Source organism: Acipenser ruthenus, chromosome 8, assembly GCF_902713425.1.
Source record: "Acipenser ruthenus chromosome 8, fAciRut3.2 maternal haplotype, whole genome shotgun sequence".
In the NCBI taxonomy this organism is placed as follows: Eukaryota; Metazoa; Chordata; class Actinopteri; order Acipenseriformes; family Acipenseridae; genus Acipenser; species Acipenser ruthenus.
This window is the reverse complement of record NC_081196.1, coordinates 8,489,371-8,605,491: the sequence shown is the minus strand read 5'-3', so window position 1 is coordinate 8,605,491 and position 116,121 is coordinate 8,489,371. Positions and strand designations below refer to the sequence as shown.

The following is a 116,121-nucleotide window of genomic DNA, read 5'->3' as shown; positions in this document are numbered from 1 at the left end:
TACTCCCTTAACGACGTTGCAAAATAAAGATACTAATATATATTTACACATTGTTTAAGTGCTCTTTGTTAGACCCTATTTATCATGAACACATGGGCATTCTAAAGGGACATGAAAAAAGCGATTCTAGAACTAAACTGGACACTGAGACACAAAATAACAGGTAGTGTACCATGCATATTGCAGTACTAATGTATTTAAACACTGAAGTATGGTTCAACACTTTATGTTCTCATCTTTCATTTATTGTTATTATTAATAGTAGTAGTAGTATTACACATTACACACAATAAAATGAGTTGCAATGCCATTTTTTATTGATAGTTCGTTGTTAAGGCATCTTTATTGAGTAGGTATGTCTGCTTTAAATGTGATAATCACATAGTCAGGTGTCTATGTATGCAATATGTATTGAAATGCAATGGGATTTTGTAAACGTGCCATCCATGAGTCAAGTTCCAGTTCCATTGTGAATGCAAACTATCCAATTGACTTTACACAATCCCCTTCCTGTAAAAGTGACTCTCATGTGTATAAAAAAAAGTTAACCGATCTATGCACTAATTTCATCCAATGCATATCATTTTAAGTATACAAGTATAACAGAAACAAGGTATGTAAACAATACGTCAGTGTAAACAGCTAAACTGCATTTCCTAAGCCAAAATAAGACCACACCAAAAAAACGCATTATTTTATGACATGCTAAAATGCTGAATTTCTTTCACCACCACACATCAGTTATTCAGAGCTTATTACCTGAATGGGATTTTAGCACATTGGGATTTTAAGTGCTGTCTCATTGGTTTCTGGTCTTACTTGTCTTAATTGCGCTGTAAGATATTTGTAAATTTATGACGTTAAAAAAACAAGGGCATTTATTATACCGTATGTTAATAGTTTTAACAAGGGCCTCCGCATTGGGGAATTTGCCATGACCATCATTTTATGCATCTGTTTCTATGTGTTCTTGGTTTGCTATGCAACAACGCATGATTCTAAAGGCATGGTTTTAGGCAGAGGCACCATGCAGAAACAAATATATCTGTTTCCATGGATACAACTTTTGCAAGCGACTCGTGACAGCATGTTGCCGAGGAACGCTGTAAAAAATCTTTCCCTTAGAACCGTATTATTCTTAATCAATTAATTAGTCGTAGCTGACTCTGACAGTATCGTAGTTTCATCTTAAGCCATCTGTTAAAGTGCTTTCATTGTTTTGCTTAAAAAGCCTACATGTTTGAGGTTTTTAAGTTAACCAATGTAGACAACGGTTCAATATGTTCAGTTATTATTAAATAAGAGGGCTATTGTATTTTCAACATTATTATTTGTTTATTTAGCAGACGCCTTTATCCAAGGCAACTTACAGAGACTAGGGTGTGTGAACTATGCGTCAGCTACAGAGTCACTTACAATTACGTCTCACCCGAAAGACGGAGCACAAGGAGGGTAAGTGACTTGCTCAGGGTCACACAATGAGTCAGTGGCTGAGGTGGGATTTGAACCAGAGACCACCTGGTTACAAGCCCGACTACACAGCCTCCTGTGGTCCAGTGTCCAGTCTTTGTCATGACTGCATTGTAGCCATCCAAGATAAATAAATACTACTAAGAATAGCCCTCTGTCGTAGGAAAATGATCATACTGTACAAAAAGATTGAATCTAGCTGCAATAAGAGTAAAGCCCTTTCTGTCGTGTGATTTATTTTTTTATTTTTTTAAATATATCTCAAGGGAGTTTTTAGCCGTTTGCACTGACAGGACACATCCATATATCCCGGATTGTAATATTCTCAATAAACTGTGCTACCAAGTTTCATCACAACTGGATAATCAGTTCACTAGGTTTGTGTGTGTGCGTGCGTGCGCACAGACACACAGGTGTCTCCACTTTATCCCCGTCACAATTTACAAGTACATTCATTTAGTTATATTCCTATAGAGGTGGATAGCATAACCTTTTAACAGAAGTGCATGCAGGCTGACTTTCTGTTCCTGGGGGTTATGTGAATGAATACAGCAGTTGCTTCTACATTTAATGGATGGATCTGTTACATCGGCATTTTTTTTCTGCAAGTACAACAAAATAATAATAATAATAATAATAATAATAATAATAATAATAATAATAATAATAATAATAATAATAAAACACCACATTTTATCAAACAGATTTCACAACACAATCAATGCAGAGCATAGCAAACAACAGCTGCCCCAAAAAAATAGCATTTTGATAAGGTACTAGCCCAGTGGATTTAAACCCTGGTTTACCTGTGGTTTTTCATTTTTTCTTTTTCAATTTTGTATTGCAGTTTGATGATGCAGATATACACTATTTAAAGTGTCAGAGGCTGTCTGTTATTGCTGTTCAACGTTCACTGGAAAACCATGTGTATTTAAAACAAATATTTAGTTCCTGGTTGAAACAAAAGCTTGGTCCACTGGGGTACTTGTGGACAGCCATGTGTAAAGCCATTGCTACATATTATTGGGGGTCTTACCACATCACAAAAACAAAACACCACACAATGCTTTCAATGTGTGATTTGAAAATAATGACAATAAAGTAGAGTTTGGGAGAAGTATAACTCATTCAGGGTACATAGTCCAGCCTTTCACATTACAAGCACATCTACTGAGTCACGGAATAGGCATGGGTGTGTAGAGAAAAGTAGGTAGGTGTGACGGACAAATGACAATCTGGATACAAATCTGTTTTCTCTGTCATTCACTTTCATTGGGATTCCAAATCCTGTTTGAATAAACAAACATCACAGAGGGTCCCATTCACAGCACAGCATCACCAGCCTGATTCGGAATTCATAAAACAAATCTCGAACTAGAGGATGCATCAGATTTACTTGGAGACCGTTTCCCTCGCTGGTATTTAAACCTTGACTTATCCACTTGTAAGCCTGTTATCTTCTTCCACACTGGATGCCTCCTAACTCTACAGACCAGTTGTAGCAAGCGGAGTGTTTTATATAATGTTGCAGAATCCCTAGAATAATGAAGTTCTTATAATGCTGTAGTCTCTTTCTTACTGAAAATCTTCCACAATATAAAAATCATAAGTGCTGCACTGTAAAGAGTAACTGTTTAAATTTAGACTGAACTAGGAAAGGGAAGTAGGAAACATGTGAAGCTGGTAATAATAATAATAATAATAATAATAATAATAATAATAATAATAATAATAATAATAATAATAATAATAAATACCCTCAGTATTCTGGGTCAAAACATGTTACTGGCTACAAAGCATGTCAGGTAATGGGTAACAGCTGGTTGGTTAATGACAGAGTTATCATATATTTTGTTATTTAGTACTTTTAAAAAGCTGCTATAAAGCTAATGAACCCATCATTAAAATGCAATCATAGTGTTAGATATATATGTTGTATTCTGCCAAATTGGTAATCGTTCTTCTTTTATTAATACAAACGACACAAGAGTCTACTCCAGAAGCTAGCTTTTACTTGCAGGCAAACAGGTAGATGAATGAATTTTCAGATGAAGTCAGATGGAACATTGGCTTATCGAACGCCTGTTTTCCATTTTGTGATTCCCTCCTCATTTAAACTATCCATCCGAAACGGGATGGACTGTTTTCTTCCTTTTCTTTTATGAGTGTTGATTCTGTCATCAGAATCTCTTCCGATGTGATGGAGGATACAGGTATAATGAGCTCAGAGTAATCTCCTGTGGGCTGCAGCACATGAATGTTATTGGCAGACCCAGGTTTAGCAGCTCCTCTCCTGTGAGTTTTAAATGGAACAGCCACAATCTAGAAACGGATCCGTACACAGATTTGTATCTTATAATTGCATCCTTTTCTCTGGAACAGCGAGAAATCCACCTCTCTTTAGATTGGTTATTTCATACAGTAGCTGTGGTCCATTTTCAATTCATCTGATCATGTTGGATTTCTTTCTAAGCATACCCTGATCGCTATTTATATACTTTTACATGTAACTAAGAGGACGTTTGTTTCAATAAATTGAATTTGTTTACTTATCACTGAATACATTTTCACCTACAAGTTTTCCAGAATGGTCGTTTAGTTTGAATAATGAGTTAAAAAATAAGTTAACCTGTTTAAAAACGAATAAACTATTTATAAAACTTTAAAAGTGCCTTTAACCCCATTTCAATGATATGATGGATCTGGCGCTGATAATCCCAAAGCAGTTATTAGTTTATAAATAGCGTGCTACTGTATCTATTAGATAACCAACAACAGAGAATGAACAACATTTGTTAACATGTTGGTAAGCTAGTTGTTATTAGTTAATAAGTAAATAAAAAGTGCCGGTTAACAATTCATTTTGATTTTGTACACATCATATGTTTTGGAAGACAAACATACCAAGAAGAAGCCTGCAAATGACAAATAGATCATTTAAAGAACGGTCTTATAGAACCATTTAAAAATTGGTCGCATTCTCAAAATTGACAAACGAGAATTCATATTCTGTAAAGTCTTCAGTTCATCTGGAATGGGTTTACTGTTCCTGAACTATATGTGACTGGATCAGTGTCATTCTAGAACGTGCTGGATTCACCATATCAGATTCTCCATCAGGTTTTGGAAACAGATGCACATTACAGGCTCTAAAAGCTACTGTAAAACCTTTACACAGCTGGATGAGCAATTCTGATACTGAAGGCATTCTGTGTTGTGTCTACACCATTCCACAGCTGAGGTGTGGAGGAAACTACTAATATGCCAAATGGCTGCAGTTTAATGAAATTGTGAAAGATTAGGAAGACAAAATACCATTTGCTTACTTGACTTTCTAGCATTAATTTTCGCTGTTTCAGCATTTTCTGCTCCATTTGTATTGAGCTTTTGAAAATTCACACTTTCTACAGTATATTAGAAAGGTGTTTTTTTTTTACTGTGTATGTGCTTATTCTAAGAAACGTAACAAAATAAACTGCTATGCGTTGCCTTTATGGAAGTAGTGTCCATAACTTATGCAGCTGACCCAGAACTGCATATTTTGATACTATGTAGTTGTTAGAAAATAATAAATAATGCATCTAGTGACTCAGTCAACGGCACACAAGAGCTTTTAATAAACTCAGCTGCTGTATGAGAAAACACTCACTCACACAGTGGACAAAGAACATCGTTTCATTCAGGATACAAATACTGTAGTGGGTGAAATGAAAATATAACAAACCATCGGGCCTAATCAATTGATCTAAACAGTGGAGGATCTTATTACCACCCCATTCAAATGAATACAAAAACAAATCACTGAAGCTTTACATTATGTCATGTTGTAACAGAATGAAATCCACTATATGACCTCACTTGCACTGTTAGAGTCATTGTTGTCATTGAAGACTCACGTCATTCGATGGTCCCAGTGGTGACAGTATTTAGAACCAACACTTTTTAGATTGATTCGATATGCCCCTATATGTCTTTTATTAGTGGCTCTTCAGAAATCATGTCATGTCTTGATTATAGTACAACATGGTCTTTATAAACATCATTGAAGAAAATGTATTGGTATATGTCCATTAAATCATACTGAGTGCGTTCAAAAGAAGCCACTCCTAACTTACTGTACAGAACTTGTTTTCAGTGATCCTTTACAGTATGTCTTATCGTTACAGTCTTTATGGATACATGACAGTCCTGCCAGATGCTTCTGTCAAATTAAGGAACCAAGCAGATTAAATATGCAGCTGCCAGAAAATAATATGAAAAAAAAAAGTGAACAGCTTGGCAGCATTCCACATAACCACTGGCAATACTGTATTATACTCCACCGGCTCCCTAATACCATGCTGACAATAGAAGGCTTTTTTATTTACTGTCCCAGTCTGATTATCTGAAGTTAGAAGCACAAGTTGAACCAAAGAGCTTCAGTTTCGAGCCATCAAATACACAGGCCAAACCTTTCATAGCTTATTTTTTCCACTGTATGATATTGTAATAACTGGACCACACAAGTTTACTAGAATTACATTTCCTCCCCGAGAACAGGATACTACGTTACTGATGGGATTGTGGGTGACAGTATTGTACTGGGCTATCAAAATACTGCCAAAATAATTAGTGCCTCGTGACATCTCAAATGAATAGTTCCTGTTGGATATAATATATTTTTAAATTATGTGTCAATCCTAAAATTCTAGGTGTATATATATACTGTATATATATATATATATATACACACACAAGTATTGGGGCAGTTAATACTCATTGAAGGACCCATATACATATACAAAAGTATTATTTTCAGAAACAAAGAGTACAGGAAAGATCATCATCATAATAATATGATATATGGTTTTTAGTGAAGATTGCATTAAAAAACATATTTTTCAGATCAGAAAAGTAATTTACAAATTCAATAAGTCATGTCAGTGTCTTTCACCTAAAGAGCTTAAACCGGGTGTGTAAGCTCAGCTTTTAAAAGAATTTTCATCCATGAATGCCTCTGAGCTCTAAATCATTCTCAACATATTTCTGATGAGCTGCAGCTTTATATGCCTTTAGGATAGACGCTGACTTTCCTTACAGTTTTGACACTGACACTTCATCAGCAAATAGGAGGCCTGGCTTTGGCGTCCCCTAGCCCTAGCAGCTGTATAAATTGAGCTTGACGAGCTGTGGTTCCTTGCCTACCTGGATGACACAAGTCATAGATCTAACCCGTACTTAGCCAAGATGACAGAGATAAGCACTAAGATTAGTGGGTCAGCAGTGAGGTATGGTGCCTCGTATGGAGGGAACAAGGTGTTTGGAAGCAGGAGTGGTGGAGCGTTTGGGGTCTCAAGAGCACTCGGGGCTGGAGTGGGTTCAGGGTCTGGATTTGGTGTCAGAGTGGGTCTTGGAGGTGGTTATGGAGGTGGTTCAGGTGTAGGGCTTGGAGGTGGTTATGGAGGAGGTTCAGGTGTAGGGCTTGGAGGTGGTTATGGAGGTGGACTAGAGAGTGGTCTCGGCCTAGGTTTGGGCGGTGCAGGTTATGGGCTGGGTATAGGTTTGGGGGCAGGAGGGTTAGGTTTGGGAGCTGCAGGGGGAGTGAGTGGTAGAATAGCAAGCTTGAGGGCTGCAGCTGCCCCACTGAGGGCTCGATTCGGGGGGCGTAGTTTTAAGATCGGAGGTTATGGCTTCAGCCCTTCCTTCTTTGGTACCACAAGAACGGTAGAGGCAGGAATTTTGGAAATGCCTTCTATTGATCCCTCTTTGCCCTCTGTGGATGCTGTCCAAGTTACCCGCCTGAAGGAGAAAGAAGAACTGCAGTCCTTGAACAATAAATTTGCATCCTTCATAGATAAGGTATGTACAAAAGAATGTAACAAAAAATAAAAATCTTGTTTGATGCAAACTTTGTTGTTCTAGCTATTTAATGATTGAAATTCAATAAAACACAGTTTTAAATTTGTAATACAAATAAATAGGACTGAATTATATTATTCATTTCTTAGCAGACACCCTTATCCAGGCCGACTTACAATTGTTACAAGATATCACATTATTTTTACATACAATTACCCATTTATACAATTGGGTTTTTACTGGAGCAATCTAGGTAAAGTACCTTACTCAAGAGTACAGCAATGGTGTCCCCCACCTGGGATTGAACCCATGACTCTCCGGTCAAGAGTCCAGAGCCCTAACAACTACTCCACACTGCTGCCCTATTAGGGAACTTCTCTTTGGTGGGTGTAAAGAAGTACCAAATAAAAAGACAAGCAACATATTTACAGTATGGTCCAGAAGTTTCATTTCTACAGCCTTATGATCTTGTGATTCAGGTTATACTGTAGTTCAGTGCACACTGCCAGGATTCTGATTATCCATACTAACAATTAGCAGGTAATTAAATAACAGAAGAAATTATTTTTACAAACACTCCAGATTGTAATTAATTTGTATATATATCTTCTTTTTTTTAATTGCGGGGTGTGGCATGCTTACCCCAAATACACCTTTCTTTGATCCTCGCTGATACAAGCTCGCCTATTACAGGTCCGAAACCTGGAACAACAGAACGCTATCCTGAGGGCTCAGATCTCCATGTTCACAAACCCAGACCAGGCTGGACCAGGCAACACCACAGTGATCATGACCTCAGCAATCGGTGCCTACAAAGCACAGGTCGATAGCTTGACTGCCACCAAAGAGGCAATGATTGCAGAAATTACCCATTTTAATGGAGTTATTGAGGAGATCCAGACTAAGTAAGATACTACCTTTTTAAAACATATGTTCCATATATATATATATATATATATATATATATATATATATATATATATATATATATATATATATATATATATATATATATATATATATATATAGTGCTCTCTAAACATGTTGCACACATCATCAACCCCCTGTTACTTTGATCACTGTTGCAAATTGGACTGCCATCTGCAGCTAGAAATGCTTGGAACCATCTGTAGAGTTTTTAATATTCTGCAAAGATCCCATATTGGGACCATTCATGCTCCATAGAATGCCAGTAACCTTTATGAGTGGCGTTGCCATGAGATGCCAGACAGTCTTATAGTACATTAGTATAGACCTTCATGTATTGTGGATGTCTGTTTAAGAATGCAGTGCACCGTCTTGTAGAGGGTGACTGTGTGCTTGATGCCCTACTATCTTGTAGAGTGATTTTGACTGCAACATACAATGATCAGGAAATTGCCAATACCAGCTGTCTATCGATTCATGGGGCTTAAGAACTGAAGACTAGCAGGATCTGTATGTGCCTCTTTTGGCTTGCTCACTCACTGGATCTGAATCCTAATAGGGCTCTACTTGATTGCTGTTTCCAGGACAATCCATGAAACTGTCCAGCTATGATATATGATTTGTATCTCAGGGGTGGATGTCAGAGGGATGTCAGAAAATAATAATTTAGCATTTAATCAATAGGGGTTGCTTCTAATAGATCCAAACTGAACATGCCTACAATTATTTTCAGATATCAAGTGCAGGAAAGATTTAGTAAAATTGTCAATTATAAAATGAATAATATGATGATATGGTTTTGTTGGTTGAGAGCACTGTGTTCAAAAAACACATGCATTCATATCCCTTCACTCTTCAGTTACTCTCATGAGGGGTTGTGACAAAATAAAATGAATGGAGCACACAATGATTAAATGCAAATCTAAACCACAGAGGACCAGGTTAATCATGGTAAAGAACAGTGGCTGTAATGACAGAAATATTACTAAGCATTACCAAATAAGACATATTTAACTGGGAATTTTAAAGCATGCATCCAAAACTGAAATAAAATGATGAACGAAAGAAGCTGTGATACTAATGTAACACTCATTTATGTAGTGCACTAATTGATTGGAACAGTTTTAAGACTCCCATTGCTTATGTCTTTTGTAATAGATGCTTTATGTGTTATTCCTAAAGGTATGAAGCAGAGACAGCAAGCACAAAGACACTGGAGCTGGAATGGACCACACTGAAAGAGGTGAAGTGGATTATTTTTATAATACACTTTTGTTCATTTAATTCTTCAGAACACTGGAAAATGTGTTTGTTAATTTTTTATGTAAATGTATCTAATTACTGTGCATTTACATAATAGTTACATAGTAAATACATGTGCACTTGTATCTGTTAGGTTTAGAGTTAGGGTTAGGATTAGGGTCAGGGTTATATCATGCAAAACATTTTTACGTAAAATAAGTACATTGTAACTATGGATAATAACATTGTAATTATGTGTAAGTACATATGTAAGTAATGACTATGCAATTACACAGTCATTAGAGACACTTAATGTAAAGTGTTACCAAACATTTAGAATTGCTTTAGAGCACTGACAATGTGACAGCATCAAACGCTAGAGAGTTTAACACTAAACTGAGTTCAACAGCTGCAAAGTTTTGAATATTTCAATATTTTCTTGCAGGAAGTGGACAACTTATACTTGACCATTTTTGAATTGCAAACCAGCATAACTAGTATTGAAGATCAGATCATCTTTTCCAAGCAGATTTATGAAGCTGTAAGTATAAATGTTACGGCCAAAGTATTCTTTAGTGCTTTATTATGTTAGAAGAAAGGACTGTCAAGAGTTTGCCAGAATACTCTAAATATAGCCTGCAGTCTCTTGTTCCTTTATAGGATTCCTGTATGTTTTGCTCCTGAGGGCTTTCTTGTACAGTCTTATTCTGTTTAGGTTCTATAAAGAATTATTCTTATACATGATTAAATTGGTTTTACTCCTGTCTGAAATGTTGCCTTTACTCTTCCATTCATTTCTAGACAAGCCCCTTTTGTTCGTATAACATTAAGTAATATTGTATTTTTTTGTTGTTGTTGTGAATTCCCAAATGGAGAAAAATGAATGCACCAGTAATTAATTAAAAGTCCATGTAAAAATAGAAGAAATGTCCTTGCTGTTTGAGCTGAATACAATATGCCCTTTTGAGATTTGCAGAATTGATGCAGTACGTATATACTATTAGACTATTAGTCATTTCATCAGTCATGGAAATTCAAATGATCTGAAAGTCTTTCAGCACTATCTTAAGCCTTGCTAAGCTAAAATCAATCCGATTCCCACAGCGAATGCTAATGAGGGTATCGGCTGTGCATGTTAAGGACTGTTTAAGTGGTGGTGTTATGAATTCCAGTGAATGTGTCCTAAAACCTAAAGTGTACTGATCCCCAGCCTAGACTTCACAATGAATGTTCTATTTGTGGAACCCATTCTACCCTCCAGTAAGTTTTGGGACAGGTGCAGAAGTGCATTCCTGCAACTTCTACTAAGTTATTTGGTTTGTGAACTGTTAAAAATGTGCTTCTATATTATCTGTATCTTAGAAAGTAAAGGAGGTGAGGAGCATCGTAAGCGGTGGGGTGAAAGCAGCTTTCTCCATTTCGGTTGACAACGCGGCCCAGGCTTTGGACCTGACCGCAGCATTGGGTGATGTGAAGTCCCACTACGAGGCCCTGGCCATGAGAAGCAAGCATGAGTCCTTATCCGCGGTCCAGACCAAGGTAAACTAAACTGGTTAGACTTGGTCTCCCCCCCCCCCCATTAAGTGCTGGAATGGAGTTATATCAGAAAATACCAGCAATTAAGCTCTTCTGGCAAATTCCCTGATGAGACCCCAGCTCATTAAATGCTTGCCTATGAGTGCTGATTTGTTCCACAGCTGTAAAAATAGTCTTAGCCATCGTTATTATGAAAAAGGACAACACTATGACCTACATCGACAGTACATACACCTTTATATATACAAATGTAAGTATGACATGTATGTACAGGCGCCTCCACTATGTATTCCCAGGGTTTATTACATACAGTTTGTAGAGGACAGAAAAATATCAGGAACCTTACAAATTTCTATTTCTGTTTATCTAAACACACTTCATGACTAAATGTCATAGACTGTCTGTCTGGACATTGTTAATGCTAGCTCTGAATAACTCCTTGTTTTTGTTTTTTGTACTGGTTCAAGATCTCCATGGTGTCAGGTGCTTCACAGCCCAATATCCAGGCCCTGACCTCAACAAAAGAGGAACTCAGACTTTATAAACTCCAGATTGATTCTGTCATCAGAGAGGTTGATCGACTAAAAGCACTGGTATGTATTTAAGAATAACACTTTAAAATGTGCTGCATCAAAGGATGTAGAACCCATTCCTGCCGAATGATCTGTTATTGAAGCCTTGTGTGGAAGAAGTAAAAATTGTATTTTGTCTTGGCAGTTACTGCCTTATAGAACTGAAGTAAAACTTCACTCTTAGGTATATGTATCTTTTTAGTGGCTATTACTGCTGCTATCATTAAAACCAGGGTGCATCCTCCTCGTAGCATTTTAAAATATGTTCCAGTTCGCATAAATAAAGGTTGTAATAATGATTTTACTATAAATGTATGAAAGTGTGGAATTCCCCATAAACGGATGATTACTCCATAGTATCCACTAGCAAATGGATAATATTGTGATACACTAATGGTATATTGTGATTTGCCTTCCAGAACATGCAGCTGGAATCCCAAGTAACAGAGTCTGAATCCAGTTCAAGCAACAATACAGAACAGTACCAGGAACAGGTTGTCACACTCAAATCTCAGCTGGACGACCTCAGAAAGGTACTGACTGCCTTCTCCAATTTTCTGAGCAGCTTGAGTCCTGCTTGTCTAATCATTCCTACCTGAAGAAGTGTTGTTTTAAGCTTCAGTATGAGGAGAGGTTAAAATAATGAAATCTTCTAGTAAAAGCACTGCCGCGTGGTGTGCAGGGTGAGTTACCGAAGGGAGAGTCGCATTAGCTCTGGTGCTCCTGTGGGTTACGGAGGCAAAACCTTAGGGACTGTTTCTCCTCATTGCACTACAATGAACCCTGCTGGCGAGGCGGACACCTGCAGGACTGGCATTTGTCTTCCAGAGGTCGGTAGCTCGCTGACATCCGCTCTTCAGTTCCTAGGTGTAAAAGAGGAAGCTGGCTCAGTCGTGGGATCGGAGGACACCCACTTCAGTTCTCCTGAGCTGTGTGGGGAATTTCTGCGGTGAGGGGGAAAATGATTAGACGCTTCAAATAGTGTAAAAATCAGGGGTAAAATAATTGGGCACCTAGAAAAAAGGGGGTTCAATTGCTTTTACAAAATCCGAAATTGTGTCGTCGTTACTTCACACTTAGCACGTAGAGTAGGATGAGAGGGCACAAATGACATCTGAGAAAACCAGTTATGATTGCAGTAGTAGTAACTAGAACTATTCAATTTGATCCCTTAACTGGTGCAAATGCTGCCTAATGGACAAGCCTGCATGGCTTGAACAGCCTCTTCTCGTGTCACAGCGTTCCTTGTGTTCATACGTATGCTCCTATGTCGGCACATTTGTAAATAATTTATTAACTTTTATCTTGTAGCAAATTGCCCATTATGGCCAAGAATACCAAGAACTGTTGGCAAGCAAGATGGCGTTGGACGTGGAGATCACTGCATACAGGAAGCTTTTGGACAGTGAGGAGACTAGGTACGCTTTATCAAACAAAATTCCTCCTTTTCAATAATGTTCTACCTTCACCACCACACCACATACAGTACATACAACACAACTCAGTTACAATGCCAAACTGCAAATTGCCAATAACACCAAAGAAAATAGAGCTCTTGTGTGCAGACATACTTGTTTTCCTTAAAATGACCCATTTGCTTTCTATAAGAATTCTGTTGTGCTCAGTCAAGTTTCTTCTTGTCTCTCATATTCCTTTCACAAATTGTCATTAAGTTTGGTCACTCAGTACTACGCTACAGTCTCTGTGCAGTGCAGGTAATGCTGCTCACTAGTAAGAATGGAGATTTTTTTTGATAAACTGGGCAGGGTGGTTATAAGATTTCCAAAGCTGTACGGTATTTGCTACCAGTTTTAGGACTTTACAAGATGGACATGAGTTGTGGATGCTGTATAAAGTTGTAACCCGGATACCTCTGTTTGTCATTGCAGGCTGAGCTCAGGAGGTGGGATCACCGTTCACATGTCCAAGAGTGTGGTAGGAGGAGGAGGAGGAGGAGGAGGAGGAGCTGGAGCTGGAGCTGGCCTTGCTCTGGGAGGTGGTGGAGGAGGCTATGGCTTTGGCGGAGGCTATGGTTTTGGAGGAGGCCTGGGTCTTGGAGGAGGCTTTGGCCTTGGAGGAGGTGGAGGTCTGGCCATTGGAGGGGGTTTGGGATCTGGGCTTGGCCTCAGCCTTGGTGGTGCTTCTCTTGGAATCAGCGGCGGTGGTGGTGGCGGCAGCAGCAGCAGCTACATGTATTCAGACCGTTTGTCATCCAGTCTTAATTCCAGTTCAGGTAAATACGAGCACTCTTAGCTGAAGGTAGTTGTTTTTTTCCCCAAATGCATATAGGTCATTCATCTTGCGTCAATATATCTGTATCAGTTCATCAGTTTAGAGCATATTTGTAAAGGGGCTGTTGTCTAGAATCATATTTCAATAAGATCCTTCTTTTTTATATTACAAACACAAAAAGAAAAAAACTTTGGCAGCAGTGCAATTACAAAAACTATTTGTAACACATTTGTGAGATTTATATTACAGTAAACTAACTTTTCTGACGTGCTCCATCTAACAACCAGTCACCTTTTTGACAGTCTGGGTGAATTTGAGAAAATGTGTCATGACCAAGTCTGTAGTGGTGGTTGTAATACTTTAAAAGAGTTCCACTGTGCTTTCTAGCAGTTACAGTAAGCTAAGATACCCACTTGTAGAGTAAAATCAAGGGCACACATAAACCATAACTGATGGAGTCAATGGTACTTAGCTGTTAATTTGATCAACCTGCATGTATACCCTGCTGGGATAATCCACAGCTGAATGTTATTGAACCAGACTATAGCACTGGGAAATCTCTTTAGTTTACATCAGGTACATGTATCCCAGGATCACACCAACAAATAGGCGGTTGATGAAATGCACTAATCAAATCCATAGGTGACTTATACAAACACAGTGCACGCTGATACAATCACTCCACAGCCCTCTGTAAAGACAGTAATGATCAGCACCCAAGCAAAAAGTTTCTTGCCGAAAGAGCGTTTACTGAAAAATTGAAAATAGTCGATTAAAAATGCAACAGCAGCTGTGCACCAACCATGAACTGTATCTTAAAGCAGGTTTTAAAAGCACTGCAGTCATTAAATGAATTTGTTTTTGCCTGCATTTGACATATTTTGGGCTTGAATTTTTGTGGTTTTATTTTGTGTTCATTTTGGGGGGGGGGGGGGGGGATTATCATTTTTTTATTATTAATTGGCAAAATTTTCGGTTATTAAAAATAAATACCACTCAATCACATACATTTTCAGTTTCTATAACACATTGAAGGTGCGTTTCACTAACACACATACAAGCAATAATTTACTGTGTTGCAGTGAGGATGTCCACAGGATTCCAGCAATGTAGAGCTGTGCATGCATTTTGAATCCGAGAATTGTGTGAAGTAACAGATTTCATTTTGCTCCCCTTTACCTCCCACAGTTCATGTTTTTTTTTCTGACCATCCCATCGTATGACTATAGCATACTGTAGTCATTAATCTCATCATACAATAAGTTATTTAATTTTTTTCCTAAGATTAAACATTCATCATGGTACTCTGATTAACGTTTGATATTTATGAATTAGTTGAAACATAACTGTACAGCAGTTTTATATTTACAATAACCTTTTCGGTTCATCGCTGAATAAAACCGTAATGCCATGTTGCTGCTTTGTTTGGGTTCGTGGTCGTTAAGCCCGTTCCTAAGCAAATTATGCATTGACACAAGTGACGTGTATTACGTAGTGCACAAAATGAATGATTGGTCCGTTGCAATGTCTTTGCACACTGGCCGCCTTCAGAAAGACGTTTTCTTTATGCAGAAGGAGAGAAGTGCATGACTGACAATATTTTAAATATGTTGCCAAAACCCATGTTTATCAGTTTAAAAAAAATAAAACCAAATCTTCTAAATAGGTCTTCGGGGGTGTTTTTTTTTTCGGTTATTATACACTAAAACCAAAAGCCCTATACATATTCAAATGTATTTGGCTTTAATAACCTCATTGATTTTTTTTTTCTGTTTCAGTTTCCTCCTACTAAAAAATGCCAGAGGAAAACATATTACAGACACCGACAACTTCAGGGATCTTCTGAGGCATCTTTCTTTACTTGCGACAATACCGATCCTCTGCATGAATGTCAAACAGGATAATGGATTCAATGGAAAAGGATCTTCCTTGGGGGCTTTCAGCCGCACAAGGTTGTTCATTGTGTGCCTGGTAACCTGTAGCCATTCCTCTTAATAATGGCAAGCTACTTTGATGCTGAATTCTCATACATTTTATGCATTTCAAGTAAAGTGGTTGTTCTACCTGCACTTGCTCCCCAAATAAAAAGCTAATCCATCAGTTGGTTTCAAGAATAACAGCTCATTAATGATAACGGATAGTGGCTGAACTCAGTGGATAAATCATCTTGCCTTAAAAATAGTCATCCTGTATTTTAAAGATCCGCATCACAATATTTAAGTTCAGTCTAGTGCATGAAGCAGAACAATGTGGAATTGGATTCTGATGTAAATCCACACAGTATGTTGGCCCTTACATGTGCAATGTACAATGGCTGCAGCCTTTGAGCTCTTTTTTCAAAATCTATCCCAGCAGGGGAAATTGGTGTTATGACTTATTTTGTTAATGGTCATCAGGATTTCTTTTTTCTAGTGAGAGGTATCCTGGATATTCCACTCCCTGAGACCACTGTGTGAACACAAACAATAAGAAAAGGTTACAGAGGACCACACTAAGACTTTTCACACTGCACATTGTAACACAAAATAAAACCAGAGCATTACAAACCAGATTATATAAAATAACCATTATTTGCATGCGTTATAAGCACACTAACATTAAAATTTTGTTTAAAAAAATAATATAAAACAAAATAAAATTGTGTATTAGTCATTATTACCACGATCTTATTTATTTTGTTAAATTAGGTTATATCATAAATAAGGCCTCTTAAAAAAATTTTAAAAAATAGCCTATTCAAAAAATGGATTTCGTAATTATGATTATTTGTAATCTGGATAAATGTAATCCTGCAGTGACATTTTTTGAAAAACCGGATCAAAATGATCCAGATAAAAGTAATCTTGATCACAAAACATAGGATTACAAAATCCGAATCACTTTGATCCAGATTAAAAGTTTTGAAAAACCGGCCCCAGGTGATGCTGCTGTAAAATGTTATAAAAGGAATCATCAGTGGCTTATCTCAGTGGGTGTAGGTTTATCAAATCAAGCACTTTGATTCTGATAGTTTTTAGTGGTCTCAAGCGAACCTGGAGGCAGCCAAACTAATTTAAATTAACATAGAATCAAGTAAAGCAGTGTGCAGTATTTGCTTGTTGTATGTTGTTGTTACTTTATTAACATATAAATATTTGTCTTCCAGTTTCCCATTTTAGATGCCCCTCAAGTTTCAATATACACTGCATACACAGTGCAGCTGCTTTTAAATCTATATACAGTGTATTATATTTAAATGAACACATAACAGCAAATTAATAAAAAAAAAAATACATTTACCCAGGAATAAATGAAAATGTCTCCTAATGTATGTACAATAAACATATTAACTAAAGTCAAATACAATTCTAGATAGTTTGCCTTCTCTGCAGATGTACAGGCTAATGGAATATTGTAAGAATCTCCTGTTTCTAAAAATGACTGGAGTTTACACGTCATTTTTATAATTGTTCAAAATTAAGAAATAAACAGCTTGCTTAAGAGTCCTCAAATACAATTAATAGTTGTTTGATCCTTATAGTCTGGAGTAAACTGTGATCCAGGCTATAAGGAAGCTTCAGTTACATGAAAAGATAATTGGGAGTCTGTGCAACATACTGCCCCCTAATTTCCGAAATAGCAGCGAACACCAAAAGCTTTTTCAGCTTGTCCAATTTGGATCTCATGCCACTCCCTTTAACGATGGAATTAAATATTATAAAGATCCCCCCCTACCCACACACATGCATAAACACTCAAAAGCACTATTGCTAGTGCCCAGAAGGTTGAAAATATTGCAATTTTATTTACTTTGATATATTTCTCTAGTGTACAGAAAACATTGCCTAGAAACTGAAAAAGTAGCACATTTTACCTTGCTCTACAAAATACTTAAGTCAACTATAAAGTACAAAGCAAGAACGTGTGTTTATTTTATAATCTAATAAATAAGGAATTGCAATTATAGTGCCCCACATCCTAGTGAAACAGGTATGCTCCATCACTGGGTTCACAATGGCTCTTAATATCAAATAAGAGACCAACAGCAACCATAAACACAACATTTACAAGGGTGCAAGTCAAGGAGCAACAAGTTACATTTTCTAGAAATGAAACAGCGCATTCTTTAGCAATTCGAATCCATAACAAATAATGACACAAAAGGAACAATATGTTCATTCACAATAAGCACACAATTGAATCTCGTCTAGAAAGAAATAAGAAGTTTGCATTGACTTTTGCTTTATTTATTGGTGTAAACTTTTTTTTCCAGTAACTAACACAAACTGCCGGTTAGCATTTCGAATGCCTGCTTGTGGCTCTTTCATCCACTAAGCTATTTAAATGTGATTTTTTTGCTGGTCTTTTCCCCATGATGCGTGGCTAAATGGGAGAACAGAATAATTTGACATGCTGGTACTAAATGCAAACTCTGGTCCACATTTTGCAATTAACTGAGCAGTTTAAGCTCCTGAGTAGACAAGCTGAGATCTTTCTATAATATATATATATATATATATATAGCACCACCTGGCTCATGGTTCAAGCAAGATAATACAATAAATTGAATTCACAAGGTAGAAAGGGGCGTGCAACACACACGACAGCTGTGAGGTGCGTTTAAAATCCAGACACAGCTTCCATTGACGACAGCCTGAGTCTCTTTTGTCTGTGCATCATGCAAAGTAGCAGGAGGGACTCCTCCATGTAAAAAGTCCCGACGCATGGCACAGCAAACCATCATGCCAGTCATCAGACCATCACGCAAAAGAAAACGTGCAGCAGAACCAACCAAGAAACGAAGGGTTCCTACAAAAATCTTCACTGTATTTCTTGAAACCCGTCTTATTGTAAGTAAAAATAAAGGAAATGAATATTATACTCTTGTCTTTATGAAGTATTAAAAAGAGATCTGAACAATACTGATCAAAAGCAAAGAGACCAGCTCTTGCTCATGTTCACCCTGCTGGTGCTTATTTGTAAATCTGGCCGCTCTTCTTTTTAGCATTCAAATGTTTTTAGCAAAGTGACAATAAAGAGTAGAGAAAGAGAAATACTGTCTACAAAAGGACTGTTTCAAACATTTAAAGGGTTAATCAAGGACTTATAACAACTTTCTAGCGAATCCCTCATCCTTGATTGTGTAGAAATGATTTTCAGGGATCCTGCCATGACAGCACACATGCACTCCCTGTGCAGCAGGTACAGGATCCCACCTGCCAGCAAGCACTACCTTCAGCAAAGGAAGCTTAAAGCTCAGGCTGGGGTTGCAATACCCACTGCACAGGGATTCAACCTTCAATCTGACGGCAAGTTAAATGGACTTGACCGGAGCCCAACTGAAAAGAAAGTTGCCTTCATGAGGGGAGAGAGTATGTATTTTTTTGTACTTATTTAACTCTTAGCATGCCATACATATTTGTGCACAATTTATAAACCAAATATCACATGAATCAGTGTTGCAGGCTGCTTATGACACAGCGGTGGCAGCACTGTCCTGAAGCTCACTGACAGCAGGATGAAGAAACATCCTCGATACCAGTCAGGGATGCCACTCGCAGTTTGGTGATATGTCAGGTTTAGAATATCCCCAGGAAATATTAAGCAGCTTTGAAGCTCCATTTAGAATGTTTAATATTAAGCAGAATTTTTTTTTTAAATGTGTTTCTTCCAAGGAAAAGTTGACTGTGAAAATCTAAAGGTTTCCCTTCAATCAATATACACTCAGAGAGCTGGATATAGCACGTAAGAGTTGAAGAAGCTCATTCAATAGTTACTCTCTTCTCTCTTCTTATTCACTGTACGGCGTGTGACGCATCATCATCTCTATCTATATTTATTGATAGAAAATGATGTTTCTGACACTCTTTACAAATACATAAGTTCAGTGCATTTTTGTCTGGCTTTGTGTCTCTATTAAATCACGGGATTTCTTCCCTTTGCTGCAGTGAGACAACAAGCGAGTAATCTCTTTCTTCTTCCTCCTCTTCCAGCCCCTTGCTTTATCGCTCAGCCTTGATTTTATACCTCAGGACAAAATAAGCAACGAGACGAAGGCTGACAAAGAAGATCCCTAGCACAATGAAGTCCAGGTATAGTTTGGCGTTTTCCACATCAAGTTCTTTCAAAATAGCTTTTGACTTCTGAAAGTGGCACGTGTCGTCTTCGTCGCAGTGCAGATCCTCACGGTCCAGCCCATAGATGGACAAGATCATGCCCTCAAACCCGTACCTACAGGAATAAACAGAGAAAAATAAATTAGTTTGCAATGCAGTTTTCCCTTTATAATACACATTTGCCACAGAGACAGTGGTATGAAAAAGACATTCTTCATGCCAGATGATTTTTGACAGTGGTTGTCAGGCTTATAGATGAAAATGGGGCAACAGTGAAATGGAGATAAGCACTCAAGTTCATCACAACTCCACTGTCTCTCTTTAGAAAATAAGCTCTGGAGGGCTCTTAATATCCCAGAACACCATGTGACTGAAGCCCGAACACATACAGATACCTTGCAGCCTTGTATATTGTTATAGAGAATATTTTCTAATTCTAACCTCCTAAATTCTATAGCACCATGTTATTTGTAGGTGTTAAATTTGATGCCTAGATGTAAAACTGCCATCTAGTGGTCACATAACTAAGAAGCAGGAAGGCATGTGAATACTAGCCTCCGTATGGCTGATAAAATCAAATAAAGTGAATTGATAAAATTCAAAAGCAAGGTTTTAATACGGTGGAACGGTTACGTGAACCAAGCGAGTCCGCTTACCTGACATATGAAATATAAGACATCCACTGGAGGTATTTGGGGATGGTATCAAAACTGACAAAGAATCCGGAGAACAGCAGCACTGGGATGGCTGTCACTGGACCAACAAATGTCGCTACCTCGGGATATAAATCAACACAACATAACTTTATATGAAGGAGTAGCACTGTCTGAATGACCCTGATTAACAGCAACCTGTGTAAATATCACAAGAGCTCTGTGGCACATGCACAAGTACCCTGATGTTTTACGTTTTCAAGGTGCTGAACTGACAGCAGTGGAAACTGAACCCATCTTTATTGATGAGGTAGCACAACCAGTATTGGTGTGATCGTCCCCACAAACAAGTCCGGGTGATGGAGCTGCTCAGTCTCCAATCCTAAGAAAAGATGCACAGCACCAACTGTGCCAAATTGTTCAGAGAGTTTTGGACAACTGCCCACCAAAGACAAAATTTAACCCACCAAACTCACTTAATGTGTGACTTGCAGTAAGACTTCAAATATCTGAAGAAACTGAAAACCGTATAATGGAATAACCTTTAACCCCTCCACCTGAAACTCAAATCCAAAGCAATGGACAGGGGTATTTGTTCACACACGAAAAGGGGTTCAAACATAGATAAGGTAGTCGCCATTATTAAAAAAGTCAAGGTGCATACAAGATAGCAAGTCACCACATTTAATCACCCAGGTCATGTCTGCTCAGCTTCTTCAACCCAGTTACCTGCAGAGAGGTGGATGCAGCCCCGATCAGGAGACCAAGTGACTGCGCTACCAGTGAGGTCATCGTCCCCAGTGCTGAGAAGAGCAGGAAGCGCAGGGCGTCTGCAGGCTGGGAGGTCATCCAGTACACTATACTGCAGTATGACACTGGGAAGATTATCTAGGGGAAGCACAACATAGATTGACTGGTTCATTAACAATCTTCTACCAGGTCCAAGGTTGGCATGCAGTCAGAATGCATCTACATACAATGAATACTCTGTAAGAAAGCTGTAAAACACTGGAACTTAATTGCAATTTGATTGGCTGACACTTCACCGACAAGATAGATGGTTACAGTATATTTCAGGAACACGACTTATTGAAATGGCTGCTGCTGTTTATTTCTGCAGTAAAATGATACCAGCTATACATTTCAGATAAAGATACAAATGCAAAGCCCATGCAGAGAAAGCCTGGTCATCTATATATCATTATTTGTTTCCTGTTTTTTTTTTTTAAGGAAAAGGGTTGTACCTGGAAGGGTACGTCAGCCATGGTTTTAGCCAAGTAGTAAGCCTTCAGACTGTACCAGTAGTTCAAATGTTCTCTAAGAAAGACACCCATCTCCAAAGGGACTGCAGGATATAAAAAAATAAGTTATAACGCTGCACTACTTATCGCCACATTTTTAGCGCTCCAAGATTATTGTGTTGTATTTCTATATCATTCATCTTAGATGCAAGATCCCATCAAGAGTGGAGTTCAGCTTCTAATCAATGTAACTGTCAGGCTGCACTGAGTAGGTCAAGTAACTCCCACAGGGGCACACAGTTAGTCAGTGCCTTTGCTAGGATCTGCAGCATGTAATCTCCGGGCTTGAACCAGGCAGTAGATCAAAATAGGTCTGTAAATAAAACAGTGACGTATATACTTAACTACAGCTAACTGTGCAGCTGCTCAATTTTCCAGTGGAGTAAGAACAGATTATTCTTCAGACATTTCCCTTCTTCCCTTTTTTCAGTTTAAAGTTTAACTCACTGTGGAAAACTGCTATATAATACATATCTGTGTGTACACATATATATACTCATTGATATTAGTCCCCTAAGTTATACTGCCCTCTGGTGGCAGTTTGTTTAAACTGTTTTCAGGCAGTTGGAAAGCTCATGGTGAGGTGGAACAGGTGCAGTTTATACAGCACAACGAAGTGGAGGTATGTGTTGGTTTATGATAGATACAGTGTGGCATTTAAGCGTTTCCTCCTTTAGAAAAGTTGTTTATTTCTTTTTTTTCATTAAGACATCTGTGGAAAACATACAAATACATACAGATGTAAGAGAGAATTCCCCATGTTACTGGTGGCCAGGTCTACCTGACATTCAGGTAAAAAAAAAAAAAAAAAAAACACTCCAATCTTGCTTTGTGTCTCGATTTGCACTCTTTATAACTGAGCATTTTTAAAACTGAGACACTGCCCACATTGTGTAGCTAGATCAGAGTGTAGCACAAAAGGACCCCAACAGGGGTAATAATTAAAAAGGTCCCCAGAAGGGAACGGGGTGCCCCAAGTTTGACTGAAATAATTTGTAACTGATTTGTAACTAATTTGTAACTAATTTGCACTTAAATAGAGTTTAAAATAAAGAAAAATTAAAGGGCTACACTGAACTCCTTATAAATACAGTATATACATATATACATGCATGCATACAAACACACATACATGTCCACACATTTTCGGCGTTGAGGCATACTCACATGTCAGGACTGTGGGCATGAGAGCAGCAAACATGAGGAACAGCATGGAGAAGAAGAGGAAGCCCGAGTTACTCAGCACCTTCTTAGCCTCATTGCCGATGCCCAGATAGAGCAGACCAATCAGGATGCCGATCCCAATGTGAGAGGCGATGCGCAGGTGTGTCAGGACCTGATGGAGAACAGGCAACACGACACAACCAGGAATCACTGTGTGCAAAAAACATCACTTTCCTTGGAAACTAAACATGTTTGTCTGAATGGAACATCCCATCACCGGCCAGGAGGCTAATCCAGGCGGAAGGTAGTCACTTGTCCTGGATCACTGTTTTTATACTTCATTTTAATTTATCGTATTATCTGAATTGAATTCTGTTCAAGTTCTGTTTTTGATGTTGTACCGGCGGAGAGGAGGCACTGCGTTCTGGTTATTCAATACATCTGTTTTTGTTTGTGGGTGTTTTCACTTCATATCTTTAATATACACGCCTCAATTACAACACTGTTTGCCTTACAAGGCAAATAATATTTGAAAGTTGTGAATATTCCTATCGTTTGGATTTGAAGTTTCCTTGTATCTCAAGGGTGTTTTGAGCATGGAGCTTGTTGATTGGGGCTTGGTCTCAGCTTGTTTTGTGGAGTAAGACAACCTTATCTCCCCACTCTCTCCCCCTCTTATCTATAACCCTGTCTCACACTGACAGTCCCAGCACAGACATTTCAATGATCAGCTGTTCTTACCGAGTCCCTTAAGATGCTGAGGAAGGTCCTCTTGAACAGGATACAGAACTGAGTCAGGCAACTGGCAGAGAAGCTGTGGCATCCTTCCACAGAGGACGAGTCCTGAGAAAAGGATTTCAACTGGTTAGCCATATACCTGGACATAAACCCCCTTGTCATCCAAATTAGTAGAGCTATTTGCAGCTCAGTGGCGGGTTTCTTGTTTTGGGAAGCCTGAGACCCAACTTCAACTCATGGGTTCCAATGTGAATTACCATTTAAAACCTTGTTAAGATTCCTGGCCTTTTTTTGTGACTGATCGCAATAGAGGGTGAAGTGTTAGTTGTCTATGTGATGGCTTCACCTCATGCTTTGCCCTTAGCTCCCAGACTAAGGGCAGCTGTTGCATGAACAGAATGTGATGGAGAGATCTAATACAAAATGTGTATGTATACAAAGACCCTTAGAACAGCAATACAGCAAGTTTTATGGCTTAAAACGGTATTGTTTAGCACTGTGTCCCCGTTTTAAGCCAAATATCAGCACTGCCCATTTTACTTAGAAAATAAAGCCAAAATTCATTAAACTCAATCTCATCTTCCAATATTGTCACCAATTCCATCTGCAGTCAACCATCCGGAAATGGACCTAACACAAAGGTCAAAAATTGCCTACATGTATCATGCTTTAGTACATTGCTTCTTCCTCTGAGGGTCTGTGCCAGAGGAAGGGGTTCAGGGCCCCATCTCCATTCATTATGCGTACTCCCCACTCACCTCCTCTGATGGTCTGTGCCACAGGAAGGGGTTCAGGGCCCCATCTCTGTTCACCTCGGTCTTGAAGTCCTCCTCACACCTCCTCTCCTGCATGGCCTTCACCAGCCGAGAGGTCTGATCTCCGTACTCTCCAGAGGCAACCTCCATCACTGAGACATGGGAACACAGAGAGAGTTAACGAGTGTGACTGGCAGCATTAATCCAACATGTCTACATAACCTAGCTTGTTATATTACACGAATGAATTACTACACACGTTAACAAACCACTATGTCAATGACATGCATTCCAATAGCAATGAACTGTGGTTTCTTACCAAAGTCAGCAGGGTTGTGATATGTTGGGCAGTTCAGGCCGAGCTCCCGGAGATAAGGGACTAGATTGAAAACCTCCCCCCGGTAGATGCACTGGCCCTGGCTCAGGACATAGAGCTGCAAGGAAAATAGATTTTTTATTTAGCACAGAAAACGCTGTTGCTTCTAAGTAGCATAAAATCAGGTCATCAGTGGTTGTCCGGGGCACGATCAGAGATAGAAACAGTATTTTATTATACAATTGTTGTGGAAAAACTATAGATTTACTACAGTATCAATGATGTAAAAAGCATCATAATTAAGGCTGTATTTTTTTTCACGGTTCACAGATTTCACAATTTAAATATCTGTTGTATAATAACTAGAGAAAATGATACATTTTGAATGTGACAACACTACTTTTTAATGCTTTAATAAATATTATGTTTAATCGTGAAATATCTTAAAATACCTATTTTAGACCGAGAAATGCAGTGAAATAAGCCATTTCTTTTCCATGAAACAAATACAGATTCCTAAGCATAACAGTTGTCGTATAGGATGTGATTCTCTATATAGGAGGAAAAAGCAAAACAAATTATAATATGTGTATTTATAAAACCAGCTGCTGCTCTCAAAGTTATAGCTTACAAATGTGGTCTACAAACAAGTGGCCTGTACTACATACACACTATTTTAAACAGTGGTTGTATATAAATTAGGCAATCGTTTACATTATCAAGCCTTCTCTAGGTCTTTACATTCTCTGCAATTCCCTAAAGAGGCTGGCATGTTAGAGATGTCCATTAAGTTGATGTGAAGGGAACCTCGTTGTTTCAGGGTATAGATACCTTGTCAAACAGCTCAAAGAGTTTGGCGCTAGGCTGGTGTATAGTACAGATGATGGTGCGGCCTCCCTGAGCCAACGCCTTCAGGAGAGAGAGAACCTGGAAACACGAAGAGCTGTCCAGACCACTGTAATTTCAAACAGGAGAGAGGAAAAAAATATTTCTACATCTTCACATCGTACTGGAAGAATAATTCAAATGGATAATTTTACAGATGTGTTGTTATTCTCACAAGTTTCCACTAGGTGGTGCTATATGCTTTCTTTCTATAAACCAAAGGATTTTTCCAAGCGAAATCTTTCAGTGGGCCTATTAGTGCCCTTTTCTCCAGTTGACTGACAAGTAATACACCTATCCCCCACCATGTGAATCAATAACAAAATATAAGAAAAATGTTCGTGTGATGCCCCACTGGGATTGTACTGCTGCGGCGCTAGTTTATCAAATCTACTTTCTTAAAATAAATGGTCCATCTGGGGTAGGAATCAGGTTGACCAAACACTAAGTTTAATAGAAGCCTGTATCACAAACTGACCTGGTCGGCTCATCAAAAAACATGACGGGCGGGTTGTTGACCAGCTCAAGAGCGATGGCGAGGCGTTTCCTCTGCCCCCCCGAGAGGTTGGCAGTGCGTGTTTTGGCGCATTCAAGCAGACCCAAAGCTGTTAAGATCTCCTTTACCTAACAGGAAAGTTACAGTGTTAAAATAAAACATTCACCTAAAAGACATTGGGGGGTTGGAATTCACAAAGCCTTTTTACTGAAACGTTTCATTAACACCACAGTTCTTAAGAGAAAAGCCCCCATTTACCAATTTTAGAATACTGAAGAGTCGTTTCATTTAATTGAATTCCTCAGTTTTTTTTATACCTTTTAACACCTGTTTAAATACTTCCAAACTGAGGAAACATTAGATATACATAATTAAGCAGCAAGATTAAAACTATCAACTCTTTCCAACATTTCAGTAAACTGAAAAAAGTACAGTAAAGGGACTACTTACCATCTCTCTGCGGCCTTCATCCTTTTCTTGGAGTTTCAAGTTAGCGGAGACCTGGATAAATGGTAAAAGACCATTTTTACATGAAAGAAATAGAGGTTATAACAGTGGCATTATGAAACAGTATTCTGGTCACCTTGTTACAAAAAGGATATTGCTGCCCTAATAAGAGTGCAAAGAAGAGCAACCAGAATTATCCCGGGTTTAAAAGGCATGTCATATGCAGACAGGCTAAAATAATTGAATCTATTCAGTTTCGAACAAAGAAGACTACGCGGTGATCTGATTCAAGCATTCAAAATCCTAAAAGTATATGACAATGTCGACCCAGGGGACTTTTTCGACCTGAAAAAAAAACAAGGACCAGGGGTCACAAATGGAGATTAGATAAAGGGGCATTCAGAACAGAAAATAGGAGGCACTTTTTTACACAGAGACTTGTGAGGGTCTGGAACCAACTCCCCAGTAATGTTGTTGAAGCTGACACCCTGGGATCCTTCAAGAAGCTGCTTGATGAGATTCTGGGATCAATAAGCTACTAACAACCAAACGAGCAAGATGGGCTGAATGGCCTCCTCTTGTTTGTAAACTTTCTTATGTTCTTATGTATGTTAGTGATGATAATGAAAAACCTACTGCTACAGTGTCCTTACTATAAGATGTGTTTTTATGTTGCAGTGTATTAAAGATGGTTTTGCACGAATGTTCATAAATTCACATTAAATAATACAAATATATATCTATATTATGAGTCATGCAGAACATCACTATTATAATGACTCCATCAGAGGTTCATTGTGGTAACAGTAAACACTGCATTGTGTCCTGTATCTCCCACCAGGATGTGAGTCTATTGATACACCCCTTTCCTGTTAACTCTTTCCATGCTGCACTCACCATCATGGCCTCCTGGACGGAGATGTGGGGGAGGAGCATGTCGTCTTGCATGATGTAACATGACACCTTGCGGAAAGAGCGCAGGCCGCGTGGCTGTCCGTTAATCAGGATTGTTCCTTTCATCCCAGTCTCTCTGCAGGGCGGGACATTACAGGTTACAGCCTCAGGGAGAAACGTCACTAATATTGTAATTATGCAGGACTCACAATGAGCTTAAAGTTTGTTCATTTATTTTGTCGGAAATGTATTTGAGATTTCATGCTTCTGTTAAGTTTCCCAAAGTAAAAGCATAGCAAGGTGTAATACAGAAGAGTGAAAGCATGGTGATGCTTAAGTCCAGAGCGGGATGGTAAAGAATATTAAAAAATATGGCAAACCATGGTAAACCCTGGTATAACCAAGGGCAAATCATGAGAAAACACAAAAATTGCCATGCAAGTTTACTTTGGTGGATGTTTATAAGGGTCATATTTTAGTTTAAACAGTAATTCAGTATATCAGCTGAATTAGATAAGGTTGAAACTGTGTAATTAAATATGAAAAATATCCAGCAGTAAGAATAAGTGTGGAGTTATTCTTATTGATGGGTATTTTTGAGTAATTCACAAGGTAATGGCAGCAGTGTGGAGTAGTGGTTAGGGCTCTGGACTCTTGACCAGAGGGTTGTGGGTTCAATCCCAGGTGGGGGACACTGCTGCTGTACCCTTGAGCAAGGTACTTTACCTAGATTGCTCCAGTAAAAACCCAGCTGTATAAATGGTAATTGTATGTAAAAAAAAAAAAAAATGTAATTGGATAAGGGCGTCTGCTAAGAAATAAATAACAATAATAATAATAATGAGCCTAATCAAAACATTTTGACAAAACACTTTTAAAATGTTGTAAAATAAAATGCTAGTGAATTGGGACCTGCTTTTTAACAGATCACTAAGTGTAAGTTCAACAATCAGATAAACTGCGTGTGCCGCACTGACCTGTACCCAGCAAGAATATTCATGAGAGTAGACTTCCCAGCTCCTGATGGACCCATAATAGCCACTAGCTGTCCACTGCTGAAGTTCCCCGAGATTCCTTTCAACAAAGTTTTGTAACCTGAAAAAAATGAAATGAAAAGGGTAAAATCCTAATCTTGTATTAGGTTAGTAGAAGAACACCTGTTGCTTTTTATACTTTTTCCGTGAAACAGCTGACCCAATGCTTGCTTGTAAAGCATGCTACACTTCCAATGCTACTGTGTTACACAGACCCAAAGAAAGAAAATTAGATCTAACCACTAGGTGTCACTGGTTAGCTTTATTAATGCAAAACTAAACACACTGCATACACGATATGATTCGGAGCTGAATTCAGAATCATTAAAGGACAGCATTCACAGATTGACATCTAATGGATCAGGTGCCCCAGGCACATGTTTTTTTTGATGAGCCTACCTGGTGCGTTCTGTTATAAAATAACAGGACAATGTGGCCCAGACAGTTAATTCTCTTGCCTTTCGCCTCTGTAGGTCTAGGTTCAAATCTGGCCTCTGATGTGAGTTTGGTGACCCCAGTGGACATTAGATAACATCACATAAACCAGCACAGAATGAGTTACAATCAGTCAATCAATTGCTTGACTCTGCTTGAGAGGGCCCCTGAATGAACTGCAGTGGGTGATCCCGGCAGACTGAGGTGTTCTCGTGAGGGGAATCATCTACAGTAAGTGGGAGAATGAACCAGTGCCATGACCCTCACCTTTTACCAGCACTAAAGAGTACTGTATTGTGACTTCAGTGCACTGTTAAACCCCTATGTGCTTACTCTTCCTTGTAACTGGAATCCTTCTATTATAATATATTATACCTCTCCCATTAAGGCAGATTGCTCCTCTGTACAATGCGTTCCCTTGAAAGACTGATGATGATTCCTGAGTTTGCAGCACTGCCAGACGGATGACCGAAGGTAACCTGTTTTTACAGATCCTGTGGATGCAGCACTATGCTAATGCTGTTGATTGCAGATCCCCTGCCTAATTGGATTTTCACTATAATCTCTCAGAGGGATTCACAAATGTGTGCATTCCACTGTTCCCTTAAAAGCACAGTCTCTCGCGTTTCAGATAGCAGGTGCCAGGTAAGCTGCAAAGCACCTGGGTTAGTACAGGCAAGTTAATAAGGGAGGTGGTATAAGCCTTTTAAGCAGCATCCATTTAAACACTGATGTTGCCATCCATTTAAACACGTGGCATAGACTATATAAGCACCGTAAATGTTGGGACAACTTTTCTGTAATTTGCATTCAAAAGTACCTAAGTGCATACGGCTGTTTGGGAAGAGTTTGTTTGTTTGTTTGTTTGTTTGTTTGTTTGTTTGCATCACTTGAGGGGATTTAATCTGCAAATGTCTGTGTTTTATACAGTGCAAGCTTCACCCCTCAGGTTGTTCTACTTTGTCAAAATATAGCAATTGCATTATTTGGCAATGTTTTAATTGCTGACAGCTTTCTGCAGCACAAGGATAACTTTAGCAGTATGTTAAGGTCTTTAAAATGCTGTGGTTTGTGGTTTAAAAGCTTCACTCTTCATGGTGGAAAGCTGTGAAAAAAAGCATTAACTTGGGTAAAAACTAGCATTTTTTATATTACTTAAAGAGTTTAGCAATAGAAAAAAGGGCCACAGTAGACAGAATGTCCCTAATATGTTCAGTGCAGTGTATTCAGGTTTTAACTAAATGGGAAACAGTGGGTTTCATTGTTTTAAAAGCCACAGATTTTATTGTAGTGTGGAGCAGCTCAAATGACTGGATTATGTTAATATTGCTGAAACTATGTAGAATAAACAATATACAAGGAACACTATTCTGCTTTGCATAATACATGTCATGTTTTGAAAGCTTTCCTTAAAAGAGTAATTGTTTGCTCAGAATGTAGAGCATTGCTCTAAAGCTAGTTTGATAAACAGAAAGGCTATCTGACGGTTTCACAGGGGCTGTGCTTTGTCAAGCCTCATTGGCAATGAATGATGCTACATTACATAATGTTTCTTTTTTTTAATTTAAAATGGAATACAATTTCAGAAACTCAAAATGCACCACTATTAGAGGACTTTTCATTAACAAGAATTTATCAAGTGGAAAAAAATGGATTGTTTTATTTTTAAATCGATAATTACTGCAGAAATGGCTTTATGTGAATTAATAACTGTGCAGTTACATCCATGAGGTAGCAGCACAGTCGGAATCTCCAGCTATAATCTTTATTTATAAAACAGAATTTTTGAATGCTGCACGCTGATTGGCTGTTGAGATTTTTTACTGTGCTGTTAAATAGTACAATGCACAGAGGAACCTATTAGTTTAAAAGTTTTTTTTAAAAAGAGTGACATTCCTTTCGTCAGTGCTGACATAAACCACAATAATAGCCTGTTAGTGACTAAGCATTTAAAAAGGCCACAAATGTATTTTTGTATTAGTTTCTCCGGGTCAGGTGGATAGTCAACTTTGTCTTTGCCTCCTTTTCTGTATCTCTTCATTATCAACAAAAATACATGATTGGCATTTTTAAATGCTTGGTCACTAACAAGGCTAACATTGCGGGTTATATCACAGAAGCGATTGAGACCAGCATGGAGCGATTGAGACCAGCACGGAGCGATTGAGACCAGCACGGAGCGACTGAGACCAGCACGGAGCGACTGAGACCAGCACGGAGCGATTGAGACCAGCACGGAGCGATTGAGACCAGCACGGAGCGACTGAGACCAGCACGGAGCGACTGAGACCAGCACGGAGCGATTGAGACCAGCACGGAGCGATTGAGACCAGCACGGAGCGACTGAGACCAGCACGGAGCGACTGAGACCAGCACGGAGCGACTGAGACCAGCACGGAGCGATTGAGACCAGCACAGAGTGATTGAGACCAGCACGGAGCGACTGAGACCAGCACGGAGCGACTGAGACCAGCACGGAGCGACTGAGACCAGCACGGAGCGATTGAGACCAGCATGGAGCGACTGAGACCAGAACGGAGCGTCTGAGACCAGCACGGAGCGACTGAGACCAGCACAGAGCGACTGAGACCAGCACAGAGTGATTGAGACCAGCACGGAGCGACTGAGACCAGCACGGAGCGACTAAGACCAGCACAGAGGCTTCATTCATTATAATTCTACAATAAATCGAAACATTCAAAACCTCCAGTTGAATGTTTACAACAAATATACTGCTTCACTTCGTGCCTCCAACCCAGCTACAGCTGTATGTTAATGCAACACAACACACACCCTGTGGTGTGTGTCCCTTACTTTATAGACTGCTGTGTTGAGTGTACTTGAGCGCAATACACGAAAACTCCCTATTAAAGAATACATTTTAGACACTCCAAAACTATATGGAGATATTCTTGATGTATGCATTTTCTTCCTGCTTCTGTAGCTGAGTTTTTAAGGTCTCAAATTTTGGGTTTGCAATGGGATCTATAAACTATGCTGCCGCTTCCTTTCCATAATTATGTAACCTTTCACAGCTCAGTTTCATAGTTTTTATTATACTTATTATTATATTTGTATCTGACTTATAATTAAATTAATATACAGTATAAACCGTTTATATGGGTCAGGGACAGTTCCAGAAAAGATTTCATAAACAAAAGACCAAATGAACCAGCAAGTGTAAGTACATCAGTGAGCAGTGCACCCCCACTGCCCAGGATTCTCTTACCCCCCACAATACGGGCACACAATCGGAGCATCTGTCCTTCCTTTTGTGCCACTCAGCTGCCCATTATAGATTCTGGGGCAAAGTCTGGCTTCCTTTCAACCCCTCTTTATTCTACAGCTGCCCAGTCTACAGATCCTGCCGTCACCTCCTTCTCCAGAGTTCTATTCTTCTATTGTTCACCAGGAGCTGCTGCTCTTCTTCTGAATACAGTGTTTCCCGAATCACTAATGAGACCTGACAACCTGGCCCTGCAACACTCCAAGTTAGGCAGATGGTAGCCTTTCCCCTACATATTTTTTCTTCTTTTAGGGCTGTTTTTGCTGGCCACAAAGCATCTGATTTCTATGCTTAGTTAAGGAAAGTTTTCTGCTTAGCGACTGATGACAACACGGCCCCAACCAATCAGAAACATTACAGTCAATTGTAACGGCTGCAATAGTAAACTCCACAGTGGTTTGCTTACTGGGCTTGGTTTATGACTGTCACTTTAACTGTGCATCAGTTGCCTCAATTTGTTCAGCTTCTTCATTACATGTTCAATACATTCCAGCTTCAGGATATGCTATTTTTAAAGGATACAACAAACAAGCAATCCCTAATTGATTCTCAGAGTAACCGATTAGGAGGAGTGAAATATACATTTGCACAGTTGAGGTCACTTTTGTAATCAGGAGCTAATTGATGAGTGCTACAGTATAGACTAACCAGTCCCTTAATTAGTAAATGATTTAAGTGAAGAAGGTAAGATAGAACCCTCTGTACTTCAGTTCTGTCACTGCTGAACCCGCCTTGAGCTACACGTTACAAAGAAGTCAGATAATCAGGATTATGTCTGACAGACCCTAAAACATCCAGTCTCTCTGCCAAATCCATAATTGGCTAGGGGGTACAAACAGGGTCGGTAACTCCTTGAAAACATTTTTGTTTTAAAAATCTAATATATATCTTGCTATAATTGTGTTGGTCTGAGATTTCTCTATATGAAAAATGCACACATTACGGTAAAGGTGAATTTTTTACTGGAGTTAGAGAAGAATATTTATCAACTGCTCAGTGCAGACACGTCAATGCAGTTCATCCGGTCAACTTCCTAAAGTCCCATGAGTCAATGCATCAAGCTTCTGGGAGTTTGAGTTATTTAAAGAAAATACAAAACCAGAGCTATCAGCACCATGCAAAAGAGCACCATCAGAGCCACAGCCCCCGTATGTACTGTACATGTAACAGAGTCAGCGTGACACACATCTGTAAGGACAGACGGACAGGCTCTTCTCAACTGGATAAGCAGTTCTGTAGCGATAGATACCAGATACTGTACCATGCAATACGTACACACATACAGGTGGGACCCTCCACTGCTCCTGCTGTTTTATAATACAGTCTTGTATTCCTTTATGCATACTTTGCAGGTTTCTTAATAGTGTGCTGTTTTGGCACAAAACTTCAAAAATGAAAATGCAGCACGTCATCACTTTTTATACAGTCGTGTCTTTCATGCTCCAAGGTTTTTTTTTTTATTATTATTATCAGCACGTACACTTAGTTTCAAATCTTCTGATACAATGCAAACTCAATGTCACCACCAGGACTTGAGTTCAGTGCCAAAAATAACACGTTCCATAGGATGGCAGAATCGCTGATACATTTATTCATGCTCCAGCTGGTGAGTTTTCAGGGCAATATATTTTTTTTGTTGTTGTTTTTACACAGGAAAATAAAAGTCTGCCACATTAAAGCCTTATTTTACATGTAGGGCCAGATTCTCAAGCTATAGTATTTACTTCATTGTCCTTAGCACAATTATTTTCTCAGCATATATATATATATATATATATATATATATATATATATATATATATATATATATATATTTATGGTTTGATAAATTTATTGTATTTTCATTTTTTTTTTAATATTCTAAATGTATCCTTTTTCCTTAAACTAAGCAAGTATATCAGAGACATTAATGCAAGGAATTATTTTCTCAATTTAGCAAATTCCGTTTTTACAGATTTTTTTAAACCAATTGATAAAACAAAAACTGTGACCTAAAATAAGCTAATGTCCAATTTTTCAGTCCAAAGAAAAAAAAATTCAGTCATTAGTACTGCAGATCATTGGTCTCGATGGCCATTTATTACACTGGAAGTGTCTTTCCTGCTCCAGCTCAAGGCAGGTTCCATATCCTCTGAACAATCAGACAGAATCCACTTGAGATCTCAGTCTAAACACCATAGCATCATATTACCATGCTCTTCCAAATCATCGATGTCAACCAGAACACTTGGAATTACGCTAAAGGAACCAGGCAAACAGAGTGTACAGAGAGATCCCAATAGGGAGGGTAGAAAGCCTCCAAACTGTAAGGCACTGCCTGAGAGCGGTCTTAAGGGTGAACTGGACTTTAATGTGGAACTTGTCACAAGTTTTTTGTATAGTATTTAGAAAATGTGTCACACACATTAAAATGTACATTATCCATTTGGCATGAAAAATCACATGCCCGGAATCAGTATTACACAATGTAAAATAATCAGCTTTAGGAAAGAAAGATCATTCTGCTTGATTTGCAGGTTTGCTCACACCATGGAAGCTGGCAGTGTAACAAAGGAATCAGAACCAATGAGTCCATGGAGCCTATCCAGTCACTACTTTGAGCCTAAATCTGAGAAGTACTAAGCTACTGTGATTGACATAACTCTTCACTCCAAGGATTTGTTTCTTGAAAGTATTTAATAGTTTGTGGTTTTTAAAAAGTGGTGAATTCACAGAGCAGGAGATTATCCTTTATGTATCCTCTGTAACAGATGCATTGGCTGCGTCCCCACATTACAATTTCAATGAGTCAATACTTTGGATAAGTTTACAGCTACTAATCGTTCTGCCAGTCCATTAATGTTTAATCTAAACTTAAGAAATGTGTCTCTGTATGTTTGTTCCTGTATAACACCTGCATGTCATAGTGCAATGCATATACAGTACAGTACGGCAATAGGACCCTTAGATTAAATCTGTTTTCAGGCTTACATCTATTGATTAATTATATATATATATATATATATATATATATATATATATATATATATATATAAATTTAGTAATCACCAATTATTTTCTCCCAGTTTGGCATATACAATTATTTTTAGGCTCAGCTCAGCACTACCAACCCCTGCGCTGACTCGGTAGCGGTGAAGATGAACACACGCTGTCCTCCGAAGCATGTGCCATCAGCCGACCGCTTTTTTTCACACTGCAGACTCACCGCGCAGCCACCTCAGCGCTACAGCGTCGGAGGACAATGCAGCTCTGGGCAGCTTACAGGCAAGCCTACAGGGGTCGCTAGTGCGTGGTTAGTCTAGGACATCCTGGCTGACCAAAGCCCCCCCCGGGCAGCGTTCGGACAATTGTGCGCCGCCCCCTGGGAGCTCCCGTCTACGATCAGCAATAGAATAGCCTGGACTCGAACTGGCGACCTCCAGGCCATAGGGCACATCCTGCACTCCACTCGGCGTGCCTTTGCCAGATGCGCCACTCGGGAGCCCCCTACTGATTAATTCTTGATGTGTATTAAACACACAACATGATAATAAAGAGCCCCCTATATACTCTCTAGGCAACTTCACAGCAACTACTGGTAGTTGTGTGCATTAGGATATTTTTATCTCAAATCAACAAACAACTTTTTACAATACATTTTGACTGCCTTTTCAGCTCTACCAATCACATTACTTCATTAAAGTAACTGGTCAATCGATGCATACATGCCATCAAAACACAACCAAAGACACCACCGATGTACACTTTGTCAAGGCAGTGTCTAGGAACAGAACTGAACAGCAGCTTACAGTTCCCTAAGTCCCAAACGCATTAGGCTTCCGCATCAACAGCAATGCTCTGGAGAATTATTCAGCACTATATTAATCTCCCAGTTTACACAAGGTGACAAGCCAGTGTCCCACATCTAACTTTGGAATGTGAACTCATGTACCCTGAATGCTTTCTGCTGGGTGATAAGGAGGCCCCTGGTAAGCTAGTAAAAACCTAAGGTAGGTATTCCATTAGGCCAATTTACCTCAAATATTGTTTAAAAGTATAAAAGCATCAGGGGGGTCATTCAAATGCACAGGTGGAAGAGAACGAGAAGTAAAATTGTATTTTTTATGTTAAATATGAATGTTAATCAAAAGATGCCCTTTGTTCTGGAGACACCCTTGTGAATGACATATAGTAAGGTTTGCATGTCTGCAGAGGAGGACAGGAGACCTGGCTACCAGTACAATATTATAGCAAATTAAACTGGTATAGTGGCTAGAAGCTAGTGCATGTAACAAACAGTCTTACATACTTTCATAACATCATCCTGGTACAACCCAGTAAAGACACTGAACTACTAAACCTTTTTCTCATGCAAGTAATATAGTGTTGAAACGTTGTATACAAGCAGACACATATCATGTACTGTCTAATGTGCATTATGTATCCTTTTGCATTTTGTATCCTCATTTTCTTTCAGTAATTTCTGGTTCTGGTCAGCAATCTTCCAGACTTTTTTTCTCTGTGTAACCTTGGCTAACAGAAACAGCTGTGAAAAATGATGAGCCGCCGGAAAGTCTGTAAATGTAATGAACGTGAGATCGATTCCCATACCCAATCTGCAGCTGATAACCATAAGACAGTGGCATGACCCAGTGTGCCACATGGATACTTGTAACCTACAGTGGCCATGTGTACTGGCGTCGTCAGTGTTCTGAACGCAGACGTGAGAATCAACTGAGTGCGGTAATGCATAGGCATAGACAGGGTGCACACTCTGGATCTTACACATGCCAGCCCAACACTTGACAAAGGAGCCAGACTCGCTTGTGGGGGCCGATATAGAGCCAATGTATTGTCTTCACCAGTTCTAAAAGCTGAATTTCAGAAATTTTTACAAATTACCACAAGGGGTGTGTAAGTATAATAGGGTAAGCTATTAAACCAAAAAGAAAATATGCCAAAAATGTTTTCTACAAAACATTATCTTGCAATATCAGCTTAATTTCACTCCCGACAATTCATCTGAAGCCAATATCTTCAGTAAATGTGGAACTTCCAAAATATATGTCTTATTCCTCTGTCGGTATATTTATTACCAATATCTATTTATCTTGATCTCTTTAGATTAAATTTATGTTCCTTTGGAATGTTGTTGTTAATGCCCTTTGTGAGCAAGAATGACGATAACTCTTTGAGACCTCAATCCTCACTTCTCATTTTTGGACTTCCCACTCCTAACAATCTCGTTTTGATCTACTGTGGTTTTTGTAAATGATCTCAATATCATGTGACAAAGCACATTGTGTTTATCCTTATTCTGATAGCACAGATGCTTTATACAACATGATTCTTGTGAACCAGCAACTGGACCTCCATGTACTACAGCAGCTTCAAAATGAATCTCTGCCCTACCTCGGTTATACAAAAAGGGCAACTCTATTCATACATTTCTAAATAATTATTGTTTTATATAACAAACCAGGTTAAGGCGCAAGAACACTTCACTGGTAAAAGAACCCATTATGTTGCATTAGGTTTATAATGCTGTTTGCTTTCTGCATTCCAAGAATGTGTGCAGAATAGCAACCTCTTTGCTACAGCGAGATCTATATCTCATCTGCTGCTGCTGGTCCTTCCTTTTTCCTCTGAGCATCCTTTTTCTAAACGAATCAGAAGCTGCAGCTTCCCTGGCTCCGCCCCCCTACCGAGGCTATCACAGTTTGATGACCGCTAGTAACCGGCTGAGGCTCGTAATGCGGTACTTTACTGCAGTGCACCTGCTCTGGCAAGGAAAAGGCTTCTTCCCTTGAGGATTATAAGATATTTTGGGACAGGATTTTTTTTTTTTTTTATCCCAGTGTCAATGGCCAAGGAGATATCTGATCTCAAAACAAAACAGTCTTGTCATCACAATCACCTTGGTCTTTTTTCTTTTTTTTTTTTTTTTTTTAACTTTGGTGTTTTAAATAGCGAATACATTTTCAAACACCGGTTTGGTTTTTGTAAACAATAATGTGCTTGTAGATGCTTTGTTCTGGAAACATTGACTTGAGATGCTAAAACACAAAAGTGACTTCATATTTTCTCTAAACCATTTGGGGGAACTTTCCTTTTCCTTTTCCATAAAAAAACAAATTTAAAACAAATACCACAGTACATGCAGTGGATACATCCAAAGCAGCTCCAATTTGAACCGGGTAAAGTTGTTACTCTGAAAAACTAATTACAAAGCACTATCGCGCATCCCTATTAAATGACAAGGAGTGGAACCATTCACACTGACATGTCAGAAACAGAAAAGTTTTCTGCATCCCCAGTGCCACACTGCCACTCAGCACGTAAATTCTAGGGGGAGACCTCCCAGGCTTAGGCCCTTGTCTCCAGGGTTCAGTAGCTTTGTAACAGCTATTGCTTAGGTTTGGCGGGTGAAGAGGCAATAGACTTGACAGCAGGAACGGAGGGTGCCCCTTTTGCCTCATTAAAAAATCTATTGTGGAGTGGCTGATACGAGCAAGGAGCCACATAACTGTCTGTTTTAACAACCATGCATATCTTTAAAGAAACCATTCGTTATCTCTATTAACAGAACAGAAGTTCCTTTTCTCAAAAGTGTGTAATCGTGTGTTTGTGACCTTATAAAAAATAACTATATATAGCTTGTTGATGCTTTTCTGCACTTGCACTAGCGTTCATCAACATGTAAAACAAAAGGTCTGTCAGTGCTCATCAATATCAAGTAACACCGATTAGTAAGAAGAAATTGTGTTACACAACTCCGAGTCCAAAGAAAAGTCAGGACACAGTTTAAAGGAAATGAATTAAACAGGGTTAACTGTGTTACACGTCGGCTGCCACTTCATTTACACATTGTGATAAACCAATGGGGTCGACTTTCTAGGAATAAACCTACAACAGAGAGCACCGAACTGCGTTTCAGCAAGGATTATGAGCATTCTAATGTTAGAGTCAAAGGCTATCGAGAAAATCCATCTTCAGTGATGACTGATTGATTAACCTGCACCACAAGAAAAATGGGTGTGCAGTCTGCACTGTACGTATTGTTGCATATAGGGACCTATAATGAGCAATGAATCATTTCGTGAACAAAAAGTAATTTGGTAGGACTCAATAATTGTGTTTCACAGAAAAAAAAAAAAAAAGTTTTGGTATTCACTGAGCCAACCACATGTCACTTAGGGCTGTGCTCATTTCTATGGTCTCATTCAGGTCTCCACAAGTCAAAGGCTAAAGCTCTTCTAGGAGTAGGGCTCACAGAGATATTTCAGTCAGAGGACCACTAAGAGACAAAGGGCTTTCTGTTATCTGCAGCCAGGCTCTGTCTGGTTAACCTAATTCCACTGCAGGGCCAAGGCTAAGGAGAATTAGCACTAGTATCCAAGGGAAAGATGAAGGTGCTCGTTCTGGTTTACACTGGGCGCTGTGCTGACAGGGTCACTGTGGTGCCCTGTGAGTAAATGAGTGAAGAGCTGACAAAGAGTTCAAAGAGAGGACCCTCTTCAAACAGAGGCTAACACTGCAGCTCCTGAATGTCGGAACAATTGTCAAAACCTTGCAAGTCCCATACGATAATATCTGTATTCTACAACTTCAGTTAAGTACATTGGTGACTGACAGTTAGATGACCAGGTTCCTGTATATTCATGTGGTTAAAGCTATCATTATAGCCAGGCTTGATAGTCACATTTACACTTTGAGCCACCATAATAACTGTATTCTAATAAACAGGAAGGTATTCATTAAGTATTCATTAACCATCATTTTTGTCCATGCCATTTTCATTTGTTTTCTTATTTACAATATTATGTTGAATAAAAAATCAAAAGCAAAGTCTGATTTCTATTAAATATGGAATAAACAATGGTGGATGCCAATTACTTTTGTCAGTTTCAAGTTATTTCAGAGAAAATTGTGCATTCTTCGTTTTTTGTGGAGGGGTACCAACAAATTTGAGCACGTCTGTATTTGTTAAATGAACCATTGAATACTAAAACGTGTTTTTTTTTCACGGTGAATTGTCACAAGGGAGGTCATGGATATGTTGCTGTTCCACATTTCAATGACTGTCCAAGTGGACAGCTGTCAAGTTCCCATTCATAGTCAAGCTGTTCTACCAGCTTTCCTAGAAGGCTCTGATCCCCATGCTTTGTGGCCACAAGCCCTTACTGCTATATTAAACTTTATGTCATTATATCTTTAGATTAAACATGCTACATGGCAAACTATATACCCTTAGGCATCTGCTGGACAATAAACACAACTACACTGAGTAAAAGAAGACACAACATTTACCTTTCTTCCTCCACCACGGTCCCTCAGGAACGGAGTAGGAGAGGTCCTTAAACTCAATATTGACAGCCGGCCGCCTGGGCAGGTAAAAGAAGCGCTGGGCCTCTGTCAGGTTGTTGTCTATCTTTTTCAGGTGTGCATGAAGCAAAGGGGTCTGGTGGCTTCCAGCGCCATTCGATACCACCTCATCAACAGACACGCACACAGATTTCGAGTCCGCCATTAGTTCAGATTTACCGTTGGCATTCTGATGAAGAATAATGTAATGTTAAGGTTAGACCAAATGTATTATTCCTTCTAATAATATACAGTATAGACAAATTAGTAATATAATAAACTCCTGCTCATTGGAGATGTTTTTATATTTTAATCTGCAGATGTATTGTTCCCATGTTTCCAGGTTTAAATGAAATTGCATTATGTAAATGGTTTCAGTAGTTTTATGTTTCCTCTGAAATCTTGTTTATATGTGATTTGATGCAGGATTGATTTGAGCATGCCCAGAAATAAAGATACTCCTTATGTAGCAGCGGCACTAGAAGAGGTTACTGTCGGTCAAACTACAGTCTACCATGAAAAAGAGAATCCTTGCGATGAAACTCGTTTGATGTGGAAAAAAATTCGTTCTGAAGCACATCACTTATTTATGAATTGCAAGTGTATGGACATTTTTTTTTTAAATTATTTTATATTTAAACATTTTTAACATATTTTAAATAATCGTTATAATCTACTTTTTTCCTCTTACTGTCTACAGTACTATTATAGACAGTTAGATGACCACACAAGTCGAAGCCATCAGTAAAAGCTCATATTGCATAAATTAAATAAAAAATAAATACAAAAAGAATAATTTAATGCACAATTTTTAAACAGCATCACACGAAACTCAGTATTATACAGTTGTATGCTTTTCAAAACAAATCAGATTTTTAAATAATTTAAGTACAATGCAAAGGCGTTTTATCTTTACAATGAGATTATTTTAGATCCGTACCATTCGTATACATTCTCTTGGACTATTTTTAAGCATCAAGTTACATCAGTAAGTGCAGCTGCCTTCAACTTCTTTAACACTGATGTACGGTTCTTTTGTAAGCTAAGCTGCATAATCATACATGCAAACTATTTATTTTCTTGCTACGCACTTTTGTTTTCATGTGAAATTAATATCGTGACATATTTATTATTATTCGTTTTTGTTTTTTTGTTTTTTTGTATGAACGACAGTTGCTACTTGCACTGTTTCTTTCTGGTATTAGTTAAATTAACCTAGATTGACGTTGCCATATTCTGATTTTTATCAACAGAGCATGCATGCATAACTATACCATTATTACCATTAACAATGCATACTTACCATGTTTATGCTCGGGTTTGTGGTTGCAGTATTGTTGACTGAAAAGGTTGTCATTATACATGCCATTCTTTAAATATTTATTCATCCAGTTATCTGTCTTTATTCCCTTCCGGCTACTGTGTTTGAATGAAACAACTCTCGGATTGGTTATTTTGTCCCCGGCCGTGTCGGTTCTGTTAACAGTGGTATTTGGTCTCGGTTCTCTCGATCAGCTGTCGATAGCTGTCCTCCAGCCAACATGAGGTCAATCTGTTATTGTTTACAACCAGACAACCTGCTCTCGGTGTTTATACCGTGACGTCACACCGATCTATACTGTAATTGGAGCAGATAGAAGTAAAAGGAGGAGCTAAATGGGAAAGTGAAGAGCTCTGCTCGCGCAAGTAAAAAGTACAAAGCCCTGAGGTCTGTAAAACAGCTGTTTGCTGCTTCCGCTTTTGACCTCACCACAGGTAAAAAGTAAAAGGGGGCATTTTCAGAAAATGCATTCAAATCCTGTTTTAACAATAGGTCTATTCACACTTTATTTTAACACATGAATGTTCGACCAAAAAACAACAAATAAATAAATGAAAATAAAGATGTTTGGTACTTCTTGAGTAAGAAAAATTGAAAGCAAAATAATGTTTACACACTCATAGTTTGAACCAGGTACGTTTTCACTTGCAGAAACACACAATCTGCCCTATTACATTACAACATACTGGTAAGAAAAAAAAGTGCAAAAAGGAACGAGAGTCATACAAAGAATACTTCAAAATTAATATTACATGAAGACGTCGAGGAAGACGTTATTTCTAAAATTGAATATTACATGAAAACGTTGAGGAAGACGTTAGTATTTCTAAAATTACATGTCATAATAAATTAAAAGTGCCTAGTACCTAAAAACAAACATAGACGTCTGGTCGACAATTCGTGTTTTGTATTGAAATGTATAGAAAAAGGTGAGCTCATTGAAGCTACAGTAATGCAGAACCTCACTTAACTAGCAGCTGCATTTTGTATCAGTTGTGTATAAGTTAATTAGACATGCAGAGAGGCCAGCAATAATGACTTTTCTGAAAACTAAACCTGAAGTCAGAGTTCTTAACGGATTGGCATGCATGTTACCTAAAGCTTGGGGTCATCCCACACCAACAGCAAGCACACACACTGCACAGTATTATCACTGGTTGCTTGAATACAGTATGTGGTACATATCTTACAAACTGGCAGGGTAATTTCTTGTAGAATAAACAACAGCATGCATTCATAACTGCTAGCGGATCAGCTCGCATTTACAATGTGCAAAGCTGAGTTCTTATAGAGAATTCAACCTGACTAAGAGTTTCATAGGTTAAGGTTTGGATTTAGCACAAAGCACAAAACACACTCCACCAATTAATCAGGCATCTACATAGCCAGAAAGGAGACTGAGCCCTGGCAGGAATTGACTCTTGTTTACCTACAGACTCTCATTGATTCTATCCCCACTATACTGTGCCAGAAGGTCAGCCCACTATTCAGTGGTGCATAACTATATTGCCCATTTCTCTTTCAGCTACCTTAGCCATAAAAAAAAACCCTGCATGCCTTAAAACTGTGGAGTTATGATTACTGGCAGACTTCTGTGAAATCAGTGCTTGTACAACCAAATAGATTCCAGTCAGTACAATCTTGGAGTACTCAAGGCCAGTCCTGGAGTTTGGCTCAAGGACATTCTCTCTTGGTCTCCGACTTCTGGTCTAGGATAACTTAGTGTATACAAAGGATGGGACATTTTAATCTTGAGTAATTGAAACAGTATGTAGCGATTTGTTAATCTGTTTTAAAGGCGTAGTGTTCTGGAATTAAGCTTTTTGTCTGGTAGTACTTCACACTCTGAATCACACAAGCTAAGTAAGTCTTAGAGGTCTTTGTAACATTTTCCAGCGTATTATTCTTTAAATATATATTTTTATAATTCCTCTGTGATGATCATTTTAAAAACATTTAGTTCACCAATGCAGTATTGGGGAATCTTTCCTCTTCAAAATAACATTTATAGATAACACAGAAACTGCTGAGGTTATTTGTAGTCTTGTGAGGTCCAGTGCCCTGCCCTGCATCAAAACCATGTTGAGAACTTTCTGAATGTCAGGTAAGGACCACCTGCTTAGCAGTCCAACTGTTTTAAAAGACCAGTTGCCTTTAGAACAGATTCAGACAATTGCAGTCATTTAAACTGGTTGTAGAAGACCACCTGTTGCATAGGACACCAGCTTCAAGATTTTTTTTTAAATCAAGAAACAGAAACCAAATGTTATTAGCATTGCACAAAATTAAGGGTGGCAATATATATATATATATATATATATATATATATATATATATATATATATATATATATATATATATATATATAACACTTCCATACACAATCATGCAGACAATATTCTTGTTTGTGTATAAGGTCTGTTCAATCGATCTCTCTAGAGAGGCAGATTTAAACACCAGCATTGTGTAAAAAGGGCCCTTTGTGAAAACCAACAGCACCTCTATCACTTCTCACTGAGCTCCACAATATGGATCTCCACAAAGTGAAGGCTGGACAACCACTAGTTTTTGGTAGAAGCAAGACAAAAGGCTAACATGGTGTTGTGTAAACATATATAGTGAGCACAAAAACAGTGGTTAAAGACTTTTTTTGGTTCTTTAAGTACTCCCTGGTCATTGGTATGGCCCTTTTCTGCCAAAATAGTTGGACAGACATAGTGTTTTTCAGACTATACTCCTGTGTCCAAATGCTGCCATTGTTATCAAAAGCAGCATCAGACATTTTTTAATAATTTTTTTTATTTTAATAAAATGAAATACAAATAATCTTCATTGGCAAACACAATGGAACTGTGTCAAAGTTCTACTAAGGGGCAGTTACTCACTGGTAGTTTATTACAGTGCCATGGTCCCATTTCAGTATCAGGTCCAATGTGCAATATTTATTCCAAACCCATTGTGTATCATTGCTGGTAATTCTGTTTGTTTGCCAATGGTTCTGTTTCCTCAGCTAACGTCTTTCTTAATGCTTGTCAGTGGCTAGGACCAGAAAGTTTGCTGTATTCCTATGAAGATTAGCAGGAGACGACTGCTCCCAGCAGTGAGAGGCAGCTGCAGTCCAGTATGCAGGCAAGGCTCAAACAGTGAGAGAAGAAACACATCTCAGTTTAACATTTGCGAAAGAAGGTCAACCAGGTTAGACAGCTATAAGGCATCTCCTTTCATTGTGATTCACATAGCAGTGTGACAATCTCACACACTGGTGCGCTGTTTCATCAAGAACAGGGACCCCTTTTCTGGATAATGGAATCTCTTGTTTGAAGTTAAACTATATATCTTATTATATATACAGTGCTTTCTCTCTCTCTCTCTCTCTCTCTCTCTCTCTCTCTCTATATATATATATATATATATATATAAACCACTGTCGTGTTCTAAGCTGCATGTTTTAGTGCATCAAATTCCCCAAGAGGGGTCTTTGCACAGTATAATGTGAAGTTCCCTGGAGTCAAGGTCATTTTTCTAATAACCAGCCGAGCATATCACTAAGAAAAGGAGAAATGAAGTACTATAGCCATTAATTAGTGTGTTCAGAGTTCAGTCTGAGTGTGTGTGTGGGCATATGTGTTGGTATATTCATTTCCCAGGACGGAAAGTTGAAATTCACTCCAAAATAAAACCCACGTCAACACGGATCACTTTTTAAATGTATTAGTAATAAGATAGTTTTTATGTGACCTCTGCAGAAGTTAGAATGAGGTGATCTTTTGCCAACGTGTGTAACATGTTATAGATAGATAGATAGATAGATAGATAGATAGATAGATAGATAGATAGATAGATTGGCAGTTCTATTGACTGTACTACTGCAGGAGTGCTTACACTCCTACTCCATGGAGTGTATATGTACTCTTAATTTCAGTTTACATGTTTAATTTGGAAGAAGTCATCAATATCTACCTAACAAATCTGTTCACTTTATACATTATTATTTGTTTATTTAGCAGACATCATTTAGGAGAAGCAGTTTTACAGTTAATCTGAACGTGTGCATATGCATATACACCAGATGACCACAAGGTGGTGTATAAGCCTAAACTGTAGATGGAAACCTGTCTGTTGTCACTGTTTATTCACAAAGCAACAGATGAACAGTCACTGCCCATCTGTGCCTAAAGCCTGTCTATATCTATCTAGCAGGGGTCGGATTCCTTGGAAGGATAATCTATGAGCTGAGAGCACAGTAGCAACACCATAGATATTTGAAACAAATTAGAGTGTCAAGTGTTTGTTTTGTGAACAGGAAGGATAGGTCGAAAACATTTACCGAAAGGGGACACAAAATGGAGATAAGCTTCATATATGAAACTGATCAGTGAAAGTTAGCGTTGTACCTGGCTGCTACTTGCTTTGTACCTCAATGCAAATTTGTAACATACTCAGGGTTAGAAACAACATTGGTCCTACACACCGTCCTGGGTTTCAGAACTACCCTCAATGAAGTAGTGTTGAAATGATAAATGATGATCATTCAGGCTGCATGAACAACTCTTAATAGTAAACTTTTAGATGCTCGGGAGACGTACAGCTATAAAATGAAACAAAACCTGTGTATTAGTGCTCATTCGAGTGTGCCAAGTTAATGATTTAGCTTTTATTAATGCTGTGATCAGTGTGATCAGTTCAGAGGAGATTTAACAAGGGTCTGATTCCTTAAACTCCTGGCTCCTGGTTATTTGAATAGCATAAGTAAACAAAGGAGGTTCTGAAACCCAGGGCTGGATGCAGGGCTAGTGTGAGTTTCACAGCCGTACAAGCGTACCAGTACAAGCTGTTGAAATGCATTCATGAATTAACAAACAAAAACCATTAGTCTTTTTTTTTCAGTTATGAAACGGCTCTTTCACTGAATTACATATTATCTGCAGGAAGCACTAGTCACAGGGCCCTCCATGTGCTGCTGCTGGTGAATACCAGCTGTGCTGATGCTGCCTTATTTCTGCACAGCACCAATACATCATTATGAAAATATGCTTTGAATAAACGAAAAAAAAAGAAGAAATACAAGCATAAAAAGTTGCAGCAAAGAACAGGACACATACAGGTAGTAACTTGACTACACATAATATTTTAAATCAAATTCTACGCAAAGAGTGTGTCTGTGATTTGTAGCACACACTTTTGATAATAGGATCTGACAGACTGATAGACGTCTCAAAGTAGCAGCTCGACTGACAGGTGCTTCTTTATCCAAGACTGCATTTCCAAGTTCCTGACATTTCACAAACAACAGCCTCAAAAAGCACCTTTCCCTGAGGTGGTAATGATTGAAGAATGGGCCTGCATACCTCCAGAACACAACCTGCAGACTGATGAAGGAGGAAAGAATGGAAGAAAGAAAGAAAGGTAGCACTCAAATGAGCAAACCAAATAGAGGTAGCTAGGAGACAAGAGGCCAATAATCAACCACTGATAATAATCACATCCACCTTCACTGCAGGTGTATTTTTGCTGTTGCTGTTCCTAACAGTTGTTGTGGCTGCAGTGAATTATTCTGAAGCAAAAAGAATGAGTCAAAAATCCTAAAAAAAAAACCCCTCTCAGACAGTGAGGAATAACATTGGTAAAAAGCCATTACAGCTGTGCAAAAATGACAAGGCCAGTTTTCTTGTTTTCTTGCACCCTTTCCCAGCTGAGTTCATTCTAGTTGATTTGTTTTATCATTTTATTCTTCTAATTTATTTTCTTTATCTTTCTATCTATCCCCTTCAAATCCCTTAAAAAAACATAGAAAAGTGTACCAAAGCATACTAAAGGCCTACGAACTAGAAGCATCATATAAGCACAGGAAACACATGGCAGAAATCCAGTGGCTATATACTACGATAAACTTTTAAAAGATGATTCTTAGACCCATCCACGATAGATATGCTTTTTAATAGAAGCTGCTGCAGGCGTTACAAAATTAAGCCCAGGTCTGCAATTCATGTGACAGGCATTGTGGGACTCAAAACAATAGCTGTTTGGCTGCAATTTGCCCACCTCAGCAACATCCAATACAAAACCACCCATTTTACCCGAGGAGTTTTAAACTGGAGCCATGGAGCAGGATTCAGATAAGGAAATACAGGGTCTCCGGAAGTCAGAGCCATGGACGGCATGGTTAGTTTTCAATAGAATAGGAATGCTTCAAGTAAACGGTACAGTAGCTGGGGACATGACAAAACATTTTTGAGTGACTCGACCACATTTGTGCCCCTCAATGCCTCAAACATATACGTCCATACATTGTGTTTAGGGTATCTTTGATTGTATTATTGTCATTTCGTGCTGTTTGAGGCGAGAGGACTGCAAAACGGATATTACACTCAGGAACTATCTCTGAACTGACCTTTTGAAACTGAATTTACACTGCTGTGACCTGATACCATTCAGATAACATAATACCATAACTCTAGTACAACCATGGAGGCACGAGGGCAGCTACAATGGTATGAGTTATGGACAGAATGGTACCACAGTGGCAATATTTTCATATTTCTACATACCAATAACACAATGGTACTGTATAAATCGATTCCATTAACGTACCATAGTACCATATTATTACCAGTCTGCTACCATATCAGGACAATTGTGCAATAATTGTTCAAAATGTGTTGCCATGGCTGTGCTAATAGTAATGCTGAGGTAATGGTGTGGTATTTTTCAAACCTAATTATGATTTTTTTTTTTTTGCAATAGTGGACTCTATACAGGTGCCCTTTACAAGAGATGTGAAAAGATGGAATATTGTGTCCCCCCTTGTAATAGTTCCCCCTTAACACAATATTTCAAGGCTGAATATTCTAATTATTTGATTAGGCACTATTGACAAAGCTTTAGTTTGTGAATGATTTAAAAAAAATGTTGTTATGAATAAATTACATTTTGATAGTAAAGAAGCAAAACATTTTTCATGAATATCAAATAATAATAAAAAAACATGCTTTAACCTATGAGTTAAAGCTTTGTGACTAGAGCTCAATATTTAGATACAGCTTATTCTTTTCTTCAAGAGAAAGTCAATTCGGAGTTGTTTGCACGTCTTCCCTGAGGAGCGTCCCATGTGTAACCCTCATTATTGTTCTGCACCAGCCAATTGTTGTGAACTCCTCCCACAGGGATTGGAATACATGTTGTATAAATGCAGCACCCCTCAACTAGCTTTGCTAACTGAAATCTTGGGTGTCAAAAAAGCATCATGAAGACATTGGTCCTTGCTCTCCTTGTGCTGTTGTTACTGTCAGCTGTAGACAGTAAGTACACAGTTGACCTGCAGTCTTTTTTTTTACTGTATTTGATAGGTGGTAAGCTAGGTAGTATATCATTGAATAAGCATAGCAATGTGTAGTAAAGCCTAGTGAAGCACAGGCATGGTAAGGAATGAAGAAAGACATATGGTGTAAACTATGATAAATGCCTGGTATATAAGACTAGGAGACTTCACACGGTACAACTTTAAACAGATAGTAAGCATTACTTGCACAAAGCTATGCATTTGCTCCTGCTTGTCTTTATGGCACAACCCCCTTACCACAATTAACAGCCTCTGCTCTTCTTTAACCAATGGCAGAAGAATGTCTGTTTCAATTACCTTTATCAACATTTCCTGACGTACTCACTTCTTTGTTTCTCCTGACTAGGTCAGGAAGCTGACGTGACATTTTGGACCTGTGGTCAGAGAGGACACTGCCGCAGATTCTGCTACGCACACGAGTACGTTGTGGGTTACCATGGCTGTCCTCGGAGATTCAGGTACCACAGATTCTGGCCAACAGAAAATGAAGCAGAAATGTTACGTCAAGTGATCCAATGTGTGGTATGCAAAGCCTACAGCAGTTAGTTGTCAGTTAGCCAACTTTAAAATGGCTTGTTGGAGCATTTATATCCCTGGCTGCAACGACAATGCATTCTTTAGGATGTAACAGAACCATACATTGTGTGATATCATATAAAGAAATCAAGGTATATATAACTGTGTGTATGGGTGGAGAAGGAATATGAGGTAAGTACTTTAAATATAAAAAAGTTTGTATCATTTGAGGTTTAAGGCTAATAATGTACAGAGCAATGCTAATTCTTGTTGTTGTTGTTTGTTTTAATATTTTCAGATGCTGTGTATTGCGGTATTAGCACCCACAACCTAAAGAGCTGGTACCTGCAAGACAACACACCATATGGAGATGGGCTTTTCTTCACAGAAGCTCTGTAGTAACTAGAACATTAGCCGTGGCTGCGTGATATCTGCCTTATAATGGGAATATACTGCATATACACAGTGAGTGTCAAGTGGTCACACTCATGGTATTTAATACAGGTTTGGCTGAATATAAATGAAGAGGTGCTAGGAAGAATTCAGAATGATAGGCTTGACAAGAAATCATAGCTTGGCTGGGTTAACTTGTTGCTGTGCGTTTCTACAGAGCCTTCCTTGCCATTACAAGCAGTGGTTACTAAACTGTGAATGGTTTCATAGACACACAGACCCTAATCAAGGTTATACAATTCCACTAAATATCATTTATGATAAGCAATATTATTTGGGGAACTGTGTTTTTTTAACAGGAGGGCTCCAGTGTAATGATTTGGGAGTCTAACCATTGGTGCACCATAAAAAGTTTTTTTTTTTTTACTGAATGAATTTGCAATCTTTTCAATGGATTGATGTTTACTCTGAATCAATTAAACTGTGCCCAGTGTTTAGCAGCGACTGAGTGCAGTACACTCAATAACCTTAACAGAATGGTTGTGTTATAATATGGCAATGATGCTATGCTTTGTCACATAAAATCTCATGTTCTTTGTCCAGCAAACTGTTAATGTATATACTGTAGCATACAGTAATGTCGTTTTCAAATGACAATAAAGTTTAAACTTTGTAAATGCCTTTTTCAAATAAAGCTACTCCACCGTGGAAAAAAAAAATCTTGTTGGAAATTGAAAAATTCATAACATTTCATTACATACAGCAGAACATTAAATAATACATATACTGTTGACCGCATCCATAGTGTTTCATTGATGTGGTTGTTGCATAACTAAAAAATAAATAAAAAAAAAAAAAAAAAACATTCCATATGTTTCAAAAGACTACAATACTTCCATCCTGAACTCCCATTCCTTCAACTTCTATCTAAACAGTACCTAACTTTCAAGACTGAAGAGACTTTTTTTGCCATGAGATCAGAATGTTATTTTTGGTTGTCATGGTAAAACTGACAGCCAAGTTGTTAATTTACTGATCTCTGTCCACCCATGACTCATATAAGCACCCTTCTAAAAACTCTTCAATGGAAATGCAATGCTTCTCTACTAAGAGGCATTTGTAGCATTAGGGCAACTAGAATGATCCATTGGTATAGTAGCATTTCCATATGTTTACATCCTAATGGGATCGCAATGGTATAAACCAATACTCACAGATAATCCACTGCAGTACATAGTACAGGTAGTGGACAAAAAAAGGAAGCACCTGGGTAAATGAGGGACACCAAGTATATTGAAAGCAATGGCTTCCACACAGGTGTGGCTCATGCGTTAATTAAGCAAATAACATCCCAGCATGTTTAGGGTCATGTATAAAAATGTTGGACAGGCCTGGTTGCCTATAATTATGGCTAGCATGGCTGCAAGAGGAGACCTCAGTGACTTTGAAAGATGGGTGATTGTTGGGGCGCGTTTGGCAGGAGCTTCAGTGACCAAGACAGCTCAACTTGCTGATGTTTCACAAGCAAAGGTGTCTAAGGTGATGTCGGCATGGAACCCTGAGGGAAAGACATCATCAGCAAAGGGCAACAGTGGGCGGAAGCGCATACTCCAGGATCGTGATATCTGTGCATTAATTTGAAGTGCAAGGCAAAACGCAAGCAACTGCAGCTCAATTGACTGCAAATTTCAACCTGGAGCGTGAGCCCTATTAAGTGAGCCCTATTAAGTGACTTTACATTGGTGTTTTTTGTCCACTACCTGTATCTTATTGTCAGTTTTCATAGCCTTTTGAACTTAACAGGTGTTTGTAGTAACTTGAAAAAGTAGCTTATCATGATCTGTCAAGGTGGGTCCGATGCAAAGTTACATAAACATGCCTAAGAACACAAATAATATACAAAACAATGTAATTGTTGAAAGAATTCTGCATACAGTTGCCCTCTAGTTTTCACATTTAAAATGTATTTGAACTAGATTCCATTTGAGAACTTTTAAAGGCCAATTTGAAGAAAGAACACTTAAGCTAGCTTTGTAAAGGTTAATGGCCTGAGGTCATGTTTAAACATGTGCTACATTGTGCTGGGCATTGTGCGTAGTTTTATCATTCAATCTTTGTACTTCTGTAATTCAACCAGCACAGCGTGAAATTACTACAATGGAGTAAACCCCCTACAAATCTGTTTACATGACGTTTTCTATGTACACAATAAGTATAAAGAAGGAGAAACAAATCAAAGTGATGGCATAGCCAACTGTGCAAATATTTTTGCATGGTCTAGACTAGGATGAATAGATGATACTACACCATGTCAAAACATAGTACTGTACATTTAAAACAAGGGCAAAGAAACGTTATTTAAAAAAAAAAAGTTGAAGAAATGTATACATCTCTTTCCTTGAAATTTCCACTGTCATCTAATTTTTGTTTCCTGTGTTTTACTATTGTATAACTAGATTGTATTATTATTATTATTATTATTATTATTATTATTATTATTATTATTATCATTATCATTATTATTATTATTATTATCATTATCATTATTATTATTATTATTGTTGTTGTTGTTGTTGTTGTTGTTGATAATAATAATAATAATAATAATAATAAAGTATAGTGTACATTTAGGACTACATTTTCCATCACACCACCAGCTTCTCAGTGTTCATTGCTTAGCAACATCGACACATTTTCTTAAACACGCCCTCTGAGCCGGAAGAAGTTAAATATGGTTAACATCCTGAAATGCCAAGATGGAGCAGGACGCCATGAAAGAAGACGAGTTGGACGATTGGCTCATTGAGTTGATTAAACTGTGAGCTAAATAGTTACATAATAATATTAATAGTAATAGAAAACATATTTTAAATCTGTGAATCATTAGAAACCACGAAATAAAACACATCTGTAAAATAATATCGACAGTACAAGAAGAGATCAAAACGGATTTTGTTGTTGTAAATTCCTAAACAGCAATTGTGTCAGTCACAGTATTACAGGACAGTGCTGAGTTGGAATTGGTTTCGGGGTTGTATAATTACAGAGCGCCAATATTATTGTCGACCACGTGTGAAAGAAAAAGTTTTTATTACAATGGTGAACACTACCACCTGGTGGTGATGGCTATTAATACACCACTACTGATCCGGAGAGCCATCCCATATAAATCGCCAAAGCTATTGTCACAGATGCCTCTGTTTCACGAACGATTTTGTATATAAAGCTATTACTTGGTTAAGTTCTCTTAGCCAGGACTAGATTGCTTCAATGTGACAACTCTGCGTGTAGTATATACTCACTTCTGAAACAGCTCTTAGTTAGCATGTTATTCTTTTCTCTCAGGTACAGTGATCTGCACGTGTTTGAGCTCCAGGAAACCACACAAGTCATTGAATGGACTGGGGAGAAAAGTATGTTGTCGTCTTTTTTTCCTTAGATTTTTTTTTTTCTGTTGCATATACAGTGATATTATACAACAATGAATAATACATTAAAACTGTGTTTTATTTGTTATGCATTGTTGTATGACTGTGTGTTTGTAAATGTTTCTACCGTTCATGACTAGACCCCTTGAAAATCAGAGCTATCTCAAAGGACTCTTATCCTGCTTAAATAAATACATTGCATTGAGCAGAGCCACAAGACTGGGAAAAAAATCTATTTGTGATTCCTTCACTGAGATAATGTAATAGACTCAGAAGAAACTAATGTGTATATCACAGTATATATACATAACTAATCATTAAGTTTTGCAGTAGATTTGTGTTATCAGTAATACTAATGCTAAGGGTTTGTTCTGTCTTTCTTAGGTATTTGTGTGGCTGGTTCTAAGAGTGGAGGTAGAAATGAAATTCTAGAGCTGGCCTTGCCTCAGAGGCTGTATTCAAAGCAAAATCAGGTAGGTACATTAAGCAGCCTGGTTTGTACTCCTTGGTTCAGACTGGCCACATCTTCTTGTAAGTGCTGACACAATGTAAGATAGCTCATTTTTATATCGACACAGTTCTACCCTTTTAATGCCCCTGGAGGTTTGTTTGGCATTATATCAGTAAAACACATCATTGGTATGCAGGTTCTGGTGACATTATTAACCTCTTCATGATTAACCCTTCGATTCAAATTCAATTATGGTAACAGCACCATCATTAAAATGTAAGTCACCAGAACCATGCAAATTACACCCTAAATAAGTGCTATTAAAATTAATATGCTTTCTTATTTTAAAAACACAGTAAAACATCAAATAATAATCGCCAGCCTTCTCTACATGTTTTGGGTTAGGGTATATCTTCAGAAGCTTTCTAGCAAAGGCAGTTCATTTGTTGTGTTTTTGTTTTCTTTCTCAATACAGCATTTTTTCAGTTAAAGATGTCAGAGCTAATATACAATTCGCTGTTGAATCATTTATTTTAGGGGCTGTGTCCTGAACGTGATTTTAAAGTGGTACACGGTGGTTTCTCAGACCGACCCATTAGCTGTTTGAAGCACATCCGAGGGACCAGGTAATTCAAATATTCCTCATTTTCACTTGGTTATGTTTATCAGAGTCTAGCCCATTATTCGTGAAGAGATTGTAATGTGATGTATGACTAGTAGAAACAGAAATACCAACATTCAGCCTCTATAAAGTAATATTAAATCTCTGAGTTCAAAGACACTAAAATGTTACTGCTTTTTCAATATTTTATGTTTTCCACCCATTGTAAGAATTCTGGTGTCCAGTGGTCCCCCGGACAGTTCTCTACAGCTCTGGCAAATTGGAGCAGATGACAGTGGTGAGTGCAGATCCCCTTCAAAGATTCACTAACAAGGGAGCAAACTTTTCTTAATTTGTTTGAATTGCAATCTTAATTTCAAAACCTGCTCGGTATCTTTACTTTTATAAATTATTTGTTGACCAGATCATGTCAAGTTAAAGGATTGCATTTCTTCTTCATTTGGTATTGGAAGCACCCTCTTAGTTTCTCCCCAGTAACATTTGATTTACCTTTTCTATCTGAACTGTAGATGTCATCAAACCATTGCACTGTATTCACAATAAAGAGCACACAAAGAAGTGGAGCAGGATTGCGACCAGTGCCTCAGGATCACCTTGTGTCCTTCACGGGTCAGAGGTGAAAGACATACAGGTCACAGATTTGGAGTCCAAGAAAGCTATCTACTCGCTGGGTAATTTAAAGATATATGTATAAAAATAAAAAATAAACATTAATAAACAATGGTTTTACAGACCTAGAAGGAGGTACCTGTCTGTCTGTCTTGATGCATTTTTTGTCACACCTGCATTTTTACTTGTATCTGTTTTTCATGTTCTGATTTCCTGTACAGATACAGATAATGCAGATTCTGTAAGCAGTCTTGAGCTTCTGAGTAAAGATGAATTTCTCCTCTGCTCGGGCAGAGGGCACCTGTGGTTGGTAGATATGCGACAGCCTGGGAGCTTGGCTACACCCTGTACGGTCCTCCCACAGGGAGAAGGGCTCCACTGGTGTATGGGAATCAGGAACCGCCTGTCTGAGTCGGATGCAGCCTCCAGCAGAGTGGCAAGGCTTTCCTCGTCTGGCCATGTCCTTGTTACTGACATGCGGGATGCAAGGAGCCCTTTGTGTCAAGCCAAACTGAACCTTTCTTGTGAATCTTCAGACTACAATATAATGACTGTGACTTGGGCTCCTGCTTTCGATGACTGTCTTGCTGTTTCAGGTAAATAATGCATACCGTAGGTTTACCCCATGAATATATGCATACAGCCAAAAATCTCAATGTTGTATCTTTCATGAGATAATTTGTCAGTGTTATGAGCTCATGTGATTTATGCACCCTTTATTTGTCAAGCATTTGCTGTAAAGTTTGGTGAATTGCAGATTGCATTTGACATATTTTGTCTGTGTTCATCAGGTTTCAATGGGAAGGTACACATTTATAACACAAAGTCCTGGATCCCAGCATTCACTGAAGAAGAGCCGCTGTTTATTCATAAAGGACATGCCATCGCTGAAGGCCCTGATGACTGGAGATCAGCAGTAGTTACAACACATGTATGGCATCCATGGAAACCAAGGACTTTATTATCTGCTGCAACAAATGGGTCATTGCATGTCTGGGATTGGATAGACCAGAAAATGGAAAGCTAATGTTATGTTGTTACTGTGTATAAATGTAATATTGGATAGACAGTGTGGATTTAAGTCATTTTATAAACAAATAAGAGCAGCTTTCTAATTGTTTTTGTATGTATGTATGTATGTATGTAAGAACGTATAACTGGGCTACTAGTTTTGCCTTTTTTCCAGTTTGCATGCTGAAAATAAAGGATTTGGATTTTTTTTTAAATGGTACTGACATGACCAATTCTTAAAAGCCATGCCTGTATCCATGGACCAAGTGTCCCTTAGGATATGATGGTTTAAAATGAGCTAACTTACCTGGGTTAGATGCTCACAGGAGAATAAGTGGGTGCTGTGCTGATGACATAAAACTGGGATTAAGGATCCCATGTAACATAACAGTAAATGTGCTTTGCTTGGTTTCCTGGACTAATCAGCGGTAAGACAATGTATATCAAGCCTTGGCTGATACTCCTTTAATGCTTTCTATAATAACCAATGAAAAATGATGTTGCAGTGGAAGAGCCTCCCTCTGCTCTGTCATCCATGTTCATTAAATCATCTGCCTTCATCACAGAGGGAGGTTCTTGCACTTGGTGCTCTGTTTCAGCAACAGCAAACACGAAAGGATGACAAGAGTTCAAAACAGAAAAAAAAACAGTACAAAGAATATATGGAATGTAAAATGTATTTTAACTAAAACTGCTACTATACATAATAAATACTTATTGCAACAAAAACTTATAAAAAAAAAAAAAATAACAGAACAGCATCTCCTTCACAAGAACGTCCCACTGACAGACACAACATGCTCTTCATAAATAAATATTTATTAATGTCCACGAATCAAATAATCAAAGCAATATGTCGTTCAATTAAATATGTTACAGTAAATAATTGTATTAAATATCAAAATATATATGCAGTGGAGGATGCAGATTTTTAGTGAGTACAGTTGCTTATTCCAGCCTTTCAGTGTAATGTATTACCCACAGTCCAACAGAGGTAGCACAGCGCCTGGGGAAAAAACTTTAATTTCTGAAAATGTTGCCATTTTTGTATATGTTAACCAGACAAATGAACTTTATAAATTATAAACACACTATACAGTATATGCCACAATTATTTAATCAGTAGTCTGGATGTGCAGTCTTATGGCAGAATCTAAAGTAAAATATGAATGTGTAATATTGCAACACCTTATGCGGTGATGATGCAGCGACCAACTAAAGGCACTAAAAAAACAGGAACCCTCTATTGGTCTACATGAGGAAAGAATTCCGTGACAGTCTAAAAAAAAAAAAGTTCCTGCACTTAAACAAAAAAAACGGGATTCTAAACTGTTCTGACAAAGATTGGATCCCACACCCAGAATGAATCATAATTCCAAATGCCAGCTAAGGCATTATTTCCCTGTGCCTTTTTCCATCACTTCTTCAAGAGTGAAACGCACAAATGCAATCTCTTCCAGCTCGCTCTTGGCGCCACACTCCAGCAGGCAGGCAAACCACTTTGTTCCTTCGCAGTGAGCCAGATCAGAGTAACCGCTTGGTCCACGACTGACAACCCAAGGACTCTCCCAGCAGGAGGTGTCCAAGGGGGATCGGTTCAGGTAGATCCCCAAGTCTGCCCTTTTCCTCCTGTTGGTTGGGTGAGAATACAGGAGCCAAGTGTTGCTGGCTGTATTGGCCTGTGAACGGGTATTCTCACTGCTTTCATCTGTTTCATTCTCTGTGTACTCTACTGGCTTGGGGAAGCTGACAACACTTCCTTGGCAACCATTGTGCGGTTCCACTAGCTTTGGAGCCAGATGAGGCTTGCTGAATTCTGCACCTTTTTTCTCGCTCAAGACTTCTACCCTGTGCCTGGACGATGAGCGGGCATTGCAGTACAGGTGGCTCCTGCCATTTTGGTCCACAAGTTCTGCCATTTCGCACTCTCCTGTTTTTAACCCTTGAATGACTTTGCCCACGTGCCATGTTTGACCGCAGTCGTCACTGTAGAACGAGAAAGCATGAGGCTTGACGCAGCAGGGGAAATGCAGACACCAGCACCTGCACGTGATATAATAGACATATGCTGGTATAATCAACCTCCCACATTGTAACTGAACCCCATGGCCTGGTCCCACTGCAAAGGTCGCCCAATTTTCCACCTCGGCGCCAATCACATCTCTTGTTAAATCCTTGATGTCACCCCAACTCTCTCCAAAGTCTGTGCTGCGGATGTAACAAAGCCTGGCTTCATTTCTTCCTGTTCTTATCTGGCGCTGCTCTGATATTTTTCCCCGTACGCAGATAAAGAAAAGGAATAGGACTCTGGATTTCTTCTCGTAGACTGGGCAGGGGTTCATAGTGCGAAATCCACATAGACGTGCTGTTAGCAGCTCCTGCTTGGATTCCCACTGGAAACAAAAAGGACAGTTACTCCCAGCTTCAATGCAATATCACTGGAATGGAAACATCAGATATGTTGTCCACAGCCCTGAATAGGTTATGGAAAAGAAGACTGTCTTCACTTATGAGCAGCTGGAAATTGTGCTGAAAGAAGTTGTGCAAAATACTTGTACATGCTGTAGAAAGATGTGATAAATCTAAAGGAGGTCACATCAAATATTATGTCACTGACAATGAATTAAGAATGTAACTTGTAACAGTACAAAAAGGCAGCTAGCTTATTTGAGCATCTGAAGCCACACGGTCTCATTACTTATGCTGTATAACAGTTTAGATAAATCAGCCTTTTTCAAATTTTTGCCAGATCTGCTGATTTGCCCAATGAAACTGACTTTTAACAGGGAGATGCACATTTTATATGCACTGTATTACTCTGAATAAATAAATCAATAAAAAAAAATAAACTTACTTGAACAGACCCATCTTGGAAAGTGCCTCTCCTCATCACCAGGCATTCAGCATCACTGTCTGCAGGAGTGGAGCGCTTCTCAGAGAAAGCAAGGAAGGTTTTTGAGGTGCTGAGGTAGAGGAGGGACGGAATTCTGTATGTGACCCCTCCCTTCTTCTCCTGCCTGAACAATGGGCTCTTTTCTGGCTCTGAAATACTGGCCATTGCTTAAAAGAAATTATACTGGAAGACAAAAAAAAAGACATAAAGTGTGATGGCTACAGGGAAAGCGCAGCTGAACACTTCTGTCTTGTGTTCCACAGGGATTACAGTCATGGCTGTAACTAGCTATGAGGACATGAGGTAATTGGTTGCTGATGCTCATGTAAAAATTCTGGTAAAGTAATTTTCTCTGCTGGTTTGCCGTGTAACATAGATTTGGAGGTCGAATAGTAAATACCAAGCAGTCATCTAAATACTGCCAGCTACAGCTTGAAACCTAACTTTGATCTCGGTATAATGTCAACATGGTTACGACGCTGGTTACAGACTATGCCTCATTAAAGCTATTGGAAGCTTTTATGAAGCTTGTTCATATCAGTACATGACCACATCACTCTGAAGGTTTGCTTACTTCATCAGCATCACACACAACTAGAAGCAAGTTCACAAAACTAAAGCGTTACTTTTACTTGCTGTTTCATTGTTGACCCACGCCGTTTTTCCCCTTGCCTAGTTTTTCTCATATTTCAGTCAACTAAACTATAACCTGGACCTTCGTTTCAGATATTGATTGGTTTTACGGAAAGGTCATAACAGGAAAACCAGTTTACCCTGGTCTTAACACAATGCTAAAATGTTACATAACTCAGTCAGAAAGGCGAAGTCTAAAAAGCAGTACACACAACTGGTGTCAAACTTACATAATAGTCATGTGAACTTGATTACAGGGACTGAACACGTCTGTTTTAATAAAAAATATTCTCTGTAAATGTACACTGCTGCCAGTGTATGACAAAAACAAGTGCAAAATATCACAGAAATACAGAGAAATTCATATAAAATGGTGTATTTATTTTAGAATACACGTAATTGTTCATTTAAAAATATCAGTCAACAGCGTCAAATCAGTCCCTCATAATGTTATTTCCGTGCAATACAGTACAGTATTGCACAGAATGCATGTATTTATTTATTTCAATATTTATGTATTTATTCATTAATTTACTTATTTTTAATTCTGGCATGCACACCGTAGTACGTTATATGTATCACAAGTAAACTAGCATTAATAACAACATTTTTCCAAGCGGGCATGATAGCAACGGATCCTATACACATCTGCCATTACACAACAATCGTATATTAATAATTCCAATCAATACCATTTAATTGCATAATTCCCCTCCCCCCGTGGTTTACCATGCAGACTGCAGTACTACTAGTATACCTATTTTACACGGATGAATAACTTACCATGTAGCTGCAAATTTCAGTATATGACACCTCCAGGCTACCGAGACGAGCGTAGCTAACATGGATCTGCTAAAAGAATACTGACCGTTTACTGTTTGTTTACAAAACTAAACTAAATAAATAAATAAATAAATAAATAAATAAAACAAACATATTCATCTATGTAGTTTCCTCTGGCCGTTAATTTTGAGCTTTTCTTTTTTTTTTTTTTTTGCAGTCCGACTGCCCACTATGATGTCGTCAAATCAACAGGCAGGAACTCTGGGGGATGTAGTTCTGAAGATGTATATGCAGAACTATCACTGTTACTAAGCAGCAAAGATAACACGACGGATACCTGTTACAATTAAATTGTGTATTTTGTATTTACATTCAATACCTTGATTTCAGGTACTTCCAATCAAATTGACAAATGTGCAAATTCAGTAAAAAGACGAATACAATTAGCAAGTGTTTAAATACAGTATAGATCTCCGTCTGGATCATATGGCATTCATTATTGTTTTTATGTCCCCAAGATTGATTGTAGGGTTGTGGCAATTATTGGAATTTTTTCATATCCACTGCAACCACAGAACCCCTTATGTAATTTGATGTGAGCCTTTAATGGCTGAAGTATGTTATCATCCTGTTACTGGATCATTTTATTTATTTAATAGGGATGTTCTGGGATGCCCAGGAACCAACTGAGTAACCTTGACCAGACTGCACCCAGCTACCTCCAGACCCTCATTTCTCCCTACACCCCCACTCGACCTCTCCACTCTGCCTGCACTAGAAGACTGGCTCTACCTCCGCTACGCTCCCCTGCCTCCAGAGCCCGCTCCTTCTCCACCCTTGCTCCGCAGTGGTGGAATGACCTTCCTACAGATGTCAGGACTGCCCAGTCCCTGACCACATTCCGGCGCCTCCTTAAGACTCACCTCTTCAAACAGCACCTGCAGAACTCCTCTGTTTGTATCCTGGGACACTATCACCCTTCATGTAAATGTGCTTTATTTTGCTCTTATCTGCCCCCTATTTTACTGCATTTAATCCTGTAATTCAGAATACTGTAATCTGCCAAGTGTTTAACCTGTAGTACTTTGTATTTAATCACATCCTGATGTAACTATCACTATTTAATCATATCCTGATGTAACTATCACTTATCTGCTGTATTATTGAATTGTGGTTTGTCACACTTGAACAAAAGTTATTGTATTTCTTGCTCTCATTGTATTACTTGTATTGTAACAGTTGAAATGTATTTGCTTACGATTGTAAGTCGCCCTGGATAAGGGTGTCTGCTAAGAAATAAATAATAATAATAATAATAATAATAATAAAGCAGTAGGGGCAAAACATTCACTGACTGTCAACTCTTCAACATTGCAATACTTTGGGACAACGACACCCTGTTTCATGTTTATGTATAAGGATAGTTTTTCAGACAAATGAATGATGGTTGAAGTCTCTTCAAGATACACTTTCAACTAACATCCCACGCCACCCACTCATTTCTAAAATTAGGAAAATGCAGTTCAAACTCACTCTAGACAGGCACCCAGACCTGGTTTTAAAACTTTCCCTGGTTTAGGTATATTATTGAAATAACCAGGTGCTAGGACTCTGATTGGCTCTGAACAGATCACTGGTTTCACAACATAAATAAATCACACCAAGTTTCTTGGTTTACTAATAAGAGTTGTTCATTCAACTGGAGGAACAGTTTATTTAACATAACACTTAATTATGTGTTGCTCTTAAACCCAGGAATGGATGCAGTGTTGATTTCAGTCCATGAAAATGTATTATTAATAAAAGACAGACTCTTTCACTCAGATCTGGCACTCCATTTTATTAAGTGTGTCTTAAAGCAGAATGTAACAGTGGACTAAAACAAGTAAACTAATATAAAAAATACCATTGTCACTATTTGTACACCACTGAGCAGTACAGTAACTTACATTCCGTTTAAGCTTGCAGAGTAAGCAAAAATAAACTGTATCCACTGGCCTTGCCAATTACACCATCAATCAAGTGATTTCCTTCCTTATAGATGTGTAGCCTCTATTCTGAAAACACAATAGATTCTCTGGCGAGGTAGAACTTTAACATTGCAGCAATAAAGCCTAACAAAGTTAGTCTACTGGAAATGAACCTGGACCATTTTAGGGCTTTTATTAGCATGAGGCATATTGATGGGTAAACACAACAATGTTGATGGGCATTGACCTGTTGCATTTATATTTCTCTTATTTCTAGGTACGAATACCGGCTAAATTGTCACATTCTTCTCCTTGTCTGTATTTAAATCATCTTTAACTTTGGGCAGGGGTGGGTAATGGCACATGGAAAGATTGCTGACAATAAATCTGGATACAGTCCTGAAAGCTCCATTTCACAAATGCATGAAGACATTTTTAATATAATAAATGGGGAGGAATAAACATCAAAAAAGAATAATCAAGAGAAAATAATCAAAAGGTTTTCAGGACAAAGTTTTTAGCATGATCTTTCTAACTCCACTCTCGTTATAAGGTTCTTGATCCACCAGTTTAAATGTGTACCTTTTTTTTTTTTTAAAGTGAGGTTTGTTTTTCTTTGCCACCCACCTTTTCGCAATAAGTGCTGGCTTAAGCACAATTAGTTTTTTCTTCTAGTACATAAAAACAACATATATTACTAGTATAAATAAATCTACTGTTGAGCCATTCCCTTTATTTTATGAAAAACAGGTTTCCACAAGAACCAAATATCAACAACTTGTTCAGAATAATCCGTTTTATTATGCTCTTCAGTGGTAGTTTACATGTTTAAGGGTTTGCATACGGTTCCTATGAAACAAACAGAACAAAATTGTCCAGTTTAAAATCATATACTCCAGCAGTCCAGCAACCAATTTGGGGAGGGAGTGTATTTTACTCCAATTTGGTTATGAATAATAATAAAAAAAAGAAAGACAGTTTCTGCTTGCATTTGAAGTACATTTAAAAGAAAGTAAAATGCTGCCGAGCCCCTTTCCTGCAGAGCAGCAATGGAAATGAACTAACAGATTAGCATAATATAACCGAGACAGACAAGGGCTTTCCAGTAGGACCCTCACTTCATATAGGGTGGTTATGAGGTTTGTGTGCACAAAATTAACACTTTCTTTTTTATTTAACTTTCTTTTCAGCTGCCAGGCTGTAATGGAGTTTAGAGACATTCTGTTCAAAAATGTCCATCACCAACATTCCACTTTCGTCAAAGAAGGCCCCCACAGACTTGGTGAACTCAACATCCCTTTGCCGTTTGGTCTTTCCATCAATAAAGGTCATTCTGAGGGTGTACCGGTCATCAAATCTGACAGACAAAAATGGGTTTAAGGTGCTTATTCTGAATAATGACAGGGACACATTTCATCCAAAAAAAACAGCTGAGAGTTTTGTCTTCCAGCTAATCAAAATGCAAGATAGGAGGTTAATATGTACAAAGATGGCCCTGTGTTACAAGCGTGAGCAAAGGGCTCTCAAGAAGCATTTACAGCAGAAGAGACTGTGTCAGCTGTACATATTACGTTATCCCCCACTGCAGGCCATACAAACTGGAAGGATAACTAGCGACTCCAGAATCAAACAGAGTCAACAATTTGGTTCTAAAATGTTGACTGAAATAAGATTGAAATGCTCCCTCATTACAAGGCTCTTTATACTGCCAAACCAGTTATAAGACAGCATGGTCATTGTGTCCACTTGCCCCAAAATGCCATACCACTAGAACTTGCATTCCTGCTGAGCACAAACAGCACACAGTCTCTTAACTATGGCTCTTAACCAAAGCATTATAAAGGGGGTAGCGCTGTATTGCACATCCACAGGACTTATGTTCGATTGATCTATGACAAGAACATACAGATTAAATTAAAATTACCTTTTTAGACTTGAAGACAACTGCCAGATGTGATCAGGGTCCATACCAGCTGCATCTTTCTCAACAGCCACCAAGAAGATACTTTTCTCTTTGTAAGAGGTATACAAAGTAAGAATCCCCATCATAATGAAATAAGTGCAAAGAAGTTAAGGATGCATGGTAAACAAAACTTCCTGCAAGGCGAGCATTATAATCCCAATTTATAAACACAGTGAAGGAAGTGACAACCCCTATGTTTGTTAGTTTCACCAGATAATTGTGAAGGTCTGAGGAGACAGTATAGTAATTGAACTTAACAAGTAGTTAGAAATGTTACTTTCAATGTCTGTTAAATTACACAAACAAGCAATATACAAAGGCACCAGCCAGTACTTAAGACAGTTACTCAAAATGCAAATAATTTTCTGAGTTTTATACTGTATAGAGCAGGTTAAAATTGTGTAAAGTTTCCCTTCTCAAGCTGCAGTGTTACTACTGGTTAATGCTCAACTGTGTATTTCACTGGCTATCACTAGTACAACTCCTGAAACCTGCCTTAACTAGTCTGACATTTTTCAATTGATACTAATTTGTTTGTTATGCAATCTCTATCTATCTCTCAGGGCTTGAATTTCATTTGAGTGCTGGGGAGGATTTTCCCCTATGCTGCAGCCAATGGGGGGGGGGGGATTCCAACATTTCCAACATATATATTACTGCATCATCATTCACACTGGCGATGCTTTAAAATAAGCTGACTCAGAATGCATTGAAGTGCTTTCGTCACTGACACCCACTTCCTTATAGATTTGTTGTAGCGTTTCAGGGATTCTAAATTGGGTGAAAAATACAGCAGCTTGGTGTCTTAAAATATCTCTGCTGGATTTTCCTGCACTGAAAGTTGCAGATATGCGGGAGCAACTTGGAAAATGTGCGATTCCCGCAATGAAATTCAAGCCCTGTGTATAAATAAGGTACTTCAGTGTTACTGTGAACTTCTAGGCTGTTACTAAGTGAGTAAACAGGCTCATACAGGACGTACACAGCTATTAATATGACAGTTGACAGGAAAACCACAGCATACCACTTCCTGTGCCTGTAAAAGAAATAGACTGAAGCAATGAATAATGTCACTGTTTTTTAAAAACCAAATCTCAATCTTATTTTATTTCTTTATTTTCTATAAAAGGATATGATATGACACAGCATGCCAGGACTGGTTTGGACTCTGGGAAGGGATGCAGATAATCCCAAACCAACGCAATGATTGCAAAGAAGCAGGAGACTGTGCAGATGACTAGCCGCCCATCAACCAGGCTAAAGTTCTCTGTGTAGCCATACTTCTCCAAAAGGACCTACGGAACAAATGTCTGCCAGTCAGAAATACAGTAGAAAGGGAACACAAGGGTCTAGTTCTTTTTCAAAAAGCATGTCAGTACTAATGATATTATTTTACTCAATTAGAGCAACTTTCTTTATAAAAGGATACAGGAGCAGTGGTACCTAGAATACATGTTCTTCATTGAACAATGGGGCATACAGCAATTTTCAAATGATATGTAAAAGCAAAACAATGGGTAAAATACATTTAAATAGTGTTTTCTATTCCTCCACAATCTGCAAGCGTGACAGCTTGGTGCTCCAACAAAAATATGTATTACTTAAGAGTCAGCTTTCTATTACTTTACAATAGTACATTATCCTGAAAACTGAATTTTTAACCTGCCTTATTTATAATTTTGCAATAGTGTCTTTTGAAATTGTGTGCAACACTGTTACAAATGTGGTCTTTGGTTGTTTATCTGCAATACCAGTGGATACTATAAATGTATAGCATAGTTTTTGTTTATAAGGCTTAAACAATTAGGACACTGTCCAGATTTCAGAGATGATAAATCAATGCACATGTCAACATGCCTCACTTTCCACTACATGCGCTTCCCACCTTTTTGGCAGCATCATCAAGAGAATTCTTCACTGCGGCTCCGTCCCACTTATCGATTTTCACAGGTTTTTCTTCAATCTTCCACTAGAAGAAAAAGGAGGCCAATGGGTAGTTTTAGGCAGAAGCTTAACTTAAATTGCCATTTAATGCATTTACAAATATGAAGTACTTCATTTTTCACTTTACTCTCTTTTTTTAAAAAAAAAATCTACAAATGGATCAAAACAAATTCTGCCAAATGTATCATTTCTGTGAAACACAAAATTAAAGTTATGTCAAACAAAATTACTGACCAAACTAGAAACTACATATATAAGGAGATAATTTAGTGCCGACTACTGTAATTTGCATGAGCAAATTACCACAATCTGTCACATATCCCTCATGACCAACCTCTTCAACAACAGCTGCATATAATGGTATTTAAATCAAGATTCATTCATCGGACTGCCACTATTCTGGTCCCACTGCAGTCGGATATGCGACGGATTACTGTATATGCCCAATTTGAAGCCACTTTTATCAAATGTAGGAGGTCCTACCCAAACTGGTGTTGCTATTTAAATCTTTCAGAAGAACAACCATGCTAAGATACACATACCGTTTGGATGGGAGTCAGATTTGACGTGGTAACGACTGTATAGAGCTTTGTGACGTGATAAACGAATGAAGCTATTACAATGAAATAAATAAAATACATAAAAAGTAACCTCTTTGTATCAGAACTAATGAGCCGATAAATAAAATATAACAATTTGATAATAGTTATTAAATAAAAAGCAGATGTTAAAATATTGAGCGACAGCCGTTAAATTACTGGCAGTTCTGTTTTTACTGACTGCAGGCTTCGTAGAAACCACAACAAGGCTGTTTGCAACAAGAAACATGGCCACTAAAATAAACTGATAATTGATATATTAAATATGAACCTAAAAATCAAGTAAGGTGTGCCTGAAAGGTTGTTCTGCCATCTATCGACAATAATAATGTTACCGTTTTATATGTAATTGTATCAACTCGCTCTCTCTCTCTATATATATATACACACACACACACACACACACTAAAAAAACCACACACACAACATAAAAAGCGCCATATGTTTTGTTTTCGCTGCCGTAATGATAACCTGCTAAAGTGAAGGTACAGGACAGCGTGATGTAAACAAATAATTGCCTATTAATAAAACCATGAAACAATATCAAATATAACAACACGTACACCAAACCAATAAGTTAAGAGGAACAAAAACTAGTGTATTTTGTATAAATACATTCAACAACATCGTCCTCGAATGAGCTGTCTTCCGTGTCTAGACGTACACTTTCTGTGCATAAAGCTTTATAAAGGTTATTTATTTATTTATTTATTTTTAAATAGGTTTCTTACAAATGTATATATCCAATTGTATAGCATCTCAAGTTTTCGACCTGCAGCTGGTGATGAATTGGTCGGACAAGTCAACGTATCGTTCTGTACAGACGCTAGTGTAGTTCTAATACAGAAAGCTGAGAACGAATGCCAACTGTTCAAAAAAACACTGTAAATATTAACAACTAATACAACCGTACTCCGTCGCCTTATTTGAAGACAAACAATTAAATAAAACACTTATAAATACGTATCTTACTTTTTCCATCAACCCACTCTTCCCATTTTTCGCCGCCATCTTTTCTTTCTACTCGCTCAGTGACTTGGGGAATTCCGATTGGTTACCGCTGCTCTCTCAACACACCAATCCTCTTGCGGGACGGGTGAAGGATCGTCGACGTAGACGGAAGAGATGTGAGGTACTTTTATTTAAAGGCTCGCTGGGATTTGTAGTTGTGTTTCTATCCAAAAACTACAATTCCCAATTTGCCTACTGTTATAAACGTTGCTAGGATACGGAATTCTGGAAGCGCTGCTAAAACACCGTGTTGAATTTTTTAGATATCCAGAGCAGACGTGGTTGAATCAAGAGATTAAAAAATGCATAACAGCTTCATAAAGTAAGGTAATTCCGTTTTACTATTAGCGCTTAAATTAACCAATTATAAAAGTGTACCGATTTCTACCAACCAAAGTTTAAGTACTATAGGTATATGGATGTGTCTCAACTGCTAATTTCTATTCCACAAACTAATTTGCATTATTGCTGGATTACTGCATATGTCTACCCATATCCTGTGTTTGACTTAGTGCGTGTACACTGTAAGTTTATAGTACTATGAAGTCATACCTCGCCCCTGTAATGGAAAAGTACTGGCCCTTAGGCATGGAGAAAAACTAGACTGGAGTTTAATGCAGATTTCAGATGGATGTCTGTCCATTTGCATATTAAGATAAGCTTACCTCACGCCTTGCTTAGATAACCCTAAAAGTTTAAATTCTGTCAGTAAGCATGTTGACGTAATGTAATGTGTTCATTATATAAAGACAGTTATACTATACAGTACATCCTGTATTTTCATTTTATATTCCCTGACTAGTATTATGTTTTGTTTAAGAAAAAAAAAAATTCTTGTTCTGTTGTTCTTTCCCGCCAATTTAACAGAATGTTCTCATAGTTAGGATGTAGCGGCTTAAGACTTAAAGGCAAACCGTTAAAGGGAAAATAAACACCAACAAATTCAAGCCATACATAAGAGTATGAAAACAATGTGCGCGGTAATCAAAAAAGATCTTATGCTTATGCTGGCGTTGGTTTCAGGATAAAATGAATCAACACCTACCTGAAAGGCAGACACAGGCATTGAAATTTGCAAAGGATTTTAAAAAAATGTGTGTGACCTGAGACAGGCAAGCATTCATTACTTTCACAAAATAATATGTTTTGTAAATTCATTATCTAAATGAATGTTATTAAATTACATACTTCCTTTTGTTCATACATCTTCTGGCTTTTACAGTGTATGTAAGACATACATAATTACAGGAAAGCATGTCAGAGACTAATAGAACATTCATAAGTTATGGGCCCTCTTTTAAGAGACCACCTGTGTTAAGAGGCCACTATTAGATTGTCCCTTGAGTGGTCTCTTAATACAGGTTCGACTGTAATATGAAATTATATTATTATTCAGAAAAAAAAATCAAACATACCCCCAAAGTTACCCCTTTCATAACGCATTCATCAAAATCAAGTTACATCCTACAGAGATGAATAATCTGGGGCCATCCATCTCAGTTTTGTCCATTAGGAATGGCTGCACCTAACCTTTATAAACTGGATGATGGAGCAAGCTTCCCAACTAACTGCTTCCCTGCCAGGACATTATTTCGACAACAAGAAGAAGGTAATTGTGCTGCTTTTACCAGGATAATAAAACTACCACCAAAAAAACTATTGTTTCATTTGGACTAATGTGCCAGACTTAAACCCTTACCACCCTATCATCAGAAAGGGGCATCTGGTTTAGACTTACAAATTGTAGTTTTAATTCATAAACTCACCATCTATATAATATTTATCTCATTTGGAGATAATTAATCAGTGTATCTAGGTAATTATTAATAATGTGTTACTCTGCATTTGTACATTAACTGAATATTTTACTGGGAAATGTTAGTAATAATAATAATTAAAACAAATAGAAACTAAAATATTAGAAAACTCTATTCCACAAATGTTAATAAACACAGCATTACAACAACAAAATGTTTATAGCAAAAAGGTTTGGGTAGTGTATTTTAAGAACAATCTGTTTGGAAAAAAAACCCCTGCTGTTAGAGATTTCTGTTTGCTCAAGTGTACCCCTGAAATAAATATCTTAATTATAGACCTTTTACCACATGCTTATTTAAAACTATGAGGAAATGTATTTATATTGGACTTGTCTTTTTTGGCATGAAAACAGAAAGCCATTGTGAACAGAGCCTTTGGTTGTTGTCATTAATATACACTAATTATTATTATTTTAGGTGCTGGCCATTGGCTTGTTGCACATAGAGCTTCTGAGGACCAAAAATACAGAGCTGGGAAAACTGGCAACCAGTCAAACACAAAAGTAAGACCACAAGATCAGTTACAGGGCTTCCAGTCCAGCCTGCCTCTGGCAACCACTAAATCAGCCTTGAAGGAGAACATATTGGATGGATTCTTCTTGGTAAGTAAAGGCCACATTTTAACCTTGGCATGTTTAAAAGCAAGACCAGTATTTTTTCATTTATTTTTTATTTTGAACTTAGAAACGAGAGGTTTCCAGAAATACATTGGAATGAAAACTGTAACAGTCTCCATTACCCCAAATAATCACTTCAGCTCTCTTTGTAACAATTTAGTTGAAATAACCACCACAGTATCCTATACTATAATATAGTATGTCAAGTACTGCACTTTTCTAAAGACACTTTTTTGGATGATGATATACCTGTAGTATTTTTCATATGAGTGGATTGCAGCACATCTACTCTCAACATGCTGGTGTAGGTTGAAACCAAAAAAGGTCAAGGAACAACGAAGAAACTTCCTGAATCTGTTGTTAAAGGGATATATTAATTTGTATTAGCTACATTTTCATAATAGTAGTTCATTTTTTATGTGCGATGTGGGTTCTATAAAATTATCTATTATTATTTTATACTAACAACAAAAGAGAATCACAAGAACACATAGAACAGGTTATTAACAGGCAATACAATTTATATTGGAAAAATATAAACTAATGGTGTACATTATTTGAGAGATTGATGGAGCTCCAGGCTATTGAAAAATAACTACCCAAAAGCATACAATTCAGGTTATCCAGCTGGTTCCCTACAAGTTAGATCTCTCTTTCTATGCTTTTTTTTCAGATGAAACTTCATTATGTGGAGGATGCATCTGACCTGTGCTCTGTTGATATTAGTGACAAGAACCTAGAGTTGGTATGACATGGTTTGGATTTTAATAAGTAGGGAATGGGTCAATGTATCCTTGACACCCTTGTAACATGGCTCTGTAGCTTAAGTAATTACCAGTGATCCCCTTCATTGTATAGGTCTCAAATGTCCAGTCAAGTAAACCATGCTTTTTGTATTTTAAAACATGATATCTGGTACTAGGTTAAAGAAATCTCTGTTTGTTTTCAGTTAGTGTTGCACTTGCTTTGTCACCCCTTCAATGGCTTCTTTCCTGTCATTGTCCAACCAGTTGCTCCCTTATTGAATGATATGCTTTCAGCCAGTAACATGCTTTGGACCCAGAAGCACGGGCGAGTGTAACAGATATCCTCAGAATAAGACATAGAAACTGAGAACTTCCTTTACATAGAAGATTAACTATACAGTTGTCCCAGTTTTCAATAGCGCAAACAATTAAAGATACCTTAGGTTACACATATATGGTTGATTTGTATTGTTAATACATTATATATAACCTGGGTGTCCTAAGCTAGTACAATAAATTATTAATACTTACATAACCTTGGTCCACTAAACTGCAGTTGACAAACAGCTACAGCTAAGACGCCTGTTTTGGAAATTCATTTTTTTGTACACATATATTAGATTTCATAGCATAAAATATACCCGGGAGTCATTAAATATGTGTAATATTTTCAGAAAGAGTGGCGCCACTTTAAAAATGTTAAATTGTTTCTGTTACCCAGGCTAAAGAAGAAGATTTTGAAATGTTTGACAATGTTGCCTATATTAATGCTGCAGGAAACCTTTTGACTTTTGGTAAGTTTAATACTGCAATGTATTGAATTCATTTGGATTTCTAAGAAAGCATCCCCAAGTATAAATATATCTCTCAATTTTTAGAGCCTTTCAGAAAATTTCCAATCTTAAGAGAACTTGAGCTGTCAGTCAATGGCCTCCGTAATTTGAAAGTCAATGTTGGAGATTTTCCGCATTTGGAGGTAAGTATTTCATATTGAATAAAACAATATACATTGTTCTGCCTAGTGATATATCTCTATGAGCACAGTCATTTTTAAATGTCAAGTAAGTGATTGAATTGAATTGCATGGCCCTGGCAAAGTACACTGCCTTACAAGGGCCCCGTTTAGAATATTTTTGAGGCTGAAAGTAGTCTTACTGCAGAAAAAAATACTACATTAACATCTCTGGCTTAAAATGTTCTGTAGGTGTTGGACCTTTCCTACAATAACTTGACCTCAGATGATGTTCTGTCCCTGGGTCTGTGTCCATGTCTCCGAGTGCTTTATCTGACTGGGAATGGGCTGCACTCTCTTCCTCCTGATGTGACTGCCTCAGAGCTGTAAGTTAAATGCTGATGATAAATTAGACAGGATTCTCTGTAAATTATTCTTGTTTTTTTTTTGTTTTAAAACATTTCCAGTCTTATATGGACCAGCCCCGAGGAAGCCAGATAGTATGATGTCTTAAGCCCCTTTCACACTGGCACTCCTACCCGGGTCCGGACCCGGGTTCTGGATACCCAGGTCACAATCCTGCGTCGTGTGCAACCATGTATCTGGTTAGTACCCGGGTTGACCCAGGTCCCAGCGACCCACCTCAGGATATGGGTCGACACGCATTGACCTGGGTTGAGCGTGACAAAATGCATGCAATGGTGCATTTGGGCTGACGGTTCAATCGAGAGAAGCTCGGATGGAAGCGTTTGAAACAAGCTGCTTCCAAGGCATTGTGTACTTGCATCTGTCACCCAGCTCAACCCTGCTTTATCAAAAGCAGTGTGAAATTGCGTAGCCGACCCACATTACGCCGGCTCCTGACCCGGGTAGAGCATGTCGGTGTGAAAGGGGCTGTAATGACAGAAGGAGGTATTCTAGCTTAAGTAGACTAACAAGGGTTGTTCAAACTCTTACGCCAATGACTTAAATAAAATAAAACATTTGTATAAAAGCCCTTGAAAAATGCTTGAAATATATATATAGCAGTATTTGTCTCGGCCACCCCCCACATTCATTTTTTTCTACCACGTTAAGACAGTCTCACCATGTGGGGTATGAATTACACAACTCTTCTTTTGCATGCACCCTTTAGAAAATGTTCTCAATCACATCTGGTATATGTATCCACAACCACAAGGAAACAGTTCCCAATAATTTGGTCCACTTCAGCTGGAATGACCCATAAATGTTATTTATTTATGGTGTACAATATAGGTATATGAAGTTACTTCCGTCTATTCAAGACATTAGAGAACATTGTTTTTTAGCTATACACCATGCAATAATACATATTGTACTGTATACATTGTAAAAAAATACTGTTAAATAACAGTACAAAAGACGACAGCATCAATGTGTCCCAACACAAACTGAACTAAATGCAAAGTGAATCATGCTGATTTAGCAGCAAGGTTGAAATCAGGAAAAGAGGGACATTTAAGGACCGACAAGAGAGTGGACTTAATAGTGTGAGCTGGTCTTATTATATAGTTGGTTGGAAAGAGGAAAAACAGAAATTAGTCCATTTTCTTTTTCCCAAAGGAATGCTGATCTATTTCCACGGTTTCGGTCTCTTAGCATCTTGATGCTAGATGACAACAAGCTATCTCACCCAGGAATATTTGCAAGCCTTGCGAACTTGAAAAGGTAACCTTCTGCTAGAGTTTTCAGAGTTAATTCCATTACATACTCTATATAAATCTTAGCAAATCTCAAACACTTTACAATAAGAGGTGGAAATTTAGGTATCATTTATTGATTTCTAAGAAAGTAATCAAATAGTTCTGATCAATTCCACATTTGTTAATATTTATATTCCATCTATTCATATGATCCATGTGTTTTTTATCTATATACTGTATGTCTGCTGATGCATCCCCCATGGTACCTGGTCTATTTAAGAGTATGGGCTAGATTAGTACTATGCACATTATATAGGCACCAATCCAGAAAGAAACTTGTATTTTCTCTTATTCATTTTAGAATTGTAATTGGTGATGCTTATGGTGATAACAATTTGGAGCAAAAAGCTTTGATCACATTCAGCATGTGTACATCTTTTAATATAAATACATTTCCCCTCCCCCCCCCCCCCCCCTCCTTAGTTTGAAGTACTTAAACCTGGATAAAAATGGCATCACTGAGGTCCCTTACCTGCAGAAGATGGATCAATACAATTACGTTTGCAGTCCTGTCTCGGAAAAACAGGGCGGATTTGAGAGGCTGCAGCCCAGACAAAAACTGAAACACGGGAAAGGTCTGATCACAGACCTAAAGAGAATGGACAAACCTTTAACAATTGCAGATGGAGATGTTAGCATAGCAGGTCTGTGCTGAAAGTATATACATCATAAAGCAAAATATATTTTATAATGACTAGTATGCTGAGGAGATTTCAGCCAATCAGAGCATAGGTTTTTAACATCTAGGGCTCACGACACCTCACAAACCCCATTCATGACATCACAATACCATATTGAGTTTCTACCACATGTTATTCGCAGTATTGATTCGCTTGACATAACCTGCTTGAAAAACCATAGCTTATCCCTGAAATCCTGTCAACCTCAAAGTCATTCAAAACAGTGACATCACAATCTGGCACGTAACTGAGCCACTTAACAGAATTTTTCTTTTCAATTCAGTTCTAATGGGATAATAATTATAATGATTAACGGCAAGTCTAAAGCTGTACCCCCAGCTTAGGGAATTTTCTGCAGCTCCACCTGTGGGTATTGACAGAGAGAATCTTATTGCGTATTTCTTTGTTTCAGATACTGATTTTTCTCCACACTTTTCATTACCTCAAAATGATATGGGCAATATTCAGGTAAGTTTAAACCCTTCTGTTTCATTGTGTTTGTATATAATATATTTAAATATTTAAAAAAAAAAAAAAAAATAAATTACTTGGGTAAACAATATTTTATGACAGAAAACTTATATATATATATATATATATATATATATGGCACCCATGTCCAAGAGGTTGATTTGAAGACATTGAAAAAGACTTCTAGTCAAAACGTTTGTAATTTAATTTATTAAGTTTCTTTTTGTATTTAGTATTTTGTATATGCTGCACAGGAAATCGATCCAGTGTTGTGGGGAAAAAAATAAATGATTTTGATCAGAGCCAAAGTCTGGACAATTTAACAATGGACATAATGAGAAAAGCCTTGGTTATAAAACCCATTTAATAACTAGAAGCTGCATTGTTATGTAACTCAATTGGGAGGTCCCTAACTTCTGAAATATTCTGCTTTTATAGGGGGTCCCATACATGGATGGAGATTTTAAATTACCCCTTGGCCTGGGGACTGAATCTGTGAGGGAGTTCCAACCCCCTCTGCCTGAACTAAGATGCCTCAGTCTGGCCAACAATAAGGTTTTGCATATATGTTTATGGGGCTTAATAAACAGACATATTTTCCATTGAAGACACTGGATGTTTTTATCATGATATAATATAAAGACACAGAAAAGGGTTTGTTTTTAACACTCCCCTCTCTGGTTTCTGTTCTCAGATCACAGAGGAAGAGGCCCTAGTAGCTGTTGCTCTCTTTCCATCCCTGAATGAACTTGTGATCTGTGGAAACCCTCTCACCACCCAAAAGAGTGGTATGGTAACAAATCATTCACTAGCTCACTGTGCAGAAATCCTAATCCCATTTGAAAGGTATTAACTGTGTTTCTCCTAACCCTATCTACAGGTGACCCTCCATTACTGACCAGCTTACTCCAGCACAAACTGGGCATACAGATACAGAGGAAAAGGGCAGACAGAATGGAGAAGCCACACGTCGTGTTGCCTGTTAACCCTAAACGAAAGGTCATTAATGTTGCAAACTGCAATGCAGTCTTAACTCATATTAGCATGATGCAGTGCATTGAAGGAATCATTTATACCCTCTTAATATGCCTAATATATGTGTTATATTTTACCTTTTGAGCAGTCTCTGAGCAACCCAGAGTAAGATAGAATTTCTGTAATGTGGCCATTATAAAAATGACTAGTAGGAGTGCGCAGCGGTAGTTTCCATTAAAAAATTTTAATGGGAAATTTCAGGAGGGGCAATTAATGATCATTTTTTATACTGATCTCATTAGAGAAATGTCTTGCTCAGCTACAGACCCTATATATATATATATATATATATATATATATATATATATATATATCATACATACATATACATGAACCAATTGTCCTCCACAAGTAACTTAAGTCATTTTGTTCCTAAGGTTAAAACCAAGATCCCAAAGGTCCCAAAACAGCCCCTATTTTTACAAGCCTCTCCTGACTCTCTCTTATTCAAGCTTGGATATCTCAATACAAAACAGGAAGCAGCAGTATCTCATAAGGGTCAAAAAGTATCAGAATATAAGCCAATTCCACCAATTCCAGCTCCTCCACAAGGGAAAGGTCAGGAAACTCAGGAACCAGAACAGGACCCGGAAAGCTATTGGGATAGAATGCCAGGAGAAGAGCAAGAGAGAGGCAAACTGACAACTGATGACCAGAATGTAGAGGCATTCTTTATGACTCAGGTGTGTTTTGATTGCTAACTCAAGAGTTTTGCATGGTTGGTATTGCTAGGGTGTTAATTGGACACTTCAGTTGAATTGTGCCTGACTGAAACAGCCTGTAAATGAAAGCCAGGTTTCATTTTAAGAAAATGGTAAAATGCTGTTAAGCTTTTAAGTTGTACATGGTTATTTTTACTGGCTTGTACCCCATACATTTTGTCAGGTAATGCTTCTCTTATTTCTGAAGGTAAATGATCATCCCAAATCAGACAAGGAGGAGGTACTTGAGAGCAAAAATCAGAATTTGAAGCACGTTTCTGTGCCAGACAAATATAAGGGGTTTGAAGAACTTCTGGATGCAAGGCCAGATCCGGAGTTCATTGAGCCTGTTGGTAAGTATTGGTTTTTCATTGAATAATCAATTTATTTCATTTCTAACAGCAGCAAAGGCAAGGCAAGTTCATATTTTAAGGGACAATTTATAAAAAGTAAAAGGGTTGTTTTTTTCAGTAAGAGGGAATTCACCTAGGTTACACCAAGTACTTGTATTGATGGGTAATCTACAAATAGATAGTACAGGGTGATTTCCTGCTATAAAAAGTCCTAATCAAATAGACATACACATGCAGCTTGGTAGGAATGAGACCAGGTACAACAGCATTGTTTTTAATTTACTAATGCACCCACTTATTTTTGGTCTTGATACATGAATACCACTGCGAAAATCATGTAACTATTAGTTTAAAAAAGATTATTCAGAGAAACAAAAAGGCGATTCCTCGTATTATTTTTTCTTTCCAAACCAGGAATTCAGCAGAACGTCAGAGCACTGGAACGTGCATTAAAGAATCTCCTTGTTTACAGAGACTCTAAAGCTAGATTGGATTGTCTTCAGAAACCCTACATGCCAAGGGAGAAAAAGGTAGTTTGTGTAGGGCAGAACGTAGAGTGACTCTGTTGTGAATCCTGTTTACTTTGTAAACATTATATGAAATATAAAGCCTTATATTCTAATTATCCGACATGTCTTTAATCCCCCATCTACTGTATATACAGTAAATAGGGACATTTTTCATAGTGATAAATAATTGTTTATTTTCTAGATGTCATTTTCAGTTTGATTCTTGTCTAGTCCACCACACAGTATGCTTCACTGTAAGACCCCACCTGAAACTTTAAAATCCCCTTGCTGCATGTATAACCAGGTGAATTTACAATGTCAGGGAAGGTTAAACTGGCTTACCCCAAAGTGAAAATAAAGTCTGGAAAACAGAAAAATGATAAAGCGACAAAAATAAAGTTTTTATGCTAATGACTTTAGAAAAGGGCTTTTTCTAAAAGTAGGTTATTATTAGACCGTTGAAATATCTTTCCTGAATATTACACAGGTACATTCCTTGCTCTTAGTTTATGGAACAGCTCCATTATAGCAGAAGGTTTGCAGGTTCCAAACACCCGTGCATTATCAGTGATTTTACTTTATATTGACAATTACTTTTTTTTTTTTTTTTTTTTTTTTTTTTAAAGCTGGGGAGACCGACAACTCCACCACCTAGGAAAAGCAAAGCAGAGAAAGTTGAAGAATTACTAACCAAAGTCAAGGACAGGAAAACAACAAGTGAAGTTCCATTAGGTATGGTACCAAGTTTCTTAATCTTTGTTGGATCTGCTACTGTGGCAAACATTGTGAGCCGTTTAATTAAGTGTATCTGTTTCTTACAGATTTAGCTATTTCAAAAGGGCTAGATTCTCCAAGCTGCTTAATCCAAATGCACTATAGACTTCAAGAAATTAAGGGGATTCTGGGGCCGCTTTCTCCAGAATGGCCTAAAGAGTCGTCAGATTTGAAAAACAGTAATTAGTGCAGTGCTTATATGCAAGCACCGGTCAACTAATCACCCTCATAAAGTCTGTCAGACCTGTGATCTTGCCCACCGCGAATGAAACGGAGATACAGCTTTGATACATTACAGGATACATGCAAACTGTGTGCCACATATCACAGCTGTTAGTCATTGTTTAATTTCTATATCTTGTATGCAAAATGCACTTGTAATGTCTGTTGTTTTATTTGTATTTACAGCAACCATTCTACGAGACAAAAGGTCCCAAAAGAAGGAATACGATGAGGCTCTGGGTTTACTAAAGGAACTGCAGAAAAAGTATGTAAAACTTCACACTGCTGCAGTAGAAAGTGCGGCTCAGATTGAGAATCAGAATCAGGAGGCTCTGCATGAAATCAACAAAAGGAAGACTGAAATAAACCAAAACTCATCAGGCTATTTCCAACATTGAAATGTGCGGCCTACTTGGGGCGCTGTTCAGGATTAGAGGAAAAAAATCAATTAAAAAAAATACTGCAATCAAACTGATAGCATGTTGATTCTGTTACAAAAAAAGATATAATTAAAAGACGTTCCACTTTCTTGTGTTTAAAACAGGACTGGTGTACCAAAACATTAACCTTTCCTACAGTAGTTTTTCTTATTAGAATTCCCATAACATTAATAATTATTAAAAAAAAAATACTATGTTTTTGTTAAAAAATAATGTTTTTGTTAAAGCCATTCACATCCTCTCAGATCATTTGTTATACACTTTCTTCATAGGGCACCCAAGGTTAGTTTGCTTTTCCTGAAATGGGGTCCACCATTACTTCACTATAGCTCTTTACAATACAATATGTACCGTTTGTGAAAATAAAACAAAACCCAATTTGATTAAGTAAGGAACTTAAGTTAATTATTACTAGTTACATAATAGTACTGTCTGTGTGTTATATGTCTATTTAGCAGCATAGTACAACTACTATGCAATGCTCAAATGCAATGACATTACAAACTAGGCTGAGGACTTACATATTCGTCATGTTAAACTTCAGGAAGTTTCCATACAATATCATTGCTAATCCAGTCAGCTCAGGACATGGTACATTTCAATTTGTAATTGCATCAGAACTTGCTATATTTATTTATATAGTACTACTTTTTTGGTTTTACTTCTGTCAGTGGCTAAAGCTTCAAAGTTTTCATTTTCCATATACAACTAAATTAGCAAAATAACCTCTATTGGCACTAATTCTTTCATCTACAGTTTTCCTTCTCTACCTATAATTTATATCTATCTATCTATCTATCTATCTAATTTCTACTTGGCAGATAAAGTAAAAAAATGGTTAGAGTGCATTTTAGTCTATGCAAAAACAGTTTGTTAAAAAAAAACAAAAAACACAGAGTATTAATACGATTGGGAGACTACAGCCCCCAATAACTATTAAATATACATTTATGAATCATACACTTCAGTAAGACCTCACTGTTTTCCAAAGGTTTGAAGAATGAAAACATGTGAGATACAAGGGAACGGCTATGGGGTTTGATGCACTAAACTGCACCAAAATTTCAATTCAACATTATAGAGATTAACAAGAAGTCCATTACTGGTTCACAATTATAAAAAACACTGGAAACAAAAAACAAACCAAATAACTGCAAACACACAATTTGCGGATAGCCCTTTGGAATACTGTTTTAATCATCTTTGTAACTTGGTAACTGCAGGAAAGCAAGAACAGTACAAGAACTTTGCATACAACATTATTTGTTAAGCAGTATACATACCAAGCACATGTCTGTTCAATTTAATACTGAAGACAGTTAGCCACTGCCTGTGTCTTCCACTTTTAAAAGCTCCCGAGGAGTTTACTGGGACCAGTGGGGCTTCTTCCCCATCAAGGCATTTTTTTTGCAGATGCAAAGGAGGATGCAACCTCAAAAAGGGTAAATAGGTGCAGGCTACGGGTTAAAAACAAGATCCAAGACATAAAAATGCCACAGCAATTTAAAACATTAATCTTTTGTTTGTTTGATATCAACATACTGTTAATATAATGCTCCAAAAGGGACCTTACAAATGTCACTATATGCTTAGCAGGTATTCTGTTAAATAAGATAGTCATTTGTGTAATTTTTAATAATGCTCCTTGTCATTTATTAAGTGCTGATTATGCAAACCTATTGCAACAGTGAACATTTCAAGTGGCTTCCATAAATCATTCAAGCCCAATTTACCTCACAGTAACACAGTGCAAGCTGGCTGGGTTCCGTCTCAAATAAGCTCTAATCTTACCCAATGCCAGTCAGAGTCTATAAAAATAAGCAAACACTTTCTTACCCAGTATAGATTTTACTGCTCCCAATTCCATCGAGGAATAGCAGCGATTGCCACTAGGTGTCTTTATAGTCCATGGAAAATGAAACAGTAACATGCTTATCTTTAAAAATCTGAAAATAGTATATTAATAATACATTTCTAACAAACTTAACAAGGGCTGTCTTCTGTAAAGAACAGAAAAAAACATATTATAAATTATACTCTGCATTGGGAATATTAGCCTACTGCAAAAAGAATGGCAGGTGTGCATTTGGTTCTTTTCACAACACAAAACTAATAATTTTTCTTCCTGCAGTGATTAAACAGAACAGCATTTCCACAACGTAAAATGGAAACCGGAATATGAAAACAGCATATCCCTTTGAATGACTACATATGCCACAGAAGGCAAGTCTCTTGTTTTATCCAAGTCAGTTAATTCTTTAGGGTCCACCCAATGTTAAATATCTCACCAGCGACCTGGTCCTTTAACTCTTTTTACTCAGGCACTGTACGAGACAGCCCGTCGTTGGAAAGAGGAGAATCAGAGCTTTAAAACGAGGTCCTATTTGTGTATTTCCGGTAGATGACCACATTAGGAGATAGCATTGAATGATTTTTGCAATGTTACTGCTGCGCTATAAAAAAGACCTACCTCACTGCAGCAAACAAACACTTTCAAATAAAATCTTTAAAAAATAAGAAAATTGACCTATTTTCTGATAAATATGTATTTGTTTTTGGTGTTTGTGGATCAGATGCATGAGACAAGAGCTGTTAGAGTTCGGTTGCCATGGTCGCCACTTTAATGGCCATTTAAGCCTAGGATGAATTTTTTTTTTTTTTTTCCTTTTGCACATTTTTAATTTATCAGGTTTTTTTGGTTGCTTTTGGTCCCTTTTGTATATATGGCCATAATTCCTTTATTTATTATCCAAATTGTTAAATTTATATATATATATATATATATATATATATATATATATATATATATATATATATATATATATATATATATATATTACACACACACAGTACTGTGCAAAAGTTTTAGGCAGGTGTGAAAAAATGCTGTAAAGTAAGAATGCTTTCAAAAATAGACATGTTAATAGTTTATCAATTAACAAAATGCAAAGTGAGTGAACAGAAGAAAAATCTACATCAAATCAATATTTGGTGTGACCACCCTTTGCCTTCAAAACAGCATCAATTCTCCTAGGTACACTTGCACACAGTTTTTGAAGGAACTCGGCAGGTAGGTTGGCCCAAACATCTTGGAGAACTAACCACAGTTCTTCTGTGGATTTAGGCAGCCTCAGTTGCTTCTCTCTCCATGTAATCCCAGACAGACTCGATGATGTTGAGATCAGGGCTCTGTGGGGGCCATACCATCACTTCCAGGACTCCTTGTTCATCTTTATTCTGAAGACAGTTCTTAATGACTTTCGCTGTATGTTTGGGGTCATTGTCATGCTGCAGAATAAATTTGGGGCCAATCAGATGCCTCCCTGATGGTATTGCATGATGGATAAGTATCTGCCTGTACTTCTCAGCATTGAGGAGGCCATTAATTTTGACCAAATCCCCAACTCCATTTGCAGAAATGCAGCCCCAAACTTGCAAGGAACCTCCACCATGCTTCACTGTTGCCTGCAGACACTCATTCGTGTACCACTCTCCAGCCCTTCAGCGAACAAACTGCCTTCTGCTACAGCCAAATATTTCAAATTTTGACTCATCAGTCCAGAGCACCTGCTGCCATTTGTCTGCACCCCAGTTCCTGTGTTTTCGTGCATAGTTGAGTCGCTTGGCCTTGTTTCTACGTCGGAGGTATGGCTTTTTGGCCGCAAGTCTTCCATGAAGGCCACTTCTGACCAGACTTCTCCGGACAGTAGATGGGTGTACCAGGGTCCCACTGTTTTCTGCCAATTCTGAGCTGATGGCACTGCTGGACATCTTCTGATTGCGAAGGGAAGTAAGCATGATGTGTCTTTCATCTGCTGCAGTAAGTTTCCTTGGCCGACCACTGTGTCTACAGTCCTCAACGTTGCCCGTTTCTTTGTGCTTCTTCAAAAGAGCTTGGACAGCACATCTGGAAACCCCTGTCTGCCTTGAAATTTCTGCCTGGGAGAGACCTTGCTGATGCAGTATAACTACCTTGTGTCTTGTTGCTGTGCTCAGTCTTCCCATGGTGTATGACTTTTGACAGTAAACTGTCTTCAGCAACCTCACCTTGTTAGCTGAGTTTGGCTGTTCCTCACCCAGTTTTATTCCTCCTACACAGCTGTTTCTGTTTCAGTTAATGATTGTGTTTCAACCTACATATTGAATTGATGATCATTAGCACCTGTTTGGTATAATTGTTTGATCATACACCTGACTATATGCCTACAAAATCCCTGACTTTGTGCAAGTGTACCTAGAAGAATTGATGCTGTTTTGAAGGCAAAGGGTGGTCACACCAAATATGGATTTGATTTAGATTTTTCTTCTGTTCACTCACTTTGCATTTAGTTAATTGATAAATATAATCTATTAACATGTCTATTTTTTAAAGCATTCTTACTTTACAGCATTTTTTCACACCTGCCTAAAACTTTTGCACAGTACTATATATATATTATATATATATATATATATATATATATATATATATATATATATATATATATATATATATATATATATATATATATATTATATCTCTATCTGCATGTTCCCTATGTTGAAGTTTCATTGTACACGTACAGATTTTTTTTTTTTTGTGGAAGCCTAGTGTGCAGATTAATTTCATGTATGACATGTACCTGTAACCTTAACAGTAAAACAGGCAAACAGCTTAGACCCTAAAATGATAACTTACAGGTAATCTATTTTATATCTTAATTTCAGCCCAAAATTACCCTCGATGGATCTCATTAGTAGAGAAAAAAAATCTTAACATAATTGAATTAGTGTTGTGCCTGGGATTCCTCCAGATAGAACATCATTTTTCACAAACCAATAACTGTTTTACAGGCAAGAGTCTTCTGTGTATGTTTTCTCTTAACACACTGCTCTTCCAATACATATCCTCACAAACACCAACCTAAGTTGCAGTGAATGAGAAAACAAGATATTGCAATTGTTCAAATTTCCAGAGATTTCTTTCTTTATTTTTTTTGCAAGGAGTTAATGTAAGAGTTTGCTGAATGTAAAAAATAGTAATAATAATAATAATAATAGTAATAATAATAATAATAATAATAATAATAATAATAATATAAAAGCGCAACTAACCCTTTCACCATTCTTAGTTAAAGTGCTACTTTCTTTTCCCCATTCTCCCAGAGCGACGTGGAATCTGTTTCACGTCAGAATTGTTCCACGAACGTATGAGATAGTTGTCAGGGGTGCCCTTCCGTCGGTCAACATTTCGCCGCTCTAAATCAAACTGTCTCTGCAGTTTTAAAGCTAGTTTACAGTCCTCCTCGCGCTGTGACCAATGTCCGTCAAAGCTGTTTGAATCGCACTCGGAGCCCATTTCCACCCGGCTGGAGGGCCTCAGCCTCTTTGCTTTTCCGCCCTCCTCTAAGTGCTTTGTCTTTTGACTCCTTTTCATACCTCTTTGAGAGGTAGGTCTACATATGTCTTCTGGTTTCTGACGCCCAGCTTGTCCCGCTGGCTTGTTTTTACAGGCAACAGTCTCACAGGTCACTTGCTGCGGATTAACAGTCAAAGGTACATGTTCTGTCTCTGATCTGGTCACAACTCTGCCGTCTTCCTTTTCTGGCTGATCAAATATCAACCTTCTTTTCTTGCCAATCGAGGTCATACCCTTTTCAGAGGACAACCCGCCTGCCTGCGACATTGCAGCAGGGAAGCTGGCTTTCGCTAACGTCTCGTCCGAAGATGGGCAACCCGCTCGCCTCTGGTTCTCATTACCGGGTGGAAGTGTATGCAATCCTCCCAGTCTCGCCTTCGGGGCAAAATCTTCATTAAGAGAAACGGTAATGGTTCCTTTGGAGGCGGCCTTATTTTTGTGCCTGTCCTGCTCAATCTGCTTCCACTTCTGCAGGATTGTTGGGCTGGCCTCGTAGGTAGTAGATTTCTGGAGGCTACGGCTCAGATTGAGGGGAGTGGATTTGACTATGGTGGGCTCCAGCACTCTCCCATCTGGTAGCCTTTTGGGGGGAGTGCACGGCGAGCAAACAATGGGTTTGAAGTGGTTCAGCTCCTCCGAGATGCTGTCATTGCTCTCAGGGCTGATGGACCTCTCTGGTTTGGACAGGGGTGCTGTGGAAGCAGCAGAAGTGCCTAATAGAGAACGGCAGGTCTGCCTTTTATCAGAAGTCAAGTTTGGTGCAGAAAATGAACGGCTGTTTTCTGATGACAGAAGGATGCCAGAGTTGGAGCTATATGCTGCAACACCCTAAAAACACAAAGGAATTTAAAATACATTACTAATTAACATTACCAAAAGAAAAGTGAAATGCGACCGTTTACAGTTACATCATTACATTTCTTACAATATTAGTTTATTATGTTTTAATATTGAGCTGAGGCTAAACCTTTGAGCCGTTTTAAGAAAAGGAAACAGGACATGGTTCTACAAAATGCAAACACACGGCATGGTTTAAAATAAGAAGCTTATGATAAACCAGTTTGTGAATGGCTTTGGTTGTATCTGAACCATCTACCATCAACATCTTATGTGACAAAAGCAGGTAAGGCTTTACCTTGGCCATAAGAGCAGCATGCGAAGGGCATCTGATCTTTGCTCTGCTTTCCTCTTGTGTGTCAGTGCAGCTTTGGCTCCTCTGCACTCCACTGCAATGTAACCCACTAGGGAGATGAACAAGTTATATTCAGTTTCAAATGCCATTAGAATGCTCATTTTTTGGTCTCTGCTCTCAGTGTTAGTTGGGTTGGCAAAACAGCGATTTCCTTTCTTTTGAAAAGGATATTTATGCAGTGAATGCCATTGCTCTGAAAATCATTTAAAGAAAATTACAGCATTCCGATGAGCAAATCCAGGTACATGGACTTGTTCCCTGCAAGCTCCAGCCTATTGACAACTGTGTGCAAGTGACTGGCTTCTACACATATATTAACATTGTAGCCCTTGAAACCTAATACTGTAGACTACTACTCACCTACTGTAAAAAATGACAAAGACATTAGAAAATTCTGTGCAAGAAGATACATACACTGCGTTTGTGATGTCTTTTGTAAACCTTAAAACTGATCCTCCCCAATTTCATAAGCTAGGAATATTTTTACCTTCTGCAGGAATCGGGTGATTTTCTGGTCCTCTTAACAAATGCAGAACGGTGCCTGGTCCTGCCTCCCACCGGCTCTTCATTCTCAGAGTCTGATAACACCAGATTCACCTGAGTGACCGAAAGAAGGATTAATGACACAGAAGCAATCCAGTGCGCCTTTAGAGAGGTCACCCAGCAGGGGAATAAAATCATAGCTGCTTGAGAGCAGTGCTCTTTAATAATGATCAGCGACTACCCGCTATGGTTTAGCCGTGCCATTGTAATTTAATCGTACCGTAGCTTGTGCGATATTCATTTAATAAAAAGAATTCCATCAGTGTTCACAGAATTGATAACTTACAGGCTCCTGAGAGAGCTGCAGAGCCCCAGCTTCCCCTTTTCTTTGCTGTTGACGTTTTTTCTCCAGATACCTTCTGTCATCCTCCAAGATTTTTTGAATCAGCTCCTCCGAAGCTCTGTCTCCCTCTTCTTTTTCATTCACTAACTGACAGATGAGAAATCAAATTTAAAATGGGAATCCAACCAAACCCTCATATAATTAAGTACATCCTACATTTGGTTTATGTGTGGGTTTTTTTTTTTTGTTTTTTTTTTTAAACGGTGTTTTAAAATAAACTGGTGTTGTATTACATGCAGGATGAACAGATCCTAATCTCTCCAATTGCTCATTTTGATTTTTGAGTGTTTAAAAAAGAAGAACAAATTACTAAAAAAGCACAACACACAAGCGCATGGTATTCAAAAACTGAAACAAACTTAACATACCATAGATCTCTTGGAAACACCAAAAATTATAACAATTTGATATAATTCATCATAATATCTTTACTATGTGTGGTCAGCTTGGCCCACACATCTACCAACCAAACCCTAGAACACAAATAATTCATAAAGGAAGTGCCACTGTAAAATCATCTATTCTTGATACAATGTTTATGCAACAAGATATTGTTCATAATCTTAATATTTTTTAAAATATGTGCCAGCTGTTTGCATCTCCCAGGTATAGCAGAAGTCACCTGGAGTGCACTAGTGTATGTATAGGTCTTTGATGTGCACCACGTGTAGATGTCAGGGCATGTCAGACTTGGGAGTGTCCATGTCATGCACTGTTCCACAGAAAGGGGCAGCAGTGTGGTGTAGTGGTTAGGGCTCTGGACTCTTGACCAGAGGGTTGTGGGTTCAATCCCAGGTGGGCGACACTGCTGCTGTACCCTTGAGCAAGGTACTTTACCTAAATTGCTCCAGTAAAAACCCAACTGTATAAATGGGTAATTGTATGTAAAAATAATTTGTAAAAAACAATTTGTAAAAAACAATGTAATTGTATGTAAAAATAATGTGATATCTTGTAACAATTGTAAGTCGCCCTGGATAAGAGCGTCTGCTAAGAAATAAATAATAATAATAATAATAATAAAGGCCGCTTAACTGTAATTACAAGCACACTTCAAAAACATAATAAGCACCTTGCAATATACCTTGCATCTTAATCAATGCAATTGAGTATGTTATCACAAAGTAACTCACTGCTAAAAAGAAAACAGGATTCACCACTCAACAGGTGCATGCAACTGCTCATTTCAACATCTTGCGTTTAGCACAAATTCTTGCATTATTTGAAAATAAAGAATGTATATTACATAGGACATATTGTCATTTACCTTTTTAATGCACCACATGACAGAGTAACGGAAAAAGGTACCAATTAAGGCACTAGGCTCTCCAATCAGTAGTGAACACATTTTTACCTTTTTCATATGTTTTTCATATTCTTGCCGCAGCTCTCCAGGTTTACAAAGATGAACAGGAGGAGCAAGGAATATTATTTCTAAGGAGAAAACAGAAAAGGTGTTAAGCAGAAGTAACATTTGAAAACGATCCCAGTACAGTTCTGAGAGTCCTACTGCTTGAGGCTGAGGTCAATTTGCTTCTCTATTTTTGAAATGCAAAAAGGTGCTCCAATCTTCTACGCTGGTTAGCTCCTCCCATTATGAGTAGTACATGCCTAGACATGTAAAATAAAGTTCGGAGGAGTCTTCCCAGGAACATACTGTGCAAGAACAGCAGTACTGTGCATCTTGATTACAAAAGCAGAATCTCTCCCAAAAACAAATATCAATTCAACCTGGCAGCAGTATTGTCTGAGGTGTTGAATAACACTCCACTCAGCTTTCTCCTAAGCCAGCTGGTTCCATGAGGCAGTTATGCTGCAAGGCAGACAGACCTACTCAACACTGAAGGATTCTGTGTTTATAAAATTGGTGCTCCAAGAAAATGGGTTACTGTAAAGACCTGCATACACACCAAGTAGATCTTACAAGCCATGACACACGGGTAGGGAATCGAAAGAGAAAGTGTCAGGCCTGGCACTGCTGGCAGAGCTGAAATCCACTGTTTGACAGCAATTTAACTATCTTCAACATCAACACCAATGCAAACATTGCAGATGCATCTCTCACACAATTAGGCCAAAAAAGTCTGCATAATATATTTTGACATGAATTTCAACTTAAATATCATATGCCAGCACCCTATTCTCTGGATTTGGGGCCACATTACAACATAAAAGAGTAGTTATCCCAAATGATGGTGGTGGTTCAAATAAATGGAAACTGTAAAATATGATGGATTTTTTGTTTTGTTTACCATGGGGTAACTTTTAAGAACAAGGAAAAGTTCCGTATTTTATACAGGAGTCCTGAAGCTATCTCAACGAAAAAGTGTAAAAGTCCAAGGCTCTATTTACTGTGCGACGCCTTAACAGCAGAACGACCAAAACAAACCAGCTGAATTGCATCACAGACAGACACTCGCGCAGGCACACGTCAAAACTTTTTTTTTCATTTCAGGACAACCAAACTAGCATACTGCAAACAAAAAAAAAAACTGTTACAAAACGCATGAACAATAACGTTAATAAACTGAACAGGGCGCCCAAATATTAGAACGTTTTAAAAAATACCGTTTTATTCATTGAGATTTACCAATTAAGTTAATTTCCTTACCGTCTTCAACGGCCTGGACATCCTTCGACTCCATTCTTCGCTTGCACCTATCTGGGTGGCTCCGCCGGACCAAATCCCAGAGCTCGGTGTTTACCAGGGTACGGTCCCGAGTGTGTCGCCGGGCCCAGCTGGACACCCTGAGTCGACAAAGCGGGCAGCAGAGGCTGGACAACTCTACGGTCCGTTTAAAACAAGGCAGACACACAGAGTGTCTGCAGGGCATTGTAACAGGCTCTAGAAAAATCTCTCGACACACCGGACACACGGCCTCCTCCAGCGTAAGAAACCGGGTCGCTGTCATCGCCCCCGCCCCGGTCTCAACGCACCGAGAACTATGTTTTTGCTGCTTTCTCTCGGCCCTCAGCCCGCTGGAGGACTTTGAGGAGCTCAGCGTCGCCATGTTTATTCCTACGTCTTCCACTGGAAAGTAACCCCACCCCCTTCGGCTCATGAATAATTATGTAATACATTTCGGGACGGTGGTAGTGGTGGGGGAGTATATTTTCTGTATGGATCCGCAAATCAAGCACCTCTATTGATTTGTTTATGTATAATTTAGATGATCCTCATTTTTGTGTTGTCGTTAATTATTTTTCTCCCGACCCACCTATTCATTTTTATGAGGCACACCGACTAGCGTTTAGCAAGCTGTCTGGATCTTCTGCGGAACTCCCAGACGAGCGCCCGGCCAATTTCAAACCTTTACATTTCAAAATTTGCAATCCAAGTGTACCCAGTCCAGACTAAAATGTACAAATACATTCGTGTACCATGGTATTTGACCTTTTTACAATGCTTTTCTCGTGGTTAAACTATGCATTTACAACAGTTTACCATGGTTTTTCATATGCTTTACCATACCTCGCAATAATTTACAATGCTTGCCTGTGTTTTCTGTGTTTTCACTATGAGCTACACTTTGCTATACTTTTAGTATGGTACACTTTTATAAGGGACCGTAACACCAGCACAGTGACATCATGTCAATAAATATAATATTGCCAAAATAATTTTTGGATTATCATATTATTTCACAAAATGTATGTTTATATATTATGATCTCTGTTCACAAATTGTTGCTCATCATGTCTAGAATAACACTTAATACTGTTACCAATTTTTTTTCATACACATCTCGCCCCACTGTGTCTATATTCAAAAGCCAGGTTTTGTTTGCACATAGATGCATGCTATCTTTGTGACAACGACCTCAGTGCACAACGCAACGGCAAGTAGGCCGATGATTCAACTCACCAATAAACCTAAGGTCTTCAGTTTATTTTAATTTTATTTTTTTCTGGAGCATATGGTGTGTTCAGTTGATACGTCAGGTGAACTGTACAGCCCCATCACATGTCACGAATTATTCAAAGTTAAAAAAAGTATTTAATTAACTACTGACAGTAAAGCTTATTGTTGGATTGAATATCTAAAGAAACAGGATGTCTGTCAATGGGCACTTATGATTAATTAGCATAGTCACTGCCTGTACAGGACTAGCTTCTTGTGTTAACGCAATGGTTTGTTTTATGCACGTCCCTTCACGATGGCTGCAATCTTTCGGAGTGTTCTTCTTCCATAGCTGTCTCTAACTACTGTCTGTATAATTATAGTAAATATGAAATTCAAACACGATACAGCGATCTTGCAGAAATGTCATGCAGGACAACTCATTACGTTTGTAACTGTGCATGTCAGTCACTACTTCATCCCAATAAACCACTGTCTACACTAAAACTAAGCATCCCTTTGTATTATTTCGTCAGGCAATGACAATTGATTAGATGCGATGGAGTGGCTGAGCACATGTTTTCAACTTATAATGTATTACATTTGTTTGAATTAAGTCATCATGGCCCTGAAAAGGTTGGGTGAAATAACAAGAACACCTCACTTCAACAGTACAATTTGTATGGTGTGGGATGAGAGAGCCGGGATGAGGAGCTATGGCTAGACTCTCCATCCAACCTGTTACAGTCTGGTTCAAACAAAGGACTGATACAAGAAGATGGTTGCATGTAAGCTGTATTCTAAAACCCTGTTTTGGAAATCATTCTGGATGAGCAAGCCGTTATACAGTATGCTGTTTAGTTACTGGATATTTACATTTTAAATTTGCTGGACTACCTAGATATGCAAAACTATATATATTTCAAATGGTCCCTATAAAAACACATCCACTGTACAATTTCAGTTCAGTTGCTAACATGACACCAGTTTCTTTACAAAAAAGGAAAGAAAGTCGCATGATAGTTGATTCATGTTCAGACCAAAAACACCGTGTCATTTCTCCTGTAGGAGGCGCGCATCGTCGATAAAAGTTTTGATTACATTTATAATTTGACGTGGAGTTATTCACTGTATTTTGTGGTCTTTTCCTGTCTCTTTACAACCGTACAGTATTTTTGTAGTCATTGACAACGTTTAAAGTTTGTAATTGTATTTATTTTCTCGTCGACATGAAGCACCTTTTGTTCTTTTTCAGTTTTTTCCTGTATTTCACCTCTGAAGCAGAAGCCCCGAGACCCAGAAAAAGTAAGTAGACTAATAGGAACAAAATAAAATATCAGCGCAATATTTATTTTGCAATACTGTGGTGAGGATAAATGGGGACATGTTACGCAGTTAGACTGAGCTTGTTGAATAGAGCCAGGTTTACAGTAGTCGCAATGAAAAAAACAAAGAAATTACCCTAAATAGCAATTTAACTATTTCATTATTCTGAGATAGGTGGGTGTTTTAAAAGTGAAAGAATGACATTACACAGCTGTCGTATATTACATATTACAAACGTTTTATTATTATTATTATTATTATTATTATTATTATTATTATTATTATTATTATTATTATTATTATTATTATTATTCCAGTGTATGTTTACTGTGTTGCTTACTTGCATGCTTGGTAATTAGCTTCATTATGATACCTGTTTATGTATATAGTTGTAATACTGTATTGCTTTAGAACACGTTTATAGTATGATAAAGCAATAAAAGCCGTTATAAAATGTTGTTTGCATTCAGATGGTTCTTTATTGCATCCTTGTAGTATTATAAGCAACAGTAAGGCAGTCATTTGGCAGTATACATTGGTACTGGATAGTACAAAATAAACGAATGTATTCAAAATTGTATTTATTATTTGAACTAAGCTTATAAATTGTAAATCTTAAATTAAATAATAACAGATTAAAAATTAAGCATATAAAACAACTTACATTTCTAAATGAAACAAATTATTCTCATTGTTTAATAAACATGTATGATTACAGCTCACCTTTATAGTTTTTTAATGTGCTTATGAAAAATGGAAGATTCGTGACCACTGTTACTGTCCGATGAAAGGTAAAGAGATCACGCAGTTCACAGGTTAATTCGCTAATAGTTGAAATGGATTATAATTCCAGGTGCACTCACATTTATATTATGATGTAATGGAACAGCAGGCTGACCCAATGGAATATGAGAGATGGTTTGGAACACCTATTGCTCCAGTTTGTATGACTCTAGATCTAATCTGGGTCCCTGTGTGTCACTGGTCCTTCATCTAGGGTCTCCTATGGACCCTCAGATCTAAGTCATCAGCCCAGGTCTGTCTGTGTTTCTGTCCGGTTATCTGGGTCTGTTCCAATTCCTATCGGTCCAGATCTTAAACCCATTGATCTAACTCTAAATAATACTTGAAAATGTTATTTCAGCATAATAACAATCACAGTTTACTTTTTAAATCTATTGATTCATTTGGTTTACAAATGACATCCCAACATGAATTCTAAAACAGTTGGAAGTCAGTTTCAGTCACAATGAACAAGAGAGTAGATCTGACAGACTGATAGAGGACCATCCTTGCTACCCACAGTGGTCCTTTTTTGTACTGCCTATTTTTTTTTCCAGTGCTGATGTTACATTTCTAAGATCTTTAAATGGCTTTGTTTCCACAGCTTTGGAAACATTCTGCACATTCAAAGAAAAGAGGTACAACCCAGGGGACAGCTGGCACCCCTATCTTGAGCCCCATGGCTTCATGTTCTGCATACGATGCACATGCGCTGAGGTACCCTGCATTCTTTTTTTAATTTTAAACACAATACATAAGGTGCTTAAAGAATCATTGCATATAATTGGACCACCATCTGAGCACCAAATCTGGCGATGAACCTCAACCCCCGGTAGAGATAATCTTCACAGTGTTTTTGGGACAGACTAGGTCCTAATAAATCCTTCTAGGGTGGGTACGTCATTAGCAATGTGGTAAAATAAAAAAAAAAACACGTTAACACTTCTTCATGCTTTGCCATGCTTACCTGTGCCTTATTAATTTGGCATACCTTTATATACCTCAGTAAACTTCTATTAGGGTTAGGTTATTATGACAGCATTTTGATATTGGTCTTATTTTACTCCGTTAATTATGCAATATTTTCCAACAGAAGGTGTATTTTTTTTCAATACCTGTAGCATTCTAATAAAGCATAAATCAATAAACAGTTTATGGAAGGTCATCCGTTTTTCACATCACGGTGTACAGTATGTTCTTTAATTCGGTGCAGCTAGTCAAAGTCTACCAATGTTTTACTTTGACTCTGTAGACTGGCCATGTGAACTGCAACAGCATTAAATGTCCTGTCCTTCAGTGTGAGAATCCAGTGATTGATTCACAGCAGTGCTGTCCGAGATGTGCAGGTAAGGAATAAGACCCATAGAATTTCAAATGGTGAAAAACTGAACAGTTCAATATGTTACAGATAAACAGGTACTTTTATCACAATTTTATAGAGAATGAGAATAAAAACCTATTTTTCATCTGTTAACTATATAAGTCGCCATATTTTATTTACTGTTATTAAGACTTTTATTCCCATGCAAAACACAATGAAAACTTTTCCTTGGGGAAAATTGACTAATAAACTAGCACAAGGAATATTTCATACTCTTCAAACAGATGTTTTCCCGGAGATTTAAAAGTAAATCTATATGGTTAGAATTATAACACCTGTACTAGTTCAGACACATGGAAAGATCTGCAATATATAGCACACACTTGCTGCATTCATAGTTTTTTAATGCACTTTCAACACACAAAATGGTATCATCCCCCATGGATCGCCATCTACCAGCATATCTTCAAACATGCAATATATTGGGTATTTCTATTCCTAAAGCTGAACCGAAAAGCCCAGTGGGTCTCAGAGCCCCCCTCAAGTCCTGCCAGTACAACGGGACCATTTACCAAGCAGGCGAGATGTTCACCTCGGATGAATTGTTCCCTTCTAGACAGCCGAATCAGTGTGTGCTGTGCAGCTGTTCAGTAAGTAAAATGTTTTACCTGGATATCCTCTCTGAGAAGTCAACTCAAGAGTGACATTAAAATACATTACAATACACTACAAATCAAGAAATATCACATTAAAAGCTATACAGAACTGTTTGGAAACAACATAAAACAAAACAAAAAGATGTCTTTATTGAGTCGGGGAGCCCTCTAATGGGTTTGATCACTACCTGAGCCTTCCTGTCCTTTATTGGAGCAATATGAGCTTCATGCCAGGAGATTGGTATTGGTGAAGAGAAATGTAAAATCAAATGCTAGCTTACCAACCGACTTATGTGCTTACTGTAATTATTTATAGAATGGAAACATCTTCTGTGGTCTGCGGACGTGTCTGAAGCTGACTTGCTCTACGCCAGTGTCTGTACCAGACACATGCTGCCAGCTTTGCAAAGGTAATTCCATTTTTTTATTACAATTAACTTTTTTTTATTATACCCTGTTGTTTCCATGTACAATTATTTAATGAAACGGAGGCCTTTACTTGCTGCTGAAATTTAAATGGCAAATGTGAAATCTGTAGTTGTAGTAATTTACACGACTGCCCAGTTTTAAAGGGTGTGTAACTCCATTTGCTGATAAACCGTCACTGGGGAGACATGCAGGGACAATAACATCTTTAAGTGAACCAGGAACAGAAGATTGGGTTTGACATCTGTCCCTTTTCCCTTTCTGCTGGATTTTAGACCATTCAGATTCTCCTGCCAATCCCAAATATGCATCAATGGAAGAAGGGGAACAACTGCAACTGAATAGAGGCGTTGTAAGTATTTATTTCTTGTAATTTAATTATTTTAGTTGAAGAAAATGTGTAAAAATACCAATTATTTTAACAGGAATAGAAACCTTAAGTTTCCCTATTGCAGTTACTATGATTAGCTCTGCCACAATGCTTTATACATGTACTGGTTATTATTATTATTTACAAAATTGCAGACTGTACAATAATTCAAAACTATGTTGCACTGTACAATTAAATAAAAGCCATGCAACTCTTATTGATTGTCATTAGTAATAATTGCAATTTAAGATCATGCTCAGGGACCTACTGTGTTTCATACAGAAAATAATTCTAGTTTCCTTACCAATTGGTCATGAAAAAATCTCCAATTTGGCTACTGTATCTACCTTCACCAACACACATCTAATACACTGCACATACTACATGACATTAACGACATTGTTATTTAATAATCTGTTCTGAAGATTATGAATGATTTCTCAGGCTAGAAATAAATTACTGCTTAAGAATGAATGGAAAGTATTGAAGTTCCAGTATATAGTGTAGTATATGCGTTACTTGCTCCCATAATGATCAGTGATAAAATCCATTCTCAACAAGGCGTATCAAAGTTTAATGCGTACGTCCTCAACAGAAAAGAGTGGAACACAGTCAGCCACTCAAACTCCAAACTGTGACCGTGTTCATCTTGTTAGTTCATCTTGTAACCCAAACATTGTTCATTTCTGACCCCTGAAATGCAAGAGGCATTCTCAGGACCAGTGTTCAGGGGAGCAGATCAAAACAAGAGCAGTTAGAGCGACCCCATCAACTCTGAGCAGCACCTCCAGGGGCATAAACCTCAAAACCTTCTGGCACAAGGGAGCCACCGGGACCACAGTGAAGATCGTCCTGCAGGAGAAACACAGAAGAGGTAACTAGCAATATGGGGACGCCAATGGACTTTGTAAATATGCATCTCTGAAGTATCCTCCCGATAAAATGCACCTACAAAAGTTACAGACCCTGAAATAAACTCAGGCATGCAATTTAAGGGGCTTGTTGTTTATTAGTTTTGACTCATGGGGGGTACAGGGGTAATAAAGTGGACTTGATCTATTTTTGTAATAAAGTGGACTTGATCTATTGGGTCTGACAGACAGACAGGCAGATTTTGTTGTGTGCTAATGCAGGTCCGCAAGAAGTTTTATCCCAATTGAACAAGCTGTTCTCTCGGTATGTTAAAATGTAAGTGCGGCATACAGACAGTTGGATGGACTGACCCACAGCCTCTTTTTACTCCCATATTCTGAGACTAACCTGTGCTAAAGAATTTGATAAACAGTTTTGTAGATATTAAATAAAGAAAGTGGCCTCTAGATGGGTAAGAGGGTGGTCTTACTCATGCTTATGATGTTGTGAGATGGACAACAGTCCACCAGGATACAGGCAGTCCTATGAAAGCAAATTTCACAAAGAGTTGCAACAGGCAACCAAAAGAACTTCCATCAATGATGACCTAGGCATAAAGAGTAAGACTACATGGCGGTCATGGTGGCCCAGTTTGATGAAACGTTGTGCCTTATATCAGCTTGTGTATACAGTGGAAAGACGTATTCCCACGGAGAGGTGTGGCACCCAGTTCTGCGTCCTCACAGGCTCCTGGAGTGCATCTTGTGCACATGTAAGGATGGCAAACAGGAGTGCAGGAAGATCACTTGCCCCAGCGAATATCCCTGCCAGTTCCCGGAGAAGCCTGAAGGGAAGTGCTGTAAGACATGTCCAGGTATGTGAAGATGTACCAGTCTAGTGGAGTGGCAATGGAAGGTCTTCAAAGGTGAGTGTCAATTACATTAGTCATTGAATCTAAGTTCTTTTAGTATTTCTAAGTATTGCACACTTTCAGTAGTGGCCTTCCATTGTTAAAAATTGTTGCCCATTCAACTGTTAAACGTAATATGTATCAGTGAATTTTACATTCGACCTACTGTGCAGTACATACAAACTAAACAATACATCAATAGTTAAGTACAAATAACAATCAAAGTCAAAGTGTTTCTCCTAAACACAGGAAAACGTATCTTTCATATGCATTATTATAACGTTACCATGGTATACCACAGTAAACGTTTAGAAAGCTTTTAACCTGATCTCACCAGCAGGGGTCAGAATCCATTACGGCAGCACAACGCACAGCACTGCGTGAGACGCTCTTCCCTCCTAGTCCTCTGCAGCCGATGAGAATCTGAGTCACGGTATCAATATAGCAGGCTAGGTGTGAACCGGCGACCATGCATGGAGCGAGTGTCTTAACATCTGCACAGAAGAGCCACGTGCATGCTTTTTGGTAACGACTCTGAGCTGAACTGCTGTGTGAATGGGTAGGGGTTTGACGAGCTGGTAAGAGGTTTCACTCACTATGCCTCACTGGTTTGTCAACAGAAACAAAAGAAGAAACAAACAGGACACAGTGCCTCCAAGCATACAGTAATAACCTGTTGGTTTATAAAGTTGCATCCCCATCAGAGTCTAATACAGACAGCACTGTTAGAAAAATCGCCATTGAAAGAGAAGGAGCTGTGGATATCGAGATATATGTCTGGAAGACTGTAGAAGGTATGTGGCACTGTAATTAAATAGCATTTATTTTCACCATATAATAAAGACTAGGTACGTGGTGATTTCAACATTGCAGTGAAAGAAAAGGGCATTTAGAACTCAATATACATCCCAGAAGGCTGCTCAAAGCACCTTAACAAGAGCCATATAAAACCATTCTAAAATTCAATATTTGTGCAGCAGCACAATAATTGAAAGCAACATAAAAGGGTAAAGAGAGCTCTGTATTTCAGCACATTTATTGAAACAGGGATGGCGTCTACAGGTCTGTCACTGAATTCATGAGGAGGGCTTTCTTGGAGCACAACAGCAGTTGCCATGGTTTTTGCTTGTCTACTGTAGTAACCTGTATCTTTCCACATGCCTTCGCCAGGAATACTGCAATTAATGGAAGTTCAGACGCTTCAGAAGAAGGAATTTGCAGAACAACCAGAAAACTTCATATTGGTGACCAGGCTAGATGAGGGTAGGTACGTTGTGATGAAATTAAGCCGGGCCAGATGTAAAATGTATTTTTATGAGTTCCTTTTTATTGCTACATAATCCATTTGTGGTGCGTTTCAGAGTGAATTCCTAAGTATATGACTAAGTAGGTGCAGTAGGTGCCTAGCGTAAAAAAGTCTAATTAGGTAGAATAACATTGGAACAGTAGGCTTTGTTTGAATTGCCAAGTCTCTCTCTCTATTTCCAAAAGGGAACCTACTACCTTTAAAAGAATAAACTTTTAAAATGCTACCGTTCTGTTTTTTTTTTTAAAAACATCTGAAAAAGCCCAAATGATGGTAATGTTACCTGTTTTGTAATGAAAGGTTTCTTTAATATTCTTTTTGACATTGATAAACTAAAGAAAATCTGAACCCTCCTCATAAATTCAAATTAATATATATATAATAATTTGTTTCTGATTTGAAATGCCCATTAAGAATGCTGCCTCTTACCTATCAGAGCGAATGATGATCAAGTCAAGCCGATCTTGCACCTCTCTTCTTTTCTTTTCATTTAGAGACTTGGAAAAAGTTCCGGGAACAAGAAGCCAAGATAAAGGAAGCCACGGATAGCAGAATGTGTGATGAAGGAATTAAGGAAGTTGCGAAGTTTTTACACCCAGAGAAACTGGACAGACTGTGTGCCACTTAACTCTCCGGATTAAACAGCACTCAGTGAACAAGGAACTCTTTTACTACTGCCTTCCATTATCACCATGCCAGTACGATACCACACTACAAACCCTTGTATCAAGAGAAGAAAACAGCTTCTGTACATATTGCAGTTAGTTCTGTTTAGGCACTTGAGCTGCAGGCTAAAAAAGAATCACACACAAAATGTTCAGACAGGGTAGGGCTGTTCTTTTACTGTACCTGGGTTACCGTCTAGCTAAACAGGGACTCAATTGAATGTGCATCAACATATGCAGATATATTAACTTGTAGTGGATAACTTGAGAAGGGAGCCATACTTATTGTAACTGAAAAGTAATGCACTATAGGGTTGAGGTGGGAACTTAAACAGCAGTCTGTTATTGTCCAACAGTATTGATAAAAATGTAATAAAATACTGGCTATATTATGAACGATTCTGGATTCTCTTTTTCTTTAAAAAAAGGCACGGTTTTCATACAAAGTTCAGCTAAAAATGGTAATGCTTTAATTTAAGGATCATTTATAATAATACATGTATCATTATATTATAAAGGTTATTAAAAATATAATCAGGCTATAGCAGTGTTATAAAAAAACGTAACTAAGGCATTTATAAGAACCGTCATAATCTCTTTATAACACAACATTGAGCTTTACACTAATACTGTCACTAAAATGCTACTGTAATAAACTATTATTAACCTTTAAAATCTAATAACACATTTATAGATACTGAAATGAAGGTGTGAACAAACAGACACATTGTTATCTTTGGATTGATGTGGGCCTAACAAACATCTGCAGATATCATTCACCAGTTCTGAAGAAGATTAAACACTGCAGATAGAAATCTAAGTGGTTCTGTACTTCCCAAGATTGTTATATATATTAAAAGGCTGCCTCTGTTGAATGTGGGCCTTCCCTGGAGTTTGTTAGCTAATGTTTCTCACCATCTGTGCCAGTAATTTGTAGCCCAGTGTCAATGTAATCGTTCATTATTTCGGGGGTCATAGTTATCTAACTTGATGAGTCCAACAATAGGCCACTGTTAATTATATAAATGTGGGTCAGGAGTTTGAACCACTTTGGGGTTTGCCAGCTCACAGATTGGAAGAGACTTCGCCCCCTTTGAAGTGAAAAGACACTTGAAGCAGATCATCATTCTTTGTTGTCATAAAACATAAAAAAGGACCAGACTGATAGCATTAGAGGCTGTATATGAATTATAACCTCAAACTCTGGTTTCTCTACAAAGTTTTACCAGTATGTCCTGGAGCATCCTATGCTATACACTGTTTATTCTAATGGATGTCAAATTACGGAGTTCACAAGGAAATTACAACTATTACATAATTATAGGCCCATTATCACCCAGTAATGGACCTGAAGTTAGCTATTTGACAGATTAAGTTTGAAAGTTGTGTCATATCTAATAAGGCTGCAATGGTATGTAAGTTTAGTTTTAATTTTTACTATGGATGGTACTATAATATATGGCACAATAGAAAAGCCTGCTAGTCTTCAGATTTAGTTATTGTAAGTCAAATGTTCTGTTCCATTTTTTGCCCTTGACACCAGTGTGCCAACCTTGGCAAAGGCGGTGCAGCTGGGAGCAGTTGGGAGTTTTGTTGCAGCTGTAACCTTTCAAAGCCTGGTGTGTCAACAGTATGCCCTAGATGAACAGGTGGGGCATGCTGAATCAGCCCTTACAATTGTTTCCAACTTTTAGACGCATGAAAAAGACTATTGAAGACTTTGTCCTCCTAATGTTACTGGAGAGAATCCTAAAAAAAAAAAAAATGTACACACGCATTTTTCAGTTTTCAATGCTTTCCCCATGCTTATGCTATGCATTTCCAGTGCTTTGCTATGTTTTTTCAAAGAGAACTCAATATATATTTACACTTTCCAAGGACTTGGAACTTAGAGGGTGCAAAGTGCTAAAACACTGCCGACCCTGTGCTTTGAAATGTCCCTCCTCAACTACCCCGATTCTCCCTCTTACTTACAACAATGAGTCCTTGTATAGGCCTCACACACAGCGTCCAGACAGGACTCCCCTCCTCTCACTGCAGGCCTGAAAAAAAATATCTTGAAACAGAAGCCTTACAGTTTCAGACAATAATTGTAACACAATGAAGCTGTGAATTATTTCCGCCGGCTGTTGAGCTGACATCTCCGTCAATTTGTTATGTCTGAGTGGCACTGATCGAGTGGCGATGAAGGGCTTCTGATCTCTCCCAGCTGCTGAAAGGACTATGGTGTGTGTTGGGGGATAATGTAATGATTGTCACAGCTTCTGGACTGATAACACTGTTAATGTATCTCTTCATGCGCAGGAGATTATAATTAATTTGAAGTCAAACAGGTGTTATTTACACAGAATGTGCAGGTAAACTAGAATGTGCAACTCACTGGCAGTGATTTTAAACCCCAGAAGCCATGTATCCCTGGGTTGCAAAACAAATCATTCCATTAGTCTTCAACCTGAGGACTTCATGCCAGAGTTAGACCATTTCTGACCACAGTCTGAATGTATTAAAAAGGTACACCACGGAAGATTGCTTACAAAATGTAGTATTCAGTCAAAAAGGATGTGAAGAAGATGTTCTGCACCTTTCAAATACATGTTTGCTACGCTCAGCTTTTGTTGTGGACAATTTTACAAAAGAAGCAAAACGAATCAACATTGTAAGCAAGGTGACTCCTTACCTTTAAATGTGGTCCTTTCCTAACCTCTGCGCAACAAATATCATAATTAGAATTTCTTAAATACAAATGACATTGAAATTAACTGTTTTAGTCAATACATTTAGAACACATTTCTAGATATAGAATAAAACCATAAACTAAGTTTGGCCATATTAGAGTCACCAAAAACAGACAACAGCATTCCATAATGTTTTTCACACTGCATCCGAACAGTCTTTGAAGTCAACTGAACGTACGTTTCACTGGAGTTAAACTGAAAGATGTTCTTTCACATGGTATCTGTGGATATCCAGTTGTCAGTGAGAAGAGTATTCGTATCTAAGGAAATCTGAAGAAATGACTTTGCTTAGGCAGAGAATCAGCAGCAAAGCCATGCCTCAAAGTCGTGGCTGGCCTTGTGACAGTGGTGAATGCGGGTGATGAATGCGGGGAGCCTTCCTGTGGGATGATGTGCACATCGACGTGCGCTCAGTCCTGGCGTCAAGCTGTATCCAGACAGCTGGGTGCAGTCAGTGGTTATAAATCAGGCTGGAAGGGCCAGTTGTTTGTGTGAAAAGATTTGAACTGGACGTTGAGTGCCCAATAGGCAGCACACATGGCTTAGATGTGCCTTAAAAATCTGAATTGTGACTTTGGATAACCTGTGCTTGCTCCATAGACTGTAGCAACACTGCAGTGGATTATGTGTTGGCTGAATGAGAGACTGTGGTGTTCAGGAACTATATTTTTTTGATCTACGTGGGGACACTGCTGTATGAAGTTGTACTTACATTAGTAACATCTACTAACATTAGATGAACACCCACCCAAAAAGAAAAGCTTAGGTACAGGGTACAGGTTTTCTTTTATTGCCTAAACAGAATAAAACACTGCTCTTGCACTTGCTCCTTTAGATTCATAAAGAAGCTCATACAGCTGTGTCATGAAATAAGAGTAAATGCAAAACGTTAATACATTTACATTACTTTACAACAGCATGGTAAATTGTACAAGTAAAATTGATAAAAGACCAGATATTAAACGCTTGGAGATGGGTTTCTAAAAGATTTTTTGTATTTCTTTTTGACTAATTTCTAATATTGATATGCTGCTTACAAGCAAATGTGCTTATCTTGTGTATGAACATGTCCCCTATGCGCCACGATTCTACAGGACTGCTCTTGTTCATGACTTTAAAGGGCTTTACACTAAAAGAAGGGCCTAATGCACTTCACAGTTTTAGCAGAAAAGACAAGTCACATTATTACAGCACTGATAACACCCATACAACTGCCGCATTCACTTTTTTTGCTTCTGAATTTAAAACGGGAACTGGCTAAGATCTAATCATCTGACTACTAATTATAACAGGCCCCGTACTATATAAAAATTACTTGACACAGTTCAGATCAGACACCGAAATGGTTGAAGGGGGTTGAGGATTATCGGAACACCTTAATCAACTCTGAAAGTAAACACATCTATTAGAATGAATTACTTTACAACAAGTTGGCACTCTTTGAATCAGAAAGCCGTCTGCTCAATTATCAATGCTTGAGTTCCCCCCAAGCTTTGAATTCTCCCAGCTCCTTATGGTCTAATACCTCAGATCCACTTATTCAAAAGTTGTTAGTTTTACTGAGACAGGGCGCTTGTGTTATTGCAGTAAAAGGAATAGATGAAGCAATCATTTCCAGGTGTGGAAAGGCATCACCTGAACAAATGTGTGACTGAGACATCTCCACAGAATCACAAAAAGCTTAAAATAACATTACATTCGTGCCCAGGGCATTCATTACTCATTATATAACTTCACACATTCTGGATTAGAGGAGATGAAACAGACAAGACTTAACCGCAGAGACACAGAAACATACTGTGTTTCTATTTCAAGCTTTTATCAGCATGACATCATGCAGGGTCAGGTGTAGTTCTGCTGTCTGAATTGAAAGATACATGCGCTGTATCAATGGAAAACTAAATCAATGTCAAAACAATAAGGGATTTGTGAGAATGTAGTAATGCTGATGGGATGTTAATTCACTGTTTTGAAAGTCTTTGTTGTGACATTCCCAATTGGGATAATTCCTTAACTTTAACCCTGTAATGCTTAACTATTTTTGTGTGTAATATATATATAGGAGGCTGTGTGGTCCAGTGGTTAAAGAAAAGGGCTTGTAACCAGGAGATCCCTGGTTCAAATCCCACCCAGCCACCAACTCATTGTGTGACCCCGAGCAAGTCGCTTAACCTCCTTGTGCTCTGTCTTTCAGGTGAGATGTAATTGTAAGTGACTCTGCAACTGATGCATAGTTCACACACCCTAGTCTCTGTAAGTCACCTTGGATAAAGGTGTCTGCTAAATAAACAAATTATATATATATATATATATATATTAATTCAGATTGTTTAATTACAGATGTATTTATCTTTTCAAGATGATGTTGTTTTTCTGTTGTTGTTTTTTTTTTAAAGCTCGAGGTAGTGACAGGTGGACACCCCCCCAGATTCTGTTATTCTGGTATTGATAACTTGTGCTAAAGAATGTCCAAACTAGGTTTCATCATAATTCAATAATCACTCCTGTAGATATATGTAAAACCTGAGTGTGTAAAGGGAGCTGAATCTTTTATTAGGGGAGGAGATTTCAGTGAAGGCTAATGGCCAGCCTGAACAGCAGGAGTTTGGAGAGAAGAGCAACCTTTAGTGAAGGCAACTGCCCAGGGGTACCTATTGTTTTTGACTTGTGTTTTATTTAACTCTTTATTTTGGTTATTATACCTTGTTTATTTGTTCCAGTGCTTTTGTGTTTATTTCATTTATTTTTGTAAATAAACACGCACAGCAGTGCTTTCACAGCAGTTTCCTGACTTTGACTCTCATTTCTGACGCTATCCTTTCACAAGACCTTTTTGGTGTTTCCCAGACTGTTAAAGAAAAGCATACAATGAAGAGACTAGCCCGTTTGCACAGGACTCAAACTAATGCACTGACCTCCTCTAAGAGCCATTAAAGCAGAGGATATATTCTTTTCTTTCACCGGGGTTTTAAAATCAACAAATTCAACGAATATTCTCCTCACTGCCAACCGGGTATCCATGGATACCATGTTTATTAGCAATCATGCTTGTTCGGTAGAGTCAGGCAGCATATCTCTGCAGCAGGCCATGTCAAACTTAGCTCCCCAAACTACTGATGAGATGTCAGTTCATTTTTTAATTTGCTTTCCAACACTTGTCAGTTTTAACAAATGTCCTCTGCAACACCAGCATGCCCTATTCGGATTGGATGAAAGCACCACAGGATCTAATTTTGGAATTTATTAGACGGCCCCAATGTCCTGTGAAAAAAAGTGCCTTAATGACAACTGTTACCCCTGTCTGATTTAGTTGACATGTAAAACTGCTTGGGCGTCCACTACACTGGGGTTCTATTCCTTCATAAACGAATGGAATTGTTAACCAGCTGTTCTCATCTATGTGTCATTATTGGACAGAAAATAATTACTCAACAGTGTATTCTTCTGAAGCCAAATGTGATTATATCATCCAGCCCTGAGCCTGTGTACAAATGTGGTTTGCATTATTACAGTGATTTACTCATAGGGAGTTTATCATGAAGAAGATATATAAAAATAAATTACAACAGTTGAAATTATATTCTTTGAAGCTTTTGGATACAGTTAATCTATGAGTCAAGAATGCTAAACAGAAATAAGAGTCCAGGATGGGATTATAAAATCAGTGTGGTTGTACGTCTGCTTTTCAAAGAACTAGCCCAAATCAATCACGGTGAGAGCTACAGCTTTTTTGAGTGTGTAGTCTAAAGACCATTGCAATCAGGATGTTTATGATTTTTCATCTTTTTGGAGCATTCTGTGAGCCTACACGATAATGAGTTCCTTTACGCACTTGGACCACTATAAATATTTGGTTAAAGTTTTTGGGTTATTGTGTTTTTAGATTACGGACGTGACTGTGAGCACATCCTCTGATCTTACATTTTCAATTCTATGAACTCTATGTTGAAAACCTGGAAGCTTTCAGCAGTAGTTCAAAGAACCTTTATTCTACCGATAATGTGCTGAAACAAGTTAGATTTCAAGTGTTGGGCACTTTTATTTCAAGAGCTTTCTTGAGGACTGTCACAAAGACGGCCAGAGTGGGTGGCGTCAGACCAGAGAGGAATACACAGACAGAGAGATGGGGTTTTGGTGAGGCTGAACGCGTGATCGCGTTCAGCATTTAATAAACAGAACAGAAAATAAAAGGTTGGAACAGACAAAAACACTGGACACGGCACTACACGCCAAAATAAATAGACATACAAAACGACTAAACACTAACACACAGGTGAAACGGAGACAAACAAACACGGTGAGTACAAACAACTATTATAGTTACGCTTTCTTTCACTATTTAGTTTCTCCTTCTCCACACCCGTTCTCCACTCTCGAACACCCAACCCTGAGTGCAAGAAATGTGCGTCTATATATACTATTGTGCTGGGATTCAATTACTAATTAATTATTCACTTGAATCCCAGCACGTGAATTAATTCTGTGCAACCCCGTGCTCGCATATTATATTTTAAATGCACGTGCGTGATGTGCAATCCCGTGCCTAAATACAAATCTACACTTTAAATACACGTGAAACACAGACCCGTTTATATCCCGTGTACCAATCTATACACCAACATTTACACACGCAACATACAACACATAACACAAATGCACACAGGGGCGGGGCGCTTTGCCACATATACCCCCCCTTGTGCGCAGCACACATGGCCTCAACGGCCACCTCCCCCCTTAAAAATCCAGCAGTCCAGGACAAAGTCTCGGGCTGGGAAGGGAGGCTTCAGTGGGCCCATGGCTGGCCATGCTGTCAGCACCCCTGCCGGTAGTGGCACGGCTGACAGCCTGTTGGTCCCGTCCTGCAGCGAAAAAGCTGCGGGGGCAGGTGGTCCCCCGACCTCCCCCTTCTTCGTAGCTGGCAGCTCCCTCCTGTGGGGCTCCGACCACAGTACTGCCGGCAGCGAAGAAGCTGCAGTGGGAGCAGGTCTCCGGACCTCCCCCACGATCTCCGGCAGCGAAACTGCTGCAGTGGGAGCAGGTCTCCGGACCTCCCCCACGATCTCCGGCAGCGAAACTGCTGCAGTGGGAGCAGGTCTCCGGACCTCCCCCACGATCTCCGGCAGCGAAACTGCTGCTGGGGTTGGTGGTCTCCAGACCTCCTCCCCCTTCTTCGTGGCCGACAGCTCCCCTTTCTGGGGCTCCGGCCACCGTACTCCCCGTGGTGGAGGTATGGGAAGCAGAGACAGCTCCTGCTGTTCTGCTTCTGGCAGTGGCAGAGGCAGAGGCAGCTCCTCTGCTCCTGGAAGTGGCAGAGGCAGCTCCTGCTCCTCTGCTCCTGGAAGTGGCAGAGGCAGCTCCTGCTCCTTTGCTCCTGCCGGTGTAGGTGGCAGAGGCAGAGGCAGCTCCGGCTGCTCTGCTCCTGCCGATGTAGGTGGTGGAGGCAGAGGCAGCTCCTGCTCCTCTGCTCCTGGAAGTGGCAGAGGCAGCTCCGGCTGCTCTGCTCCTGCCGGTGAAGGTGGGAGCTGCGTGTAGTCTCCTGCCGATGGAGGTGGGAGCAGCGTGTAGTCTCCCCCTTTTTCAGGGGACTGGTGCTGCTCTGCCTCTCTTGCAGCGGACTGGTGCGGCTCTGCTTCTGAAGGGGAAACCAGCAGGCATTCTTCCTCTGCTGGTTGTGCTGGGGAAACCAGCAGGCATTCTTCCTCTGCTGGTTGTGCTGGGGAAACCAGCAGGCATTCTTCCTCTGCTGGTTGTGCTGGGGAAACCAACAGGCATTCTTCCTCTGCTGGTTGTGCTGGGGAAACCAGCAGGCATTCTACCTCTGCTGGTTGTGATGGGGAAACCAGCAGGCATTCTTGCTCTGCTGGTGAAGGTGGGAACAGCTGCCTCTCAGGCTTCGGATTCCCGCGGTCCCCCCGTCTGGGCGCTGGACGCTCGCGGTCCCCCCGTCTGGGCGCTGGACGCTCGCGGTCCCCCCGTCTGGGCGCTGGACGCTCGCGGTCCCCCCGTCTGGGCGCTGGTTCCTCCTCTTCATACTGGGTGGGGCATATGGCTAACGTGTGCCCATAAGCCCCACAGCCAGGGCATAACTCTGCTGCGAGGTTCTTTAAAAAAACCTCCCAGCCATCATCCTCGACCTCCTCCCTTTTGGGCTGTGGACGCCCCGACTCCTCCCTTTTGGGCTGTGGACACTCGGGTTCCCCCCACTCAGGCGTAGGACGTTCGGGTTCCTCCCACTCAGGCGTAGGACGTTCGGGTTCCTCCCACTCAGGCGTAGGACGCTCCGGCTCCTCCCACTCAGGCTGTGGACGCTCAGGCTCCTCCCACTCAGGCTGTGGACGCTCAGGCTCCTCCCACTCGGGCTGTGGACGCTCAGGCTCCTCCCACTCGGGCTGTGGACGCTCAGGCTCCTCCCACTCGGGCTGTGGACGCTCAGGCTCCTCCCACTCGGGTACTGGAGAGGGCAGCGACTGCTCCTCTCCCTCTTGCTCACTGGAAGGCATCCCTCCCATGTCTGCAGCTAGGTAACCCAGCACCACAATGGTGAGGTCACGAACGGATGCCGGGTTGTGCTGTTGCTCCCAGTCCTCCCATCGTTTCCCATCTCGCATCTGCAGTGCGTGAATAACCATGGGGAGGTCACTGGCAAAGTTCCCCTCGGGGTGCACCAGCCAGTCCCATATTTCCCGGGACGGTGGGGAACCCGGTGGCAGTGGGGGTAGAGGGGTGGCTACTGCCCCGTTGTGGCTGTCCTCCTCCCAGCCCGGCATGCAGGATGAGGGCTGCAGCTGTTGTTGTTGCTGCTGCTGCTTCTGCTGCTTCCTGCAGCTCTTTCTTCCCATCCTCGCTTTACTATTTTTTTTTTTTTTTTTCACAAAACCCCCTCTCCTGGTCTGACGCTTGGAGGCGCTATTATCCCACTTCTGACACCACGTGTCACAAAGACGGCCAGAGTGGGTGGCATCAGACCAGAGAGGAATACACAGACAGAGAGATGGGGTTTTGGTGAGGCTGAACGCGTGATCGCGTTCAGCATTTAATAAACAGAACAGAAAATAAAAGGTTGGAACAGACAAAAACACTGGACACGGCACTACACGCCAAAATAAATAGACATACAAAACGACTAAACACTAACACACAGGTGAAACGGAGACAAACAAACACGGTGAGTACAAACAACTATTATAGTTACGCTTTCTTTCACTATTTAGTTTCTCCTTCTCCACACCCGTTCTCCACTCTCGAACACCCAACCCTGAGTGCAAGAAATGTGCGTCTATATATACTATTGTGCTGGGATTCAATTACTAATTAATTATTCACTTGAATCCCAGCACGTGAATTAATTCTGTGCAACCCCGTGCTCGCATATTATATTTTAAATGCACGTGCGTGATGTGCAATCCCGTGCCTAAATACAAATCTACACTTTAAATACACGTGAAACACAGACCCGTTTATATCCCGTGTACCAATCTATACACCAACATTTACACACGCAACATACAACACATAACACAAATGCACACAGGGGCGGGGCGCTTTGCCACAAGGACATTTGACACATTCACTTATTTTTTATTTTTTTGAAATAAACATTTTCATTACATTTTATAATAACTTACATGCAATCTTACAACACAGACATATTCTCAAATATATAAGTTTAACATTCATACATGTATAAACATAAACCCGCGACCCATACCCATACCTTCAGTGACAATTATTACATAATTGTCACTGAAGGCTGGCCACTATATATAGTGGCCAGCCTGAACAGCAGGAGTTTAACTGCTATAGTTAGGGTTGAGTAGGCAGTTTAATGTTAAACCCCAATTTCTGTTAAATTTTGGCTCTGAGCATGCTCTGTACAGCTCTTGCAGTTAGATGTTTGATCTCGAAAAAGGAATTAGCCTGACAACAAAATATCCTTTTTTGCGAGGTTCTAATCTTTCGTGAGAAAAAAATCTTTGTTCGTGAGGTGGACATTTTGTTTTCAGTTTAAAAATAAATAAATAAATAAACTGCCTGAAAATCATATATCTTTAGTAAACCTGTTTATAATTGGGACTCCATAAGATTGACTGTAACATTGTCTTTTCATTTTGTGAGTGAGAAATGTCTTTTTATCTTTTTAAATCTTTTTTCGCCACTCGTCTGACGAAAAAGGAATTGTTCTCACGAGAAAAGCAGCTGTTCTGGTGAAAATAGAAGTACTTTGATGAAAAGGAATTTAGAATGTAATTTCTTTTGTCATGAGGGGGATCTTCTTTCGTGAGGTTCTGTAGTTCTCGCGACAAAAAGATGTGCTCTGGTGAAAAAAGATTGTGGACAGCCACCGCTGTTCAAGTTAGAAATACAAGAGACTCCTCATTTTGTTCCTCTGCACTGGCAACACAAAAGTTCTGTAAAATAGTTTCTGAATATGGAGGAAGAGCAGGTGGTTTAAACACTGTTCAGTTATGGATAGGGCGGTATTTTTTTCACGGTAAACTTTTGAAACTTGTTTTCCTGGCATTATCAAGATTAATCATATATGCTTCTTTTTAAACTAGGACATTCTCCATATTATATAAATGCCTAAATTTCCAGATCCCTTTCAACACAGTGAAAGACATCACTTAATATAATTTGTCAGAACACTTTCCCTGCTTTCCCTGTCATGCATCCCATCTCTTCCCATTATTCCTGGAATAAATACAAAAATATATAAATAAGTAATCTGTTGAAACATACATTAAAAAGCTATAAATGCACCTCTCTGTGACAGAACAAATGTCTTTAAGCGGGAAAAACAATATAAAAAAGGAGCTTATCAGGCACTTTTGGAGTTCATATTAAAAGGATATGGGGCTTTCAGAAGAAATCTTAAGCTACAGGGCAGTTTAAATTTAATAACGTGGGTTTATTTTTATTTTTTTAAATGCAAACTGATTTATTCCACCTGGGCTGAGAAATACATTTCCACATCTGCTGAGCCGTGTAACTGAAGTCAAATTGAAAATGTACGCTTGGAGACAAAAAAAAGATAGAGGGGTCCAGTTGTGAAACTCAAAGCTGTGTCTTTGGACAGAAGGTTAGTAAGGGCTGGCATAGCTAAACTGTGGAACCATTCCAAGATACAGAGGTGATGCAGCTGGCTTTTAGAACCATGCTGCTGCTGTCGAGGACAGAGGTATCCTTATTTCTGGAGTAGGAGAGTCCAAACATTCTCATACAAATGTCACCTCCTAAAATAAAGATGTTTTTTTTTTTCTATAATACTATGTATTTCATATACTGTGTACTAGGGGTGTGCAGAACATACATTTCTCGTATTCAGAGGCGTCACACTTGTACAGGTAGTCGTACTCAGATCTTACTCAGCTAAGATTACCAGAAGTTGGTAGGATAATAGCAGAAGTACCATAAACTGCATATCTGCCAATGGCTTTCTTTCTTTAACAAGAATTTCTGATTGTGAAAACCTTGTGTGTATTGTACAATCTACTCGTGACACTGGCCAATGACTGCGAGCTGATTTAATGCATTTATTCCAAGAAACAAGTAACATGCTTTTTAATTGTATTTAGTGTTCATGCTATGAAAAAATTCCCATATTCAGAACGGAAACTCATATGTTCTGAGTACTCGGCACACCGTCAACGTGTATTGTACTCAGCTTTGACTAGATTGGACAGGAGCGATCATATTACTTCTCTTCCTGTCACATGACTTTATACTCATATTTGATAAAAGATTAGAAACTACTCTCATTGGGAGCCATGCAATATTTGTTTCCCAATTCTAACAATTTCTCAGCAGCCTCCCAAAACCACCACCTCTGCACTAATTGGCAAGTGACTGTTAATTTGGTGTGACACTAAAACAAAGAGGGATGCAACCATATTTAATATGGCATTATATATATTTTTTCTTTAAGAAGAGTTTTTCCTATAGCCAATGAAAAGTTCCAAATATGGAATGGGATTTTATACAATTGAGGGGAAATTATGTTTTTGGATGAAAAGTCACCAATCCCTAGTGTCTCTGCTCTGGCCATAACCTGTTAAAAACAAGGTAGTTTAATAATATTGTGTCTGTGTAGCCTCGTTGACAGTCAGTTGTATAACATACCACTGGGATGCCCCTGTACAGAAACGCAAAAACCATTTACTCTTATAATAAACAATCTAAGGGAGCTGATGGAGTTCATCCAACGACCCCTTGGTTGCATATGATGTTACGACTTAGGAAGGATTTCCTGGTAAAACATTAAAAATAAATAACACTGGCAATCATCATGCAGGATAAGCTGAAGAAGCACTGCAGCAGCTGCAGGATGGTGCCGACTCTGGCTGTGTCTCCCCAAGGAGGCTCACATAAAAACACCCTTCACTCAGGATCCTTCCCCAGAAGACAGCAGGGATTCTGTGCACTGTAGACCCTTTACAAAACAAATACAGAAAGGAAAGTTGGAAAGATGACGCTCCAGATGCTCCTCATCCTTTCCCGGCCCCTACAGGCTCACCTTTGAAGAGAAAGCTGGAAATCGTTTATCACCGTCTCTGTGCTGCTGGTGCCAAGTTATAAAGATCGAAATTACTCTTTGAACCACGGTGATTACTTTTCCATTGTCTTCCACAGGGATGAGTTATAACCCCTCATAGCCAGTGGGGCTTCACTTTGTTTCCCCCAGGAGACTGGTTGGCGCCTAATGTTTGTAACACTTATTTTTCATCTCCAGAACCCAAAGGCTCAAATTCAACCTAGTGTGGATTGAATGAAACCAGTTCACTAAACACATATAAAAACAACATGACAACTCTCTTTAATGAGAACAATGCAGAATCTGTTTCTGCTCTTTACTTACTATTTATGTGCCATGTACTCCTAATATTGCAACATTTTTTCTTTAACATATTCAATTATGAATACACTTCAAAATACACGTTGAGTCCCCAAGTGGCTCAGCTGGTTAAAGCGCAGCCGTGTGGTGCGCAGGGTGAGTCATACAGTGCAGGTTCGCGTCCTGGCTGTGTGAAGTAGGCCAGTCTTCTCAGTTGGCTCCGAAGGCAGCGTTGCATTGGCTCAGGTGCTCCCGTGGCTGACGGAGGTAAAACCATCAGGGACCTTTTCTCCTCATCGCTCTACAGCGAACCCTGCTGGCCAGGCACCCAGTGCGCTCAGAGCAGACACCTGCAGGGCTGGCCTTTGTCCTCCAGAGGTTGGTAGCTCTCTGACATCCGCTCTCGAGTACCTGGGTGAAAAAGGAAGCTGGCTTGGTCGTGGGATCGGAGGACGCCCACTGAATCTTCGGGTCTCCTGAGCCATGTAGGGAATTTCTGCGCTGTGGGGAAAAATGATTGGGCATTCCAAATTGGGAGAAAATCGGGGGAAAAATTATAATTGGACACACTAAACTAAAAAACAAAAAAATACAGGTAGATTAACTTCATGTTGCTACACTGTAGGTGCCATTGTGTAATAATGCATAATTAGCAAACAATTATATCTGTGTGTGACACACTGCTGTCACAGTTAAAAGCTCTACAACTGAGCAAATGTGCCTTGGTTTGCCCTCAGCCATCGTCTTTAGCACATATTGGTAATGATGCAAAAGGTTATTAAATAGTTCAGTGTTAATCAAGGGCTCTTATGCACACATTTGACATTTTTTGCTAGAAAAATATCACTGCTAGTTTGTTACATTCCTTTAGAAAAAACAGTGTGGCACTGGAGTCAGTTTGGCTCAGTGTTTGCTAATGCTCCAAAGTTGGGATCATCTTAATAGGTCCACTTAAGTGGCTGAGAGCAGCTACAGAAATGGTATCTGTTAATGGTGCCTCAGTTCAACAAAAGGTATTGCCAGGTGAAACATTGAAGAACGTTGTTAAACATGCCATTGCTGTTTGCTGTACCAGTACTGACCAGGCAAGCACACAAACAAACACATCAATTACAAAAAAAAAAAACAGTGGCTTGTTAGAGTTTATGAAATCCATTAAAGTTCAATGTTTTTGTGACTGAATTTTATGAACAGTACTTACAGTAAAAAAAATAAACAGGTGGCGCACCTTTCTGTTTCATTTGCATATACTTTATATCCAGCCCTGGGTAAATTGATAAGTTTCAAGAGACTTTCTCTGTGCAGCAAAGAAAACAAGAGGGACTCCAAAACATATACCATCAGACTAGACTATAAAAAAAAAATTTAAAAAAACCCATTAAAAACTGAAACATTAGGGATAGCAGATCTCAAGTTTAAATTATGAAAAGTCATAGAAATATTAAGCAACAGCATTTTAGAAACCTAAAGTGAGGATCAAGTCAAAGAAAAATCTTCTTATTGTGGAAATGGGGTTAGAATCTCTACTTCTCTGTAATAGTTGTTTATCATTTCACTGTACTCTACAGGCGCCAGAGTGAAGAATGCATCAGCACCACCTATTGGCACATTGAGAAATAGCATCTTGAACTGCTGCTTGCAAACACGTACTTTATTAGTATCCATACGTACCAGCAGCACTGAAACAGACTCTTTTGTACAGCGGTATCGGCGCTATGTTTTAGTGCGAGAGGTCCTGGGTTCGTGCCCGCCCTCCGCCTGTGTGTGGATTGCCTCGTCCTGTTTGATGCCCCTGCCTGCATTAACCGAGAACGCTACAATACTGTTAAGGGAGTATTTCAGATATTGGAGAAACAGTATAAGTGTTTTGATTGAAAACAAATCTCCATGACAGAACCATTTGGTCAGAGAAATTAAGGAAATTGGAAATGTCTCAAAAGCAACTGCCCTGTGAAAAAAGGGATAGTCCTAGTACAATATCTTTCTACAGTAAAAGCAGAAACCAGTAAAATGTGCAATACTATTTACATGTTCTTTGCTACATCGCCAAACAAAGGAATGAAAACTTTTGTTCACGGACTTGTTTTTCAAGACTTGCTTGGCTTAAAAGTTGTCACTTGCAGGTCCGTGGCTGTGGATCAGAGCAGAGCTCCATTTGGTTCTAATCTGAGTTTTTCGGTTTCGTTCGTTCCAAGCGGTATAACTTAGAGCTGTTTTTCTAAATCAAAAGATGAAAGATGACCAAGAACCAAGGCCAAGGCTGATGTCATGCTCAGCTGGGTAGCGTCCAAACGAATCCAAAGAGTGCTGTCAAAAACCATATGCCACTCAGCAGGTTGGGAGGGAGGGGGCAACATGTTAGAAAGTGCAACCGCAATGTTCCAATTACAGCCACGGGGAACTGAGTTTACACACTACATCCCATCAGTCTGAAGGATGAACCAGGTACATGCTTCCCTTTTCTGAGGGTCAGAGTCATGGCAGGTATTTCAATTTTGTGTTCAGTTCTTATTCAACACACTGTACATCACCTGTGTATGTCATGCTACGTCACGCCATCTCTGTTTAAGAGACTGATGCTCATTCCATGCAGTACGAGTTTCGATTACTGCTTGGTTCTTTTTTTTTTTGGCTCTCTTCAACTACCTCGTGGTACTGTACAGGAAGGTGAGCAATGCGTTCTTACTAGAATCAACTACTCAATTCCACTGAAGCATAACTGAAGTTTGCTGTTAAGAATAATGCCTGGATGTTAAAGGGGAACTGTAATGCAAATGAATATACAACCATTTCAATAAGAAACATGTTAACTAAAGCCTCTCCTTGAGCAGTATATAGTATAAAAACCATTAAAACAAATTAACATTGAATGTACAGCTCTCGTCCGTTGCGTTTTGTGTGACGCCCTGTCGTTGACTCGCTCTATAGTCACACATAGTATTCTATCGAGTGTATGTCCTGTTCCTATATTATGTAGCCATTGTTTTGTTATGGCCGCCCTTTGCATTCCGACATAATTCACCCGGCCGGTGTTCACTGGTGTAGGTGGCTGTCAACGATATGATGTAACAGCGGCGCCAGAAAGGTTCCAATATGGCGGCAGCATTTCCAGCTGAACCAGAAAGCTGACAAAAAAAAAAAATGAAATACTGTCCAACGCTTGACTTTTTAACAAAATTGGCGCAGCGAGACGCATTTGTTATGTATACAGAGCATTCAGAGAGCCTTGTTATTTTGAGTACAGTTCCCCTTTAGTGTAAACTGACAAGAAATATTTTGGAAAAAAGATATAAATGAATGCAGTCTTTTTGAATTAACATGCAAGTATATATTGTCTATACAGTGGTATCAATCTTCATTAAAAATGACTGGCTTTTTTAAGATCTGGGAACTAGATGTTATAATCCACATCTAAGCAACATGTCCTACTTTAAGGA

At 38.7% G+C, this 116,121-nt stretch overlaps 8 protein-coding genes across 13 annotated transcripts; 4 read left to right on the top strand and 4 right to left on the bottom strand.

Annotated features, from left to right (window-relative positions):
• The first annotated feature begins 6,633 nt into the window (after positions 1-6,633).
• Positions 6,634-15,917, top strand: LOC117405116 (thread biopolymer filament subunit alpha). Its single transcript, XM_059028384.1, has 10 exons — positions 6,634-7,308; positions 8,002-8,213; positions 9,418-9,478; positions 9,923-10,018; positions 10,840-11,016; positions 11,481-11,606; positions 12,005-12,118; positions 12,897-13,003; positions 13,475-13,818; positions 15,596-15,917. Exons 1-10 carry the CDS (start codon positions 6,697-6,699, stop codon positions 15,607-15,609), a joined length of 1,863 nt encoding a protein of 620 aa, XP_058884367.1. The 5' UTR covers positions 6,634-6,696; the 3' UTR covers positions 15,610-15,917.
• A 1,664-nt stretch (positions 15,918-17,581) lies between these two features.
• LOC117405259 (ATP-binding cassette sub-family G member 1) lies at positions 17,582-42,231 on the bottom strand. Its single transcript, XM_034008184.3, has 15 exons — positions 41,963-42,231; positions 40,606-40,849; positions 28,539-28,656; positions 27,565-27,697; positions 26,671-26,721; positions 26,203-26,348; positions 25,671-25,794; positions 24,843-24,957; positions 24,527-24,675; positions 23,772-23,873; positions 23,034-23,202; positions 21,810-21,910; positions 21,295-21,453; positions 20,569-20,687; positions 17,582-20,027 (listed from the first exon to the last, which is right to left on the bottom strand). The coding sequence occupies exons 1-15, from the start codon at positions 42,026-42,028 to the stop codon at positions 19,799-19,801; spliced, it is 2,025 nt and encodes a 674-aa protein (XP_033864075.3). The 5' UTR covers positions 42,029-42,231; the 3' UTR covers positions 17,582-19,798.
• A 10,716-nt stretch (positions 42,232-52,947) lies between these two features.
• LOC117405555 (WD repeat-containing protein 73) lies at positions 52,948-56,564 on the top strand. The gene is made up of 8 exons (XM_034008712.3): positions 52,948-53,046; positions 53,574-53,641; positions 54,041-54,129; positions 54,645-54,733; positions 54,939-55,006; positions 55,239-55,400; positions 55,560-55,934; positions 56,130-56,564. Exons 1-8 carry the CDS (start codon positions 52,985-52,987, stop codon positions 56,363-56,365), a joined length of 1,149 nt encoding a protein of 382 aa, XP_033864603.3. The 5' UTR covers positions 52,948-52,984; the 3' UTR covers positions 56,366-56,564.
• Positions 56,565-57,010: 446 nt separating this feature from the next.
• On the bottom strand, positions 57,011-60,928 carry LOC117972683 (sialidase-3-like). Its single transcript, XM_034922568.2, has 3 exons — positions 60,659-60,928; positions 59,204-59,425; positions 57,011-58,742 (listed from the first exon to the last, which is right to left on the bottom strand). The coding sequence occupies exons 2-3, from the start codon at positions 59,405-59,407 to the stop codon at positions 57,744-57,746; spliced, it is 1,203 nt and encodes a 400-aa protein (XP_034778459.2). The 5' UTR covers positions 59,408-59,425; positions 60,659-60,928; the 3' UTR covers positions 57,011-57,743.
• A 1,550-nt stretch (positions 60,929-62,478) lies between these two features.
• On the bottom strand, positions 62,479-68,253 carry LOC131737705 (signal peptidase complex subunit 2-like). 2 transcript variants are annotated; one of them, XM_059028382.1, is made up of 5 exons: positions 68,107-68,253; positions 66,477-66,560; positions 65,727-65,886; positions 64,553-64,688; positions 62,479-63,985 (listed from the first exon to the last, which is right to left on the bottom strand). In XM_059028382.1, exons 1-5 carry the CDS (start codon positions 68,143-68,145, stop codon positions 63,799-63,801), a joined length of 606 nt encoding a protein of 201 aa, XP_058884365.1. In that variant the 5' UTR covers positions 68,146-68,253; the 3' UTR covers positions 62,479-63,798. The 2 variants fall into 2 exon arrangements, with proteins under 2 accessions (XP_058884365.1, XP_058884366.1); XM_059028383.1 differs by having other exon boundaries at positions 66,477-66,557; positions 68,107-68,242.
• An 81-nt stretch (positions 68,254-68,334) lies between these two features.
• Positions 68,335-79,718, top strand: LOC131737704 (X-ray radiation resistance-associated protein 1-like). Of its 4 annotated transcripts, none has more exons than XM_059028380.1 (18): positions 68,335-68,472; positions 69,646-69,754; positions 70,380-70,564; positions 71,253-71,324; positions 72,047-72,119; positions 72,204-72,301; positions 72,530-72,663; positions 73,862-73,966; positions 74,425-74,576; positions 75,094-75,149; positions 75,591-75,707; positions 75,847-75,940; positions 76,033-76,151; positions 76,565-76,870; positions 77,097-77,241; positions 77,656-77,771; positions 78,377-78,482; positions 78,933-79,718. In XM_059028380.1, the coding sequence occupies exons 2-18, from the start codon at positions 69,661-69,663 to the stop codon at positions 79,142-79,144; spliced, it is 2,184 nt and encodes a 727-aa protein (XP_058884363.1). In that variant the 5' UTR covers positions 68,335-68,472; positions 69,646-69,660; the 3' UTR covers positions 79,145-79,718. The 4 variants fall into 4 exon arrangements, with proteins under 4 accessions (XP_058884363.1, XP_058884364.1, XP_058884361.1 ...); XM_059028381.1 differs by having other exon boundaries at positions 74,425-74,645; positions 76,640-76,870; XM_059028378.1 differs by having other exon boundaries at positions 68,336-68,467; positions 74,425-74,645.
• Positions 79,719-83,709: 3,991 nt separating this feature from the next.
• LOC117405422 (E3 ubiquitin-protein ligase RNF169) lies at positions 83,710-89,699 on the bottom strand. Its single transcript, XM_034008473.3, has 6 exons — positions 89,274-89,699; positions 88,017-88,096; positions 86,606-86,749; positions 86,264-86,373; positions 85,720-85,825; positions 83,710-85,412 (listed from the first exon to the last, which is right to left on the bottom strand). The coding sequence occupies exons 1-6, from the start codon at positions 89,671-89,673 to the stop codon at positions 84,306-84,308; spliced, it is 1,947 nt and encodes a 648-aa protein (XP_033864364.3). The 5' UTR covers positions 89,674-89,699; the 3' UTR covers positions 83,710-84,305.
• Positions 89,700-91,630: 1,931 nt separating this feature from the next.
• Positions 91,631-99,514, top strand: LOC131737703 (chordin-like protein 2). Of its 2 annotated transcripts, none has more exons than XM_059028376.1 (11): positions 91,631-91,808; positions 93,217-93,329; positions 93,865-93,958; positions 94,438-94,583; positions 94,906-94,999; positions 95,291-95,367; positions 96,091-96,259; positions 96,917-97,111; positions 97,768-97,941; positions 98,318-98,414; positions 98,948-99,514. In XM_059028376.1, exons 1-11 carry the CDS (start codon positions 91,733-91,735, stop codon positions 99,000-99,002), a joined length of 1,290 nt encoding a protein of 429 aa, XP_058884359.1. In that variant the 5' UTR covers positions 91,631-91,732; the 3' UTR covers positions 99,003-99,514. The 2 variants fall into 2 exon arrangements, with proteins under 2 accessions (XP_058884359.1, XP_058884358.1); XM_059028375.1 differs by having other exon boundaries at positions 91,634-91,808; positions 98,318-98,410.
• Positions 99,515-116,121: the final 16,607 nt, after the last annotated feature.

What these genes read in the sequence shown, in the direction of transcription:
- LOC117405259 (XM_034008184.3), bottom strand. Translation starts at nt 42,028, where the DNA reads ATGGCATGTATAATGACAACCTTTTCAGTCAACAATACTGCAACCACA. An exon ending in ACCGTGGTGGAGGAAGAAAG is followed by an intron (nt 28,657 to 40,605) that starts GTAAATGTTGTG and finishes CATTTTTTTCAG; the next exon opens with GTTACAAAACTTTGTTGAAA. An exon ending in TCTTATATTTCATATGTCAG is followed by an intron (nt 20,028 to 20,568) that starts GTAAGCGGACTC and finishes TTATTCCTGTAG; the next exon opens with GTACGGGTTTGAGGGCATGA.
- LOC117405422 (XM_034008473.3), bottom strand. Translation starts at nt 89,673, where the DNA reads ATGGCGACGCTGAGCTCCTCAAAGTCCTCCAGCGGGCTGAGGGCCGAG. An exon ending in TGCAGCTCTCTCAGGAGCCT is followed by an intron (nt 86,374 to 86,605) that starts GTAAGTTATCAA and finishes TCGGTCACTCAG; the next exon opens with GTGAATCTGGTGTTATCAGA. An exon ending in TCACCCGATTCCTGCAGAAG is followed by an intron (nt 85,826 to 86,263) that starts GTAAAAATATTC and finishes TCATCTCCCTAG; the next exon opens with TGGGTTACATTGCAGTGGAG.
- LOC117405555 (XM_034008712.3), top strand. Translation starts at nt 52,985, where the DNA reads ATGGAGCAGGACGCCATGAAAGAAGACGAGTTGGACGATTGGCTCATT. An exon ending in CTCATTGAGTTGATTAAACT is followed by an intron (nt 53,047 to 53,573) that starts GTGAGCTAAATA and finishes CTTTTCTCTCAG; the next exon opens with GTACAGTGATCTGCACGTGT. An exon ending in AATTGGAGCAGATGACAGTG is followed by an intron (nt 55,007 to 55,238) that starts GTGAGTGCAGAT and finishes TCTGAACTGTAG; the next exon opens with ATGTCATCAAACCATTGCAC.
- LOC131737704 (XM_059028378.1), top strand. Translation starts at nt 69,661, where the DNA reads ATGGCTGCACCTAACCTTTATAAACTGGATGATGGAGCAAGCTTCCCA. An exon ending in ATTTCGACAACAAGAAGAAG is followed by an intron (nt 69,755 to 70,379) that starts GTAATTGTGCTG and finishes TTATTATTTTAG; the next exon opens with GTGCTGGCCATTGGCTTGTT. An exon ending in GATGTGACTGCCTCAGAGCT is followed by an intron (nt 72,664 to 73,861) that starts GTAAGTTAAATG and finishes TTTTTCCCAAAG; the next exon opens with GAATGCTGATCTATTTCCAC.
- LOC117405116 (XM_059028384.1), top strand. Translation starts at nt 6,697, where the DNA reads ATGACAGAGATAAGCACTAAGATTAGTGGGTCAGCAGTGAGGTATGGT. An exon ending in TATCCGCGGTCCAGACCAAG is followed by an intron (nt 11,017 to 11,480) that starts GTAAACTAAACT and finishes TACTGGTTCAAG; the next exon opens with ATCTCCATGGTGTCAGGTGC. An exon ending in AGCTGGACGACCTCAGAAAG is followed by an intron (nt 12,119 to 12,896) that starts GTACTGACTGCC and finishes TTTATCTTGTAG; the next exon opens with CAAATTGCCCATTATGGCCA.
- LOC117972683 (XM_034922568.2), bottom strand. Translation starts at nt 59,407, where the DNA reads ATGGCCAGTATTTCAGAGCCAGAAAAGAGCCCATTGTTCAGGCAGGAG. An exon ending in TCCAAGATGGGTCTGTTCAA is followed by an intron (nt 58,743 to 59,203) that starts GTAAGTTTATTT and finishes TTTTGTTTCCAG; the next exon opens with TGGGAATCCAAGCAGGAGCT.
- LOC131737705 (XM_059028382.1), bottom strand. Translation starts at nt 68,145, where the DNA reads ATGGCGGCGAAAAATGGGAAGAGTGGGTTGATGGAAAAA. An exon ending in TTGATGATGCTGCCAAAAAG is followed by an intron (nt 65,887 to 66,476) that starts GTGGGAAGCGCA and finishes TTTGTTCCGTAG; the next exon opens with GTCCTTTTGGAGAAGTATGG. An exon ending in TTGTCTTCAAGTCTAAAAAG is followed by an intron (nt 63,986 to 64,552) that starts GTAATTTTAATT and finishes TTTGTCTGTCAG; the next exon opens with ATTTGATGACCGGTACACCC.
- LOC131737703 (XM_059028375.1), top strand. Translation starts at nt 91,733, where the DNA reads ATGAAGCACCTTTTGTTCTTTTTCAGTTTTTTCCTGTATTTCACCTCT. An exon ending in GTGCTGTCCGAGATGTGCAG is followed by an intron (nt 93,959 to 94,437) that starts GTAAGGAATAAG and finishes CTATTCCTAAAG; the next exon opens with CTGAACCGAAAAGCCCAGTG. An exon ending in GTGTGCTGTGCAGCTGTTCA is followed by an intron (nt 94,584 to 94,905) that starts GTAAGTAAAATG and finishes AATTATTTATAG; the next exon opens with AATGGAAACATCTTCTGTGG.